The sequence below is a fragment of the Lytechinus pictus genome, chromosome 5 (assembly GCF_037042905.1).
Source record: "Lytechinus pictus isolate F3 Inbred chromosome 5, Lp3.0, whole genome shotgun sequence".
Classification (NCBI taxonomy): Eukaryota; Metazoa; Echinodermata; class Echinoidea; order Temnopleuroida; family Toxopneustidae; genus Lytechinus; species Lytechinus pictus.
The window spans coordinates 31915657-32038173 of record NC_087249.1 but is presented as its reverse complement, the minus strand read 5'-3'; the positions used below and the strand labels follow the sequence as shown (position 1 = coordinate 32038173).

The following is a 122517-nucleotide window of genomic DNA, read 5'->3' as shown; positions in this document are numbered from 1 at the left end:
GAAGAGTGGGTAGAACGAGAGAAAGAATAATTGGATGTTGAGAGATGAGTGTGATGGCGTCTATTATTAGTATCTGCAGCGCTGACAATACACCTATTTGTCTGAGTTGATTTCCCAATCTTATTATACAGTTTTACATTGGCTTAAAATCTATCATTTTGTATAGGTCTAATGAAATATAGAGACACTAACCTATAAGTTGCAAACAAATGAATAAATTCATAAATCAATGTGTTCAGGTGTATAAATGAATGAATGAAGTAAATGGATTGATCACTTAATTAAGCAATCAATGAATAAATCAAAGAAAGGATTAATGTATGAACAATCGCCTTTTCTAATTTTCTTCTTCCATTTCCTTGTTTATTTTCTATGTATTCATTCGATTAATATGTCACTCCTTTCTCCTTTCCTTCCTTCAGTTATTCTGAATAACTGAAGGAAGGAAGGAAAGAAGAAAGGAGTGAAATATTAATCGAATGAATAAATAAACAAGGAAATGGAAGAAGAAAATTAGAAAAGGCGGAAGGAAGGGATGCAGAAGTAAAGAATGGAGAACACACATGGAGGAGGAAAATGGAGGAAAGAATATCACATTAAATTGAATAGAAACGATTAAAACAATAATATAGAAAGGAAAAACAAAATTAGGCCTAATTCCGATCGAGGCCTGTCGTCACAAATCACCGCCGAGACACAAGATCATCCAAACCCGGCATCCACCTATATCATAGGCGGATCCAGCTTTTGGCAAAAGGGGGGGGGGGGGCGTACTGCCGAGCGGCGCACATATTTTTGCACTTCACCGGCGCCATAAAAGAAAATGTTGAAAAAGGGGTAAAGTCTTTGCTGGGGGATAGTCTTTCCTTTACTGTTGCTATAATATTATATCAGTGTATATTTTTTTTTAAGCGGCGCCTTTTCTTTAGTTTTTTTTTAAGCGGCGCCTTTTCTTTCTTTTACTTTTACTTTATTTTTTTTGAGCGGCGCCTTCGGCGTCGCTCAAATATTAGGGGGGCATGCGCCCCCTACGCCCCCCTGGATGCCGCCACAGTATATACACGTAATCTTACTTATAACGCCTCATCTAGTGTATGACCATAACATTAATTACTCTTATCTATGCTAATGAGACTCAACTCTGGATAACCGATAATTTTCACGATTATATGTTGATAACACACAACAGGTGGTCGAGAACTCAAAGTAGAGACTTTAATTGTCTAAATTGCAATACCTCAACATGAGGAAAATAATCCAGGCCGATTGCTTTGCGATATACTCAAACTTAATTGCAGATAAATGTGGTATGGTGCGGTATGTTATATGTTCATCTGATTAATTGGTACGTAGAAATGCATGAGAAAATTAATTATTTCATAGCTTATCTTGGCAGAAAAAACTGAAGCAAGATGTCGTGATATATAATTATAGCTGAACCAAAGTTTCAACAAAACGTGGTATAATCACTGGTCTGAAAAGCAACCTAAAAAGAGAAAAGGAGAATGGATACGGACAATGCCCTAGTTATTGGTGACATTCCGACAACGATTTCGACATCCACCTCGCTCTCGCATCCCGCAGAAGGTCAAAACTTCAACTCCACGACCCCCGATGTCGATCTCCCTTTCATCGAGCTCTTCGACATCTACTTCTTTCTACCCATCGCCGTAATCGGAATACCATGCAACGTAATCGTTATCGGGTTCATTGCCTTCGTTCCTTCCCTACGGACCGTCATCAACCAACTCAAAGCCAATCTTGCCCTGGCCGACGTTATCTACCTCACCGTCAACCCACTCATCAACGCTCTGGTGGTCAATGACCTCAGCTGGTGGCAATGCCAGATTATCAGTTACATGCAGTATGTGAGTATTGATAGTCAAAACAAAATGTTTTCGAAAAGGTATAGTATGATATATAGTGCATATGTCATTCATTCTTGTCCCACTTTAGCCTAAAATTTCAAGTTTCACAGGCTTTTCTGTGAAAAAGAAAAGGCGTTGGATTGAGTTCTGATTGTCCCCCCCTAAATTTGCGAGGAGTCTGTATATGATGCTCTTGAAAAAAAAAAACCACAATTAAGGAACCCTATTTTCTGAAGGTTTAAGTAGTATAGTGACCCTTAATTTCGAAATTTGATGAAATAAATTTGTGTTTTTCTCTCTCCCTCTTGAACATAATTTTGAGTATCATGACATTGTGGCTCTCCTCTGTACTCTTGATGTCTGTCTTACTGTTTCACTTTAATTGTTTTTATTTTAGTCGGAATAGGGGATATTTCAATATCATGAAGCCTCGAAGATGCATATTTTGCTCGGTTTTTAGAGTGTGGTTATTTCCGTAAGGGATGATAGCAGGGGCCGCGGAACGGTTTTGAAAGGGGGGGGGGCTGACCATGCGAAAAAAATCATAATCTGATGGTCATTTTTAGGTGTTTGAACACGGTTCTGAAAAAAAGTGGGGGAATGGATTCAGCCCCCCCCCCCTCCCCGCTTCCATGCCCTCTGGATAGAAGCGACGTACGTTCGTGCCAAAAGAGATGCACAAATTTATTGAATGGGAAAATTACAAAATAAAAAACAAAAAAGTGGTCACCGCGCATGAATAAAAAAATGCTCTTTAAAAGTAATCATAAATCTCAGTGACGAAAAATCGTATCGCAAGTAGGTTTTCTTTTTTTTTTTTGGAAAAATAGCCGGGACTTAATGAAAAGGACATTCAACAATTCTAGATGCAATACAATGAGAGAAGATTATATAATTATGAGAAACGAGGCTGTTCTAGTGTCAAAGGAGACACTGACTGTGCAGCTCGAGGTGAAAAGGGTGGTAATAATGCAACTATGGGCTATTGCGCCTCATAATATCTAATCTGAAGAAACTGAGAAAGGGGCACATAATTATGCAAAGGGCAATTCTACCCCAACAATAAAACTCCAACAGAGAAATGATGAGTGGATATGGCATCATCGACGCGCATTTGCACATCATGATGTTGTGCATATAACGTTATTGTGAATAAACGGAAATTAAAGATTGCATAACTTTCCCAATTCAAACAATTTTTTATGAGGTCTTTTTTCTAATATTCACATCGACTTGGTTTTCGTTTTTTTTCTGTTACCAATATTGATAACATGTCTTATCTTTTATACTAGCTATACCTTTTTCAGAGACGGCCCCGCAGGGGGGCACCTGCCCCTTTTCAGGGAGTGAAAAAGGGGGAAAAGAAAAGGGGATCATGGAGTAAGGAGATGGGGGTTGTTTCTAAGTCGCCCCCCCCCCCCTCCCATTAAATTACCCTGGCGCCGCGGCATCCGCCCCTCATCATACTTTATTCTTAACATAGCCTATGTTAACTCCCCTATCCATGGCACTTGGCCAACTCAAGTCATATCAGTATAGTGAGGATTACAGGTTAAAACGAAACCATGCGTTTGTCATGCTCATTTTGCATATGCCTAGCATGTCAAACGAGTTGGTTAAAACCAATTCCAGTGACGCAATCGAATTCTCGGTAAAGTCCATTATCTACACATTATTTTGGAACGAAAGAGGATTAATACGATACATACTACTCAAGGTGACCTGGTATAAATTGGGAGAGTAGAAAATGTATAAACTCATTTTATTTTCAATATGGGACTGTCTGAATTGCATAATATATAGACAGTGCCAGTAGATTATAAAGACAGTTTGGCGTCCAGGATTAAAGGGATGCTCCGGGCTGAGAATATCTAGATGAATAGAGCAAAAATTTCAGCAAAATCGGCTGACAGATAATTAGTTATTGAATTTTAAAGTTTAGCAATATTTTGTGAAAACATTTATATGCACGCCGTCATGAATTTTCATTAGGTGGGCTGATGATGTCACATCCCCAGATTCCTTTTTCTTAAATGTTATTACATGAAATAATAATTGTTTCATTTTTTGATATATGTAAATGATGTGTCTCCATTATGACGAAATAAGTTGCAGCAATTAATAACTAATGCACCTAATCAGTTGTCAATCCTATTGTTTTAGTTCTAATTGGTAGAATTTTGTTTTGAATAAACCTAATTTCATATAATAAAATACAAAAGAACAGGTGGGGATATGACTTCGTCAGCCCAACTAATGAATATTCATGAAGACATGCCTAGAACTGTTTCACCAGAAAATGCAAATTTCAGTGACTTTGTTATTGTTATCCCATTTTGATAAAATTGTCGGCATTTTGCTCTGTAAATATTACTCTATTTATCAAAATCGGAATATCTTCAGCCTGGAGCATCTCTTTGAATTTGAGCCCCCCCCCCCCCCCCTCCCTCTCATTATCATCGTCCTTCTTTCCATTTCCATAATTGCTTTCTTTTTTCCATCTTACAAATCTTTTACGGTCAGATTGCCCAACAAGCGACCTGCTGTCTGCTTCTTGTGATGACGATAATAAGGTATGACGCCACAATACACCCACTGACGTCAGAGGCAAGGTGTACAGGGGCCCGAAGGATAGTTGCAATCGTAGTGGCCTGGACGGGTAATATAATATATTTGTGTACATATATTTTTTAAATCTCTGTTTTTGGGGTGGCGGGGCTCATCAGTTTTCTCAGTGCAGCTGGTTATTTAAAGCTATCAAGATTTGCCTTTAAGTCCATCCTCGATCACCCCACTCTTTTATTATTTCTTCTCTTTGATGATGAGATCACAAAATATTGATAATTCTGAAAAATAAAGAGACTCAGTGGAAATCAGTCGTCGATTAGGTTTCCGATTTCGCTGAAAGGAAAGATTATACGTTGCTTTAAATTCAATCTGTCTTATTACATGCATCTGCTCATTCTATTTCTTTTTATAAAATTATTACATTTTAAACATAATGTATATTTTTTTTCTTCTTTAATGGTCACTGCATGTTATGTATTTATTTATTTCTTTGTTATGTATTTAACAAAAAATGTAAACTCACATTGTTAGTCTTCGGACTTTTTGATGAGTATTGTTTGATAAAACCGAATTGAATTTGAATTTGAACTTTAACAGCAATTATTTTTAAAATGTTGGCCCTTTTTTGTTAGTACATTCCGTAGTTAATTTCAAATGGAGCAAACCGAGCGATATTAGAAGTACTATTGAATATCCATTTGAAAAACAAGTTAAGCTATCGAATCTTCCAGATCCATTTCTTAGCAAGCGTGGGAGAATCCAAAGTGCATTTTTATGTGATACACGTCTAGGAATCATGGCCATGGGATGACCTTAATTTTGTAGTGAAATCCCTTTCTTTTTTGCTTGTCAAATTTTTCCTGGACCAAAATCACCTTCATTTCGTTGCAACCTCCCCCCCCTTTTTTTTTTGGGGGGGGGCTTGTCAAATTTAAATCAACAAACTCTGTTTAAAAAATCTTCCCCAGGGGGCCAAGGCCCTGTATTAATACATATGTATATATCTCAAGGTCTACCACACTCTATCTTCTAACGATGATGATCTGAGTGGAGAAACGAGTGCGTCCACACATGTGCTTTATTATTTTGTACCTCAGAAAGTTCATAGACACCCACACGCATATTGATGTTGACGTGTTCAACTTGAAAGCTGTGGCCGTCTTACATTTTGAAAATAATCATAAGAGGCAGATATCGCGATCGTAAGATGGGATGGTCAGGAGCCTTAATTCAGAGAAAATTTATTCAGGTATCACCATCCGAATTAACCAATGCACCTTTAACTATTAAATCCCTTGTTTAATTCTTTAGTGCATGCATATAGGATGCCGATTTTTATTTTCATTTATCTTTTTCCGAACTCTTCTTTTGTATATAGTGTCAATCGTACTGATGATACCCAGCGTATTCTTCACCGAGTGTGATGAGAGTGTCTCCGTTGGCCACATCATCACCTACAGCTACGTCACGATGGTCATCTTCGTTATCCCGATGTTCGTCCATGCCTATTGCCACGTCCGCATTCTACGGGACTTCTCCCGCAGCGACCGGGAGCGCAAGAAAAGCGAAGGCAGCATCCGACGAGCAAATCGTCAAGGCCCTGGCCAGCGACATCGCGACAAACGATCCCTGACACGACAGGTTGTCGTCATCGTTCTCGTCTTCTTCGTCTGCCGCGCTCCGCTCGAGGTCTTTCTCCTCTGGAAGGTCAACATGATGTACAGACTCGGGGAAGCGTTCGTCCTCGGGCGGACTGCGTCAATCGTGCATCTCGCGTGCAAAACTTTGGCGTACTTCACAGGCGTCATCAATCCATTCTTGTACGCCTTCTGCAGTCCGAGTTTTAAGTCAGTCTTCCGGGAGATGATTCCTAAAACGTGGAGGAGGGACAGCGCTGATTCCTCAACGCACATCCTACCAAGGCGTGAGAGCAGGAACCGCAGGAATTCATATACGTATGAACAAGATTCACGGAGGCAGAGCCAGTACGCGAATGAGCGTTGAGATGCCCCTTTTCTGCTCAACATTTGGTTGACAGCCATGTCGTTACATTTGAAAGAACGAAACCAAACAGTAAAATAAATATAGGCAAAAACGATCTAAGGTGAGGATGATACTGGATGAGGAGAAATAAAAGACAAAACCAGAAGAAAATGAAACTTAGAAACTGAACAAAAAAGAAAGGGTAATATAAAAGGGGGAAATTGAGAGAATGAGAGGGAGGGGGAAGAAATCAAAGAAATTATGAAGAAAGAATAACCAAGAAGATGTAGACGAGCTTCGAGCTATCCATTAGTCACTATATTTCATTTGTGTAATACTACCTCAAATATATGTTGGTTCTGTTGTACATGTAGTTTTACATTTATATGTTGATGACTGAAGCTCATTTATGCTGCAGCCAGACTCCCATTTCTTTATTGTAAATAGAACTGCAAGTAGGCCTACCTGTATATTTTTGGGATATTAGAAACAATGCGACTCTGATTAGGAGTCTCAAATGAAGCCCTATTGCAAGTAAATGGATTGTATCAAAATGATCCTGAAAAATCAAAACCTCATTAAAGGACAATTCCACCCCAACAAAACGTTCATTTGAATAAAAAGAGTAAAATCCAACAAGCATAACATTGAAAATTTCATCAAATTCGGATGTAAAATAAGAAACTTAAATGACATTTTAAATTTTGCTTCTTTTTCACAAAATAATTATATGCACAATTCAGTGACATGCAAATGAGAGAGTCGATGATGTCCTTCACTCACTATTTCTTTTGTTTTTTGTTTGAATTATACAATATTTCAAATTTTACTACTTTTTCATTAAGGACTAACTTGACAACCATAAAATGTTCAAACAATGGTAATTCTTCATCTTCATAAAGAAATAAAACTTTCTTTTGCATGACAATGAGGGGAAAATTGAAATATTTCATTTTTCATATAATAAAATACAAAAGAAATAGTGAGTGGATGACATCATCACTCCCCTCATTTGCATACAGACCAAGATGTGCATATAACTGTTTTGTGAAATTAAGCGAAATTTAAAAATGTCATACATGTAACTTTCTTATTTTACATCTGATTTTAATGAAATTTTCAGTGTTATGCTTGTTTGATTTTTCTCTTTTTATTCAAATCAACTTTTTGTTGGGGTGAACTTGTCCTTTAATGTTGTCTTGAAATTGAAAATAAATTTTAAAAAAATGTTTATTTTTCTTACATTCTCATTAATAACTTGTAATGGAAAACAAGATATTGATGGAATATAGAATAAAACCTTGTTTAAGACGACTACACTGTTTGTTTCAATTAAATAAACTGTCAAATACTCCAAACATTTCACAAAATCTTAACCTGTGCTTCTTTTGGATTAACTGCTTTAAAGTAATTGTTTGAGCATGATGGGAGGGGTATCAGTTGGCATCCGTCTTCTTCCTCCATCCCCCCCCCCCTCTCACACTCACACACACACAAACACTTTTTCTCTCCCATCTCTCCGCCTCATCTTTATCCCCTTATCTCTCTCTCCCTCTCTCACCCCTCCCTCTCTCTCCTCTCCCTCTCCCCCCCCCCCCTCTCTCTCTCTCTCTCTCTCTCAGGCATATACATATATATCCTCTTCATTCAACATCTCTATTTCTCAAATGCTTTCACATTCAATCATCCCTCTAGGCTCTATCTCTGCAGATCTTGGACCTTTTGCAAAAACGAAGTTGCAATTAGTAAAAAAAAAATCGGCATTACTCCTATGTGTTTAAGATCGCTTGCTCGATCAGTAATGAAAAATCATATTAAGGTCAGAAAAAAAAATTGTTTACAAATTATAATGTCTCCTATTAAAGCCTCTTTATATACTATCTATTGTCCACGGCGGACTGTATTTGCATAATGAGTCAGAAAGAAATGGATCGAGGGTATTGAATTCTAGTTCATCGTGACTTGGCCGTGAAAAAGAACAGACTGGTGGTTAAAGGGGAATGAAACCTTTGGAACAAATAGGCTTGTGTCGAAACAGAAAAATCAAAGAATAAGAACAAAGAAAGTTTGAGAAAAATCGGATAAATAATGAGAAAGTTATGAGCATTTGAATATTGCAATCACTAATGCTATGGAGATCGTCCCATTGGCAATGCGACAAGGATGTGTGATGTCACATGTGAACAACTTTCCCTTTGATGGACTGTAAAATACCCAAAAAATGTATCTTTTTGCTTTTTCTTAAGGTGATACAAACTCTTTATCCACGATGTATTTTTTAAAATCTGTATTACATGGCCTCCTATAGAAAGAACACATGATCTACTGATAGATGTGATAAAAGAGGCAGTTTAAGTGAAAAAGCCTATATACTAAAGTAATGGGAGAGTTGTTCGCAAGTTCACACATCTTTGTCGCATTGCCAATGTGAGGATATCAATAGCATTAGTGATCGCAATATTCAAATGCTTATAACTTTCTCATTATTTATCCGATTTTTCTCAAACTTTCGTTGATCTGTTCTTTTATTTTTCTGTTTTCACACAAGCTATCTTGTTCCAAAGGTTTCATTCTCCTTTAAGTTGCTGCCCAGTAAGCAGTAGATGAGAGGTTCGAATCCTACTGGTTCCAATTTTTTCTGACTTACGATTTTCATTACAGATTGAGCATGCGATCTTAAACACATAGAAGTAATGCCAACAAATTGTTTACAAATTAAAATTTCTCCACGACGGACTGCATTTGCATATCAATGAGTCAGAAAGTAGAGGATTGAGGGTATTTGAATTCCAGTTCATCATGACTTGGCCGTGAACCAGAACAGCCTGGTGGTTAAGTCGCTGCCCGGCAAGGAGTAGATGACAGATTCGAATCCCACTGGTTCCAATTTTTGTCTCGCCCACCAGAGGTGAAGGCGAGACTTAGGGATCCAAATGTCGTCCGTCCGTCACAAACCTAATGACACATAACTCCACAACCGTAAGTCGCTTTTCAACCAAACTTGGATGGTAGATGGACTTGGAGGACCTGCATTTTATGCTGCAGTCGGAGGTCACATGGTAAGGTCAAAGGTCATTTTCAGGTCAACGTTAAAGTTTACATGCAGGTCAACGTTAAAGTTTACATGCAAGAGTCTCTTATGACACCTAACTCCGCAACCGTAAGTCGCTTTTCAACCAAACTTGGATGGTAGATGGACTTGGGGGACCTGCATGTTATGCTGCAGTCGAAGGTCACATGGTAAGGTCAAAGGTCATTTTCAGGTCAACGTTAAAGTTTACATGCAAGACTCTCTTATGACACCTAACTCCGCAACTGTAAGTCACTTTTCAACCAAACTTGGATGGTAGATGGACTTGGGGGACCTGCATGTCATGCTGCAGTCGGAGGTCACATGGTTAGGTCAAAGGTCATTTTCAGGTCAACGTTAAAGTTTACATGCAAGACTCTCTTATGACACCTAACTCCGCAAAGTCTGTAAGTCACTTTTCAACCAAACTTGGATGGTAGATGGACTTGGGGGACCTGTATGTTATGCTGCAGTCGGAGGTCACATGGTAAGGTCAAAGGTTATTTTCAGGTCAACATTAAAGTTTACGTGCAAGGCTCTTTATGACAAGTGTTATTCCATCCCAGTCATTTCATAATGAAGTTTTGATACAATTCTGTTGCGTGCCCTCGCAAATCACAATATTTCTGTTTATTTTCATAAGTGGGCGAGACACAAAATCGCTTTTGCCTTGTTTCTGACTTATGATTTTCATTACAGATTGATCATGTGATCTTCAACACATTGGAGTAATGCCGAAAATTTGTTTACAAATTATAATTTCTCCTATTAAAGCCTCTTTATTTACTAAAATTTGCAATTAAATGCTACTTGCTTTTCAACCAGGAGCATATTTTTGGGATCATATGTTTAATTTTTTAAAGTTGCTTTTAAAAGCAACCCTTTCTGCAACAACCCCCTGATCATGTTACATTATAAATCACAGATTTTGATCGATATGTAAAAAACATCTACTATAAACTTATTCACTTTTTTAGAGCCTTAACCCTAACTAGGCCGGGCTTTTTTGGCTGTTCTGTGGCCGGGGGGGGGGGGGGGGGGGGGGGGGGGTTGATTCAACCCCCCCCCCCTGAGATCTCGGCCGCTGATTGCGCGAGTGCCGCAAAAATTTGCACGCTGGTAGTGTGCGATGTAATCTACAAGGCTGTATGGTAAAATTTTCCAAAATAATTAGATTTTATTTTATATGAATTAATTATGCTAATTTATGCATAAATCATACTTTTTGCTCTTATTCACTAAATAAAGCTCCTAGAATGCTAATTTTTTGTAAAAATATTCTTTGTAGCATTCTTAACAATGGCAATTGAAAAAAAACTTCGGTTTGGAAATCAATTTCTTACGTATTTCTCTGTTTTTTTCACCAGATTTATTGCACAACCTTTTTGAAGCATAATTATGCTAAAATCAATTGCTTTCAGCTGTTTAAAGTAAAAATAATCATATCTTTAGGAATAAGATGAGAAAACTCAATTTGCATTGACTTTGTACACAAAATCATGTTTTGGAACAATTTTTGGTCTGACATGCACTTACAAAATGTTGCGTAATTTCGGAACCGCGTACCTGGGCGTCGTAAATTTTGTCTCAAAAGATGCGCGAGACTTAAAAGTATAAACTCTGCGAGTGGCGCGGTCAAAAAATTTCGCGCGGCGGAATGATCGCAGAAAATGTTGGGGGGGGTTGATTCAACCCCCCCTGGCCATTTTAGGGTTAATCACAGATGCATACCCTCATCAAAAGTTGCAGGTTCGAGCACATTTCACGGTATTTGAACCGTGTGAAAAAGAAAGGGAGATAAAATGTGTGAGTGAATAAACAAGATACTTTATTATCAATAAAGAATTGTACATATGTATCTTGTATACTTCATAATATAGACTATATGTTACAATAATAGAGGTCAACCCAATCATTCAAGTGCTTCACAAAAATTCATTTTGGATTGCTTGAGCAATCCCACAAAATTACACACTATTGAGTTTAAAGATGAATATATGTGATAATTTTTTTCAGAAATCATCCAATTAAGCACGGTGACAGACTAACAGGAGCAATTAGGTTTGAAGGATGATATGCCATCATCATTTTTTTTCTATTCTCTGGAGGAGAGTGTTTTCTTGTAATGAACAATCCAGCATAAATGAATAGAAGACTTGGTACTCTTACAACCTTACAGAATAAACCAAGACCTAAAGGGCAATATATTCAACCCAAATGGGTAGTCCAGTGAGTGCTGGGTAGTAACACCACTGTCGATGCATGTTATAAGAAAATGTGTGTTTTAAATAGGGGTTACCTATCTTGGTAGAAATGAAGTACAATCTTCTTATTGTAGATAATGGATATAAGCAGGAAAATAAATTGAAGGCTCTGTTGGTTTAATTGTACATGTAGCTTTGAATGAAACTGTGTTTTCAATCATTGATACTTTCTGAATTAGAATAAACATATGGAACAATTTCTTCTGTGGAGAATAGAAATAACAATTAAATTCGCAATCATGTTATACCCAAAATTCCCAAATATAGCATTATCATATGTCAAGATTTTCTCTTATCAAGTTCGTAAATTTGCATAAAGAACAGTACAGATAATCAAAAGAAAAGCACTCCTTTAGCCAATTTGTGATAAAAACCATATTCTCTAAACTTGACCATTGTGATGCACTGTACAACCAGGAAACAATTGAAACTACTTAAATCAAATAATGCAAAATACTCATTTCGTAGTAACTCTTGTTTTCTTATCCCATGAGAAGTTGGCTCCATAACTCTTGGCCCTGGGTTTGGATACCTGAGGTTCGGCCACCTCATATTGCCACCCTGGAGAATTAAGAGAAGATACAATAGAAAAAAATTAATATTCCTGGGAACATAAACATGCAAAGTACTGAGGCAAAGTGTCATACTCTCACCTGATTGAAAATGTACATGTTTCACCAAGCTGAAACGTATGTTAAATCCCAGAAAATTGAAAATTGATTCTTTATCATGAATGACTTGAGGCATCACATCTACAAGTACGGTCTGTTGCACCAAGTGCCACAAACTCCCACTATTGAGATCAAATAAAGGTTCAACATGCATGCTTTTGACTGGGTGCAAAATCAAGTTGCAACTATTTTTTTTTAGTTGTATTTAAATGCAACTCTTCGTGCAACCGGCTCTTGGATGTGGAATCTCAGTATTGATTCTGATTACTAAAATTTCATGGCAAGAATATTTGAATTCAGTTTTAAACTTCAACAAGAAAGAAAAGATCAAAAAGCTGGAGTTTAGATCTGGAATATTGCCCTGTCATATTAGAAATATAATAACATCCTGACAGGTATTTGTCAGGAAATATGATATCAGGTGTGTGTTTCATAAAGCTGTTCGTAGGTTAAGAGCGACTGTAAGAATGACTGGTGATCATTTCTTACGCGCTAAATAATCACCAATGAACATTAATGGTGAATATCATTTACCACAAGAAAGGATCACCAGTCGTTCTTAAAGCCACTCTTAACTTACGAACAGCTTTATGAACGGGCCCCAGGAGCAAACAAGCTCTTTCAAGGGATTGCATATTTGCTTGTCTCATTGATGAATTTATAAATTTGATCTAAACGAAGAATTCTACAGAGTATCAAGACTTCATTTTAACCTTACCGTTCTTTTCTGCAAATCTAATTGCTTCTTCCTTTGTCCTAAACGAGACATCAACATTGGATAGTGGATCAGCCCTGTGATTAGAACACAAAATAAAGAGAAAAAAATGTATCTATCATAACAAGGTAGCACACAACATAACTGGGGAAAATAGGATGCTTGACCAGTTTCAGAAAGCTGTTAGTCAACTTTTTAATATTGAGTGCCAATACAAATTAACAGAGGACTGAAATACAAAAACCACAAGTTTGCCCTGGAATTCTTACCTAGCATTTGACTAAGTGTGTCAGTTAGAAATCAAAACCAAATTGTGGCAAAAATATAGTTGGCATGGAAATTGTAAGTTAATATTAGAAATGTTCATTAAAGGGATACTCTGGGCTAAAATCGTTTATATCTAAATAAATACAGTAAAATTCAGAGCAAAATGCTGAAAATTCCATAAAAATCTAATAACAAATAGTGAAATTATTGAATTTTATTTAGCAATATATTGCGAAAACAGTCACATGCACGTCATCATGAGTATTCATAATGCAAAATGATGATGTCACATCCCCACTTTCCTTTTTCTTTATGTTATTACATGAAATTATAAATGTTTCATTTTTTCACACATGTGTGAATGGTATGTCTCCCTTGTAATGAAAAAAAATGTCGCAGCATTGAATATCTAATGCACGAAATCAGTTGTCAATCCAACTTTCTTGGTTCTTGACGGAAAATTTGAATAAATCTGATTTCACATATAAAATACAAAAGAACAGGTGAGGATAAGACATCATCAGTTTGCTCTAAAATATAAATGAAGACATGCCTAAAACTGATTCACCATCACCAGAATAATGCAAATCTTTAAAACACCATATCTTTGTAATTCCTTATCCGATTTTTATCAAATTGTCAGCGTTTTGTCTGTCTAATTTTTCTTTATCTGTTTGAATTATATCATGTTCAGCCTGGAGTACCCCTTTAAGTTGCACATTCATCTTTATCTGATTTGATTTGCATGATCCCTTATACAGCCATCAGCCTTCACCCGCATTCATGAAATTTTCTTACCAACCCCTTTCCCTTTTGAGACTCAACCGCATTTACACAATTTTGTAGACAATATCAATCAAATCTGGTATAGTGGGAACACATGTTAACTGTGATTGAGACATTCATTTGGCTTTCCATAATCTGTAAAATCTCTTGTACAATTATGCATACTTTTAAGAACAGCTTGCTTCATGAGACGCCCCGGTGAGGTTCAATTTTTACAATTGCGCTACAGCAACATTTAAGCTTTTAGAACACAATTCCATAAAAGTCATATAAAAAAGATAAAGTATTGAAACAAAAGAAATGGTTTATTCATCTTAAAGATGCATTAAATTCTATATGAAAACTATACCTGGCCTAACATTTATTTATCTGGCAAAAAGAAGCTGCTGAAAACTGCTTATCTAATAAAAGAGAGCCAATGGAGTAAATTATAAAGTCAAAGAGGGGCCTAAGCTTTCGATCCTAGCAGAATCTGCTAGGATTTATCTGCTCAAAAATAGAAGGGCAATTGCAATTAACATGAAAAATGGTCATGAATACCCAAGTACAAAGCTGGGGGCAGATTCATACAAATGTCAAATGTCTAAATTTGTTATCCTTTATGAAAACATACAGAATGGGCAATCATTCCCACAGAATGTCCATTCATGAGTTTATGATTGTTCTGTGAAAGTAGTTACTTACGTGGATGTCCATCCCATCAGGGGGTTCTCCCACCTCTCTCTGGTGTCAAACTCCAGGGTCCATCGATGGATGTTGTTAGTACCCGACTGCATAGCATGCTTGCTTGGTATGAAGATGCGAACTCTTCTGGTCTTGATGTGCTCCTCAGGAATACCAGAAATGGTAGTAATATCCATCTACAGTGAAAAAAAAAATGACATTGGCAATTATGGCTCTTCCAAAAAATTGATAGTATATATTCTCAGTTAGCACAAAGCAATATTCAATGCTTCAATGGTATAAAAATTTGGAAATGATCAACAAGTTGGGATTAGACGTTAATTCAGTAGTAATATTGATTTTATTTCTGTTGAACTTCAGTTCTTCTTGCTTGATGTTGAATCCATATACTGCCTTTCCCATTTTTGTCTTTCACGTTCTTCTCTTACCTCTTACATGTATTTCCTTAAAACAGAACTGCTTTCCCCTCTTAGTAGTTTTGTTGTTGTTTTGCTTCTCTTTTCATCACCATCATTTTCTGTTTTTTTCTTGCAATGGGTTTTGTTAGAACCACTTTCATGACTTTGTTTATCACACTCACCCCCACCCCTCCTCCACCTTTGATTATAACCCTCTGAAGTTCATGATAAATTGTATTCTCATTTATCTTCTCTCCTCTTCCTTCATCTTCTTAATCCTCATACACTTCTTTTTGTTCGTTACCCAGCACGAATTATAATACTCCATACTGACGCGCGTCGTATGTCACTGCATTATGCATGTGAATTGTGATGTGGACCCACCCAGGGGTGCACTACATGCCGCCGTGCACAGGAAAATCACAGGCACGGCATATGCAACACTTGCATGGGATTGCGTGAATTCAAGAATAGATTTCTTAGATTTTAACTACATGTAGAATAACATTATTCTACAAAACTTACCGAACGATATGAATCAAATTTCTGCTAATATTCCTAAAATACTACATTTAAGCACTGATTTCTCTTCTCGTTGACAAACTATGGAGTTTACTCGCATTTCCCGAATTTTGTGTCTAAAGAGAACGCGCAATTCACATTCATATCACAGACACAAGGGAAATACTAGGCACTAAAATTATTTAACACATAAATCGATGCAAAGCGTTTACGCAAAGTCGGCCAAGTGTCCAATCTTTTTATTGTATAGACTTTGGTGGAACGTTTGTTGACAGATGAACGGTAGCTCGAACTGCTGGCTTCGTTCAAGGCATGTAAAATTTTCTATTTTTTGTTTCATGTGTCATCCCTGGCTCCGTAAAGAGTAAGCACACGTTAGTGAATGATTTTTACTCTCTAGGGGCCTCCTGCAACCTGGCCTCCTGGCTACTCCATTCACCAATTACAGAGACCGAAGTTCTAACTCGATCTGCACAGGGACTATGGCCATATGTTTATGTATCAAGTTCGGATAGGTCTAAACCAGGGAAGAGGGAGTTGCGCGACAGCAGAAGTAAGTCACTTTTTTTTTTCCTTCTGACATTATTTTTTCCCATTTTGGTGCATTTCAGGCGAAAAAGGGAACAATCTTTATTTTGATCCAGTTCTTTTAATAAATATATTTTTATGAAATAAAGACAAAAATCGATGAGCCCCTTTGGGGGATTTTGCATTGTTAACCCCCTAATGGCCGGTTGCACGATCGCGAGCCATCTGTGTACGAGGTTTAAAAACTTCTCGAAACAGACGGCTGCCAGCTGTCTAGTTTTTTCCAAGAAAATCATATACAGTAGACTATGTCTATGTCTTTCAAATTTTTATGAGATACAGGTGTATTTGCCTAGCCTTAGCCTAAGCTTTCGCTTTGGCACACTTGATCATAATTTTATAAGGAATATTATTAACTGAAACTTAAAAGATTTTGTGAAATAAAAAGAAATTCACGTTAAATTTTATTAAACTCAAACCGTTAGGAGCGCAGACTAGCCTGGAGGCATCTGGGGAGTAAAAATATTTCTACTACGTAGGCTTACTCCCCATGACGCCTGGCGCGGCAAGGCATTGGGCCACACGAAGGAGAGTTTTCGGAGAAAACAATGTTGCTCCAAAATACTTGATTTGTTTAACTTGCTTATAATATAATATCACACGATTTTGTAAATGGAAAAGAAGTTCATTTCCCCCCATTAGGCACTTATAAAGTTTTTTTTTACACTAAAAATAATAAAAATATTAAGAAAAATCATGTAAGAAGATGAGCAGATACTCACCGATGATCTCGTCGCCATATTTCCTTCTTTGTTCGTAGCCTTGTTCGTATAACTTAAGAGAGATATCATGAGCAGTGCCAATAAAAAAAATAAAAAAACTTCAATCGGCCGATGATAATTGTGAATTGTAAAATACTTGCATTAGCCAATAAATATTTATGACCAAATGCAAGTATTTTACAATTCACGATATTCATCAGCCGATTGAAGTTTTTTTTTTTTTTAATTGGTATGGTGAGACTACCACATATCGACCACTCTTTTGAAACCGACCACCTTGCGCGCGTTAAAATTATTGCGTATTACAAACGATACGCGCGGGAGAGTAGGCGCAGTGTCCTTAGAAACGGTAAGAATCGATTTTACGAGAAAAAAAAAACCAACAAAAAGTAAAAATTTAGTAGAATTAATCAAAATTGTATTGACCAGACCCAAACCCCGCTGAAAAACCAAGAAATCCGATAGGAAACGGCTTTTGAACAAATATCCGTCGTCAATCGTCGAATCATGTGCCGGAGCTCGCAGTGGAAGTAGTGAGACGATCATTTAGCATGTTGACATCATAGAACTGATTTGGAAGAATAAAAATATTTCGGCACCGCGACAAGAATCGGCCGTAAACTTAGTGTATCGCGGGTGGTCGGTTTCAAAAGACGGGTGCAAATGAGCAAATGTAAAATCGTCGTATTCGTTGTTCGTCGATATATACGCGGATTTATTGGAGTCGCCGAGCGAAACATGGGAATCTGATCTGCTCAATTTTCTGCACAAATGAGACGAAAACTGGGTAAAATTGATGAATATTTTCGCAGATACGATGCTTAGAAGATTAGGTGGTCGATAAGAGGTAGTTCCAACCATACTGCTCATGATATCGTCGCCCTCTCTTATAGTTATACGCGTCTTGTATAACTTAGACCAAAAGCTTCGGTCTCTGTTATGTTGGTTGTTCAGCTGAACTCCGTTGGCTTCACTCACCAAATACAGAGACCGAAGTTCTAGCGCGATCTGTACAGGGGACTCAATGGCCATATGTTTATGTACTTAAGATTGGATAAAACGGGGAAGTGAATTTACGCGACAGCTGAGGTAAGTCACTGTTTTTGTTCCTTTTAACTTGATTTTTCTCCGTTTTTTGGCAATTAATGCCAAGAGGGAATATTAATTTGGATTTTGGTCGCGTTAATTTTCAAAAACTTTATTCATTAAAGACAAGAATTGAAGAGCCCAGACGGGGGGATTTTGCATTGCAAGTCCCCTAATGGTGGCTGCACGCTAGCGAGCCGTCTGTGTATGAGGAGAAATAAAAAAAAAAAAATGTTAAAAAACTCCTCGAAACAGACGGCTGCCAGCTGTCTAGTATAACTAGGCTTCGATAAGTACGAACAAAGAAGGAAATATGGCGACGAGATCATCGGTGAGTATCTGCTCATCTTCTTACATGATTTTTCTTAATATTTTTATTATTTTTAGTGTAAAAAAAACTTTATAAGTGCCTAATGCCAATGGGGGAATGAACTTCTTTTCCATTTACAAAATTGTGTGATAATAGGCACTTCAGGTGAAAATTAGGAAAGGCTGTTCCAGCATATTTGATGGGCTCACAATGAGGCTCAATATCTACGATTCACAAAACTGTTTGAATTTTCAAATTCCGATATCTAGAAGTCGAGTTATTGTCATCTTTGTGATGAAAAAACGGGCCTTTTTGTGGACAAAAGAAGATTGCGAAATCTTATTATTCTCTTTGTTTTGGACATGGCACATTTATAATACATAGCTTATGGGGAATTGTACAAGCTTTTTATTTAAATCTTAAAGTACTCAGATTGATTTGACATATTGGCATATGATTTCTTTGGTTCAAGGGCAACTACCCCTGGACGATAACCCCCCACCCCCCCACCCTCGGACAATTCCCCTCCCCCCACCCACCCTGGACAATTACCCCCCCCCCCCCCGGACAACTACACTATACCCCTATCCAAAAATCTACACCTAACCTAACCCTATTTCGGGGGTAATTGCCCTGTGGTAGGTTTGTGCACAGGGTAAACATGACTTGATATTGATTTTCTTTGCTTGAACATTAGAAATTAAGTTTTCAATGAATATAATTTGTAATCAAAGAAAGAGAATTAAAATAATAATCTTAGGATTTCTAGAAAAATATAAAAACAGATTGATTTCAATTGTCTATTATCTCATTATTGTCTTGTTATTATGGTCTCAATAAAATTGTTGATATTATTATTGTCTCATCATCGTTTCATTATTGTCCCAATTAGTATTATAATTATAATAATTATTATTATGATAATTATTTTTGTTTCATTAATATTATTTTCTAAATAATTATTACAATTATAATTACTATCATAGTAATTGTTATAATTATTTCATAATAATAATTATTATTGAAATAATAAATATTATTGTCTCAATAATTATAAGGCCTATAATTATAATTATGATTATTTTTATGATTATTTTTATAATCATAATAATTTTAATAATAATAATTATTGATGACCTTTCAATATTACTGTCTCAGTAATGATTACAATTATAATTACTTTCATTATAATTGTTATCATTATAATTATTCTATAATAATTAGTATTATTGTAATAATAGTTATTATTGTCTCATTAATTATAAGGCCTATAATTATAATTACTATAATTATAATTGTTTCTACAATTATATTTATTTTAATTATAAGTATTATTATTATAATGATTATTATTGATATCTCATTAATATTATTGTCTCAGTAATTATTACAATTCAAAGTACATCATTATAATTGTTATCATTATAATTATTTTATTATAATAATGATTACTGTAATAATTATGATTGTCAATAAATACTAGAATTGATGTCTCAATAATTATAACAATTATAATTATTATCATTATAATTATAATTGTTATCATTGTAATTAATAATTATTATAATTGTCTCAATGTTTATTGTCTCATATTATTAATGTCTCATCATCACTGTTAATTGCCTCATTATTGTCTTCTCTTACTTTTTCATAATATCTTCAAATTAATAATTAACACCATAACAAAGGTCCATAAATCAGATATCAAATTCATGAAACACATCTCATGTATGTAAACCTATTTCTAAATTAAATTCATGCAAGGAGCTTTCTGTGCCATTCAAAAATACGACTTTCATTAACAATACCATATTCTAGACATTCAGACGAATTCCAACAAAAAATCACATATCAAACAAAATTCTTGAAGTTTACTTGCAGTTTTGCTCTTAATACTTATTTCACACGAATTCTACAAAATTATTTTCAAAATAACAATTTGATTTTCATAATTAACAGAGCTCAAATCGTAATATAAAAAAATATACAACGGCTGAAACATACTGTGTCTGAATACCAAGACTAATCTCAGGCCCAACGCAGTGGGGATGACGTCACTCACAGCTGTTCGTATACGCTCAAAACAACCCTGCTCGATCGGCCGAGTCAGATTCACAAACACCTCATGACACTCAAAACTGAAGCTCATATTCGCAAACTCTCTACGGACCAAATTTGATTAGAATTTCACAAAATGTTCTCAAATATACAATTTTATTACTGACCGAGTTTACAAGGGATCCGATGATTACAAGAAGGTAATTTCAAGCAAAGAAAAATAAATACCTGAATATTAGGTCCTTCCCTCGCATGAAGGTAAGTTAGACTCCGTCTTGTATATTTCCGATGTTTACCGAAGATGTACGAAGCAACCGCGGGAATTTTTGACCAATCAAAATCAGCGGAATAAAGGAAGAAACTGACTCTGTCTTTTCGAGCAATGCCGAATGCAACTCCAGCGCTCGGCCAAAGTGCCGAGCGGAGCGAACTGTGTGTGTTAGATAGGCGCTCGCCATTCACTGCAATGCAAAAATCTACGTCTAGAGCTGTGTCCGCGCGATCGCCCGCCCGACTGAAGTGCCTAGTGATAAGCAAGTTAAACAAATCAAGTATTTTGGAGCAACATTGTTTTCCCAAAAACTCTCCTTCGTGTGGCCCAATGCCTTGCCGTGCCAGGCGTCATGGGGAGTAAGCCTACGTAGTAGAAATATTTTTACTCCCCAGACGCATCCAGGCTAGCGCAGACTTGTCTTGGCCTTGGCTTGGGAAGACCAGGCTGAAGCCAGCGCACAAACCCAGCGCACAGAATATATTGAAGCAAGCCAGCGCACAAATCCAGCGCACAGAGCTATCGCGATACAAACCGCCCTACACCGTGTGCGTAGTCTATTAGTCGCAGACCCTAAATACAGCTTAAATTCTCAAACGTCTCGAATATTGTCATAATGCGCACGGAAATGGTATAGTAAAAAGGCATAGTTACCGGAACTTACAGATGATTGAAAATATGGAACTTCCATAATGCACTATTCCACATTATGATTGCTTCAAATATTAGTATATGACTGATTTGTATAACATTTGAATATAATCATTAAAGGTCAAGTCCACCTCAGAAAAATGTTGATTTGTATCAAAAGAGAAAAATCAGACAAGCACAATGCTGAAAATTTCATCAAAATCGGATGTAAAATAAGAAAGTTATGACATTTCAAAGTTTCGCTTATTTTTAATAAAACAGTTATATGAACGAGCCAGTTACATCCAAATGAGAGAGTCGATGATGTCACTCACTCACTATTTCTTTTGTTTTTTATTGTTTTAATTATACAATATTTCAATTTTTACGAATTTGATGATTAGGACCTCCTTGCCTGAAGCACAAAATGTTAAAATAATGGAATTCCACGTGTTCAGGGAGGAATGAAACTTCATTTCACATGACAATGACGAGAAAATCAAAATATTTCATATTTCATATAATAAAATACAAAAGAAATAGTGAGTGAGTGATGTCATCAGTTCCCTCATTTGCATACCGACCGAGATGTGCATATAACTGTTTTGTGAAATGAAGCGAAACTTTAAAGTGTCATAACTTTCTTATTTTACATCCGATTTTGATGAAATTTTCAGTGTTATGCTTGTTGAATTTTTCTCTTTTTATTCAAATCAAGTTTTTGTTGGGGTGGACTTGTCCTTTAAGAATTGAATGGAGTATGTTTCTATATGGCATGAGTGCAGCTGAAAATAATACAGATAAAGAAGAATCAAACAAAGTTGGTAAAATGTAAACAATATCGGACAAGGTTAATAGAGTTATGATATTTTAAAGATCCGCATTTCGGCCAGTTCTATATGCATTTCTTCTTTAACATTCAATGGAGAAAAGTAATCTCTCCTGTATATTCCCACTTTTTTAATCACATGAATTCATGATTATTCAAATTTCCTCCTCCTATAGAATTACAAATATTGTATTAAAAATATTTAATGCATTTTTTCATTAATTTATGGACATTATCTTAATAAGAGACATCACATGATTAAAAAATGATTTCATGCAAGAGCATTTTATAAGCAAAACAAAGTTGGAACACGTACGTCATCATGATCACTTCAAATAGATAGTTATGACTGCGTGCATTTTATTTTCACAAAATACTGCTTACTTCAAAATTCAGTATCAGAGTTTGATGATTGCTTCCGGATTCTCTTTTGTAAATTCAACTCTAAAACTATACCCAGTTGTTGTGTGTCCGGACAGGTTGTGTGTCCGGACGATCAATTTTAGAAAGTCATTTTGAAAAATTTACAAGCGATCGAAGTTTCATCAATTTTTAGTACAAAATGTTAGGAAACAATATAAAGAACACAACAGAAGATGATTACAGCTATTGAATTCATATTTTTAGTGTAATCCAAAGACAAAAAAGAAGGCTTCAAAAATATAAAGTGTCCGCGGAGTATACAACCATTTTATGTGTTCTGAGTTTCCTATGTGTATCAATATAGTTTTTGCTTATTCCCTAAATAAAATGCATCAGTTAATAAATTTCATATGAAAGATCAGTCCCTCTCGCATGGGCCTTGGAACAGGGGGGGTAGACCACATTAAATTCTCAGAAAAAATTACATAACAACTTTGAAGCACTACCTGCGTTTCGGGGCATCTTATTAGACGCCGTCCCCTTTTTTGTGCGCCATTTAAAGTTCACCCCTAAATCGATGAAGTGATTAATGAAGATAACTCTGGTTAATTTTCATGACATAAAATGTTATTTTCGATTAGCGGCTAATTTATTACCAGCCCCCGGCTACCAAAGCGAAAATGTTGGAATACACGTACACACATAGCGCGCGCGATATTTTCGTCAACGCGCCCCGACATTTCGGGGCACCGTAGACCCCGTCCCCTTTTTCTGTGCACCAATGTTCACCCCTAGACCGATGAAGTGATTAATAAAGATCAATTTGGTTGATTTTCAAGACATAAAATTGTGATTTTGATTAGCGGCGAATTTATTACCAGACCAAAGCGGAATTGTTAAAATACACGTACATAATATAGCACGCCATAATAGCAAGTGCCGTATTTTCGTCAATGCACCCCCACCTTTCGGGGCATCGTAGACCCCGTCCCCCTTTTCTGTGCACCAATGTTCACCCCTAGATCGATGAAATGATTAATAAAGATCAATTTGGTTGATTTTCAAGAAATAAAATTGTGATTTTGATTAGCGGCGAATTTATTACCAGACCAAAGCGGAATTGTTGGAATACTCGTACATAATATAGCACGCCATAATAGCAAGTGCCGTATTTTCGTCAATGCAACCCCACCTTTCGGGGCATCGTAGACCCCGTCCCCCTTTTCTGTGCACCAATGTTCACCCCTAGATTGATGGAGTGATTAATAAAGATCAATTTGGTTGATTTTCAAGAAATAAAATCGTGATGATGATTAGTGGCGAATTTATTACCAGACCAAAGCGGAATTGTTGGAATACACGTACATAATATAGCACGCCATAATAGCAAGTGCCGTATTTTCGTCAATGCACCCCCACCTTTCGGGGCATCGTAGACCCCGTCCCCCTTTTCTGTGCACCAATGTTCACCCTTAGATCGATGAAGTGATTAATAAAGATCAATTTGGTTGATTTTCAAGAAATAAAATCGTGATTTCGATTAGCGGCGAATTTATTACCAGACCAAAGTGGAATTGTTGGAATATACACGTACATAATATATATAGCACGCCATAATAGCAGGCGCCGTATTTTCGTCAATGCACCCCCACCTTTCGGGGCATCGTAGACCCCGTCCCCTTTTTCTGTGCACCAATGTTCACCCCTAGATCGATGAAGTGATTAATAAAGATCAATTTGGTTGATTTTCAAGACATAAAATTGTGATTTCGATTAGCGGCGAATTTATTACCAGACCAAAGTGGAATTGTTGGAATACACGTATATAATACATATATAGCACGCGCTATATTTTCGTCCTTGCACCCCCTACCTTTCGGGGCATCGTAGACCCCCCGTCCCCCTTTTCTGTGCACCAATGTTCACCCCTAGATCGATGAAGTGATTAATGAAGATCAATTTGGTTGATTTTCAAGACATAAAATGGTGATTTCGATTAGCGGCGAATTTATTACCAGACCAAAGTGGAATTGTTGGAATATACACGTACATAATATATATAGCACGCCATAATAGCAGGCGCCGTATTTTCGTCAATGCACCCCCACCTTTCGGGGCATCGTAGACCCCGTCCCCTTTTTCTGTGCACCAATGTTCACCCCTAGATCGATGAAGTGATTAATAAAGATCAATTTGGTTGATTTTCAAGACATAAAATTGTGATTTCGATTAGCGGCGAATTTATTACCAGACCAAAGTGGAATTGTTGGAATACACGTATATAATACATATATAGCACGCGCTATATTTTCGTCCTTGCACCCCCTACCTTTCGGGGCATCGTAGACCCCCGTCCCCCTTTTCTGTGCACCAATATTCACCCCTAGATCGATGAAGTGATTAATAAAGATCAATTTGGTTGATTTACAAGACATAAAATTGTGATTTCGATTAGCGGCGAATTTATTACCAGACCAAAGTGGAATTGTTGGAATACACGTATATAATACATATATAGCACGCGCTATATTTTCGTCCTTGCACCCCCTACCTTTCAGGGCATCGTAGACCCCCCGTCCCCCTTTTCTGTGCACCAATGTTCACCCCTAGATCGATGAAGTGATTAATAAAGATCAATTTGGTTGATTTTCAAGACATAAAATGGTGATTTCGATTAGCGGCGAATTTATTACCAGACCAAAGTGGAATTGTTGGAATACACGTATATAATACATATATAGCACGCGCTATATTTTCGTCCTTGCACCCCCTACCTTTCGGGGCATCGTAGACCCCCCGTCCCCCTTTTCTGTGCACCAATGTTCACCCCTAGATCGATGAAGTGATTAATAAAGATCAATTTGGTTGATTTTCAAGACATAAAATGGTGATTTCGATTAGCGGCGAATTTATTACCAGACCAAAGTGGAATTGTTGGAATATACACGTACATAATATATATAGCACGCCATAATAGCAGGCGCCGTATTTTCGTCAATGCACCCCCACCTTTCGGGGCATCGTAGACCCCGTCCCCTTTTTCTGTGCACCAATGTTCACCCCTAGATCGATGAAGTGATTAATAAAGATCAATTTGGTTGATTTTCAAGACATAAAATTGTGATTTCGATTAGCGGCGAATTTATTACCAGACCAAAGTGGAATTGTTGGAATACACGTATATAATACATATATAGCACGCGCTATATTTTCGTCCTTGCACCCCCTACCTTTCGGGGCATCGTAGACCCCCCGTCCCCCTTTTCTGTGCACCAATGTTCACCCCTAGATCGATGAAGTGATTAATAAAGATCAATTTGGTTGATTTTCAAGACATAAAATGGTGATTTCGATTAGCGGCGAATTTATTACCAGACCAAAGTGGAATTGTTGGAATATACACGTACATAATATAAATAGCACGCCATAATAGCAGGCGCCGTATTTTCGTCAATGCACCCCCACCTTTCGGGGCATCGTAGACCCCGTCCCCTTTTTCTGTGCACCAATGTTCACCCCTAGATCGATGAAGTGATTGATAAAGATCAATTTGGTTGATTTTCAAGACATAAAATGGTGATTTCGATTAGCGGCGAATTTATTACCAGACCAAAGTGGAATTGTTGGAATACACGTATATAATACATATATAGCACGCGCTATATTTTCGTCCTTGCACCCCCTACCTTTCGGGGCATCGTAGACCCCCCGTCCCCCTTTTCTGTGCACCAATGTTCACCCCTAGATCGATGAAGTGATTAATAAAGATCAATTTGGTTGATTTTCAAGACATAAAATGGTGATTTCGATTAGCGGCGAATTTATTACCAGACCAAAGTGGAATTGTTGGAATATACACGTACATAATATATATAGCACGCCATAATAGCAGGCGCCGTATTTTCGTCAATGCACCCCCACCTTTCGGGGCATCGTAGACCCCGTCCCCTTTTTCTGTGCACCAATGTTCACCCCTAGATCGATGAAGTGATTAATAAAGATCAATTTGGTTGATTTTCAAGACATAAAATGGTGATTTCGATTAGCGGCGAATTTATTACCAGACCAAAGTGGAATTGTTGGAATACACGTATATAATACATATATAGCACGCGCTATATTTTCGTCCTTGCACCCCCTACCTTTCGGGGCATCGTAGACCCCCCGTCCCCCTTTTCTGTGCACCAATGTTCACCCCTAGATCGATGAAGTGATTAATAAAGATCAATTTGGTTGATTTTCAAGACATAAAATTGTGATTTCGATTAGCGGCGAATTTATTACCAGACCAAAGTGGAATTGTTGGAATATACACGTACATAATATATATAGCACGCCATAATAGCAGGCGCCGTATTTTCGTCAATGCACCCCCACCTTTCGGGGCATCGTAGACCCCGTCCCCTTTTTCTGTGCACCAATGTTCACCCCTAGATCGATGAAGTGATTAATAAAGATCAATTTGGTTGATTTTCAAGACATAAAATTGTGATTTTGATTAGCGGCGAATTTATTACCAGACCAAAGCGGAATTGTTTGAATACACGTACATAATATAGCACGCCATAATAGCAAGTGCCGTATTTTCGTCAATGCACCCCCACCTTTCGGGGCATCGTAGGCCCCGTCCTCCTTTTCTGTGCACCAATGTTCACCCCTAGATCGATGAAGTGATTAATAAAGATCAATTTGGTTGATTTTCAAGAAATAAAATTGTGATTTTGATTAGCGGCGAATTTATAACCAGACCAAAGCGGAATTGTTGGAATACACGTACATAATATAGCACGCCATAATAGCAAGTGCCGTATTTTCGTCAATGCACCACCACCTTTCGGGGCATCGTAGACCCCGTCCTCCTTTTCTGTTCACCAATGTTCACCCCTAGATCGATGAAGTGATTAATAAAGATCAATTTGGTTGATTTTCAAGAAATAGAATCGTGATTTCGATTAGCGGCGAATTTATTACCAGACCAAAGCGGAATTGTTGGAATACACGTATATAATACATATATAGCACGCGCTATATTTTCGTCCTTGCACCCCCTACCTTTCGGGGCATGGTAGACCCCCCGTCCCCCTTTTCTGTGCACCAATGTTCACCCCTAGATCGATGAAGTGATTAATAAAGATCAATTTGGTTGATTTTCAAGACATAAAATGGTGATTTCGATTAGCGGCGAATTTATTACCAGACCAAAGTGGAATTGTTGGAATATACACGTACATAATATATATAGCACGCCATAATAGCAGGCGCCGTATTTTCGTCAATGCACCCCCACCTTTCGGGGCATCGTAGACCCCGTCCCCTTTTTCTGTGCACCAATGTTCACCCCTAGATCGATGAAGTGATTAATAAAGATCAATTTGGTTGATTTTCAAGACATAAAATTGTGATTTCGATTAGCGGCGAATTTATTACCAGACCAAAGTGGAATTGTTGGAATACACGTATATAATACATATATAGCACGCGCTATATTTTCGTCCTTGCACCCCCTACCTTTCGGGGCATCGTAGACCCCCCGTCCCCCTTTTCTGTGCACCAATGTTCACCCCTAGATCGATGAAGTGATTAATAAAGATCAATTTGGTTGATTTTCAAGACATAAAATGGTGATTTCGATTAGCGGCGAATTTATTACCAGACCAAAGTGGAATTGTTGGAATATACACGTACATAATATATATAGCACGCCATAATAGCAGGCGCCGTATTTTCGTCAATGCACCCCCACCTTTCGGGGCATCGTAGACCCCGTCCCCTTTTTCTGTGCACCAATGTTCACCCCTAGATCGATGAAGTGATTAATAAAGATCAATTTGGTTGATTTTCAAGACATAAAATTGTTATTTTGATTAGCGGCGAATTTATTACCAGACCAAAGCGGAATTGTTGGAATACACGTACATAATATAGCACGCCATAATAGCAAGTGCCGTATTTTCGTCAATGCACCACCACCTTTCGGGGCATCGTAGACCCCGTCCTCCTTTTCTGTGCACCAATGTTCACCCCTAGATCGATGAAGTGATTAATAAAGATCAATTTGGTTGATTTTCAAGAAATAGAATCGTGATTTCGATTAGCGGCGAATTTATTACCAGACCAAAGCGGAATTGTTGGAATACTCGTACATAATATAGCACGCCATAATAGCAAGTGCCGTATTTTCGTCAATGCAACCCCACCTTTCGGGGCATCGTAGACCCCGTCCCCCTTTTCTGTGCACCAATGTTCACCCCTAGATTGATGGAGTGATTAATAAAGATCAATTTGGTTGATTTTCAAGAAATAAAATCGTGATGATGATTAGCGGCGAATTTATTACCAGACCAAAGCGGAATTGTTGGAATACACGTACATAATATAGCACGCCATAATAGCAAGTGCCGTATTTTCGTCAATGCACCCCCACCTTTCGGGGCATCGTAGACCCCGTCCCCCTTTTCTGTGCACCAATGTTCACCCTTAGATCGATGAAGTGATTAATAAAGATCAATTTGGTTGATTTTCAAGAAATAAAATCGTGATTTCGATTAGCGGCGAATTTATTACCAGACCAAAGTGGAATTGTTGGAATATACACGTACATAATATATATAGCACGCCATAATAGCAGGCGCCGTATTTTCGTCAATGCACCCCCACCTTTCGGGGCATCGTAGACCCCGTCCCCTTTTTCTGTGCACCAATGTTCACCCCTAGATCGATGAAGTGATTAATAAAGATCAATTTGGTTGATTTTCAAGACATAAAATTGTGATTTCGATTAGCGGCGAATTTATTACCAGACCAAAGTGGAATTGTTGGAATACATGTATATAATACATATATAGCACGCGCTATATTTTCGTCCTTGCACCCCCTACCTTTCGGGGCATCGTAGACCCCCCGTCCCCCTTTTCTGTGCACCAATGTTCACCCCTAGATCGATGAAGTGATTAATGAAGATCAATTTGGTTGATTTTCAAGACATAAAATGGTGATTTCGATTAGCGGCGAATTTATTACCAGACCAAAGTGGAATTGTTGGAATATACACGTACATAATATATATAGCACGCCATAATAGCAGGCGCCGTATTTTCGTCAATGCACCCCCACCTTTCGGGGCATCGTAGACCCCGTCCCCTTTTTCTGTGCACCAATGTTCACCCCTAGATCGATGAAGTGATTAATAAAGATCAATTTGGTTGATTTTCAAGAAATAAAATTGTGATTTCGATTAGCGGCGAATTTATTACCAGACCAAAGTGGAATTGTTGGAATACACGTATATAATACATATATAGCACGCGCTATATTTTCGTCCTTGCACCCCCTACCTTTCGGGGCATCGTAGACCCCCGTCCCCCTTTTCTGTGCACCAATGTTCACCCCTAGATCGATGAAGTGATTAATAAAGATCAATTTGGTTGATTTTCAAGACATAAAATTGTGATTTCGATTAGCGGCGAATTTATTACCAGACCAAAGTGGAATTGTTGGAATACACGTATATAATACATATATAGCACGCGCTATATTTTCGTCCTTGCACCCCCTACCTTTCGGGGCATCGTAGACCCCCCGTCCCCCTTTTCTGTGCACCAATGTTCACCCCTAGATCGATGAAGTGATTAATAAAGATCAATTTGGTTGATTTTCAAGAAATAGAATCGTGATTTCGATTAGCGGCGAATTTATTACCAGACCAAAGCGGAATTGTTGGAATACTCGTACATAATATAGCACGCCATAATAGCAAGTGCCGTATTTTCGTCAATGCAACCCCACCTTTCGGGGCATCGTAGACCCCGTCCCCCTTTTCTGTGCACCAATGTTCACCCCTAGATTGATGAAGTGATTAATAAAGATCAATTTGGTTGATTTTCAAGAAATAAAATCGTGATGATGATTAGCGGCGAATTTATTACCAGACCAAAGCGGAATTGTTGGAATATACACGTACATAATATATATAGCACGCCATAATAGCAGGCGCCGTATTTTCGTCAATGCACCCCCACCTTTCGGGGCATCGTAGACCCCGTCCCCTTTTTCTGTGCACCAATGTTCACCCCTAGATCGATGAAGTGATTAATAAAGATCAATTTGGTTGATTTTCAAGACATAAAATTGTGATTTCGATTAGCGGCGAATTTATTACCAGACCAAAGTGGAATTGTTGGAATACACGTATATAATACATATATAGCACGCGCTATATTTTCGTCCTTGCACCCCCTACCTTTCGGGGCATCGTAGACCCCCCGTCCCCCTTTTCTGTGCACCAATGTTCACCCCTAGATCGATGAAGTGATTAATGAAGATCAATTTGGTTGATTTTCAAAACATAAAATGGTGATTTCGATTAGCGGCGAATTTATTACCAGACCAAAGTGGAATTGTTGGAATATACACGTACATAATATATATAGCACGCCATAATAGCAGGCGCCGTATTTTCGTCAATGCACCCCCACCTTTCGGGGCATCGTAGACCCCGTCCCCTTTTTCTGTGCACCAATGTTCACCCCTAGATCGATGAAGTGATTAATAAAGATCAATTTGGTTGATTTTCAAGAAATAAAATTGTGATTTCGATTAGCGGCGAATTTATTACCAGACCAAAGTGGAATTGTTGGAATACACGTATATAATACATATATAGCACGCGCTATATTTTCGTCCTTGCACCCCCTACCTTTCGGGGCATCGTAGACCCCCCGTCCCCCTTTTCTGTGCACCAATGTTCACCCCTAGATCGATGAAGTGATTAATGAAGATCAATTTGGTTGATTTTCAAGACATAAAATGGTGATTTCGATTAGCGGCGAATTTATTACCAGACCAAAGTGGAATTGTTGGAATATACACGTACATAATATATATAGCACGCCATAATAGCAGGCGCCGTATTTTCGTCAATGCACCCCCACCTTTCGGGGCATCGTAGACCCCGTCCCCTTTTTCTGTGCACCAATGTTCACCCCTAGATCGATGAAGTGATTAATAAAGATCAATTTGGTTGATTTTCAAGAAATAAAATTGTGATTTCGATTAGCGGCGAATTTATTACCAGACCAAAGTGGAATTGTTGGAATACACGTATATAATACATATATAGCACGCGCTATATTTTCGTCCTTGCACCCCCTACCTTTCGGGGCATCGTAGACCCCCGTCCCCCTTTTCTGTGCACCAATGTTCACCCCTAGATCGATGAAGTGATTAATAAAGATCAATTTGGTTGATTTTCAAGACATAAAATTGTGATTTCGATTAGCGGCGAATTTATTACCAGACCAAAGTGGAATTGTTGGAATACACGTATATAATACATATATAGCACGCGCTATATTTTCGTCCTTGCACCCCCTACCTTTCGGGGCATCGTAGACCCCCCGTCCCCCTTTTCTGTGCACCAATGTTCACCCCTAGATCGATGAAGTGATTAATAAAGATCAATTTGGTTGATTTTCAAGACATAAAATGGTGATTTCGATTAGCGGCGAATTTATTACCAGACCAAAGTGGAATTGTTGGAATATACACGTACATAATATATATAGCACGCCATAATAGCAGGCGCCGTATTTTCGTCAATGCACCCCCACCTTTCGGGGCATCGTAGACCCCGTCCCCTTTTTCTGTGCACCAATGTTCACCCCTAGATCGATGAAGTGATTAATAAAGATCAATTTGGTTGATTTTCAAGACATAAAATTGTGATTTCGATTAGCGGCGAATTTATTACCAGACCAAAGTGGAATTGTTGGAATACACGTATATAATACATATATAGCACGCGCTATATTTATGTCAATGCACCCCCACCTTTCGGGGCATCGTAGACCCCGTCCCCCTTTTCTGTGCACCAATGTTCACCCCTAGATCGATGAAAAGATTAATGAAGATCAAATCAAATGATTTTCAAGACATGAAAAGGTGATTTCGATTAGCGGCGAATTTATTACCAGCGGCCGCCACCAAAGTAAAATAGTTGGAATCAGTGCCGAACTATGGGAGGGGGCGGGGTTTGCATGTGCCCCCCATCGGCTGCCCCCCCCCCCCCAAAAAAAAAAGGGAAAAAAAGGAAGAGGAACTCAGTTGGAAATAAGAAATCGTGGTTCATTATAAGGTTAAATTATATCATAATTATGGTATATTACATAAGAAACATTTTTTTATAACTTTATGTCTTTATTGTTCCTGGTGCTCCCATCGTCTGTTTAACGAGATATATAATCTTGTTGCACTTAAACCTTCCGTGTTCAAGTCAATATACACGGGCAATATACACCAAATATATTTCCTCGCACTTCGAGTTATTATTGTTTTATGTAGTGACATATGACTCTTTTTCATGACTATACTTAAAGTGATTGTCTCATTATAAGTTCTTCATATAAAACATTTCCTGTCCGTGCTTACGTTCGCATTAGTGGATTAGTGAAATATGTCTGCTCTTCATGAATTCCGCGAATCAGTCCTTAAAATGTCCCTTTTTCTGATCTGAATATCAAACATTTTTAGCTCGCGCTTCGTGCTTGCATTCTTTGGTTAGTGAAACACGTATGATCTTCGTGAATTCCTGCAAACAAGCCTTAAATGCTCCTCTGGAGGTCTGAATTTCCTAAATTTTCAGCTCGCGCTTCGCGCTCGCAATATTTGATTAGTGATATGCGTTTGTCATGATTACAATGACTACAAGTGCTTCTGTGTTTGGATGTAATTTTAACAAAATCAGCAAGCACTTGGCACTCGCATTAGATGACTATGGTAAGACATGCATACCCTTAATGAATTACTAAAATGTAGTTTTTGAAATATCTCTGTTTGGGGTTAATACAAAACTTTCAGCTCGCATTGATTTGTTTCATAGGGAGACAGGTACGTATCATGATTACAAAAATTGGCTTGTTATGTCCCTTTTTAGGTATGAATATAAAAAAAATCAGCTCGCGCTTCGCGCTTGGATTATTTGATCAGTGAGATATATATCCGTTTAATGGCACCTCTATTAGGTCAGTATATCTGGCAACTGAGCGCGCTTTGCGCGCTCACTATGTGACTCGAAATTTTTACGGGTGCCCCCCCCCCTAGAGCCGTGACCCACGGTGCGCCACTGACATATACATAGCACGTGCTATGTAGTTAGATGCAATCCCTACTTTTGGGGGCATCTTATAGACCCTGTCCCCCTTTCCTGTGCACCAATGTTCATCCCTAGATCGATAAAGAGATAAATGAAGATCAATTTACTTTAAGACGTAAAAAGTTGATTTCTATCAGCGGCGAATTTATTACCAGCCCCCACCAAAGTAAAATAGTTTCATGGCATTTATATACATAGAGCACGTGCTATATACGTCGATGCACCGATGAATCAATGTTCACCACTAGATCGATGAAGAAATTAATAAAGATCAATTTGCTTGATAGAGCGGCGAATTTATTACGAGCCCCCACCAAAGTAAAATACTTGGAATACATATAACATATAGCACGTGTAATATTATGTCGATGCAACGCATTATTTATCAACATCTTCTTCTTTTTCTTTCTTTTTTTATAATTGTCATTATAAGAAACATGGTATTGACCACAGTCGATTCTATAGTTACGGAATTTAAACAAAACGGAGTTCGTCCGATAAACGTTTGTCAGATGGATGATCAATTGATCAGTAAAATGGTAAACATTGATCAATATCAAAGTGAAACCCATTTCCATAACTATTCAAAAGAAGTAACAAAAAAAAAACACGAAACATTGTCCATATCTTTTGATTTAAAAAAAAAATTTATACACGTTTGCAAGGAGGGTACAGGTGCTAATTTGAAAACATTTCTTCAGCTATTTCAATTTGATCATTAATTCTTTAAACATGTTTAAACGAGATAACCATAAAATCGCGTGCCAAGAAAATGGAATTGAATTTGGCTATTGAAATGCTAATCTCATAGGTCACTCAAAATAGTTGAAGTGCATTATTACATCATTAAGTCGGTTGATATATTGACGAAATTGGAGGGAAATCTATAAGAATGATAATAAAAGTAACAATAATTAAAATTCAGTAATCCAATTTATATAGCGATTCATACATCGGAACGATTATAAGATATTCGTTCGACCCAACCCATTCGATTTTTCTATAATATGATATTGATGGTTAACAAAAGTGCATGAATATGATTAAAAATCTAACACTGATTCTAAAAATGGTAACTACTGAACTTCCTTTGCCCAAATTGGGAAAATATATCAATGACTTTGGAACTATTTTTTTACTGTGGCGGAAAAATTAGGGCTATTTTACTGTTTCAATTGACGAATTTAATAGTTGTATTCCAACAATTCCGCTTTGGTCTGGTAATAAATTCGCCGCTAATCGAAATCACGATTTTATTTCTGAAAATCAACCAAATTGATCTTTATTAATCACTTCATCGATCTAGGGGTGAACATTGGTGCACAGAAAAGGGGGACGGGGTCTACGATGCCCCGAAAGGTGGGGGTGCATTGACGAAAATACGGCAATTGCTATTATGGCGTGCTATATTATGTACGTGTATTCAAACAATTCCGCTTTGGTCTGGTAATAAATTCGCCGCTAATCGAAATCACGATTTTATTTCTTGAAAATCAACCAAATTGATCTTTATTAATCACTTCATCGATCTAGGGGTGAACATTGGTGCACAGAAAAGGGGGACGGGGTCTACGATGCCCCAAAAGGTGGGGGTGCATTGACGAAAATACGGCACTTGCTATTATGGCGTGCTATATTATGTACGTGTATTCAAACAATTCCGCTTTGGTCTGGTAATAAATTCGCCGCTAATCGAAATCACGATTTTATTTCTTGAAAATCAACCAAATTGATCTTTATTAATCACTTCATCGACCTAGGGGTGAACATTGGTGCACAGAGAAGGGGGACGGGGTCTACGATGCCCCGAAAGGTGGGGGTGCATTGACGAAAATACGGCAATTGCTATTATGGCGTGCTATATTAGGTACGTGTATTCAAACAATTCCGCTTTGGTCTGGTAATAAATTCGCCGCTAATCGAAATCACGATTTTATTTCTTGAAAATCAACCAAATTGATCTTTATTAATCACTTCATCGATCTAGGGGTGAACATTGGTGCACAGAAAAGGGGGACGGGGTCTACGATGCCCCAAAAGGTGGGGGTGCATTGACGAAAATACGGCACTTGCTATTATGGCGTGCTATATTATGTACGTGTATTCAAACAATTCCGCTTTGGTCTGGTAATAAATTCGCCGCTAATCGAAATCACGATTTTATTTCTTGAAAATCAACCAAATTGATCTTTATTAATCACCTAATCAATCTAGGGGTGAACATTGGTGCACAGAAAAGGGGGACGGGGTCTACGATGCCCCGAAAGGTGGGGGTGCATTGACGAAAATACGGCAATTGCTATTATGGCGTGCTATATTATGTACGTGTATTCAAACAATTCCGCTTTGGTCTGGTAATAAATTCGCCGCTAATCGAAATCACGATTTTATTTCTTGAAAATCAACCAAATTGATCTTTATTAATCACTTCATCGATCTAGGGGTGAACATTGGTGCACAGAAAAGGGGGACGGGGTCTACGATGCCCCAAAAGGTGGGGGTGCATTGACGAAAATACGGCACTTGCTATTATGGCGTGCTATATTATGTACGTGTATTCAAACAATTCCGCTTTGGTCTGGTAATAAATTCGCCGCTAATCGAAATCACGATTTTATTTCTTGAAAATCAACCAAATTGATCTTTATTAATCACTTCATCGACCTAGGGGTGAACATTGGTGCACAGAGAAGGGGGACGGGGTCTACGATGCCCCGAAAGGTGGGGGTGCATTGACGAAAATACGGCAATTGCTATTATGGCGTGCTATATTATGTACGTGTATTCAAACAATTCCGCTTTGGTCTGGTAATAAATTCGCCGCTAATCGAAATCACGATTTTATTTCTTGAAAATCAACCAAATTGATCTTTATTAATCACTTCATCGATCTAGGGGTGAACATTGGTGCACAGAAAAGGGGGACGGGGTCTACGATGCCCCAAAAGGTGGGGGTGCATTGACGAAAATACGGCACTTGCTATTATGGCGTGCTATATTATGTACGTGTATTCAAACAATTCCGCTTTGGTCTGGTAATAAATTCGCCGCTAATCGAAATCACGATTTTATTTCTTGAAAATCAACCAAATTGATCTTTATTAATCACTTCATCGACCTAGGGGTGAACATTGGTGCACAGAGAAGGGGGACGGGGTCTACGATGCCCCGAAAGGTGGGGGTGCATTGACGAAAATACGGCAATTGCTATTATGGCGTGCTATATTATGTACGTGTATTCAAACAATTCCGCTTTGGTCTGGTAATAAATTCGCCGCTAATCGAAATCACGATTTTATTTCTTGAAAATCAACCAAATTGATCTTTATTAATCACTTCATCGATCTAGGGGTGAACATTGGTGCACAGAAAAGGGGGACGGGGTCTACGATGCCCCGAAAGGTGGGGGTGCATTGACGAAAATACGGCAATTGCTATTATGGCGTGCTATATTATGTACGTGTATTCAAACAATTCCGCTTTGGTCTGGTAATAAATTCGCCGCTAATCGAAATCACGATTTTATTTCTTGAAAATCAACCAAATTGATCTTTTTTAATCACTTCATCGATCTAGGGGGTGAACATTGGTGCACAGAAAAAGGGGACGGGGTCTACGATGCCCCAAAAGGTGGGGGTGCATTGACGAAAATACGGCACTTGCTATTATGGCGTGCTATATTATGTACGTGTATTCAAACAATTCCGCTTTGGTCTGGTAATAAATTCGCCGCTAATCGAAATCACGATTTTATTTCTTGAAAATCAACCAAATTGATCTTTATTAATCACTTCATCGACCTAGGGGTGAACATTGGTGCACAGAAAAATGGGACGGGGTCTACGATGCCCCGAAAGGTGGGGGTGCATTGACGAAAATACGGCAATTGCTATTTTGGCGTGCTATATTATGTACGTGTATTCAAACAATTCCGCTTTGGTCTGGTAATAAATTCGCCGCTAATCGAAATCACGATTTTATTTCTTGAAAATCAACCAAATTGATCTTTATTAATCACTTCATCGATCTAGGGGTGAACATTGGTGCACAGAAAAGGGGGACGGGGTCTACGATGCCCCGAAAGGTGGGGGTGCATTGACGAAAATACGGCACTTGCTATTATGGCGTGCTATATTATGTACGTGTATTCAAACAATTCCGCTTTGGTCTGGTAATAAATTCGCCGCTAATCGAAATCACGATTTTATTTCTTGAAAATCAACCAAATTGATCTTTATTAATCACTTCATCGATCTAGGGGTGAACATTGGTGCACAGAAAAGGGGGACGGGGTCTACGATGCCCCGAAAGGTGGGGGTGCATTGACGAAAATACGGCACTTGCTATTATGGCGTGCTATATTATGTACGTGTATTCAAACAATTCCGCTTTGGTCTGGTAATAAATTCGCCGCTAATCGAAATCACGATTTTATTTCTTGAAAATCAACCAAATTGATCTTTATTAATCACTTCATCGATCTAGGGGTGAACATTGGTGCACAGAAAAGGGGGACGGGGTCTACGATGCCCCAAAAGGTGGGGGTGCATTGACGAAAATACGGCACTTGCTATTATGGCGTGCTATATTATGTACGTGTATTCAAACAATTCCGCTTTGGTCTGGTAATAAATTCGCCGCTAATCGAAATCACGATTTTATTTCTTGAAAACCAACAAAATTGATCTTTATTAATCACTTCATCGACCTAGGGGTGAACATTGGTGCACAGAGAAGGGGGACGGGGTCTACGATGCCCCGAAAGGTGGGGGTGCATTGACGAAAATACGGCACTTGCTATTATGGCGTGCTATATTATGTACGTGTATTCAAACAATTCCGCTTTGGTCTGGTAATAAATTCGCCGCTAATCGAAATCACGATTTTATTTCTTGAAAATCAACCAAATTGATCTTTATTAATCACCTAATCGATCTAGGGGTGAACATTGGTGCACAGAAAAGGGGGACGGGGTCTACGATGCCCCGAAAGGTGGGGGTGCATTGACGAAAATACGGCAATTGCTATTATGGCGTGCTATATTATGTACGTGTATTCAAACAATTCCGCTTTGGTCTGGTAATAAATTCGCCGCTAATCGAAATCACGATTTTATTTCTTGAAAATCAACCAAATTGATCTTTATTAATCACTTCATCGATCTAGGGGTGAACATTGGTGCACAGAAAAGGGGGACGGGGTCTACGATGCCCCAAAAGGTGGGGGTGCATTGACGAAAATACGGCACTTGCTATTATGGCGTGCTATATTATGTACGTGTATTCAAACAATTCCGCTTTGGTCTGGTAATAAATTCGCCGCTAATCGAAATCACGATTTTATTTCTTGAAAATCAACCAAATTGATCTTTATTAATCACTTCATCGACCTAGGGGTGAACATTGGTGCACAGAGAAGGGGGACGGGGTCTACGATGCCCCGAAAGGTGGGGGTGCATTGACGAAAATACGGCAATTGCTATTATGGCGTGCTATATTATGTACGTGTATTCAAACAATTCCGCTTTGGTCTGGTAATAAATTCGCCGCTAATCGAAATCACGATTTTATTTCTTGAAAATCAACCAAATTGATCTTTATTAATCACTTCATCGATCTAGGGGTGAACATTGGTGCACAGAAAAGGGGGACGGGGTCTACGATGCCCCAAAAGGTGGGGGTGCATTGACGAAAATACGGCACTTGCTATTATGGCGTGCTATATTATGTACGTGTATTCAAACAATTCCGCTTTGGTCTGGTAATAAATTCGCCGCTAATCGAAATCACGATTTTATTTCTTGAAAATCAACCAAATTGATCTTTATTAATCACTTCATCGACCTAGGGGTGAACATTGGTGCACAGAGAAGGGGGACGGGGTCTACGATGCCCCGAAAGGTGGGGGTGCATTGACGAAAATACGGCAATTGCTATTATGGCGTGCTATATTATGTACGTGTATTCAAACAATTCCGCTTTGGTCTGGTAATAAATTCGCCGCTAATCGAAATCACGATTTTATTTCTTGAAAATCAACCAAATTGATCTTTATTAATCACTTCATCGATCTAGGGGTAAACATTGGTGCACAGAAAAGGGGGACGGGGTCTACGATGCCCCGAAAGGTGGGGGTGCATTGACGAAAATACGGCAATTGCTATTATGGCGTGCTATATTATGTACGTGTATTCAAACAATTCCGCTTTGGTCTGGTAATAAATTCGCCGCTAATCGAAATCACGATTTTATTTCTTGAAAATCAACCAAATTGATCTTTATTAATCACTTCATCGATCTAGGGGTGAACATTGGTGCACAGAAAAAGGGGACGGGGTCTACGATGCCCCAAAAGGTGGGGGTGCATTGACGAAAATACGGCACTTGCTATTATGGCGTGCTATATTATGTACGTGTATTCAAACAATTCCGCTTTGGTCTGGTAATAAATTCGCCGCTAATCGAAATCACGATTTTATTTCTTGAAAATCAACCAAATTGATCTTTATTAATCACTTCATCGACCTAGGGGTGAACATTGGTGCACAGAAAAATGGGACGGGGTCTACGATGCCCCGAAAGGTGGGGGTGCATTGACGAAAATACGGCAATTGCTATTATGGCGTGCTATATTATGTACGTGTATTCAAACAATTCCGCTTTGGTCTGGTAATAAATTCGCCGCTAATCGAAATCACGATTTTATTTCTTGAAAATCAACCAAATTGATCTTTATTAATCACTTCATCGATCTAGGGGTGAACATTGGTGCACAGAAAAGGGGGACGGGGTCTACGATGCCCCGAAAGGTGGGGGTGCATTGACGAAAATACGGCACTTGCTATTATGGCGTGCTATATTATGTACGTGTATTCAAACAATTCCGCTTTGGTCTGGTAATAAATTCGCCGCTAATCGAAATCACGATTTTATTTCTTGAAAATCAACCAAATTGATCTTTATTAATCACTTCATCGATCTAGGGGTGAACATTGGTGCACAGAAAAGGGGGACGGGGTCTACGATGCCCCGAAAGGTGGGGGTGCATTGACGAAAATACGGCAATTGCTATTATGGCGTGCTATATTATGTACGTGTATTCAAACAATTCCGCTTTGGTCTGGTAATAAATTCGCCGCTAATCGAAATCACGATTTTATTTCTTGAAAATCAACCAAATTGATCTTTATTAATCACTTCATCGATCTAGGGGTGAACATTGGTGCACAGAAAAGGGGGACGGGGTCTACGATGCCCCAAAAGGTGGGGGTGCATTGACGAAAATACGGCACTTGCTATTATGGCGTGCTATATTATGTACGTGTATTCAAACAATTCCGCTTTGGTCTGGTAATAAATTCGCCGCTAATCGAAATCACGATTTTATTTCTTGAAAATCAACCAAATTGATCTTTATTAATCACTTCATCGACCTAGGGGTGAACATTGGTGCACAGAGAAGGGGGACGGGGTCTACGATGCCCCGAAAGGTGGGGGTGCATTGACGAAAATACGGCACTTGCTATTATGGCGTGCTATATTATGTACGTGTATTCAAACAATTCCGCTTTGGTCTGGTAATAAATTCGCCGCTAATCGAAATCACGATTTTATTTCTTGAAAATCAACCAAATTGATCTTTATTAATCACTTCATCGATCTAGGGGTGAACATTGGTGCACAGAAAAGGGGGACGGGGTCTACGATGCCCCGAAAGGTGGGGGTGCATTGACGAAAATACGGCAATTGCTATTATGGCGTGCTATATTATGTACGTGTATTCAAACAATTCCGCTTTGGTCTGGTAATAAATTCGCCGCTAATCGAAATCACGATTTTATTTCTTGAAAATCAACCAAATTGATCTTTATTAATCACTTCATCGATCTAGGGGTGAACATTGGTGCACAGAAAAGGGGGACGGGGTCTACGATGCCCCGAAAGGTGGGGGTGCATTGACGAAAATACGGCACTTGCTATTATGGCGTGCTATATTATGTACGTGTATTCAAACAATTCCGCTTTGGTCTGGTAATAAATTCGCCGCTAATCGAAATCACGATTTTATTTCTTGAAAATCAACCAAATTGATCTTTATTAATCACTTCATCGATCTAGGGGTGAACATTGGTGCACAGAAAAGGGGGACGGGGTCTACGATGCCCCGAAAGGTGGGGGTGCATTGACGAAAATACGGCACTTGCTATTATGGCGTGCTATATTATGTACGTGTATTCAAACAATTCCGCTTTGGTCTGGTAATAAATTCGCCGCTAATCGAAATCACGATTTTATTTCTTGAAAATCAACCAAATTGATCTTTATTAATCACTTCATCGATCTAGGGGTGAACATTGGTGCACAGAAAAGGGGGACGGGGTCTACGATGCCCCGAAAGGTGGGGGTGCATTGACGAAAATACGGCAATTGCTATTATGGCGTGCTATATTATGTACGTGTATTCAAACAATTCCGCTTTGGTCTGGTAATAAATTCGCCGCTAATCGAAATCACGATTTTATTTCTTGAAAATCAACCAAATTGATCTTTATTAATCACTTCATCGATCTAGGGGTGAACATTGGTGCACAGAAAAGGGGGACGGGGTCTACGATGCCCCAAAAGGTGGGGGTGCATTGACGAAAATACGGCACTTGCTATTATGGCGTGCTATATTATGTACGTGTATTCAAACAATTCCGCTTTGGTCTGGTAATAAATTCGCCGCTAATCGAAATCACGATTTTATTTCTTGAAAATCAACCAAATTGATCTTTATTAATCACTTCATCGACCTAGGGGTGAACATTGGTGCACAGAGAAGGGGGACGGGGTCTACGATGCCCCGAAAGGTGGGGGTGCATTGACGAAAATACGGCACTTGCTATTATGGCGTGCTATATTATGTACGTGTATTCAAACAATTCCGCTTTGGTCTGGTAATAAATTCGCCGCTAATCGAAATCACGATTTTATTTCTTGAAAATCAACCAAATTGATCTTTATTAATCACTTCATCGATCTAGGGGTGAACATTGGTGCACAGAAAAGGGGGACGGGGTCTACGATGCCCCGAAAGGTGGGGGTGCATTGACGAAAATACGGCAATTGCTATTATGGCGTGCTATATTATGTACGTGTATTCAAACAATTCCGCTTTGGTCTGGTAATAAATTCGCCGCTAATCGAAATCACGATTTTATTTCTTGAAAATCAACCAAATTGATCTTTATTAATCACTTCATCGATCTAGGGGTGAACATTGGTGCACAGAAAAGGGGGACGGGGTCTACGATGCCCCGAAAGGTGGGGGTGCATTGACGAAAATACGGCACTTGCTATTATGGCGTGCTATATTATGTACGTGTATTCAAACAATTCCGCTTTGGTCTGGTAATAAATTCGCCGCTAATCGAAATCACGATTTTATTTCTTGAAAATCAACCAAATTGATCTTTATTAATCACTTCATCGACCTAGGGGTGAACATTGGTGCACAGAGAAGGGGGACGGGGTCTACGATGCCCCGAAAGGTGGGGGTGCATTGACGAAAATACGGCAATTGCTATTATGGCGTGCTATATTATGTACGTGTATTCAAACAATTCCGCTTTGGTCTGGTAATAAATTCGCCGCTAATCGAAATCACGATTTTATTTCTTGAAAATCAACCAAATTGATCTTTATTAATCACTTCATCGATCTAGGGGTGAACATTGGTGCACAGAAAAGGGAGACGGGGTCTACGATGCCCCGAAAGGTGGGGGTGCATTGACGAAAATACGGCACTTGCTATTATGGCGTGCTATATTATGTACGTGTATTCAAACAATTATGCTTTGGTCTGGTAATAAATTCGCCGCTAATCGAAATCACGATTTTATTTCTTGAAAATCAACCAAATTGATCTTTATTAATCACTTCATCGACCTAGGGGTGAACATTGGTGCACAGAAAAGGGGGACGGGGTCTACGATGCCCCGAAAGGTGGGGGTGCATTGACGAAAATACGGCACTTGTTATTATGGCGTGCTATATTATGTACGTGTATTCAAACAATTCGGCTTTGGTCTGGTAATAAATTCGCCGCTAATCGAAATCACGATTTTATTTCTTGAAAATCAACCAAATTGATCTTTATTAATCACTTCATCGATCTAGGGGTGAACATTGGTGCACAGAAAAGGGGGACGGGGGGTCTACGATGCACTGGCGTAAATCCGTGTTGATGGGTGGGGGGGATGACTGAAATATTTTGGCATTTTTTTTGCAATCATGTTTTTAGATATGCAAGGAATTTGTCATTGATATGTCCACAGTGGCGTACCATGGGTCACGGCATGAGGGGGGAGCACCAGCAAAATTTTTGAATGACTGAGTGAGTGACCTAATAGAGACATTTTAAGGACAATGTCATTAACGGATATGTATCTCACTGATAGGTACCTGTCTCGCTTAACAATGCGAGCGCGAAGCGCGAGCTGAAAACTTCAGATAATTCAGACCTGAAGTGGGGCATTCTAAGGTTTCTTTGTAGGAATTAACTAGGACCATACGTATTTCATTAACCAAATGATGCGAGCGCGAAGCGCGAGCTGAAAATTTTTGATATTCAGATCAGAAGAAGGGACATTTTAAGGACTGATTTTAGGAATTCATGAAGAGCAGACATATCTCACCAATCCACTAATGCGAACGTAATCACGGACAGGAAATGTTTCATATATACGAAGACCTTAACATGGGGCAATCACTTTTGAGTCATGAAAAAGAAGCATATGTCACTACATAAAACAATGATAACTCAAGTGCTAGGAAATATATTTGGTTTATATTGACTTGAAAACGGGATGTTTTAGTACAACATGATTATATATCTCGTTAAACAGACAATGCGAGCACCAGGAACAATGAAGACGTAGGCCCTGGGCAAATTATGTTTCATAAAGTTATGATAAAAATGTTTCTTATGTAATGTAACTTAACATAATTATAATATAATAAAATGAATAATATTTTCTTCTTTCCCACTACGTTTCTCTTCCTTTCTCCCTCTTTTCTCCTTCCCCCCCCCTTTCCCCGTTTTTTTTTTTTGGTCAGCCGATGGGGGGGGGGGGATGTGCCCCCCATGTCCCATATTATTATCTTTTTTACCCCATGATGGTTTAATGGTTTTATTAGAGATTACATTTAAAAAAAATTTGACATTCCATTTAATCCCTTCCCAAAGACCCCAACATTGATAAATTGGAAGAAACGGGGGTTTCTCTTCAATGTTATAATAAGGACATAAGTATTTCGTTTGGAAATGGTGTACTGGCTCTTTATTTGCATTTTATGATTCAATGATATTATTTTATTTATTAAGCGGTATTTTTTAAAGAATTTTCACCAATAAAACAATTATCTCTTGTGATTTTTTTCATTTCTTTCGTAAAAAGTGGGGGGGGGGGATGTTTGTACAGGCCATCCCCCCCTCCTCGAAAAGTGGGGGGGATATATCCCCCCATCCCCCCCCCCCGGGATTTACGCCAGTGCTACGATGCCCCGAAAGGTAGGGGGTGCAAGGACGAAAATATAGCGCGTGCTATATATGTATTATATACGTGTATTCCAACAATTCCACTTTGGTCTGGTAATAAATTCGCCGCTAATCGAAATCACAATTTTATGTCTTGAAAATCAACCAAATTAATCTTTATTAATCACTTCATCGATCTAGGGGTGAACATTGGTGCACAGAAAAAGGGGACGGGGTCTACGATGCCCCGAAAGGTGGGGGTGCATTGACGAAAATACGGCGCCTGCTATTATGGCGTGCTATATATATTATGTACGTGTATATTCCAACAATTCCACTTTGGTCTGGTAATAAATTCGCCGCTAATCGAAATCACCATTTTATGTCTTGAAAATCAACCAAATTGATCTTTATTAATCACTTCATCGATCTAGGGGTGAACATAATTGGTGCACAGAAAAGGGGGACGGGGGGTCTACGATGCCCTGAAAGGTAGGGGGTGCAAGGACGAAAATATAGCGCGTGCTATATATGTATTATATACGTGTATTCCAACAATTCCACTTTGGTCTGGTAATAAATTCGCCGCTAATCGAAATCACAATTTTATGTCTTGAAAATCAACCAAATTGATCTTTATTAATCACTTCATCGATCTAGGGGTGAACATTGGTGCACAGAAAAGGGGGACGGGGTCTACGATGCCCCGAAAGGTGGGGGTGCATTGACGAAAATACGGCGCCTGCTATTATGGCGTGCTATATATATTATGTACGTGTATATTCCAACAATTCCACTTTGGTCTGGTAATAAATTCGCCGCTAATCGAAATCACCATTTTATGTCTTGAAAATCAACCAAATTGATCTTTATTAATCACTTCATCGATCTAGGGGTGAACATTGGTGCACAGAAAAGGGGGACGGGGGGTCTACGATGCCCCGAAAGGTAGGGGGTGCAAGGACGAAAATATAGCGCGTGCTATATATGTATTATATACGTGTATTCCAACAATTCCACTTTGGTCTGGTAATAAATTCGCCGCTAATCGAAATCACAATTTTATGTCTTGAAAATCAACCAAATTGATTTTTATTAATCACTTCATCGATCTAGGGGTGAACATTGGTGCACAGAAAAAGGGGACGGGGTCTACGATGCCCCGAAAGGTGGGGGTGCATTGACGAAAATACGGCGCCTGCTATTATGGCGTGCTATATATATTATGTACGTGTATATTCCAACAATTCCACTTTGGTCTGGTAATAAATTCGCCGCTAATCGAAATCACCATTTTATGTCTTGAAAATCAACCAAATTGATCTTTATTAATCACTTCATCGATCTAGGGGTGAACATAATTGGTGCACAGAAAAGGGGGACGGGGGGTCTACGATGCCCCGAAAGGTAGGGGTGCATTGACGAAAATACGGCACTTGCTATTATGGCGTGCTATATTATGTACGTGTATTCAAACAATTCCGCTTTGGTCTGGTAATAAATTCGCCGCTAATCGAAATCACGATTTTATTTCTTGAAAATCAACCAAATTGATCTTTATTAATCACTTCATCGATCTAGGGGTGAACATTGGTGCACAGAAAAGGGGGACGGGGTCTACGATGCCCCGAAAGGTGGGGGTGCATTGACGAAAATACGGCAATTGCTATTATGGCGTGCTATATTATGTACGTGTATTCAAACAATTCCGCTTTGGTCTGGTAATAAATTCGCCGCTAATCGAAATCACGATTTTATTTCTTGAAAATCAACCAAATTGATCTTTATTAATCACTTCATCGATCTAGGGGTGAACATTGGTGCACAGAAAAGGGGGACGGGGTCTACGATGCCCCAAAAGGTGGGGGTGCATTGACGAAAATACGGCACTTGCTATTATGGCGTGCTATATTATGTACGTGTATTCAAACAATTCCGCTTTGGTCTGGTAATAAATTCGCCGCTAATCGAAATCACGATTTTATTTCTTGAAAATCAACCAAATTGATCTTTATTAATCACTTCATCGACCTAGGGGTGAACATTGGTGCACAGAGAAGGGGGACGGGGTCTACGATGCCCCGAAAGGTGGGGGTGCATTGACGAAAATACGGCACTTGCTATTATGGCGTGCTATATTATGTACGTGTATTCAAACAATTCCGCTTTGGTCTGGTAATAAATTCGCCGCTAATCGAAATCACGATTTTATTTCTTGAAAATCAACCAAATTGATCTTTATTAATCACTTCATCGATCTAGGGGTGAACATTGGTGCACAGAAAAGGGGGACGGGGTCTACGATGCCCCGAAAGGTGGGGGTGCATTGACGAAAATACGGCAATTGCTATTATGGCGTGCTATATTATGTACGTGTATTCAAACAATTCCGCTTTGGTCTGGTAATAAATTCGCCGCTAATCGAAATCACGATTTTATTTCTTGAAAATCAACCAAATTGATCTTTATTAATCACTTCATCGATCTAGGGGTGAACATTGGTGCACAGAAAAGGGGGACGGGGTCTACGATGCCCCGAAAGGTGGGGGTGCATTGACGAAAATACGGCACTTGCTATTATGGCGTGCTATATTATGTACGTGTATTCAAACAATTCCGCTTTGGTCTGGTAATAAATTCGCCGCTAATCGAAATCACGATTTTATTTCTTGAAAATCAACCAAATTGATCTTTATTAATCACTTCATCGATCTAGGGGTGAACATTGGTGCACAGAAAAGGGGGACGGGGTCTACGATGCCCCGAAAGGTGGGGGTGCATTGACGAAAATACGGCACTTGCTATTATGGCGTGCTATATTATGTACGTGTATTCAAACAATTCCGCTTTGGTCTGGTAATAAATTCGCCGCTAATCGAAATCACGATTTTATTTCTTGAAAATCAACCAAATTGATCTTTATTAATCACTTCATCGATCTAGGGGTGAACATTGGTGCACAGAAAAGGGGGACGGGGTCTACGATGCCCCGAAAGGTGGGGGTGCATTGACGAAAATACGGCAATTGCTATTATGGCGTGCTATATTATGTACGTGTATTCAAACAATTCCGCTTTGGTCTGGTAATAAATTCGCCGCTAATCGAAATCACGATTTTATTTCTTGAAAATCAACCAAATTGATCTTTATTAATCACTTCATCGATCTAGGGGTGAACATTGGTGCACAGAAAAGGGGGACGGGGTCTACGATGCCCCAAAAGGTGGGGGTGCATTGACGAAAATACGGCACTTGCTATTATGGCGTGCTATATTATGTACGTGTATTCAAACAATTCCGCTTTGGTCTGGTAATAAATTCGCCGCTAATCGAAATCACGATTTTATTTCTTGAAAATCAACCAAATTGATCTTTATTAATCACTTCATCGACCTAGGGGTGAACATTGGTGCACAGAGAAGGGGGACGGGGTCTACGATGCCCCGAAAGGTGGGGGTGCATTGACGAAAATACGGCACTTGCTATTATGGCGTGCTATATTATGTACGTGTATTCAAACAATTCCGCTTTGGTCTGGTAATAAATTCGCCGCTAATCGAAATCACGATTTTATTTCTTGAAAATCAACCAAATTGATCTTTATTAATCACTTCATCGATCTAGGGGTGAACATTGGTGCACAGAAAAGGGGGACGGGGTCTACGATGCCCCGAAAGGTGGGGGTGCATTGACGAAAATACGGCAATTGCTATTATGGCGTGCTATATTATGTACGTGTATTCAAACAATTCCGCTTTGGTCTGGTAATAAATTCGCCGCTAATCGAAATCACGATTTTATTTCTTGAAAATCAACCAAATTGATCTTTATTAATCACTTCATCGATCTAGGGGTGAACATTGGTGCACAGAAAAGGGGGACGGGGTCTACGATGCCCCGAAAGGTGGGGGTGCATTGACGAAAATACGGCACTTGCTATTATGGCGTGCTATATTATGTACGTGTATTCAAACAATTCCGCTTTGGTCTGGTAATAAATTCGCCGCTAATCGAAATCACGATTTTATTTCTTGAAAATCAACCAAATTGATCTTTATTAATCACTTCATCGACCTAGGGGTGAACATTGGTGCACAGAGAAGGGGGACGGGGTCTACGATGCCCCGAAAGGTGGGGGTGCATTGACGAAAATACGGCAATTGCTATTATGGCGTGCTATATTATGTACGTGTATTCAAACAATTCCGCTTTGGTCTGGTAATAAATTCGCCGCTAATCGAAATCACGATTTTATTTCTTGAAAATCAACCAAATTGATCTTTATTAATCACTTCATCGATCTAGGGGTGAACATTGGTGCACAGAAAAGGGAGACGGGGTCTACGATGCCCCGAAAGGTGGGGGTGCATTGACGAAAATACGGCACTTGCTATTATGGCGTGCTATATTATGTACGTGTATTCAAACAATTATGCTTTGGTCTGGTAATAAATTCGCCGCTAATCGAAATCACGATTTTATTTCTTGAAAATCAACCAAATTGATCTTTATTAATCACTTCATCGACCTAGGGGTGAACATTGGTGCACAGAAAAGGGGGACGGGGTCTACGATGCCCCGAAAGGTGGGGGTGCATTGACGAAAATACGGCACTTGTTATTATGGCGTGCTATATTATGTACGTGTATTCAAACAATTCGGCTTTGGTCTGGTAATAAATTCGCCGCTAATCGAAATCACGATTTTATTTCTTGAAAATCAACCAAATTGATCTTTATTAATCACTTCATCGATCTAGGGGTGAACATTGGTGCACAGAAAAGGGGGACGGGGGGTCTACGATGCACTGGCGTAAATCCGTGTTGATGGGTGGGGGGGATGACTGAAATATTTTGGCATTTTTTTTGCAATCATGTTTTTAGATATGCAAGGAATTTGTCATTGATATGTCCACAGTGGCGTACCATGGGTCACGGCATGAGGGGGGAGCACCAGCAAAATTTTTGAATGACTGAGTGAGTGACCTAATAGAGACATTTTAAGGACAATGTCATTAACGGATATGTATCTCACTGATAGGTACCTGTCTCGCTTAACAATGCGAGCGCGAAGCGCGAGCTGAAAACTTCAGATAATTCAGACCTGAAGTGGGGCATTCTAAGGTTTCTTTGTAGGAATTAACTAGGACCATACGTATTTCATTAACCAAATGATGCGAGCGCGAAGCGCGAGCTGAAAATTTTTGATATTCAGATCAGAAGAAGGGACATTTTAAGGACTGATTTTAGGAATTCATGAAGAGCAGACATATCTCACCAATCCACTAATGCGAACGTAATCACGGACAGGAAATGTTTCATATATACGAAGACCTTAACATGGGGCAATCACTTTTGAGTCATGAAAAAGAAGCATATGTCACTACATAAAACAATGATAACTCAAGTGCTAGGAAATATATTTGGTTTATATTGACTTGAAAACGGGATGTTTTAGTACAACATGATTATATATCTCGTTAAACAGACAATGCGAGCACCAGGAACAATGAAGACGTAGGCCCTGGGCAAATTATGTTTCATAAAGTTATGATAAAAATGTTTCTTATGTAATGTAACTTAACATAATTATAATATAATAAAATGAATAATATTTTCTTCTTTCCCACTACGTTTCTCTTCCTTTCTCCCTCTTTTCTCCTTCCCCCCCCCTTTCCCCGTTTTTTTTTTTTGGTCAGCCGATGGGGGGGGGGGGATGTGCCCCCCATGTCCCATATTATTATCTTTTTTACCCCATGATGGTTTAATGGTTTTATTAGAGATTACATTTAAAAAAAATTTGACATTCCATTTAATCCCTTCCCAAAGACCCCAACATTGATAAATTGGAAGAAACGGGGGTTTCTCTTCAATGTTATAATAAGGACATAAGTATTTCGTTTGGAAATGGTGTACTGGCTCTTTATTTGCATTTTATGATTCAATGATATTATTTTATTTATTAAGCGGTATTTTTTAAAGAATTTTCACCAATAAAACAATTATCTCTTGTGATTTTTTTCATTTCTTTCGTAAAAAGTGGGGGGGGGGGATGTTTGTACAGGCCATCCCCCCCTCCTCGAAAAGTGGGGGGGATATATCCCCCCATCCCCCCCCCCCGGGATTTACGCCAGTGCTACGATGCCCCGAAAGGTAGGGGGTGCAAGGACGAAAATATAGCGCGTGCTATATATGTATTATATACGTGTATTCCAACAATTCCACTTTGGTCTGGTAATAAATTCGCCGCTAATCGAAATCACAATTTTATGTCTTGAAAATCAACCAAATTAATCTTTATTAATCACTTCATCGATCTAGGGGTGAACATTGGTGCACAGAAAAAGGGGACGGGGTCTACGATGCCCCGAAAGGTGGGGGTGCATTGACGAAAATACGGCGCCTGCTATTATGGCGTGCTATATATATTATGTACGTGTATATTCCAACAATTCCACTTTGGTCTGGTAATAAATTCGCCGCTAATCGAAATCACCATTTTATGTCTTGAAAATCAACCAAATTGATCTTTATTAATCACTTCATCGATCTAGGGGTGAACATAATTGGTGCACAGAAAAGGGGGACGGGGGGTCTACGATGCCCTGAAAGGTAGGGGGTGCAAGGACGAAAATATAGCGCGTGCTATATATGTATTATATACGTGTATTCCAACAATTCCACTTTGGTCTGGTAATAAATTCGCCGCTAATCGAAATCACAATTTTATGTCTTGAAAATCAACCAAATTGATCTTTATTAATCACTTCATCGATCTAGGGGTGAACATTGGTGCACAGAAAAGGGGGACGGGGTCTACGATGCCCCGAAAGGTGGGGGTGCATTGACGAAAATACGGCGCCTGCTATTATGGCGTGCTATATATATTATGTACGTGTATATTCCAACAATTCCACTTTGGTCTGGTAATAAATTCGCCGCTAATCGAAATCACCATTTTATGTCTTGAAAATCAACCAAATTGATCTTTATTAATCACTTCATCGATCTAGGGGTGAACATTGGTGCACAGAAAAGGGGGACGGGGGGTCTACGATGCCCCGAAAGGTAGGGGGTGCAAGGACGAAAATATAGCGCGTGCTATATATGTATTATATACGTGTATTCCAACAATTCCACTTTGGTCTGGTAATAAATTCGCCGCTAATCGAAATCACAATTTTATGTCTTGAAAATCAACCAAATTGATTTTTATTAATCACTTCATCGATCTAGGGGTGAACATTGGTGCACAGAAAAAGGGGACGGGGTCTACGATGCCCCGAAAGGTGGGGGTGCATTGACGAAAATACGGCGCCTGCTATTATGGCGTGCTATATATATTATGTACGTGTATATTCCAACAATTCCACTTTGGTCTGGTAATAAATTCGCCGCTAATCGAAATCACCATTTTATGTCTTGAAAATCAACCAAATTGATCTTTATTAATCACTTCATCGATCTAGGGGTGAACATAATTGGTGCACAGAAAAGGGGGACGGGGGGTCTACGATGCCCCGAAAGGTAGGGGGTGCAAGGACGAAAATATAGCGCGTGCTATATATGTATTATATACGTGTATTCCAACAATTCCACTTTGGTCTGGTAATAAATTCGCCGCTAATCGAAATCACAATTTTATGTCTTGAAAATCAACCAAATTGATTTTTATTAATCACTTAATCGATCTAGGGGTGAACATTGGTGCACAGAAAAGGGGGACGGGGTCTACGATGCCCCGAAATGCAGGGGGTGTAATTTTTATTGAGAATTTGATATAGATATTAATGTCTTCATGAATATTCATTAGGTGGGCTGATGATATCATATCGGTTATCCCCACTCGTTCTTTTGTATTTTATTATATGATTTTCTACCACTGTATTTTTACCTGGGACTAAAACAGTTGGAACTGATTCAGTACTTCAGTTATTTGTTGTTGCAACTTCTTTCATCATAATACTAATAGAGACATCATTTACAAAAGAGTCAAATTTACAAAAGAGAATTTTGAGGTCAGCAGTATTTTGTGAAAATAAAATGCACGCAGTCATGACTATCCATTTGAATTTATCATGATGTCGTGTTCCAACTTTCGTTTTGCTTATAAAATGTTCTTACATGAAGTCGTTTTTTAAATCATGTAATGTCTCTTATATTAAAATAACATCCATGAATTAATGAACAAATGCATTAAATTTTGTTTGATACAATATTTTTTATTCTAGGGGGAGGAAATTTGAATATTCATAAATTCATATGATTCAAAAAGATGGAATATACAGGAGAGATTACTTTTCTCCAATGAATGTTAAAGAAGAAATTTAAGGCATATAGAACTGGCCGAAATGCGGATCTTTAGAATATCATAACTCTGTTATCCTTGTCCGATTTTGTTTACATTTTACCAAATTTGTTTGATTCTTCTTGATCTCAATTACTTTCAGCTGCATTCATGCCATGTCATATAGAAACATACTCCCTTTTAATTCTAATAATATATTCAAATGTTATACAAATCAGTCATATACTAATATTTGAAGCAATCATATTGTGGAATAGTGCATTATTGAAATTCCATATTTTCAGCCATCTGTAAGTTTGGATAACTATGCCTTTTATCTGAATACCATTTTCGTGCGCATTATGACAATCTTCGAGACGTTTGAATTTAAGCTGTATTTAGGGTCTGCAACTATTAGACTATGCATACGGTGTAGGGCGGTTTGTATCGCGATAGCTCTGTGCGCTGGGTTTGTGCGCTGGCTTGCTTTAATATATTCTGTGCGCTGGGTTTGTGCGCTGGCTTCAGCCTGGTCTTGGGAAGTTGTGGACCACACTCTACTTTTCATGAACCAACAAACACGATTTTCTACGTATGGGACTACACATTTGCATAGAATACGAATGACCTTTAGAAAAGCATAGAAATAATGTTGATACTCACTGTTTTTTCTTTGATTTCCTCAATCCGAGTTTCTGTTGGATTGGCAGCAGCCCTAGGAATGACTGAAACTGATAAGGTGCGACATGTTAGTTGATTACAAGACCATAATTTGGGTCCAAGAACGGAAAAAGACTTCCACAGAGACGCCATTTTCACCGGCTAGTCTACAATCTCAGACGTAGTCACGTTCTGTTTGCGTTGAAAACCCGGAGGGGGGGGGGGCACTTACACTGACGAGTGGTACCATATGCGCGACCCAAAAAACACATAAAAGGATGTCTTTTTCAAGATAGGGCACGTACGTAACGTAATAAGGACGTCAAAAACACTATAATAATGAAAAAAGGTATCTATTTCGCTAGGAAAGCGTGCATGTTTAGGGTCAAATTTGCGAGGGTATAAACCGGGGGTATAAAAAAGACTAAAATGTTTTATAAAGGATGTTCTTTAAATTTACCCCAACAGTCAACTTGACACGACATGTTGAGAGTTTGATTTTGCGCGAGGTGTGGGCCGTACTAGCTAGAACCAATGATGTAATTAAGTAAAGGTAAAACCGATGTGCGTGACATATAACAATTAATTAAAATATCGCAGTACTTGTTTAGGGGTCAAGTTCAGTTCCGGAAATACTTGCCAAGGGTATCTTTCCAATACTTGTAAGGGGTAGGGTTTCACATGCCAATACTTTTTAAGGTGTGCATTTTCAGAATATGTAAAATACTTGTTTAGGGTGCTTTTTGAGACCCCCATGGTCGCGTCTGGTATCCACTCGTCAATGGAAGTGCCCCCCCCCCCCCCCCCCCAGGTTGAAAACTTTGCCCAGACCTCTACTTAACCTAGTTTAAGTGGCAGGCCGTTAACTTAATTAGAATCGGAGCATCAGTCTATTCTACAAGTATCAATATATGAGGGCTGTAATAAGTGAAATATTTCAAGGGGGTCAGACATGAAGCAAATTTTGTCAATTTTGATGAGAGCGGGAGGGCAAGGAAATTAAATTTTGACCATTTTTATTTTTAAAATCTAAATATTTCACCCTTATTCCTTTCCCTTTTTACCTTTTTCTTGGCCATGAAACTTTTGAGGGTCCATACACATACACAAACACCCACACACACACACACACACATGTATATATATATACATGTATATATATATATATTTGGGGGCATATAAGGAATTGGAAATGGGTATATTATTCTATAAAAGAAACTATAGCTGCAGAATATCCATTTTGAAAATGCTATAAAGGTCAAGTCCACCCCAGAAAAAGGTTGATTTGAGTAAATAGAAAAAAAATCAAACTAGCATAACGCTGAAAATTTCATTAAAATCGGATGTAAAATAAGAAAGTTATGAGATTTTAAAGTTTCCAGGGACTCAGTTTTAAGGGGAGAGAGAGTGATCACTCGCTACCGCTCTCCTTAATCCATTTTTGGTAGAGCGATTTATCACTCGCCTCAGCAATTGCTTAACAAGAGTGTCAGTCAATGATCACACTGTTCCAGTCATCCTTGAAAACTTTATTCGCTGTCAAGATTTTGTAAATAACACACAATTATATTGTAAGCAAAAAAATCACACTTGCACGAATGACATTATAAAGTTCAATGAGATAAATATTGCATAGATCAGATCTATATCTGATTGCTTGTCTCCTTTGGTTGTGGGTTGTAACTTTATTTAGTGTACCAAGGTGCTACATAACTTTTTAGAAGCAATTGCCCTGTCGGGCAAGTAAATTTTTAAATGGTTGGAATATACTGGAAAATCTTTGAAAAAAGTTTTACCTCTTCAAAAGAAAATATTGCGGTTTTAAACCATTGACCTTTTTTTCCCTCTTTTGACATGAACTGATGTACCTTGTTCTTGCATTTCTTTTTCCAAAGTGATTTTATCTTGTCCATCATGACCAAATTTAGGATCGATATATCTGCTGTGAGAATTTTTGCTTGCCCAATTCGGGCAAGTAGTTTTGGTCTTTACTTTAAAACCCTGAGTGTACATTCTTCCATCCATTTTGAAATCGGACAAGAGAGCTCCCCTTGTATGTCAAAGAAGAGCTTTTTCTAGAGCTCCCCTAATGCTCCCCTTAAAAGTTTTAGGAGAGCTTTTTATTGCTCCCCATATAATTATAAAACTGAGTCCCTGAGTTTCCCTTATTTTTCACAAACCAGTGATATGCACAACTCAGTGACATGCAAATGAGACAGTCAATGATGTCCCTCACTCACTATTTCTTTTGTAATTGTTTGAATTATACAATATTTCATTTTTACAGATTTGAAAATAAGGACCAATTAACTTGACTAAACCATATAGAATTAAATAATGATAAATCCACATGTTCAGGGAGGAATTGATTGTTGTTTCACTTGAAAATGAGAAAATAAGAATATTTCATATAATAAAAACAAAAGAAATAGTGAGTGGATGACATCATCAGGGCATCAGTCTCCTCATTTGCATACCGACCAGGATGTACATATAACTGTTTTGTGAAATCAAATTTCATATCTTTCTTATTTTACATCCGATTTTGATAAAATTTTCAGTCATATGCTTGTTGGATTTTTCTCTTTTTATTCAAATCAACTTTTTGTTGGGTTGGACTTGTCCTTTAAAGAAAATTTTAGTTCAATATCTGAATTGATTCAATGTACCTCCTTCATCAATGGACACTACAATACACAAAATTAAAAAAAAAATCAATGCATTTCATCAAAATCAGTTTCTATTCGTTTTGTGTACACATATACATAGCCTTGTTATTATATTAATTATAATTCACAGCTTATTTGTAGAAATTTTTATACAGAATAATATTTTATACAGATACATTTATATCTTCAAAATTATAATAAAATATATGTAACTATATACATGTATATACATAGGAAAATGAATCTCCACTTCGGATATCTTTTTTCAAAAGCAATTTGGGTGATGTACATTTCTTAATATGACTATTCCCCACTCCCTTTAACTTTTTTCAGTTTATCCAATATATAGGCCCAAATATCATCCATGGTTCAATTTCTTAGTCTGTAGACTCAGACCCTGATTGAAAATGTGACCAATAAGTTGGTCTTCACAGAAGACTAGCACTAATAAAACTTGCCTTTTCATTTATTTCAGTAATGGGAGGGATCTACTGTACACAAGTCATTGGCAGGGACATTAAGCTGTATATTCAGACCACTTTCCTTGAGTGAAGGGTCTGCGGATGGTTTGCGCAGTAACTACTAGTACCAGTTGTGTGTGTGAGTGTGGGGGGGGGGGGCTTGATCTCTCAATCACAAAGTAATATGGTAAAGTTTGGTCAAATTGGCATGAATATCACTTTAACTGGGGAACGACTTTAAGTTCCAAAGTAAGAGATACCTGCCATTTCACTTAAATTTTTTAAAGATTTGTGAAGAAACAATCAATATTCATCTATTCCTCCTAATAAATAATATCAACATAAGGAGGCATAGTTTAAGGTATAGAATCAATTTATTGAATAACGTCAAATATTAAGTTTGACAGTCTCAAGGGGGGGGGGTAGGCATAACAACTTTATATAGATCTGTGACATTATGTTTGTCTGAATTTACTAATTAGGTGTTACACAACTAAGACCTCCGACTGGTCCATGTATTAGACTTCTGGAAATGAGAAAAATTGGAAGTCGATGGAATGATATACAGATATCTAGATCTCTCTTGTGATGAGAAGATGGAGCTTCAAGTTATCAAATGCCAAGCTATCAAGTACACATGCTCCTAATTTGAAATAAAGTAATGTCAGTTTCTTTTATCTATCGGGGCTATTCAGCATCACATTAAATTGGCAACACTCCAATCTCTGGTCCCAATTAATTGTATCATTGTTCAGCCCTGCTCAAACTGGTCCAGCATGATTATATTGAATCCTGAGGTACCATGCTTGACTTGAATGTACATCATTGTTTTCTGATCAGTGGCCAACATGGTCATACGGATGCACATCAAGTTGGCAACAGCTCATCTCCTGTCGACAGCCATGATTGTTCGTGCGGACTCTACCTAGTCCTATTCGCTGCTTTCTGCTTGAGGGCATTCCAACGATCCTGCATCCGTACCTGACGGCTCTGCTGTTCATTCAGCCTGGTGTAAGAACGAGGAAATAGGAAGAAAATATATGAGCTCCATTTGATAAAATCATTTCTGACCCCTTTTTCCCCTTTCCTTCATTAATATTTTATTCAGCAGAACAATCATTAAGCTTTATATGACACCTAGCTAGATCCTTGTCATTTGATTGGTTGTTAGATATCGATCATTGAGCCCATTTTACAATGATGTCATCAACCATGCAATTTTGGATCCATAAGACTTTGTCCATTGCATGCACTCACCCAGACTGCAGGCACCACACCACACGTAAAAACCACTCCTGTTTGCAGCGCGCATGTTGTTATGTACCATAGGTATGTATGCGACAATCAACAGACCGAGCTCGCACTGCATGAACATATTTTGCATCGAAATTCCTAAATTTAATAATCTATTCAATAAATCTATTTTTAGGTGTCATATAAACCAAATAATGAATGTTCTTGTCATTCGTGCAATGGACAGAATACTTCATTCGGTTAAGATGAAATGAATGATCCATTCAACTCGGCTACGCCTCATGAATGGATCATTCATCTTTCACCTCATGAAGTATTCTGTCCATTGCATTCATGAACATTCATATTTGTATACCATGCATTGCAGAGCTGAATTTACATTCATATTGTAATACACAAATTGAACTACCCTCACACATTTTAACCCAAGTTTGACTATTTACAGACGTCCATGGTTTCTTGTATAATGAAAAAATAAAAAACAGACCTGACTTTCTGATTGAGAAAGATTTTTCTTTCAATTAAATTGATCTACAAATCGACCTACTTGAGATACACCTTTATAAAAAAAAATATTTCATCACAACAAATAACATACCTGTTTGAGAAGAGAATGTCAAATCTTCCTTTGGCCTGCGTGGTGTGAAGGAGAGTGGGAGCCTTGGTGTCTACATCATCTAATGTTCTCCACAGGTTTGTCAAGCAAGCAAAGGAGTGCATTCCATACGCATAGACAGTGGGCTTGGGGTCAAAGGTTACATCATTTTCAGCTTCTGCTCCATCCGGGGCATTGTTCTTTCCCCTTGCTTTCTCTCCTTTGTAGAAAAAAATGCATAGGTCAAGATAACTGTTGAATTTCAATTGTTACATGAACTGAATGTAGATCTTTTTTAGTAGGCCTACCATATGAAGGTTTTAATGAAATAAATACTGCTTATGATGAGGACAAAACAAATAATTTATGGCAATATGAGTGACTCACCTCTCACAAAGAGCATTTGGCCCGCAGCAGCCAAGGAAATGACTGGTTTCTCATTGTCACATTTGAGAATAGTTGATTCTGGGAGTTTCACAAGACAGAGCTTCTTGCCAGTAAACACATTGCAGAGGTATATATCACCAAACTTGGTCACCAATAATGTCTACATAAAAAATAAGTAAGAACAAGATAAGAGCTCAGTAATTTCAATTATTTTATTGCAGTATTTCTTTTGCATGCAATGAATATAATTGAAGACTAAGTAACAATTTGTAAAATTTTAGGAAAAGAGGTATTTTGATTGTAGATGCATTTGATCAGATAACTAAATGGTGGGTGTTTCATAAAGCTGGTGAACCTTTCTCACGTGCTAATCACTAATGAACAAATAATGGTGAACATCATTTACCACAAGAAAGGATCACCAGTCGTTCTTAAAGTCGCTCTTAACTTACAAACAGCTTTATGAAACGGCCACATGATCTGTCCAATTCAAAGAATGCACTTGCCAAATGGCTTACCCATTTTCAAGGAATGGCTTGATCAAACAAAAATACCTCAAAAAATAACATCCCAGCAAAGAACTGTAGAGAAGGAGCTATAAATAAGTATTCAAAATCTTATATCCATATTTTTATTATTGTACCTCATTACAATGAAATTACATTACAAACATTGGAATGATTTGCTGATAAAATATAAGATTACCAAAATAATATACAGAGAACTGTTCATTCTCCCCCAATGGCATGGGAGGGGTGTTTTTAGCATAGCCTGGCACTGACTTTAAACACAAGATGGCAAAACCATGGTACATTTTGTAACAAGGTACAAAAAAATAAAAGTCTTTAATATCATTTTAAATATGAATAAGGAATGGAACATACAAGTGAAAAACAATTCTCACCGTGTCTTGCAACGTAACGACAGGTGCCACATGGCAAGCCCCATCTCTTTTGTCCCTCCACGTTCCACGATACACAGGCTTCACAGTCGGCTTATCACCATAGCAACAACCTACTGTCGCTAAGTCACCGTTGCTATCGCCGACCAGGACAGCAATCTCAGGCTTGGCTTTGAGGGCATCCAGTCTGTCACTGGGGGAAGTGATGGCTTTGGTTGGGGGTGGGGGAAGGATGTGCAGATGGCAGATGGGGCGTGAGAAGACCTTGCTGGCCATTATAGGAATACCTGTGGGTGGAATAGGAAGGTTATCACAGATGAAAATATACACATTCAGCATCCAATTACATTCCTCCCTTCCTTATCTTGATGCTAGGTGCAGATTTTAAAAAAATATATTAGCAATGATATATTAGTAAGAAGCTCAGTAATCGATGGGGTATTATATGAATTATGTGAGAGTGACAGAGGTCTTTTACTAATATGAAAACTATCAATAGTTCAAGGCATTCCATCTGACCTGGAGTATCATCTCTTTTCTCATTTTTTTTTTCTGGGGTAGAAATTAAAATGGTAAAGGTTCAAACTACAAGTTTCAAAACATTTTTCAGGATATTTTTGCAGATGACAAATAAAAAGGTGTTTTGATTTCACATTCCAAAAACCTTTCTGAATCTCACTACTTGTGTGATCCATTACATATTTGAGCTAGAACAGTGTTTCTGCACAAGAAAAACACACAAAGCAATTTTGAAACACATTTCTGGTTATAGAGAAAACACAGATTATACAGCTAGATGCCAAAAATACAACTTGCCCACCTGACATGGCCCCTCCTTCTGCAGTTGCACAGTGACAACTCAAGTGTTTTTGCTGCGCGGTGGGATGATAAAGGCAGCCATTTGACAAACATATTTGTGAAGGAATTTGGAAATACATTTTTATACTGATAATAGGTAAGAAACGTGTTTCTATAAACTAAACCGACTTGACACTACGAGTTCTCTTCACAATCAGAGCCCTAACGTAATTCATGAACAAAGAACACTTACTGAGATGTTTGTCCCAAAGAGCAATGGATCCATCTTCCAGTCCGAGAGCAATGAGTGATGTACATGGTGTGGTAGCCATTGATGTGATCTTACCAGCGTTTGGCCAAACCTGATCTGGCTTGTGCTCTAAATCTAGCATGAGGGTAAAAAATGAATGAATAACAAAATTTGCCCAACTTAAATGCTGATAATAGACATTTATCAGGTGTAATGTGAGTGGGTGGTTGGTACTGAACAGAATCACTGATAATGGGTGCTTCACATAAAAAACCATCTAAAGACCAACTCGGAGATATCAACCACACATTAATAATTTACTCAGCAAACAGATTATATCATGCAGATTGCAACTTTTAGCATTGAACCTTTTTTTATTTTATCCTTTCTGTACATTGTAATCAAATTGCATCAAATGTCTGACTGCCATAAATTTCTGTACTTCAAAACAGGAAACTCTGATCAGCTCATCAAAGAGAGAAGGAAATCAGAAAAGCACATGTAGTTTTAGAAATGGAATGATCTTTAACTCTTTGTGCACTGGACCATGAACCCATCTGTACTGAATTATTTTCAGGGAGGGAAACAATCACTAGCGTACCTACGAGCCACAACCCATGCAAAGGACGTATCCCTGCCCCCCCTGACGAGCTTGAAGACCTTTTTTTTTTTTTGCTTGTCAATTTTTTTTTCTGGTAGGAAATCCTTTATTTGTCATTGAAGACCCTTTTTTTTTTTTTTTGCTTGTCAATTTTTTTTTCTGGTAGGAAATCCTTTATTTGTGATTGAAGACCTTTTTTTTTTCTTTTTTTTTTTGCTTGTCAATTTTTTTTTCTGGTAGGAAATCCTTTATTTGTGATTGAAGACCTTTTTTTTTTTTTTTTGCTTGTCAAATTTTTTGGCGGACGGTTTTGCCCCCCCTGTGGAAAATCCTAGGTACGCCACTGGAAACAATGCATTGTTTGTTGAGTGTGAAATGCGAAGTTCGCACGGCACCGAGTGTGCATTGGTGTGAAGTACGTGTGGAAAGGGTTAAAGTAATGCCTTGAAAACACATCAAATCATTTGCATGCAACAAAGTTCATGAAGTGCATGATCAAAGCCACGTAGCTCATTCTATTCAGATAACATGTGACAAGCCATCCCACAACCAATAAAGCCAGCCAAAATAAGTTTTGAGATTGAAAAAGCACATCCCAGGATTCAAAATGATATCATAACTTGTCAAAATTGATAAAAAACAACCCACTCAAGTATCGTAAGGGTACTAGTATTCAACCTGTTTGGAGAGTTTCCTCAAATATATAGAAATATAGAATTTACCTGAATTTCGGACCCGTCTTATTTCCAAGAGCAAATGTTGGTTATTCTTTTTCCATTATTTTTTTCTTCAACCCGTCGACTGTGTGCGCGGGCGATCGAATTATACGGCGATGGTTTTTGGCACTAGTATTCAATTCGTCGGCACTAGTATTCAACCTAGCGATGAAAGATGGCCCTGTCTCTCAATCTGCCCTTGTCCCATCCGACTATGGACTAGACCATTTGAGATGAGACCAAACAGGGAATTAATCAAAGCCAGAGACATACATAGATCTAGATCTAATTTAGCAATCTAAACCATCTTGAGATTCGCTATCTATCATCACTAGGTTGAATACTAGTGCAATTCAGTGCAAAAAGTCATCGCCGCATAATTCGATCCTCCGCGCATATTGTTGACAGATTGATAAAGAAAATACCGACAACAGATTACCCTGGAAATAACAAAAGTTATGATATTAAAATAAATTCCCTATTTCTAAATATTTGGGGGAATTTGTCCAAATCTTTGAATTATGCCGGGTTGAATACTAGTGCCCATACGGTACTTGATTGAATGCAGAAGAAACTAAACAAGAGCTTCTGAAAATCAGGAGAAAACCATGTTTGAAGTTCAGGGTTCAGGTTCACTCAAGCATGAGATGTGCACACTGTGCAAGAAACTTTCAAGCAGTACGAAAGAATGGTGTCAAAGAAACTCTTGTATCATTTTGTTTTATATCCAAATTTAGAAATTCATTTTTAGACAGTATGAAGAATTGCTCTTTCATACAAACTGATTTATGAATTTTTGCTTTTTTAAGACCAAATTACTTTTTTGTTACTTAAAGGTCAAGTCCACCCCAAGAAAATACTGAAATGAATAAATAGAGAATAATCAAACTAGCATAGTGCTGAAAATTTCATCAAAATCGGATGTAAAATAAAAAAGTTATGACATTTTAAAGTTTCGCTTAATTTTCACAAAACAGTGATATGCACAATTAGGTGAGTCAGTCGATGATGTCCATCACTCACTATTTCTTTTGTTTTTTATTGTTTGAATTATACAATATTTCATTTTTTATAGATTTGACAATAAGGACCAACTTGACTGAACAATATATTATTACACAATGCTAATTCCACATGTTCAGGGAGGAATTAATCCTTGTATCACTTGACAATGAGGAGAAAATTAGAATATTTCATATAATAAAATACAAAAGAAATAGTGAGTGGATGACGTCAGTCTCCTCATTTGCATACCAGCCAGGATGTGCATATAACTGTTTTGTGAAATTAAGCAAAACTTTAAAATGTCATAACTTTCTTATTTTACATCCGAATTTGATGAAATTTTCAGTGTTATGCTTATTGTATTTTTCTCTTTTTATTCAAATCAACTTTTTGTTGGGGTGGACTTGTCCTTTAAAGAGACCCTCCCTGGCGACTTGTTGGTTTTGGGGTGGCTCGTCACAAATGAGGAAAAACATCATGGTGATTTGAACTTACACCCACTAAAGGCTCCTAACATACAGTCTTGAATATTTCATAAATTGATGTGACCTGTCATGGGCTCACTAAAATCTAATATGAACCTTACCTTTGGCAGTCTTCAGTAGGTTATACAGACAGATATTTGTAGAGTTGGACCAACTAGCTATGAAGATATGGGCCTGGTCCTGGTTAATGGGAGCTGCATTGGCAGAGGCTAGCATCAAACCAGGTTTCACAAACAGACACTTTGCTCTGCAAGGCCTGAAGATAAAAAAGAATGCAAGTGAAAATTAAATTTGTTGATATGACTATTATTTCATATAAGCTAATATAATTAATCACATATGAAAAAAAAATCCATGGAGGTGATAAAAAAATATGTAAATCCAACACATAAATGGACCTTTTCCTTTGCCTAATTGAAACTAAGACTACAATGAACTGACCTTAACCGTAACAACTGCAATGGAAATTGAAATGGAAACATATTGTTTTCATTAAAATACACTGCTGAATTAAAATTGTGCTAAATATACAAAAATCCTTCTATTGACATATATGACTAAAACATACCAGAACAGAAATACATTTTTTGAACATTGGAAAGGCATGTTTGAGATAAAAATCAAACAACAATTTTTCAAATATTCCTGCTCAATCAACAAATCAAATAAATTAATGTCAAATTTTTTCACCAGGTTTCATCACACTTACATGTAGGAAGGTTAGATAATCCCATCTCCTGCTATGGTATAACAAAAATGTTTAGAAATATAACATCTAAAATCAAATTGTAATCAAAAGAGATGTCAAAGACACAAACTCACTTCTTTTCTGATATGTGGTACTTTGGGTCTGTGTAAGGCCCTAAGACTTGATCGGCAGCCAGTCTTCTTGTGTTAAGATGCTCTGATTGTATGAGATGTCTGCTACCCTGGCCAACGGTTGAACACCACTCCTCTGATGCTGGGGTGGGTTGACCTGGGTGAGGAACGCTACTCGCAGCTGAGAGGAAATGGTGGAGGAATATGGAGATTATTTACTTTTGGGGTTCAATTCCAGACATGACATAATTTCCTTCATCAGCACAATAGCTGCTCTGCTAAAGCTAGGATAATTATGCTAATTATGCTGCATTTATTGTAGAGTGCTTTATAAAGAGGTGTTAAGTGCTATAAGCAAGTCTCATCCAATCATAGGTATGATGTAAAGACTGACCAGCAAGTGCAGCACAAGTTGAAAAATTCAATTTACAATTTACGAAAGTTCACGTGAATGTACATTATTGCAAGATATATTCATGGTTGGAATTGTGAGAGATCGGGGAACTGTTTATTTATTTATTATTTATTCGGCACTTCAAACATATTCAAGATTACAAAGCAATATCAAACATTACATGAAATGACATAAAAATTATACAGGTACGTGCAATATTTGATAGCAGTTTGCCCAGTGCATCAGTTGGTGGCCAGGGAAGAGGAGAGCAAACTCAATCACTGTGACCTAATGGTCCCTCCGCCCGATAGAAAGAGTTGCAATTGAACACAAATACAAACTAATTAACCTCTGAACATTATTAGGTGCAAGCACTTGGGATTTGGGTTTGATTCTTTAAAGTTGAGATAAAAGTTTACCTAGTTTTTGCAACAGGCAACATGGATGAGACTATTGGCAGTATTTTCTCTTTGCTAAAAAAATTTTCATTCACTAATTTTTGAGCACCACTGTATTATCAGCATTTTACACAAGATTCTGATCATGATATGACACCTACGTATTAAAGTCCTTGTCATTTGATTGGTTGATTGATATCAATCATTCAGCCCATTTTATGACGACGTAATTAATCATGTACCGGTAATTGTAATTTTGGATCCATACAATTTTATCCATTGCACGCTCACCTAGACCACCAGCACTATGCGTAAATGTATGTGGCAATCAACAGACCATGCTCGCTCAGCAGCATGCACTGCATGTTGCATCCCAATTCATAAATGTCATCTATTTTTAGGTTCATACAAAACAAATAATAAATGTTTTTATCATTCGTGCGATGGACAGAATATTTCATTCAGCGAAAGATGAAATGATCCATTCAACTCTGCTATGCCTCATTGAATTCACCACCATCTTTTACCTCATGAACTATTCTGTACATTTTAAACCTTCATTATTTTATAATGATCATTATATATTATATCAAATATAAGTATTACCTGATAGCTGGTCTGGGAGTGGTTTCACTCTAAGTACAGTGGTTGGTTTAGAGAGGGATGCAGGGTTCCATTCTGGCGCTGTGGTTGAGGCACCCGTTTGGGGCACCGTCACTGCTGCTGTGGGGGTCACGGTTCGTGGTGTGTCCTGTGAGGTCACAGACTGCGGGGAAAATGAGAGAAGAGATAAAAATTAATTGACATTCTTTAATTGATAATGATCAGAAGAATATTAACTCTCAAAGCGATAACAGAAACATCAATAATGCTGTACATTTGTGTGGAGAAGCTAAACATGACACATCTACATTGAATTGAGAATTAAACAGTAATGGAGTGAATATACCAAAGGTTTCAAGAATATAGAACATGCATGCAGTGAAAAGGGTTATGCTATAAACCTCTCTTAAAAGATGGCAACATATTTCTTAATGTACATGTAAATGTTTATTTCATAATGGCATAAAGAAAAAAATACTCCTTTATGATGGATTAGAAGCAAAAATACAATACGGCCATCCACTGACAAAAAGAAGCAACCTTTGATTTATTATTTTTTTTGTTTTCAATTTGACTTTTACTCGATCTGGGATGGTCTACATGATGCACAGTCAAAACATACATGAATGAAACTAATTATCAGATTTAGATTTTTCTCCGCAGTATTTACAGAAATCCTCTATTTTTTTTTACCTTGGGTCTATTTGAAGGCATTGAGAGCCCTTCCATAGGGTGGCTGTATTCAATGGCATCGCTCTGTGAACCCTCCCCAGTACCCTCCTGTAAATCAAATAAAGTCATACATACAAGCAACATAGAAAGGCATGCATGGTGATGAGAGCACAGGAAAGAGTGTGATGACTTTCAAATGAACACATCAGGCAAGTACATGCATTTGGTAACAAGATCTTCTACAGTTCTACCACTGACTAAAAATCAACCATCAATGTGAACATACAGCATAATTGAGAGTGGTTTTAACTGATTAAAAGAAATGGATGATCGAAGTGTCTGATCAAGGTAGCAAGGTAAACATTTAACAAATTCATAATTACAAGCTACTAAAGGATCGTAAAGGAGGGTGAGATTGTAGAAGGGAATAAGAGAACAGAGGTGGACTACTTCGCGAAAGAAGAGCCGACGATATCTATTTCATGTGAAAGAGACAATTTTTTACTGTCCACAGCAGAATCTTTAATTGTAGAGTTTAAGAATACATCCAGTTACACACAGCTAAAATATATCAGTACAGAAATGTTGTGTACATTAAATAGCACTAACAGAGCACTAAAAGTAGACCCAGTCATATCTTTCAGAATGTGATGTCAAACGTAGATCCAAGATGTAAACAATGTGTTATTGTGACATTAGGCCTCGCTGCGGCATTACCACTTGTAATAGGCCCCTGTTAGTGCATGGATAGCTCTAACAACGTTTCTGTGCGGCTGGTAATGGAGAAGACTTTGTTTAACAAAGGATAACTGAACTACCACAGGGAAATACTGGATGGGGCTGTAGAACCTCGAGAAATTATAAGATTAGATTATGGTTGGGAGGGGCAAGCTACATGTATTGTATTTTAACAATGGTTTGACCCCCAACCTCTGTCTGAGCAGAACATTCCAAGACTACTGAGATAATACTACTATAGGCACAAAGTTCTCTAAGCTGTCTACATTTACTTACCTGTGCATTAGAAAGATCTTCTGTGCTCTTAGTGTGACCTGGCTGTTGTTGCTGCTGTTTGGCTATAGCAGCCTCCACATCCCTCACCCAGTTGTCTCTAGGAAGCTTAAAGACATCTATCCAGGATTCTGCGTTATCGTCTTTATCTCCCTCTACAGAAAATAAAAAGTAAATACAATTCTTGCTTGAGCTAATCTGTTATTAATATGATATTTTGATTCTTTCACAAATATTTAGTTACACTATAGCCGCGGTAGACAGTTAGCTTCTTTCCTGCAAAATTGGCACTTGTATTCTCATCTTAAGTGTGATTTAACCTAAGCATTTCAGAATTTTCAATCTTGTTCTTGACCTCAAGGGAGTTGGTCTTTATTTTGTTGGAGCTCCTCCTCTTCTTTGAACCATTACTTGAGATGAATTTAAGAAATGTATAAACAAAAAAAGAGATCAAAGCTGTTAACCAATGAGCGAAAACAAAGTCTCAAAAAAGTGGATGCCATAACTCCACTCAAAGCTGGACGGATGTCAAGTGGTCAAAGCTCAATGCTGCAATATATCAATATGTCTTTTTTCAGGATAGGGCATCTCTAGATCAGAATAATCAACAGTAATAATATATATCTTTTTATTAAGTCTATTGAATATATGATCTTGATCTCAATTAATAATGTCTATCTCCAGTTCTTTATCTTAGATTGTCTGATTATGATATTGGACCCTATAATCATCAATCAAACACTGCTTATTGTACTGAATTAAAAACAACAACATTCTAATATTCAATACATTTTCATTCTTATTCAAAAGTTCATCATTCAACTAATCTAATAATTTCAGGATTATTCTTTTTACTTCTTTCTAATGTTATTGTTCATTTTTCATTTCAATATAAATGTTTTTTTAACAATTCAATTTCAGAACCATTCTTTCTTACCTTTTCTCTTCCTTTATTTCTTTATTTCCCTCTTTCTTTTTCAGTTTTCCCCCTCTATTTGTCAATGATTATATTAAAATAATTTGTAAATAATACTTACTTTCCAATGTAAGAGCAATATAATCACCATCCCTGGAAAGATGCATGGCAACGACATGGGCATTGGAAGGTATTTCTGAATCAAAGGTTTTCAATAATAGCAGAGCTGATCCACTGAAACAGAATAACCGGCAAACATCTGAAAGAGTAATAAATAGAAAATATCAAGCTATTAAAATACTTTTCAAAAATTAAATAAAATTATGTGGTCTTATCAGAGATACAAAATGAATAGATAAGGAAAATGAGTGATCAACATAGGCATTGGATGAAAATTGAATGCTCTTAATGAAATCTATGTCATAATGCAAGGTTTGTTTTCAAGCCATTGGAATGTGGGTATAACCCCTATAATATGCATAATTTTGATTTCATTTGAATCATAAATCATAATAAATCAAATATTACATACCATCCAACAGTGATCGAGAGCCAAAAAATAAGGAACAAATTACCAATAAATTACACAAAATATGAAAAATTTTGAAGTTCCTATTTACATTACATTTTTTTTCACAGAAATAGGAACAAACAGGATAAAATGGCATTTTTCTTTTCCAAAAATAGGAATAATAATCTATTTTGATAGTAAAAGTTGGCAGGTAGGCAAATTTACCATTGGTGTCCAGTGTAGCAACCAAGCACATCTGAACCCCAATCTGTGTGCTCTCTATGGTAGTGAGTGCAGCACCCTCTTCTTCCCATGATGCAATGGGATTGTGTACTGTAGCATGAAGTACGAGAAGGCCCTTGTTGAGTCCTAAAAATACAGCACTCCCATCCGGGCTACCAGCCATGCATAAAATGTCCTCATTCTCCTGCAAGAAAAAGAGACGAGGATACATGTACATGTCATTTAGTATTCATCCTGAACAGTCCCGTGTAAAGTCTATGGATAATGTATTTTGCTTTTTGAGTTTTCTTCAAATACTTGTAAATTAAGTATTGTGCTTTGGAATAATCTGATATTACCATCATAAAAAGTAATGAACCATTGAAAGCAATCTAAATCATTGTCTTGTCCAGACTAGGTATCTTAATCCAGGGGGGGGGGCACTTAAATTATTTTTTGATGGGAGTGTGCCTCACAAAACTCTGAAATGGGGGTCTAAGGAACTGACTTTTTATGGTAAAGTACCTGTACGGGGTCTTGGGAAATATATATATACCACGCGGTGTGAAAAACAGGATCTACGGAACGGGATCGCGGCAAGGTACGGGGATCGCGGCAAGGTACGGTGAACGCTAGCGCTGCGCATGCGCAAGCCATGCATGGAGCAGCTACTAGCTTATATGGAGGGAGTTGCGAAACCGTGTGTGCATCTTTCGAATGTGGCGCTCGCGCTTGACAATTTTGGCAGGGCTGGGGAACTGAGATGTCTTGTAAAGGTCTTGCGAGCGGGGCTGGGCGGCTTCTGAACTAAATTTTTGTAATTTGGGGTAGTAGAGAACTGAAAATTAGGTCTGAAAAAGGGGGTCATCAAAGCGGCAAGTCCCCGTACCACCAATATATGTGAGTGCCCCCCCCCCCCCCCCCCGGGATCTTAATTCCTGCAGGTATGAAGATGCCTGGGTGTATCATCATGGGGCTACCTTTGCCAACAAGAGCAATTTTTATTCAGGCATATCAATTACAATTTCGACTAGAAAACGTCTAAAAAAGAAAATAGATTCCACAAATGATGCCACATACAAAAAAACAGAGAAAGAAAGATATGAAGGAGGAAAAGCAAAGGGAAAAATAAAATAAATTTACAAAAATCAGGAAGATATTTGTAAAAAACAAGAAAGATATGTTAAAGAAGGAAAGACAGAATTAGAAAAGGGAAAAGACAAATTATTAGGAATAAAAAGAAAGTCTGAACAAATCCATGTTAGTTTGTTAGTATACTAATATACTAACCTCGCAATACGTGTGAGTGGGTCTAACTGTAACTTGTTAGTGTTAAAGCCAAGGGTAAAGACTTTTCACTGTCAGTGTCAATGTCACTCAGTCAGTCACACAACTTCACAAGATTGTTACTGCGAATGTGAACAGGAATGCATTTTAATTTTTATCAAACAAAATTAAAACCAGCTGCTGATTATACCTGAGCAATTGCAGTGTGTTCATATTCAGGGACAGGTTCTCGATTTCGCAATTCTTCAGCAACAGCCTCTCTTGCACTTATTTGCTCCCAAGCTACGTCGAAAATCCGGTTTACAATCTTGTCTACCAATCTGAAAGGCTGCGGTAACTTGTCGAACATTTGGTCCGGATCTGTGGCGTAGTCATCGTCGTCGCTGGACAGATTGCTCAGCGTGTCCGGCGTAATGGACATCAAGTTTTTCCTCACGTAAACTGGCATTGTCGGTGGATTTAAAGTTACTGAGCCACACTCATAAATAGCCTGTTCACTATTAAATCAGGAGAACCTTTCTCCAGAAGATAAGCTAAACCAAAATGAAGATATAAAGCTAGAATTTTGAGACAAAATATCAGCCCTCACAAATTGTTTGAGCTCACCTAGGCAACATTGTTCTGCTCATAACCGGGGAGGGCACTGTATAATTCATCACCGACGCGACTACCGTATCGCCCTTTTCATTTTTTCCTGGCATTTTTTACTCTATACAAATTTCTTGTTTAGACGTTTCAAGTTAGAAAGAATAGCAAAATTCACTAAATAAATATTTTCATTGGTTTTAACTGTTTGTTTGCTTTTCTCCGTGGGAAAATTAGGGAAATTTAACTAAATTCTTAATAACACAAATTCACTGAAGGCTAGCTATGACACAGAAAAGAAAAATATTAAGATTGATTGTAAATATGATGCAAATGTAGCTTTGATTAAGAAAAGAAGATGCACTAATCTAAACGAAATCTGAACATATTAAGATTATATATTTGTATGTTCTAAAGTCTTCTCAGACCGGGCCAACAAAGAAAATCCATTCAAGTTAAAAATTGGCTTGTGTCAAATATGAATTAACTACTGTCAATCAAATGGTTCTTTGCATGCATTTGTGATTATTTGGGATTATGTCTCGATTATTATTGTAATTATGGTCTATTTGCTGAATTCTTTCTTTACCATCATACTAGGTGTTCATGGCCAGAAATATAGATAATGACCAAATATGTAACTAAATTTGGCTGCTTTTTCTGATTAACTACACTGTTTTGGAGTGATGCTCATTAAAAAAGTCATGGGATCTTTTGTTAAAATAAGTTAATAATTGACAGTTTCTAATGAATTCAGTGTTCATTCACACACCAACTCACTATTGCTGCTCTATATGTGTAATGTGTCAGCTGATCTAAGAGGCTTTAGCACTGGCCAATATATTCCTCTTCCTTTTCCTCTTCTCGCTCTCTCTCTCCCTCTCCCCACCCCTCCCTACTCTCTTTCTCCCCACACCCCCTTCTCCCCTCTCTCTCTTGTCATTCCAAACTCCAATTTATGTTTTACAAAAAAAAGTTTTAAAATCTAATTAATAGAGTACTACATCTGGGGGTATTTCACAAAGTTTAACAAGATTATCACACTTAAATTCCAAATTGCGTATGGTATATATCGCATCTCCAAATCGGTTAAATCACACTCATAGAACGTGATTTACTGCCTGACAATCAATGAGATTACACATTGCAATATCATTTGCACACTGGCATTTAAGCATGACTTTTAACCAGATTTAAATGTTTATGAAACATCCCCAAGGATCATAGAAAACAGTACATTAATAAAAAGCCTTGATTATACATTTATTACCTTTATTTCATCAGATAAGGCAAAAAATAGACAGCTAAACCCCTCCAACCGATGAAGAGAGAATGGGGTTACACTGGGGTATGCTTCAAAAAAATAATCTTTTTTATAAAATGATCACCCAAATCACAATGTACCTGTAACATAATTCTTGTAAAAATTGATGGATAGTTACTATCATAAGACTGTGTGATTGTACAAGCAAAAATACCAACACTTGTTACACTACTCAATTATTATGTTATCTGTATACTCCTCTAACAAAAAAAAAGCATGGAATGGAATATATGTGTATTGATCTGGCAAAATATTCATGATTTAAAATGAAACAAATATAATTAAAGGAAAATGAAACCTTTGGAACAAGATAGCTTGTGTGAAAACAGAAAAATCAAAGAAACAGGTCAACGAAAGTTTGAGAAAAATCGGACAAATAATGAGAAAGTTATGAGCATTTGAATATTGCGATCACTAATGCTATGGAGATCCTCAAAATGGCAATGCGACAAAGATGTATGATGTCACTTGTGAACAACTCTCCCCATTACTTTAGTATATATTTCCCCTAAATTGCCTCTTTTATCACATCTATCAGTAGATCATGTGTTCTTTCTATAGGAGGGCATGTAATACAGATTTTTAAAGAATACATCATGGATAAAGAGTTTGTATCACCATAAGAAAAAGCAAAAAGAAACATTTTCAGGGTATTTTATAGTCCATCAAAGGGAAAGTTGTTCACATGTGACATCACACATCCTTGTCGCATTGCCAATGGGAGGATCTCCATAGCATTAGTGATTGCAATATTCAAATGCTCATAACTTTCTCATTATTTGTCCGATTTTTCTCAAAATTTCTTTGTTCTTATTCTTTGATTTTTCTGTTTTGACACAGGCCTACTTGTTCCAAAGGTTTCATTCCCCTTTAAGTTATGGATATTTTGAGATATAAGTCTGAAAATGTATCCTGAATTGTTGGGTGTTGTTGTTTCGTCCTAGGGCCAATTGATCTTATCCTACAAGGCTAAGTCCTATACTAGCTACAACCAGGTCATCTAACTACCACTTAGTTTAATCACCACTATTCTACAAAATTTGTCTATTTTCACTGAAGTTTTGCACATTTTGTCTGATTCCCACACTAACACCACTTTAAAAAACTGGTGCCAGCGAGACCATGATTCAAGACTTAATCGGAAACTAGTCAAAGTGTCTATTAGACCAAGTGGTAATAGACCCATTGGAAATAAGCCCAAACTAAGTAGACAAAGTGTATTTCACCATATTAGTGTACAACCATATAGAATAAGACAAACTGATATACCCATAACATGCACAAGAGTCATAGCCTGACTACAGGTATGTCAGTATCAGAGTTTATCAAGTCATGAAATAACCTTAATAGATTCCACTTTGATGCAGAGATTGATATCTGTATCACTATCCCTCCAAGATGCATTTTACATTTAGCTAATATTGACTTTATAAACAACAGTATACTCCCGGGGGGGCCACTTACATTGACGAGTGGATACCATGCGCGACCAAAAAAACATGTAAAAAGGATGTCATTTTCAAGATAGGGCACGTTACGTACGTAACGTGGTGATAAGGGTGTCAAAAACACAAAAATAATGGAAAAAGGGTATCTATTTCGCTAGGAAAGTAACGTGTTTAGGGTCAAATTTGCGGGGATGATGAAACAAAATTAAAATGTTTTATAAAGGATGTCCTTTTTGCCCCAACACTATATGTGTTTAGAGTCCGATTTGCGCGAGGTGTGGAAGGTGGGGCCGTGCACCAAATGGTGTGTAAAGGTAAAACCGACGAATGACGGACCAGTGACATAACAAAGATCGCTGTACTTGTTTAGGGATTCATTTCAGGGAATACTTGCCAAGAGTGTCGTTTTGTTTCCAATACTTGTTAAGGGTAGGGTTTCAGACGCCAATACTTGTTAAGGGGTGCATTTTCAGAATATGGAAAATACGTGTTTAGGGTGCTTTTCGAGACCCCATGGTCGCGCATGGTATCCAATCGTCAATGACAGTGGCCCCCCCGGGAGTATACTGTTACATGAAACAGAAATAGACACAGATGCATAGCTCAAGAAAATTCAAAATATGAGAACATTTATACTCTTGGCAGGACTCATATTCTAAAATTAACCAACTCCTTTGAAAGCCTTAGAGAGAAAGGATGATTTAGGTAAAGAAAATCTGACACCACAAGTCCTGATACCAAAAATGTTGAATGAAAATTCATTAGAGTGTTTCCATATCATGACCCCACTTTTTCTGATACCTCATTTTACCATTCACTTTTGAACAGGCTGACGTTTCACTTTAGTGAGTTGTCTTTTTTAAATGAATATTCATCACTGCGTATACTCTGTCGCCGGACGAATGGGCTTGCCACGTCTGGTGGGTGATCTTCAGCTCGGGCGGCTAGGTGTGTTGAGTTTAGTACCGCTAAAGATGATAACTTCACTACACGTCTGAAGATTAAGAAAGTGATGATGTCACAAAATATGTATTCATGAGGTCATATCTTGGGCCCCCACGGACCAAATCCCACTAATTTTGGATTATGGAGGTATTTCATCAAAATCATGCTCTACCTAAATATGTTATTAAAATTAATCAAAATGCAGAAAAGTGAAATGGTGATATCACACTTCAGTACTCTAAAGAACAAATAAAATTATACACTGTTACTCCTCAAACATGATTCTAAAAAACAAATATATGTCCCTTCCATAACATGTCAATATGAGTGAATTAAAATAAACACCCCAGAGATCACAAATTTTACTCCTGCTAAAAGAGATTTTTTTAAGATGAAACAAAAATATTAGAGTTGTTGCTTGATGAAAGACTGCCATCAGCGAAGAAGCTAGATGTTTCATAAATATTCAATAACATAAGAGAATAGGATTAGAACACACCTCTCTTTAATAAAAATACATTTTGACAAGAGATGAATATTCATTAAACAACAGAATGAAACTTTGTCTGTACAAAAATAGGAAAGTGGGGTATCAGGAATATGGAGTCATAAAAAGTGGGATCATGGTTTGGAAGCACCCGATTTCATTTAAAATAAAAACACTACACAATTAAAAGATATTCAAATATCCAACTCAGTATTCCAGCAAAGAACATACATGTATTTGACAGTTTGTCTTAAGAGAAGACAAGAAAAAAACCAAGCGAGTTCAATCCCCAATTTTCTGTTAAATGCTCTTAAAAAGGGGAATCCAGCCTTGGCCATACAATGTTGTGTTGGGGAGGAGAAAAATAAATTAAACAGAATGGTGACAGTTTGAAATAAATCGGACAAGCAATAAAAAAGTTATAGCTGCTTTAAAATAGAGATCACTAATACTATGTAGATTTCAAATTGGCAATTGGGTAAGTAAATTATGACAAGGGGCAAGGACAACTTTCCCATAGGCCATGTACTTTATTATCAGGAATTTGTGGTTTTCTCCCAAGTACCCATTCCCCTGGGGCAGTAATCTAAATATAACCCAGGTAGTATATTGTTTTATGTCCTCATGAAAAAAAATATAATTTTAAATAAAACTTCTTGGAAAAATGACATTTTAGCCATAATATGTATTGGAGTACATGGAAGAGTAGTCCTTGCCTTACATCACTATGACATCCCATATGCGGCCAATTTGAAGTCTCCATGGGTATAGTGATTACCAATATTTACAACTTTTAAAAATTCATAACTTTCTTGTTGTTTGTCCAATTTTGTTCAAACTTTCACCTATCAACTTGTCTGATTTTTCTTTTCCTTATAAAAACAAGTTTTTATTTGGGTTGGATTCCCCTTTAAAGATCAAGCTTAGTGGCTTCAAACTGAACTATCCACGTATCACAGTATCATGGGCATTTGGGGGGATAATAACTGACAATAAATGATCTTAATATTTCTATCTTCGTGTACCGGTATGAAGAATAAAAGATCGCTAGTATCGAATTAGACCTTGTATTTTGAATGATTTTAATCACATTCAACTGAACTGGCTCACAAACTTGGGATAACTTTGTGATAATCCGAAAGTGAATATGAAATATATACAGTAAGCTACAGCTCCTGTCTCACTTACAGTTGAACAATGGTGTTTAGATAGAAATAGGATAGATTATAAATGAAAATAATCTCTATTCAATTCTGTAATTTCATCAATGGTATTCCATCGTCTGTGCAAAATTACTAGAGCATTAACCTTATTTTAACTGGGCTATTTCAGACCACGATATACTGGGAAGGGGGGGGGGTCACTTTGACTTCCCTCTCACATCTTGGCAGCTGATTTCACGATCGTCGTATAAATTTGCACACGCGTAGAGCCGGATGTAGACTGCAAGACTGTATAGTAAAATTTTCAAAAAATTAATTGTTTATATTTTTTATTAATTAATTATGCAAAAAAGCATACGAAAATTGCCCTAAATTTGGTTTTTTGTGTATTTTTTTGCCTTTAACTCACTTTATAAAATGTAACTAATTTCTTATGTATTTTATTGCTATTTTAATTCTTTTGTATTTTTTAGTTTTTTTCAAACCTTTGTTTTTTATTGCTTTTTCCGATGAATTTTGTCGGGGACCCTTTTGCGATCGTAAATAGCATAAAATAAATCCATTTAAACCAACAAAAGTAAGAATTGCGTACACGGGGGTCGCAAATTTGGTCTCAAAAGATGAGCAAGTCTTGTATTAAAAATTGGCCAGTGGCGTAGTAAAAAAAATGTGCGCGACAGCGTGGTGACCAAATTTGTTGTCAAATTGACCCCCCCAGTTACGTAAGGGTTAATTTGTTGTAAAAAATGCAGCAGCACTGGACAAATATATACATACTTGAGAACGGCCATGTCTAGTTCACTTACACAATAAGCTTTTTCCATACGTCTGCTTCTGTTAAACCAGCTTTAAATCAAGACTAAAAAAAGTTCAGCTAATTGGATATTCATAGACCATAGAGACCATGATCATGTGCCTCTATTCATAATGCTACTTTTAGTGCATATTCATTCACTGATGGAATAGAACTGGAGATTACATCAGTAAGAACTTTCAGAAGCAGGAAATCCAAGATCAAGCGATAATTGTATAACAAACAAAAAAAGATCTCATGTTGAAAGGACCTCTCCATCTACATGTACAAGCTCAGTAGTAGGGTCTCCTGGGATTATTCTGTCAAAGAAAATGAAAAAAAAAAAGAGAAAGAATGGGTGAAATACCATACACAGCTTGGAGAAACATAAAATCATGTGATCAACCATGTCATAGAATTCCAGGACTCAAATTAACCCAGGCCTCCAGTGCCCTCAACATGACCTTGATGCCCCTGCAAAATATTTGTAGACTTAAGGCCAAAAAGGTGCTCTTCTGACCCAAGGCCTTGGTTCCCTATAGTAATCAAGTGCACGTGTCCTAATGAAAAGTACGTTTCACTATTGATGCCCTTTTTTAATTCCCCAAAGTGAGTATCGCCTTCCCTTTCCTTTAATTGCCCATTAAAAAATTGTTTTACCCCTTTGAATTCTTCATTCAAGGCCTGAAAGCCAGGCTTCAGACAAGCACAATGAAGCCCACTTTCGAGACCAAAAATTTTGAGTTTGTAATGCAAACAAACTTTGTTGGTAAACACTGAAAATGCATGCAATTTGCTTTTTTGTATTCTGACTCTTCATATCTTTCTAAAATGCATAACTGTTTTGGCTTCCAATACGGTCCTTAATAAATTTGTTATCCAGATACAAATATAGAAATATACTTATCTGTATCATGACAAACAACATCTTAGAAATATTTTGTGTTGGGGATAAGAAGCATATTTCCAGATTTGAACACTGTTTTCTCACCAGAGGATTAGGTCTGAAGCGGTAAGCAAGCATCATCCTTTTCCTAAAGGCTGTATATTCATCACTGGCATCATCTCTGTTGAGTTTCTCTGGCCTCTCAACACCAAAACCAACTCCATCAACTACGCGATCTCCCCTGGAAAAAAAATGCAAGGCAAATATAAAATGCAGTGTTTATTAATTAAATGTAAATACTTAAATGAAGATATTATAAATCAGTACATATTCAAATAAATACCTTGGTAACATTTGGAAAAGTTTATCCATTCGCAAATACCAAAGAGAAGCATGTAATGGTGAAAGAGTCAGTGATCATATGCTTCTTAAAGGAAACTTGTCTATGCTTCACAACCACTACCATATAACTTGTTTAAAAAACATAAATAGTAAAAAGGCATTCCAGGTAAAATTTAAAGTATCTAGTTCAGCCCAATGCAATGTACAAATATTTCATGTCACATCATGCATAAATCATAAACAGCTTTATCAAACAGTCCCCAGGTGCCCTTTATTTTATCTTGGACAGAAAAGTGATGCTACATGTAGATAAAGTGGGTATATAAGGAAATAAAATGCAATAAGTAGCAATAAGACTTAATATGATGCAAACTGTTTAACCCTATAGCACCTACAGACTCCTATGCATAATGGCAATTACTCACTGGAGGAAACAATAAAACTGGTAATAAGTAGGCATTGTTCCAAACAAATTGAAATAGTTTTTTATAAATTTACTTTTGTTCATTACAAGTTATATTTATTTTGTAGCATAGGACCTGTTGAATAGAATGGTACATGGCAAAGTTCAATCAGATGTACGAATATTGACCTTTGACAATCGTTTGCAGAGCGAGAAAAAAAAAAAAAAGTTCGGGTTTCAGCCGCCCCAGTCCCACGCCTTCAAAAAAATGTAAAGTATCACTGACAGAATACTAAAGTTTTCGCCAAATCTTGGATCAATATGTCACAAATTAATTTCAATTCACATCTAGATGTCACTCTGTGTGATATCCAACGTTTTGATGAACATATAGCAACGCCCGAGCTTCTTCGGCGAAGTAAGTGGTTTTCCGAGACATGGACGCAGCCATCTTTGCTGAGATCGACTGCGCAACAGTCTGGAACTTGTTACACACCGATGCATGTCAATCGGTTTTTCTCTATTATACTCAATAGGAGCATACACTTTTCTATGCAGATCTATATAGCAGCCAACCGATACGGTATGCACACGCAATATTACCACGGTAAATCATAGACAAGAGATACTATAGCGCAAAGAAAACGTACGGGCGGTTAAGGGCGGTTCAGTGTGTATTAAGAAGGGCGGTCTCGGGCGGTTCAGGTGCTATATGGTTAAACAGATAGTTAACATAGGATGAACCCAAACATGCATTAGATGAAAAAGAATTTGTCCAATTCACAGTTATCACAAATATTTTCCATCTTCAAGGTTAAAGAATGAAGTTGCAGCAAATAATCATTCCAAGAAAAAATCCTTAAAATGAAGGTTAATTCAGGGTTCCCACAGAAATTTGAAAACAGAATTCCACGACTTTTCCAATACTAAATTGCTGCTTTCCATGACTTCCTGTGACGTCCCGGGAGTTGGGATGTCACAAACTGGGAAAAATGGAAATCATGAACACAAATTATAATAGCAGAGTATGACCACAGAGTATGAGAGTTGCAAGACACGACAAGCCGGAAAGCTGCCATAGCCAAGAGGTAAATGCAATTCCATGACTTTTCACAAATTTTCCAAATTCCCTCACTTTTCCCTGACTTTCCATGACCACAAAATTTTCCAGGATTTTCCATGACTGTGGGAACCCTGTTCAGTGTCACCATACTACCGTAAGTAACGGTCTATTAACCGCACCTTTTTCTCGGCGGGATAGAAGCAAAAGTCGGGGGTGCGGTAGTGCTGTAGCCGAACCGCCGAACCGAACGGTAGTTCGCCGAACATGGCACTTCCGAACCGAACAGAACCGAACCGAACACTAAGACTTGGTTCGGAAGTTCGGCAAAAAAAAAAAAAAAAAAAACGGCTTTCAGTTAATAAATTTATAAGTTTACACCCTTTCTAATCATTATATTTGCGCATTCTCTATTTAATCTTCTTTGCAATTGTATGTTGGAAGTATGCGCTTATTTTGCGGTTACTAGATTTTGTTTTCATTTTCATGTTGACAATTGTGGTTTTTACGGCCCTGATTAAGAAAGGAGATCCGATGAATGATGTTGCGCGAGCTTGCGCTATAATCATTTTACTGGCTTTCATCATCTCTCGCTCTGTGGCCGAATCGCCGAAGCATGGTAAAGAAAACCAAAACTGTATGAGTGTTCATTGGTTAAATCTAATTATCTAAAATATTGTTGTTTTTAGGTGGCGAACAAGATTCTTGTTTGAAAATCTTCAAAGTATTTTGAATGAACGAGCTCAATAAACTGAAAGTGAAAGATGAAGTACCATTAATATTACGAATTACGATACGATGTGATTAAGATCGTAACTCGTGTGTTGTTGCGGCGGAGAATAAAGATCTGATTGAGGTGATTGACATTATTATTGAGGTGTCGGCTCGCTACTGTCTAGTTTTCATGATTTTAGAGAGAAGTAAAGAGTTTTGAAAACGAGAGATCCAGTGAAAGTGGGAAATAAAGTGAGTGACTGTTAGAGATGGAAAGGAGAGACGCAAAACAAATAATATAGAAATGAGATGAGGTGAAGTTATCTTTTTTTATCTCATGAATGATTACGGTATAGCATATAGCAAGATCCCCTTCCCCTCGTTGACAAGTTGAATGAAGATAAAGCCATGCAGAAACATTCATCTCTTGGGGGAAAATGACCCCCAATCTTTACTTTTTTTTTCCTTTCTTATCAACTTCTCAAATTAACCATAAACAGTTCGATGATCACTCTACTCCCCCTGTCCCATTACAGTCGTAAAAAACTTTGCATCCCACTTGGTCTGTATGTTCATTGTCGAATGAAATCTGACCAATGAAATCATAGAAATCTCGGGAATTGCTCTTCAATCAGTGAGCTGAGTTTCGCGAGCAGACAAAGCACGTGGCTGTATGTACCGATGCGACAATCAGCGACATGCGATTGGTAGTTTTAGTTCACCCATCGAGCCAATTAGCGAAAGGCGCATTACATAAGCACGCTTTCTTCGACACGCCCCTGGCCCTACTATGCCTACAGTTTAGTGGACTGGCGCTGGCCGCCTCGTATGTGATGCAATTGCCAATCACGTTTGGCCGGACTGTATATATAAATATTCATGAGCTCAGAGTCCCGCTACAAGGGGACTGCATGCGCTGGCCTAGCTGGTACGAGTGCGAGCGTAGTTAATTTGGCAAGTATCCAAAGTGTGGTCCAGGTATGGACGACTAGGAAGAGTCGCCATTTTAGAACTGTGAGTTACCCAATAAATCTGTCATCAGATAATCAAATTCGAGATAACAGTTGATTCGTTGAGCGCTATAACTTTCATAGTTTCATGTCAACAAGATCGAGATAAAATGGTTAGAGGTACACGCGAGCACATGCAGTCAATCAAGTACAAATTGTCTACCGGTACGCCACGTATACCTGAATGAACTATAGCTTTATCAGTCTATCATTACCGAACCCCGAACCGAACCAATGTTCGGCAAATTTCTGCCGAACCTTGCCGAACCGAACCGAACCCGAACATGGCGCCTGACTTGCAGCACTAGGGTGCGGTTTATCAGTCAGTCCGCAAGCCCCTGTGTTAATGAGCAAATGAGCAAGATTTATCCAAGTCCTCTCGTGGCTGAATTCATGTCCCTGCAAAATCTCGTGAATTGTGAGACTTTCTTTCTCAAAGAATTTAACCACTTTCTCCTTGAGTAATATTGATTATTTTTGTACCATGGGCAAGAGTAAATGTTACCCTTTTATATTGGTCATTTCTTTTGAATGAAATATTTTGATAAATAAGTGAATTTTTTACCTGAAAAGATGCATCAAACAGAATTTTCTTCCTCTGTTTTCACTTGCAAATTGTGCAACATTTTGTGTTTTAGGCACCAACATTATTTATATCATCAGAAAGCTCAAACTCTGTACTTTCTTACAATGTCACTCTTGATATGTGGCACCTTTTAGATGGGTCAGCAGCCAGTTATTTCCATCAAGATGCAAGACGAGATTTCTGAAATTTCTGAGTAACATAAAATCCAGAGTTCTGATTGGCTGAATACTGTTTTCAAAACAAACAGGCGCGGGTAATTTGAAGAGATTACCACATGGTGAGTGTGACCTTGCAGAGGCCCAGTGTGGGGATCATTGGAATTTGCGTGGGTGTGTGGTCTATGACCAATCAGAGCGCAGTATTCTTGTTTTTGAGCTGCAAAATGTACTTGGCCTATGAAAAGCTGGCTGCTGACCCATCTAAAATACATCTTCTTATAAAAATTATATCATATTAAAGCTTAGATCTTCAGCTTTATCATGATTTAAAAATCATTTGTGCCTAAACAGAAATTAAGTGTGAAAACAACAACTTTTGTTGCATGAAAAAAAATATTTTGTTTCATGTTTTAGATCAAAAGTTTTTCCTATCTTACAACATTCTATTAACAAGTGGAACGCCTCTGGCAGTCTCGCCTGCATTACGCGATTTAATATAGCAGCAGTGCTGACTTTGAAAACTACTATAAAATAATCATTCACAAAAACACCATTCATATAATGACATAATACCACGTTCATTGACCATAAATGACATTTGAACGGTGACTTAAGACTTGTCAACTACACCCATGTCCACATTTCATTCACTCTATCTATAAACTGTCAAAGTTATGATGGCAATTCAACAATTACCCCAACATGGCCTAAGTTTATTGACCTTAACTGACCTTTGACCTTGGTCATGTGACCTGAAACTCGTACAGGATGTTCAGTGATACTTGATTACTCTTATGTCCAAGTTTTAAGAACTAGATCTGTAAACTTTCAGAGTTAGGATGGTAATTTAACAAATACCCCCAACACGGCCAAAGTTCATTGACCTTTAATGACCATTGACCATGGTCATGTGACCTGAAACTCGCACAGGATATTCAGTGGTACTTGATTAACCTAATGTCCAAGTTTCATGAACTAGATCCATAAATTTTCAAAGTTATGATGGTAATTCAACAAATACCCCCAACTTGGCCAAAGTTCATTGACCCTAAATGACCTTTGACCTTGGTCACGTGACCTGAAACTCTAGCAGGATGTTCACTAATACTTGATTAACCTTATGCCCAAGTTTCATGAACTAGGTCCATATACTTTCTAAGTTATGATGTCATTTCAAAAACTTAACCTTCGGTTAAGATTTTGAAAATAATTCTCCCAACATGGTCAAAGTTCATTGACCCTAAATGACCTTTGACCTTGGTCATGTGACCTGAAACTCAGGCAGAATGTTCAGTAATACTTGATTAACCTTATGTTCAAGTTTCATGAACCAGGTCCATATACTTTCTAAGTTATGATGTCATTTCAAAAACTTAACCTTAGGTTAAGATTTGATGTTGACGCCGCCGTCGGAAAAGTGGCGCCTATAGTCTCGCTCTGCTACGCAGGCGAGACAAAAATCCAAACACATGACCTAAAAGAATGATTCTTCTTCTTTACAAAGATACCAAAAACATGAAATTTGGTCAATATTTAGAGCAGCAGTGGCCGAATAAAAAGAGGTGTTTTGGTTCGCACCGAGCTCATTAACTATTCAAAAACCCTCTTGTCATGAATATCACTTGGATAAAAGAAGCTACTTTTTCAGGGCTTGCGGACTGACTGTTATCCACGGTGACGGGTCTGAGCCAGCCCGCCGTAACCCCTCCCGAACATGTAAGACGTCTGCCAGTTCATAACACATCGAGTGGCCGGGCGTAGCCGCCCAGGGCAATGTCGTTTAGAGGGGTATGAGCCGCGGGTAATGAGAAGCGATAATTACGATCTTATTAAATATTGTCCATAACAAATGCACCCACCTTCATGATTCTAATTTCGACTTTATTCTCGGTTCAAAGCAGCGAAGTTCCTTGGCTAAGTCCAAAGAGAAGCCAAGCATACTCGGTAATATTTTGTCACAGCTGAGCGAGCGCGAGAGTTGAGTTAGCTGAGCTAGCTTGCGTTGTATTGTGGTTATAGTGCGACTTAAGCTGGCGCTATTCATTTTAACCCTCGATCCCCTCCAAAGTCCCGTTTCGCGCCAGCTTATTTTTTCTTTCCCGTTTGCTTTTCATAAGATACCATGTACCAGTACACCACGCACGAGAGAGAGGGCACGAAGCCGTCAAAACAAATTTTTTAAATGCCAATTTCTTTGTTTCTTGAACCTTCCTGTAATCCCGTATCCAAAATTCATGCTAAGACATTGAATGCTAGACAAATTCTGAAAGTGATTGTGAGTTTGTGATGCAAGAAATGTGAATGTTTCTTCCTCCTACGCCGGGAAAGACACAGATCATTATTTGATATTATGTACTGGTACCGTATCGTAGTTTGCAATGTACATGAACGGCAGTGCTGTGTGTGTGTACACTGTGACTGTGAGGTGAGTGAGTGTGTAAGTGGCCGATATTGTCAGGACCTTTCTTTTTTGCAAACATTTGTAGATGAATTGATCAAGAACAGCAGATTTCCGCATACCGGTAATCTCTTTGGATACGTTGAAATCTTTTTTTTTTTTTTTTTGTCCAAAGTTGGGGGTGCGGTTTATAGTCCGTTACTTACGGTATTGTAGAGCTAGATCTGGTTTATTAACATAAACTAATCTATAGATGTGAAATTATGAAATCTTAGCTGAAAAGTGATAACACTTATGATCAATAACACAGAAAACATATGTAGGACAGTGTACTAATATTGCTTGGGAAAATAACTGACATTTGATGGAATTATGTGTTTATTTTGCTAATTTCTCAGCAAATACACGTATTTTTCCAGAATCATTTGTTACATATTTTTAAATTATACATACAAACACTTGGGTGGTCATTTTATTGGATTATCGTTACAACAACTGGCATTTCTCTTTAAGCTTACTTACCTCCTAACAGGTGCAGTAATACCCTGTTTCTCATTGCCCAAACCCTCTCCTTCACTCCAACCCATCTTCTGCAGCATCTGAAAACCTGTCACAGGAAATCAAAGATAAAGAAGAGCTGAAATTTTGAAGATTATTCTGAAATCCCTTCTGAACGTTTCCATGGTGGCAAATGAGTCAATGTAGAGGCTCAACGGTAGACCATGCACCTAACGTGGGCATACGTTTGGTCCCCGAAAAGACCATCCGAACTCAAAGTTTCAGGAAGTATTTTCCTGCTGTCTGAGAGAGAACAAAGTCTGGAAAACATTATTTATTTTTTACATATGGAGTCCAGCAACTCAATAAAAATCAATTTACAATCTACATGTGATATAAAAGAAGAGGTCATTGAATGTATTCTTTTAGCCAATGTATAATTTATGTTTCTATGTATTTTTCTTGGAACATCGTTCTCAAGCTCATAGAGCTTATGATGCTCCACTCATGTATATATATATATATAATTAATATGAATGATTATACTAATATGAATGTTATGTAATGTTGAAAATGATGTATATATATATATATATATATATATATATATATATATATGAATGAATAAAATCAAATCAATCAATCATGAATAAGTAGGCTAGGTAATATATAGTGAAATTGAATTTGTTTCAGTTCAAGAGCAAGTTTTGATCAGAACTGTTTATCAAACTTACCTGGTAATATACAAATAAAACAGACATTTTTTTGTCCAGCAGCTATCTGTTTTTCATCAACTGGAGCTCTCTTAATTTCTGATGAATTTTTTTTTTTCACCAAAGAGCAGCTATTCTTTTCCATGAGGTAACAATGAGAAAGATGAAACTTAATCTTTTGAATTGTAAATAAGGTTTATCCCTGAAGAGGGTACGAAGTTTCAGCGAAAATCAAAAGGAGCTTAATCTCATATAATCAGTGTCTAGATTAAATGAAGACCAATGAAGTTTCGAATGCTACTTGGCCCCGGAAATACAACTCACCGATGTTATCTGCTTGGATCTTGAATTCCTTGTATTCCGAGTAGTCTGGTGTCCGGCCATCCTGCAGGGCGTGTAAGGTTTCCATGAACTTCTCAAGTTCCTCCGGAGGCAAGAAGTCACCGATGAAGTGCTTCCCTCTGTTTATACTCGTTAACAGCTCTGCTTTCTCTGTCGTTGTCAATTGAAATATACGCATAGGTGAAGAGTTAAGAAAAGAGACAGAAGATATTAACATGCAGAGAAGTACTAGTATGCAGTAATAGAGAGTAACTCTTTGTTCTCTGTAGAACACCAAGTTCAGTAACCATAACATAACATACTCTTCCCTGGTAAATAATAAAACTAGTTGTTTGTAGGTTTGTTGTAGTACTGTAAAATAGTAGTAGTGGAGGTATTGATTTTATTGAGAGTACTAATAGCAGTGGTAATAATAGGAGCAGTGACGGTAGCAGCAGCAGTAGAAATAGTATCCCAAGAGTATAAAGCCTGTCACACACTATTATGATCTGACTGCAACCCGATTTCGAAACAAATTATATTTTGCATATGAAAGTGAAAACAATTGATATTATCTTATTTGAAGTTTGGATTAACACAAGGATTATGAAAATCAGAATTCCGTTTTGCTACAAGCCATGTGGTCATTGTAAAGTTCAAATTGATTTCATATTGCAGCTCTCAAAAGCATGTAATTTCAATTTTAGTTTTCATGCCACTTTTCGGAACTTTCATTGTTAAGATTATACAAGTGGGGATGTTTAACTATTACAGATTTTCCTAGGTGGAGCATTGTGGCCCAGTGGAATAGTCTCTGGAATTTTAAACAGAAGGTCATGGGTTTGAGTTCAAGCCATGGCATAATTTTCTTCAGCACAATATTGATCCACACTGTGCTGCACTCAACCAAGGTGAGGTGAATGGGCACCTGGTAGGATTAATTCCTTGACTGCACTGAGCGCCGCTGATAATGTCAAAGCTTGAGCTAAAGCCGAGGAAAAATAGTTGTGCTTTGTATCCTCTGGCAAAAAGCATGGTATAAATCCTGCAATTTATTTTTTTTTTTCAATCGAAAACAGATCATGTGGTGTGCATCAGGCTTTATAGAATAATAACTAAATAATAGCAGTATAAGAGCAGTAGCAGCAACAGTAAACTTACTTCTTGTTTCTTCCATTTCTTTCGCTCTTGCCTTGTGTTCCCAGGTCCCTCCCTTTGTATCCTCATCACTGTCATACTCATACTTCCTGGCCGGATCTTTGCCTTTCTGCTGCATCATCAGCTCTGCTTCTCGTTTCTGGGTTTTGATCACCATCTCATATAACATTTGCATCTTTAACAAAAATTCAATACACAAGCAAGATTAGTAATCAGAAACTCTGAACCTATTAAGAACTTACGTTATTCTCCTAGATTCACTGGCATCACTATAGAAGCTATGTAGAGTGTCATTCATGGTTCTTTTTTAAAGACTCAAACAGCCTTCAGTACTGGTCAAACAGGGTCAAATAGTCAAGACATCCTTCTGAACTAAAAGATGTAGAAACCAACAGAAGAAACCACTTTCTTCCTGATCCCATATAAGGGAAAATAATAATGGGAAGTGGAAAGTGTGTCAAAAAATCTTTACATCTACTCTTGAGATTTCCAACACACAAGTCCTAACAGTGTATGGTACAAGACCACCGCCAAGAATAGAACAAGAGAAGAGTAGAGGAAGACAAAATGCTGAATAGAATATTCTCCACCATTTCACGGAACAATTCATTCAATTCCAAAAATGAAGAGGCACTATTTTAATAGTGCAAAGATGAACATTCAGTATCTTTTGCCTGATCTAAATTTATATTTGATGTACCAAGGCAGTTTGAAACAATAATGTAAATTCAGAAACACTATTTAGCACAAGGTATTAAAGTAATGAAGCGTAAGTTCCATAGTATAAAAAGGACAATCACAATCTGTGCAAAACTTTCACAAGGGTTCATCAGCTAAGAAAGAGGAGGATTATGATAAAAGGTTATGATTAATTGCAATAATTTTTACTTTACTAGGGAGGGGTTTCAATTTTGGTCATGGTGGTTCTTTTATAATGATGAAAATACTCATAGATAAGATAGCAAATGTCAGTAATCACTCTTTCTTTATCATGATTTTGCTACAGTCTACCTCTTGTTGTTCTTTGAGCTGTCTCTGCTGATCTTCGCTCAGTTCCGATGTCCCTATCATACCCACAGGATTGACTGGCTTCAGCAGGCCTTGGGCTGGCTGCTTCACGGGTGGCGCATCCTCCGCCATTTCACCCCATCGGCTTCTCTTCTTCTTCATCGGTGCTGCCTCAGCCCCCGAGGAGGCTGGCATCCCAAGTTGCTGAGAGATGGATGCTGCAGCTGCTGCCGCCGCAGCTGCTGCTGCTGACATAGGAGTTGCTGCTGACATAGCAGCTGCTGCTGAGGTAGGAGGAGCTGCTGCTGACGTGGGGGCTGATGATGGTGGAGGAGCGGGGGCTAAACAAAAGAGGGAACATACAGAGTAATCCAATCTTAAAATTCTCATATTACATGATTTGCTCTTGAATGACACTACCAAGCTACGGATGACATAAGATGGATTCCATGCAATAAGGTGTAACACATTACCTGCTAAGTACAGTATAAAGGTGGTCACAGATGGAACGATTAGTCAGTTCTTGCTTCATTTGAAATATTTCATTTATTTCCAGATAACTATCTCTGCTCCAAATTTTCACCCCTCCCCCCCCCAAAAAAAAAAAAATCCCTTTCACAAATCAAATCTACAACAAAGAAACTGGATCCCCTACAGTAAGCCATGCCAGTCATACCAAGATTTAAAAACAATGTCTGAGCCACGATGTTCTGCTACAATTCATAACAACTGAACAAGAAAAGTGTTCTTAAAATCTGGATATAAAGTCTGCTATTACCTGGTGGTGCAACACGTGAGGAGGCCCTAGCTGCTAGACGAAACACGGCAAGTTTGGTCTTGTAGTATCCATGGGCTGGGCTGCTCTTGTCATGCATGAACCTGTATTGATCATGAGAGCAAATGATGTTTGATTCCCTTGAAGTAATTACATTAATGATATCAATGAAGAAATTCAACACTGCGAATATTTAAAACATCACTTTTGGTTCAACTGTGTACCAGAAGGAATGAAACCTTATAGTAAGAGGCATCACACGGTCATCCATAATCTAGTTTTCAAAACAGGGTTTGAGGATTAAACCCTCCCACAGAAAATCAACAAACTTCACTCTACTGTGCTAATTTGATCCATATAAAAAGACTTTTAATTTGTTATTTCAATGGAAATCATTGGCAAAATTATTTTTATCATAAACAAGATGAAATGAATTGAGTTTAAACAGTCAAAGTAAAAATAAAATACATTCAAGAACATTGGCTGAAACATAATTTGCATTGGATTCGTAAATGAAATCCCATGTTTTAGTAAATTGGGGGTCTGACATGCCTGATTTCAGAACAACATATCCAGGGTTAAAAAATTTGGTATAAAAACCTTCGGTTAAGATTTGATGCTGACGCCGTCGGAAAAGCGGCGCCTATAGTCTTACCGTGCTATGCAGGCGAGACAAAAACACAATTTATATTGAATCATCCATATTCTATATCAATGATTGAAGGGAGTAAATTTTAGGTAAGGTTGTTAAGTGCTTGAAATTTACCTGTACTTTGGTATGTCCCGGTAGGTGCTCAGAAGTACTGCCTCCACCGCGTCCCCTCCCTCTGCCACCTGCTTGGCGATGCGGTCCACCAGGTCCTTCAGATCCACGTCCTCTGGCGGAGAGACTTAATATGCTTCTATGAGTATCTGTTGCACTGTGAGCTGGGAGGGGGGCCCTATTGACCCTCTCCTCCCATAAATCGAGGGCTCTCTCTCACACCACTCTACTACCTTACTTGTAAAGACTAGGGCTTTGGAAGTTGGGAGAATGGTTCAGAAAAGAAGACAGATGGCTGGCCAAGTTATAATACTCTTTGGTTTGATATTTTTCATTTCAAATAGTGGGATGACGGATGAGGGGGTGGGGAATGAAGAGCTTTACAGTGTATGTTGACACTTAGATTTTCATTTTGCTGGTGTTTTTCATTTTGCTGGTGTTAATGCTTTCTTTGAAATCAATATCATTCTAAATCTCTGAATATATGGATTAGGACCAGGATTTGATTGGGAGCTATTCAGCCCCATCATTTTATCTAAAACACACACTTATTCAACACATGCACTGAAAATGAGAAATTTGCTATACCCCCCCCCCCCCCACCAATAAAAATAGAGCCTGCCTCTTTATAAAGACCATACATGATGGGAATGTTACAGTTTGAATATCTATTTCAGCTCTTTACAACATGATATATCCTGTTGAGCTAAATTCATTCAAAACTCAACAAAACAATGGCAACTTAAAGCTTGTCTACATGCATGACAAATGCATTTACTACATGACAAGAAGGTTAGGTTTAAAAAATGACACATACATACTACATGTATATAAATTAATACAAAATTTGGAAAGTGATTCAACCTATGGTTGATTGTGGATCTGGCAAAACCACAAATTAATTTCAACATGTTCTCACACCGACAGTGCTAATCTTCACACAAGATCTACAAGAAAATTTGACGTATATATTTGAAAAATATACATGTATATGGGTCAATCCATTTGATTGATGTCACAAAATTCAAAATGTCCATGTAAGATACTGTATGTAGGAATCAACCATTTCATTTCACAATGAATGTCAATTCAGATATAGTTAAGGTTTGATGTGTCAATGTAAGGAAGGTCCCTACCACAGTAATCCATGTTTGAATTTGAAATCTTTGTTTTTTTTTAAACATTACAGGACACTGCATTTATATATCATTGGCAAGAGACTGACCGGTCTGAATTTGCAATACATGTTTGATTAGTAAACCTTAGTGATACTCCAATTTTTGCTGAAGTAATTATTGGCAGGAATTTGCCAAATTTAAATGAGACACAATTTTTTTTTTTCCAGTTTATTTTTCAGTATGTCACAAAAATGCGCCAACCCAATGGAATGACCAATATGTCATTATTTTACCAGATCGCAAAATTAAGACATGTGGGGATTGTCAAATCATCTCTGAACAAGCCTGTAATGAGGACAATCAACTTACCATCATCAGAAGCCTGTTTTACGGACACTCCCTGTCCTTCATCCTCCTCATCAGAGCTGGAGTCACCAAAGACATTGGCTATCTGCCTCTCCCGCTGTTCTCTAATCTTGGCCCGGACGGCGGACGTGCTGGGTCTGTTTGGGGGTACAGGGCTGGTGGGTGACTTGGCTTTACTGGGTTGGGGCACTGGGAAAAGAGAGGAAGAAAAGGGCAAATTAAGATCAGATATATAATGTAATACCATGCGATAAGGAAGAAAGAGGGAAGAAAATGAGAATAGGACATGGAACAAGAGAAGAGCTAAGTGACATTGAGACAGAAATATAGTCTTATAGAGACAGAGGGATAGAGAGAAATACACAGAGACCGAGACTTCGTCAGAAATGAAATAGTGCAATACTCCATTAGTATTCAAACAGCCTAATTTACGAAAACATTCAAAGTTTGTGATAGACTTCATACGATATGACATCTACACGTAAGCCTATGCCTAGACCGTTTCAAGATTCAGCTCTCCTTCATGCCTGCAATTGATCATCAAAAGATTGACATCACAAATGTGCATAATCAACAAATGTAAATGACTATTACTTTTGAAATTAAATGCAAACATAACATACGAACAATCCTCAGAAACTATACAGCATGGGAAATAATCATTTCACCAGACCATACAGGAGGTGAGTAGGAAAGTGATCTAAGAATCATTTCCTAAACTGTATTTCATTTTAAACTTTCATGGGTACTTCTAGAGCTGGGAACAAACGCATTTCTGCATAAATCTGTACCTGCTTCAGGGGTGGGCGGCAGAGGTATACTCTCCAGTGTTGCCTTCTCTTCTGCAAAGTGCCTCATTTGTGCACCCAACGGTGGGTAGAAGCTCTGCTGGGCTGGCGGCGCAGTGTGTGTGGCAGGAGGGGGTGGTGGTGGGGGCTGCTGACTAATCGCTGCCATCGATTCTGCTTTCTTCTTCTGTTGTTCTTGTTGCATTTTCATAAACTGAGCCATGAAGCTGCCATCGTTTGAAAAGGTATTATTTTGGATAGGACTAGGAGCAGCTGGTGGTTTGGATTGAGTGGCATTCGTATTTGATGTGACCGCTGTCTTCCGCGATTGGTTACTAATATCAAACACAATTGCATTTCCATATTTAGAATAAGAACAATGCATTTCATAAATGAAAATAATTAAGTAAGTGCATTAATATTTTCAAGCCTTTTTTCATATTGAAACAGTCATATGCAGTAAATCATTTCTTTTAAAGAACATTAGTCTTTAAAAAAAATGCCACTTCTAAGCCTTTTTTAGCTTGTGGACAATCATACATGTACAGCCACACATCTCTTCTATCTCTGCAGATACAATTCATGTGCCTATTAAAACACGCATTTCAAACCCAAATTATTTCATACTTTTACAAGCAAAAAGTAGTAATTTTTTATTTCTAACCATTAAAAACAAAAAGAAACTTATATTACCCATCAAGGAAAGATTATTTTGTTTGGGAAGTTAGCAATTAAACAAGAGTCTGAGCTTAAGTATTTTTTAAACTGAGTGAAATAGACGAAATCTGCATCTTGTCATCTACAACTAGAAATAATGTCAGATTAAATATCATTTCAGATTATTATTACTTTCTTTTTGTGAAGGTCAGGAAAAACAAAGAATAACACACACGAATGACAAGGCACACAACTTACAATCGGGCTAAAGCTGAAGTAGCACCACCAGGAGGTGTCTTTGTCTTTGCTCCAGCGGCAGCTTGGGAGGCTGCTGCTGCTGCTTCTTTCTTCTTCTGGGCCATCTTCCTCTCAATTTCCTGTCTCTTTTGCAAAAGCATCCTCTCCTGATCACTCAAGCTCTTCATTTTATCCTGGAAGCTGGCCTTGGCAGCCCCTTTGTCCGCACCATGCTTGAAAGAGAATGCCATGGTCAGAGACAGTCAAGTGGTACTCCTCACTCCTGGTGTGAAGGTTGACCAATCATAAAACCTGGCAGGAGATCGGAAATTGCAAGGAAATTCAAATTCTCCAGTTATTGCTATTGTAAACATTTACATGTGTAATGAAATACAGAAATGTCTAATCAGCACTGCTGTTGGCCAAAGACATTTGCCACGGTGCATTGTTTAATTGTCTTGCATCTACTCAGAGCAAATGTGACGCATGAAGCCATTTCTATATTTTCTTTCCATTTCAGTAATCCCACCATTTCAGTAATCCCACCATGGCCTAGCGTCCTTTGGCAAGGCGTTAATCCACACTTTGCCACTCTCCACCCAGGTGTTAAATGGGTACCCGGTAGGATGTGAAAGCCTATATGTAGTATGCCTAGCAATTGAGTCTTGGGACTCTTGTTGGAATGCTCCCCAGGGAGTGGAGAAGGTGCATACATTGTATGCAGACATGCAAGGATCCGATGACCGGGGTAATGATATGTCTGTAAAGCGCTTAGAGACGTCGTTCCGATGTATTAAGCGCTATATAAATGCGGAATATTATATCATTTTGCGTGAGATGTTCTGCCCAATTGGTTCTACCACAGAAGCCATCGCTAAACAACAGAAAAACATTTTTTGCCGAATGATGTTAACATTATCATTCTGCATGTTTTGACAAAATAATTATTAAAATCTTACTATACGTCACAAATTAAAAGACAAGAAGTTTTTTTAGGAACTACAAGAAAAATTTGCCAATGGTTACGCTGCCCTCAAAGCAGTTGCGCAATGTCAATGGGCCACTCAATTAATCTTAACACTGCATCATTTCAATTCTCTGGCTGGCAATCATATCATATGTTTATGTATTAAGTTCGGATAAACCAGGTAAGTGGGAGTTGCGCCACAGCCTAAGTCACTGTTTTTCCCTTTTAAGTTTTTTTCCCCCGTTTTAGTGCATTTCAGGCCAAAACAGAATAGACCCTAATAATCTTAATTTTGCCTTTTTTTGGTCCGATTCTTTTTATATATTTTTATGAAATGAAGACGAAAATCAATGAGCCCAGTCAGGGGGTTTTGCATTGTTAACCCCCTAAAAAGGGCCCTAACTGCGGCTGCACAATCGCGAGCCGTCTGTGTACGAGGAGAAATATAAAAAAAATTAATTGTTAAAAAACTCAAAACAGACAGCTGCCAGCTGTCTAGGGTCGTGCTAGTACGCTAGTACTTAAGTAGACCAAAAGCTTCGGTCTCTATTAATTGGTTGTTCCGCTGAACTCCGTTGGCTCCACTCACCAATTACAGAGACCAAAGTTCTAACTCGATCTGTACAGGAACTCAATGACCTTATGTTTATGTATTAATTTCGGATAAACCAGGGAAGTAGGAGTTGCGCGACTGCAGAAGTAACTCTTTTAAGTTTATTTTTTCCTGTTTTTGTGCATTTCAGGCTAAAACAGAATAACAATCTTTATTTTGGTCCATTTCTTTTTATATATTTTTATGAAATAAAGACTGTAAGACAAAAATCGATAAGCCCCGTCGGGGGGATTTTGCATTGTTAACCCCCAATGGTGGCTGCACGATCGCCAGCCATCTGTGTACGAGGAGAAATAAAAATGTTTTTAAAAACTCCTCGAAACAGACGGCTGCCAGCTGTCTACCGATAAGGTAACCCAGGAGCCGACCGTGCAAAACGAGGGAGAGGATAGAGTTCCATATGCACCCCCCACCAAAAATAACAAGATTGTTGAGACTTCCGGTTCGTTCATCTCAGATTTTTCTATTAATTTTTTACTGTTGCTTACCTTAGTTGACTCGAACTCACCTCGTTTTATCTGCAGTCAAGACCTCTTCCCGCTATGCTAGCGAGAAGTGCTGATACCTGAAGGGGTATTTTAACGATTATCAGCCGATAGTTCGACTAGTCTACACTCAGTCACAGACCCTTACTGACTAAATAAACCGATATCTATGGACAATTACACGCACTCGATCCTGCTCGAAATTTGACGGAATAAAGCCATATTTTGGTATGTATTTCCACTCCCCCATCATATATGTTCTATATTATGGCTAGATATATTATTCTGAACCTTCTCCATGTTTTTATTTTTTTATTTTAGTGGGGGTGCATATGGAACTCTTGCCAAGGGGGACACGGGACTGGAGTAGATTGGGGTCTCAATAAGTAGTCTTAATAAAATGTGGAAACAGAAATTATGCACTTACCAATATGGATGAAGGTCTATCGTGACACACAAATCCTGACATCGAGGCACAGACTGGAACCTCAAAAAAACAAAATATAGCCTCGGTCAGTAGAGGCGCACGGCCAATATTGGAGACTGTCTCCAATGTGGGAGAATATCTCCAATATTTAGAGACTTTTGTAAAGAATTTGGGTATCCAATTTCAGAGACAGTCTCCAGTTTTGGAGATCAATTTCCTTTGTTTACATTTGCTGCAAAAGGATTACCTTGGCGGCAAATGAAAATGTGATGGGCAGATTCCTCATGAAAAATTACCCCTTTTCACCGTCTACTTTAAAAATTCACCATCTACTTTTGTTTTGATAAGGATTTTTGTTGTCAATCACACACAAAACAAATGGGCATCTGACCTCAGTGAGACAAAATTTTGGGTGGAAAAAATCATGTTTTTGTTGGTGTTGTTTCTTTTGTCCTTTTGCAAAGCAAGTCTCCAAGGTGGGAGATTGTCTCCCCTATTGAAGAGAGTCTCCCATATTGGCCGTGCGCCTCTATTGTCGGTCTCGATCGGCCATTTTGTTTTGAATAGAAAAAAGGAGAGGTATCCCGACAGAACTTTTCGGGGTTTTTTTATTTTAGGTTTAATTCCCAGTCTGTGCCTCGATGTCAGGATTTGTGTGTCACGATAGACCTTCATCCATATAATCGTGGTAATGGCATAATAATTTCTGTTTCCACATTTTATAAAGATTTACCATTGAGACCCCAATCTACCCCATTGTCTCCCTCGTTTTGCACGGTTGACTCCTGACCTGGGGCCGATTGCACGAAAGGGTCTTTGCCAGGACAGTCTTTCGTGTCACCCATTTTTTATAATGCGGCATGACCCATGTGAAACGCATTTCAAATAAATTATCTGCAAACATATTTTACTCGTCTGTTAAAATAAACAAAATAGGCCTAGGCCCTATTTGTAGGTATGTGCGAATACGGGTGCATCGCGAGCGCTGGTTTTGGCTGCACGGTTTTCGCACGGGTTTTGCTGCAAGTGGCATCACCTCTGTCTGGGCGGCTCCTCGAAAATGGGGTTTAATGCGCATGCGCACATAGTTCATGCAATCTCGTGCCTTTTTCCAAATAGTTGAAGATGTGCACTTTCTGTACATATAAGTTTCAATATGAATACTCGCCTGTTAAGTGTGGATATCGGAGCTTGAAAGTTCATCAAATTTTTGGATGTGCAAATGATCTAAATTTTTTGATGGTAAGTAGAAGTACGTTCCAATTATGTATCTGAATTCTTCTAAAAAAATATATTAATAGTCAAAAGAAAAGTAAAAATATGAGATTCTATCGACTAGCAGTCCAGATATAAGAGGAGCGAGCTACCCTTGGGTTACCCTTGTCACAGCCGGTCTCTCGGCAGTCGAGCTGCCCGATGCGGTTGGCTGGGTGATGGGAGCGGTCGATAGTGAGTCGTTCATGCTGGATTGAACTAGATCTTGGATTGTTTACTCTATATTGTGCCTTTTTCGGAAATTTCTGTCATTATACCTAGATTATTATTTTGATATTGATACATATATACATACATTTTGTCACAAAAACATTCTTTCCTCCCAAGGTTACAGAGTCAAGATGGTTTATTGTTCGATCATGTTTCATCATTTTGGAAACTGGATTCTTTTGGAAGTGGAATATCAATGTTGACTTTTTAAATTAAAATGCAAAATCTATAGTGTTTCTTTTTTGTCTTTTGTAGAATAAAAAAATATTTTGAAACTTTTCAATCATATTTCATTATTTTGAGACTGGATCTGCTTTTGAAAGGGAAATTTCATAAATGTTGACTTTTTAATTAAAATGCAAAAATTATGTTTGTTTTTTTTCATACTTATTTATTTATATATTTTTTAGTTTCTTTTTTAAATTTTTGTTTTGTTTATTTTTTCATTTTTTTTTGGTCATGTTTCATTATTTGGAGACTGGATTTGCTTTTGAAGGGAGAATATCTTAAATGTTGATTTTTTTTAATTAAAATGCACAAACTTTAAGTTGTTTATTTTTTGTTGTAATATTTTTTCACTCTTGTAAGAAAATACATGGAAACTCAGAGGAAAGAATATTTCATTTCCAGATGGGTCTAAGTCCTGTATTTATAGTTTTTTTTATTGTTAATTTTACTATTTTTTTTAATTTACTTTTCTTTTTTTTTTTCATGCAGGTGGAGGTTGTGTTTTAAACTGGAAAATGGGGACGGGATTGGTACAAGTTTTTGTGTCACTTTTGTTTCTCTTGTGTTTAGTGTTTGTTTGGAGCTTTGATGTCTGTTTGGTTGTTGTTTAGAGCTTTGTTATATTTTTTTCCTGGTTGTTTTTTGTTTTGCTTTGAAAGAAATAGACCACTCTTTTCCTTTTCGTTTGGCTTTGACAACTAAAAATTTGAATTTATTTTTCTTAAAAAAAGAGAGCTCACAGGGCCTTTGTAATACATTGTATGTATACAAATCTAAGAAATACATTGAAAATGATAGAATTTACTAAAGTAAAGCTTAATATTTATCCTTTTTTATACTTTAAATAAATTGCATACAATGCTACATACATATTTTACACTTAGCTGCTCATCCCTCCTAAAAAAATGTAATCAAATGTCCATTGTCTCTAAAATCAAAAGCTACATATTACACATGTATAACAAATTGTTGAAACAATAGAATACATCAGGAATTGGTGAAACAATCAAATACATCAGAAAAACGCACACTTGTATTTTTATTTGGTCAGAATACAAAGTACAAATGGAATAAAAAACAAAGAAATACATTAGAAATTACAAAAACAATTCTTAAAACAAATTCATCTAGGAAATTATCTACATGATGCTGTTCTGATGCCAACTAAATTATATATATTATCTATCATGATCACCTTCATTTGGCAAAAAAAGAGGCAAGTAATTGTGATTTTGCGTAATTTGCATAATTCATTAGAATTAATTAGAAGAAATTATTTTACACATAATAAGAAGAAAAATTACAAGATGAAATGATTACACATCAATTGAGCCTTCTTTCACCTTTCCATTGATACCTAAATTACTTCATAGGGCTCAAAAACAAAGAAGTTAGAGTAGGGATCCCAAAACGAAAATCTATTTTTTTAAATCTATGTTTAAAAGCATTGAAAAGTACCTCACCTGAATCAGCATATTAAAAAACCCCAAGTGAATGACTTTTAGTGTTCCAAAGAGATCTAATTATCTGTTAATCTGAGGCTAAAGTGGGTCCGAATTGTGACAGATTTGTGTACAAATTTCATTTTGAAATTTCGTCGACACGTATTCTCAGAGCTCGGCACTGAACGAGGGATTGTGGGCGTGTCCTTTCTCGCCTCGGCGTATTGTTACCCAAATACACAACTCGAACGAAAGTGCGTTCACCGTCCCAGTTAGTCTCGGATCCGAGCTTATCCAAATAAACAATGATTAAATAACAACCAAAAATAGAAAGAAGAGAAAAGAGAAAATAAATGGCTCAAATGCAGTCGTTTGGTGACGGATACTGTATGCTCTGACCTCTTGCTGATATAAGGATTAGATATGACATAAGTTTTATGCCATGATAACTAAAGCATGGGGGGGGGGCAGGGGCACTCTGACTTTCAAAATAATTAATTCTTTAAACATCTATATCTATAAGGCAAGGGAGGGTCCAGGATTTTCCAAAGGAGAGGGGGCACTATTAGCGGCGGCAGTCAAAAAATTAAGGGGGGGCACCAACATTTTTGACAAAAAAAGGGGGGGACCGAAAAAAAAAATTAGCCAAAAAAAAACCAACAACGTCCCTCCATAGGCAGCGGGGGGGGGGGGTCGTGTCCCCCCTAAATTTGAGGTGGGGGGACAATCGTCCCCCCCCTAATTTTTTTTGTTGATAACCTTTTGTTTTTTTGCTTGTCATTTTTTTTTCCTGCCTGCCCCCTAAATTCCAGTGGACCCCCCTAAAAATTTCATGTGGTCTCCCCTAAAATTTGGGTTGATAAACTTTTTTTTTTTGGGGGGGGGGCTTTTCACAAAATTTTGGTGGTCCCCCCCCCCCCTAAATTTTTGCTTTCCGTTGCCAATGGTCCCCACCTCAAATTAAGGGGGACAGTGCCTATGGAGGCACATTTTCCCGATGCAAATTTGATAAGCATTACAAAATGTTTTTACAAAAAATCCAAAATTTCGTCCCTAAAAATTGACAAGCAAAAAAATTGGGCCTATATATATCCTCACTTTCAAGGGGCATGCTTGGGTAAAAAGGGCATGTTTATGTTACAAATTACAAATTTGGCTCTCGATAATTATGCCCCTTGGATCCACCAGTAATCTAAGTGGAATTTTTTTTTTTAGTTTTGATATGGCTACCTTCTCGGAGGGCGTCCTCGCCGCGGTAGCTGGATAGTGCTGCAAAAGAGTAGGCCTTATACATCTTTTGCAGCATTAACTGACACTCCGAGACTTATAATTTTACCTTATACTTAAAAAATGAATAATACAAAATAAAACATAACACTTGTTTTTGGAGTAAGTTGATGTCAAAATATATTCAGTCTGGGGCATGAAGACTTGGAACTCTGCCCCATATCATTGTACTTGCCTCGCTCGATTTGTATCATAAAAAAAATTTAAAAATGTTTCCACATTAAAATATAGATCTAAGTACAATGGCCAGAAATAATAGTACGAATAAGCTAGCAGAATTTGTATCATACCACCCATATTATTGAACGCCAACGAAGGCAGTTTCTACCCATATTATTGAACGCCAACGAAGGCAGTTTCTAAATCCTGTTTGCTTTATCCCACTTTTCCACTAAGATTTATCCCTTTTGCGTGTCATATGAAAGCAGTTTTGTGCGCAGATCTAGCGTACCGGTAGGACCACATGCAGTCATTAATAGCTCTCTTTAATTTTTTTTCAACAAATGATGTCTCATGCTTTCGTTAAAATTAATAAATTAGAATCCTTGTATATGGCCTGGGAAGTGGGGTGCTCGGGTTGTGACCCCCAAGTTTTTTTGTTTTTTTTTAGCTGGTGGTGCGTTTTTTGTACACGTATATAGTTTAAAACAGGAAGAAGAATGACATTGATTTTTGTACCGCATTATTTTCATTAATTTATTGGTAGAAATACAAAAAAAAAGTTTTGAAAAAACATTTTTCAAAACTATTCCGCGGCTCCTGGAAGAATGGAGAGATGGACGGAAGGAGAGAAATAAATAGGATGAAGGGGTGGATCCAGCTTTCGCCAAAGGGGGGGGGGGGCAAATTTTTTTTCACCATTATTTTTCCCCAATCGGCCGCGCGAATATGATTTATATTTGTTTCTTTGAAGAAATGTCACTTCTTAGCTTTTGTCTTATAAATCAACATAAATATATAATATCATAACCCTTTTTATATAGTGCGAGCTAATTTATTTAAAAAAATATGTTTTTCCCCAAAGTTTGAAATTTCTGGGCAATGTTTATCATGAAAAAGATGTGTATGCAACTAAATAATTACTAAGAACGCGAAGTGCGAACAGAATTGAAATCATAGGCACTTTTTGTAACTTAAACAGGATAGGTATATAACTTAGCAATTGATGCGAAGCGCGAGCACAAAATTGGAAGATTTAGACCTAAAAACGAGACATGTCTAGTCATGTCTTTTAAATCATCATGAAAAGGATGTCAAATTGCCGATCTTTGTTACTTTAATAATGCTCGCGCAAATTAGCGCGAGCATAAGATTTTTGTATACGTTTTGAACTGATCAAAAAGGTACCTGTTAAGGACTGCTTATTTCACTTAGCCATGGAGACGTTACATATTTCAACAATAAAATAATGCAAGCGCGAGCCGATATTTTTTTTACACTTCTACATAAAGAATGGAAAATTTTAATCAATTATTGTGACCATGAACAGGATCGTCGTTATAAAACAATTAATGCGAGCGCGAAGCGCGAGCGGAAAAAAAATCGACATTTAGACCTAAAAAATGGGACACTCTATTCCTGTTTTGTATAATAAGGATGAGTAATAGGGGTTCTTCCTACATAAAAAATGCGAGCACAAAGCGCTAGCAGAATTTTGTTTTTCAGAAACTGGATAATGGTTGAAATACTAACAAGTTGAGTATCTTGATAGACATGCGCTCGCGTGTTTCCGATTTAGGCCTACAATCTAGGCATTCTGAATATATATTTTAACATGAAATTGAAAATCAAAGCGAGCGCGAAGCGCGACCTTAAAATATTTGACATTCTGATCTGAAAAAGGGGTCATTTTCAGCTCAAGTACTTTGTGAGGTGGATTTGGATCGCACTTAATAAAGAGCTGATAGATTTGACAAAGGACCGGGACATGAAAGTGATGAATATCTTCCTATTCCTCTTGCTAAGAGCGAGATGAAACAGAAAGGACAATTTAACCATTAAAATTAATATCTGATCTATAAATGCCTAATGAGGCGCGAAATCTGATGATAACATGGTATGAAAACTGGAAATTTCAAGCACTTTTGTAATTATGAATATGATGTATCAGGTAATATTTTTAATCGTTTATGCGAGCGCAAGTCGCGAGCCAAAATTTTTATTAAGGCCAAGTCACAAGGATTACCCTCCTTTTAACTGCCATTATCAATATGTTACTACATTATAACCATGTATTTACTCTACATATGCATTAAATTCTGTGAATCCCATAATCTTGAACCATTAATGCTTCTTTCTTTGACCCATGCTATTTCTACCCATATATCTCTTGAGGGTTTTTTTTTTCTCTCTCAAGGTGTGTATGGCACATTGAGGAGTATAGAAGCATGTTGGAGATATTGAAAGGGGTAGAATAATTGAATGAAATTCACGAATGGGAGAGATGCCGAGGGGGGGGGGGCAAAGATGTTGAGACAGAAAGGGGGTTTGAGAGAAAAGAGGGGAATTAACTATAAAGGAACAGCATGTCATGAGAGAGAAAGAGAGAGGGGGGAGGAAATCGAAGGAAGATATGCATACGATAAAAGAGTCCTCGTAGAAAAAGTGAGAGAGAGGGGGGATGTGGAACTGAGAGATCATAATGAGATAAGAAAGAAGTAGTAGTGCATGGGCGGATCTATCGCCAATAGGGGGGGGGTGCCAATTCGTCTGCGGCCAACTTGTCCACTCATTACATGGTCTACTTTCATTTAGTCTAATGCCAATCTGTCCATCAACATTTCGTCTAACAGCCATTGGTCCATTAACCATTTGGTCCAATCATCACTTCGTCTAATAACCATCTCGTCTATGACCATTTAGTCTCATAACCGGTTGGTCTAATACCCATTTTATTTTCATTCATTTTGCACAATAATACACTTATAGTCCAATTAGATGAAATGGTATATGGACCAAATGGCTTTTGGGTCCACTGGTCATTAGACGGAATGGCATTAGACTAAATGAAAAAAAAAGACTATGTATGGTGAGTTGACGAACTGATGGACCAAACGATAGTAGACGAGTTGGCAATTAGACAAATTGGAAATAAACCGGGGAAGGGGCCGAAAAATATTTGCACCCGTATTTTCCACAATCAGCCGCTCAAAGTTAATAGGGGTAGTCCAAACAGTCACTTCTTTATTCTCATTAAACAGCATACACAAAACACAATATACAATAATCTCATAGCCCCTATAGTGCAAGTGCGAAGCGCGAGCTAAAATATTTTTGAAATTTCATGTTTTTTATCCTCAAAATTGAACATTCTGGGCAATGTTTGTGAAATTGAACAAGATGCGTATTTTACTAAAATTGCTGCGAGCGCGAAGGAGCAAAAAAAAAAGTAAGTAAGAAAAGAGAGAAATATACGTTCTGGCCTGATCGAAAAGGGACTTGCTAATGGCGGTTTACAGTTAGCCAAGAAGACGATGCATATTTCAATCAAAATAATGCGAGCGCAAAGCTCGAGCTAAAATGTTTGAAATTCTGACCATAAAAATAGACATTCCAAGCACTTTGTGTATGAACAGAACACAGTGGGAGCACGAAGCGTGAGCGGATAACAATTGAGATATATAGACCTAAAAAGGAACACTATTTTATATTTATGTTTTCTAAATCGTGAAAAGGGTGGGTAATTGGTTACCGTCTTACATTATTTTATAATGCAAGAGCGAGAAGAAATTTTTTTATATTCTGATCTGAAGCGAGATAATTTAAGCATGCTGTTTTCAATAAAGGATAAGCAGCCCGTCTCAATAAACATGCGTGTTCTAGAATTTGTGCATTCTTAATACACTTTTTATCACGGAAAATCAATAATGCGAGCGCGAAGCGCGAACTGATAATATTGGATATTCCGATGTGAAAAGGTCAAATTAAGCACTGCACTGTGCAGGAAAATAATCGTAAAGTGGACACGGATTGCTCTTAAAAAATGAGGCGAATGCAAAGCATGAGCTGAAGTTATAATTCTGGCCTAGGACCGGGACATTCTAAGGACATTTTTTCATCATAATTATGAATGTCTTCCGATTCCTCTTCCCAAGCGCAAAAAGAAACATGTCGATCTTCCATTTTGAAAAAGTGACAACTTAATTACGGTATTAGGAATTAATGAAATGTTATTAATATCTTATTTACTAATCTAATAAGCCTAATGAGAGCTCTAAATTTGTTGATATTAAAGTGTTAACCCTGGACATTATAAGCACTTTTGTAATTATGAATATGATGCATTAATTACCGGTAACGTACTTTTAGAAATTAATGCGAACGGCAATTGCGAGCAAATTTTTAATTTAATAAACTTATTATTAACTAAAAAAACTGTCATGAAAAGGCGATTTTAAGTACTTTGATTTATATATATTTGAGGTATACATAACTCACCAATTTAAGCACGTGCGTGCAATGCTAGCTGATAAGATTTGACAATCAGACCTTAAAAAGTTATATTTTGATAAATTTATGGAATAGGGCCTACATGAAGAGGATAGGTACTCCACAAATGAAATAATGCTAGGGCACAGCGTGAGCTAAAAATGTTGATACTCAGATCATAAAACGAATATTTTACAAAGCACTTTTTTATTGATTCGTTATACCTCGGTCACACTTTTTCTACGGCGAGTAGAAAACAGTCGTTTAAACATTTTTTTGTGCCAGCTAAATATAGGTGGTTTGAATAAAAATGAATAAAACGGCTGTTTCGACTCTCCGTACGGCCGCCGCAGAGCAAACGTGACCGAGGTATAAATAAAAAAGAATAATGAATGTTCAATGTCCTAGCTGACCGTACAGTATATGTTTTGTATTTTGACTGCAAAGCTTAAATGTCAAGCTCATATATATCAGCCTATTGAGCAATAATTATGTACTCATCGAAAATGAGCAATGCGAGTGCGAAGCGCGAGCGAAAATTTCAATTCTGCATGTTCTTTTAATTAAATCATCAAAGTCTCCCCTCCCTAATTTTATTCACTTTTCTCCCTCCCTTTTCCCCTCTTCCTTTTCCACTCTCTTTTCCTTCTGTTTCTTCTTCCTTTCTCCATTTTTTGGTCTTTAATCCGCCAACAGGGGGGGGGGGTGACCGCCCCCTGGATCCTTCTATGGTAGCGATGGTGAAAGCATTTGAATTATTCACCTCACAGTGTTAAACGGGGAAAATAGGAAATGGCTAAATTTTGAAAATCATTAATGTGGAGCCCTATTCAAGTTTAGTTTCATCTATATACACCTTGACAGGGGCTGATCCAGGATTTTCCAAAGTGGGGGCATTCAAGACCTAGTATGCTAGGAAAAAATCATTCCATACACAAAATTCCTGGGAAAAGTTGAAAAATAAGTCCTCACTTGAGAATGACCGACAAAATCCACTAACAAATATTTGATATATTACGGGAGGGGGCACCTTTATTTGTCTCCCCTTTCCTTATTCCTCATCCATTCCATAGGCAGATCCAGGTGCCGGACCCAATTATGGGCGGCGGCAACCCCTCCTACTGGCGGTGCGATTTTTTTTTTTTTTTTTTTTACGGCGCAGATCGGGGAGAAAAATTGTAGTCCCCCCCCCCCATTAGCAAAATTTTGATCTACACCGGGTATTTGTCTGTCGTACCTTCCAGTAAATGAAACAACAAAATAAAAAAAATCACCGTTGCACTAGTATTAAAATTTTTGCGAGTCTTTATTTTTCAAATATTTTTGTTTATAATGGTATTCATTAATTATAATTATAGTGGAGGTTCGCATCCCGAGAATGTGAAATGAAAAAAAGAAAACAAAAATTGCACTGAACAGGAAACACTTAACGTCCTTTTCAATTCCAATTTACTTAAAGTCATTCAAATAAAAAAAATAAGCATAATTTTTTTATATTAACTTGTTCATCACGAATACAATGAAGCCGACAATTATTTAGGTTTGTTTTGGATTAATCTTTATAATAATTCACTTCAAATAAAATTCATACATTAACAGGAAAATATCACAGAAAATAATTTAAAAAAATTAATTGCAGTTGTATAAAACATCATAGAAAATAACATGACAGATAAATTTTATCTCGACAGGCACACTGTTCATTCGATCATAAAACAATCGCGCTGTTTCACTCCTTGTACACGCACAACTCTATCAGTGTTGTTTCATCTTCATCTGTCCTCAATGGCAAGGACACCAGCATGATTCATTCACTTCAAATAAAATTCATACATACATATACAGGAAATATCAAAGAAAAAATTATATAACAAATCAATTGCAGTTGCATAAAACACGATAGAAAATAACATGACAGATGAATTTTATCTCGACAGGCACACTGTTTCATTCGATCATGAAACGATCGCGCTGTTTCACTCATTGTACACGCGCAACTCTATCTGAATTGTTTCATCTGTCCTCAATGCGGCAAACACCAGCAGTGCAGTGACGATAATAAGTTGCAGTTGCACGTGCGCGGAGAATGAATTAAATTCGGCGGCTGAGTAAAGTCTAGCGAGAAAGGTACGTCACCAGCGAACTTCACGATAGACCACGCCTACTTGCCGAGGTAACCAACGTTGATTGACGGCCCATTTAGTTTTTTGAGTAGTATGAAAAAGTACAGGCATGTATAAACTTCATTTTAGTTTGAATTCATAAAAAAAAAACATTTTTCTTCTAATATAGATGTTTCAAACATATTCCATGTGGAAAACATAATTTTTAAAACATTTATTGCTATATTTTTACCATGAAAAAAGGATTTCTTACGCAACAACAAGTATGATATGTGTGGGCAAGAGAACTACCGTTTTAGCCATAAAGCATATTTTTTATGATTTTATTGTGAGCCTACTCAAGGATTTTTGTTTATTTTTTATGAATTTCCAGACTAAGTTCAACAGCGCCGTCTCGAGCTTGCAATAACGCATGCGATCGCACGCATTTTTCTCCATAGCGAATACACGCGACGAAACTCTGTGGATTTCTCGTGGATTTAACCTCCAAACGTCACTTTCGATACCACATGAAGGTAAGACACTTCATCCCACATAAGTCAATTTACATATACAAAACACAGGGCCTAATTTTTTTCACTAAGATGAACTAATTTGCTGAGGAAAAGCATTTCAATGCTCATTTTTGCCGTCGAGAACAGACGATGGTGGCAATGCACACTGTTTACGCACTTGCAATTGGCTTTTCATTTGCCCATAGCAATTTTGCTCAGTGGATCGGCCGACCTTTTGGTAACTCTAGTTAGAGCCTGTCGAAGACTTGGGTTAAAAATGGTCACAAAATGGTCACAAAAATCGGTTCTGTACTCCATTGACTTTACATTAAGACAATTGACAATGACCACAAATTTGGATTAATATGCGCGACTCAAACTGGAATAACTTTATAATTTATTGATGAAAATTAGAGTTCTTGGTATCATTTGAAAGGTCTTTTAAAGAGCTTTCAATGATACCAAAATCCAAATTTATTCATATTTGATTATTTTCATTTTTTTTGTCACATACCTACCGGTACTAATTATAAAATGAAATTGTATAAAATTTTATTTTAAAGCAAGCTTACGAATTGTATTTGTTTATCATAAATTTCAGAAATGGGCGACACGAAAGACGGTCCTTTGAAAGACCCTTTCGTGCAATCGGCCCCAAGCCAAGGCTCCGGCCCGCTTGCGACGGCGAATTTTTAAACCGTAGGATGGCCACTGAAGAATCATGAATTATTCATGAGCAATCCGCTTCGCAATCCGCCTCGCTCAATACACTAGACTGTAATAGAGGCCGTATTTATTGCGAGCGTTTAAATGCTGCTTTTGTTATGACAGTTCTTTCGTCTTGAATTATATTCTTTCCTCATCTTGATAAAAAAGAATATTGTAGTTATTAATCCAAGATTAAATCTAGATCTACTACGAAATATCTCGCCGCACAAAATATGAATTAATATTTTAAGGACTAGAAATCAAAGACTATATGGATAAATCGAGGTTACACAGCTAAACTAGCGCCGGATTTGTGGGAAGTTTTGATGCCATTGAAGTTTTTATTGTTTAAGTTTTAACCAGTTGACTACTAACTTATATGATATCATGACGTTTTATAAAGGGGACGGGTTAATATAAATCGAACCCCACATGGTACATACAATGTGTTAATGTTGGAACCTAGAATTGGTGAGGGCTGCCGTATGTAAAGTCTGATCTAGATCCTAGCTGTACATAAGGCCCAGGGGTGCACGTGTACAGTAGATCGCTCTACAGAACATTTATATTAAATTTTAAGTCAATCAACAATAATTTGAATTGGATTTATGCTGATGTGACTTGTCGAACATGCCGCTGTTGAGGTGTCAGATTTGTTGCAGTGGTGAGGATGAAAATGATAATCCTTAAAACAGTCTACAAAATATTAAACTACACGGATTGAATCTCCGCAGTGTAATTCACTTATTTGGGTTTGTCTTTCTGACAAAGAGGTTCTTTCAATCTTGAAATTGTATTTCATATCAGTGATAGGATACTACTAAATAAAAAACTAACATACATAATATTTGACAAGAATTAAATACATTTAACAAAGATTATAATTAAAGTAACGGTTTGCCTAGTGATAAGCCTGTTAGAAGAAAATGTATGTGTTTGCCGTTTTAATTGACAATGCTATTTTGGAATGATACTTAGGACCTACATGTAGTTCTGATGTCACTGGCGCCGTTTCAAAGCGTATAGATGTATGTTTGTTTATATATTGCATGAAACTGTAACTGCACTATCTTTTTTATAATTTCAACTTTGTGGCACAGGGAAAGTTTATGTTATGTATGTTTCATTTAACTGCATCACATTTATCAGTTCAGTTCAGTTCAACTTTATTCAATTCCAATATTAAAAACACTTTATAACAACACATTGGATAAAAAATGCAATTCACGATAAAATAAAGTAATTGAATGGTATGTACATGCATATTGAATAGAAAAGTATTGAAATAAGGTATAGGTGTAAAAGACCGTAAAGGTCTTGTCAAGACAGCTCCCTTACTTACATAAGATTTGATCAATTAATAAAAGCGGAGAACAAATTCAGTAAATATTCAGTAAATAAAAGTGAATTGCGTCTTGCACCAAGACAAACCCAGAACAAACATACATGAAAAGAGTAGGAGAGAATGAAAAGCAGAGGGGGGGGGGGATTGAAAGGAAAGAAGACAAAAATCATTTAAAATTCAACGAGAGTCACGTTTGATCAAATATAGCTTTAAATTGTGCTTAAATCTGTTATAAAATGAAATTGAGGTTATAAATGTAGGGAGTGAATTCCAGATTGTAGGAGCATGATGCCTACATGAATAAAAAGCAAATTCTGTATTCACATTCCATATGTGGTATTGATTCCTGTTTCAAGTATTATAAGTATGAATTAAACTGTTCTGTACAAACATATCCGATATGTATTTAGGAAGTTGAGTGTTTACATGTTTAAATATGAGAATTGCACACATATAGTCATTTAACTGGTATACATCTAATATATTGAGTTGTTTAAATAGTGGGCTAGAATGGGCTTGATAATGAGGAAGTGTAATTATTCTGACAACCCTCTTTTGCAGGAGGTATAAACATTTGAGTTTGGTTGGATGAGTATTTGCCCAAACAATATTACAGTAATTGAGATAAAATACGGTAAAATAAGAGTATTGTATAACATTAGCAAAACGGATTGAGGCAAGACATGGCGAAGTTTGCTGATGACACCAACATTTCTAGATATTGTTTTGTTTAATTTGAGCTTTATGAGTTTTCCAAGATAAATTTTCGTCAATAGTAATACCCAGGAATTTGGTTGAGGTAACACGTTTGATATAGTTTCCTGACATTTCCCATTTAAATGAATCGAGGATATCTGCTGATAAACGTCGATATTGGGAACAAAGGTATATGAAGTTAGACTTATCAGCATTAATTACCAATTTATTACATTTAAACCAGTTCGAAACTTTCAATAATTCAATGTTTAATGTGTCATATAGAGAAGTAATATCATTTGAAGTAAATAAAATATTGGTGTCATCAGCAAATAAAATGAATTTCAATTTATCAGAACAAAAAGGCAGGTCATTGATATATATCAGAAAAAGGAGGGGCCCGAGGATTGACCTTTGGGGCACGCCGCATGAAATCTCTAATGGGTTGGACAAAATATTGTTAAAAGAAACATATTGAATTCTATTGTATAAATAACTTTGAAACCACTGAATAGGTAACCCTCTTATTCCATAATTATAAAGTTTTGATATAAGTACTGAAAAGTCAATGGTGTCGAAAGCTTTGCTTAAGTCTAAGAATACTCCAATAGAGTAAAGTTTTTTATTGAAAACATTAATTAAATAATCGTGTAAATCAATTACAGCCATTTCGGTTGAAACATTCTTTAGGAAACCATATTGACATTCATTTAAAATTGAATTTGTACATAAAAAATCATAAAGTCGATTGTAAATAAGCCTTTCCAGAATTTTTGAAAAATAAGGAAGTATGGAAATTGGTCGATAATTAAAAACATCATGAACATCACTTTTCTTATGAACAGGTATAACTTTTGCAATCTTCAATTTGAAAGGTACAATACCAGTCAAAATAGACAAATTAAAGATAAAACATAATGGTTTGACTATACAATAATATATAACATTCTTTATAACTCGAGGATTAAAATTATCAATGCCACAACTATTTGTACAGTTTAGCTTTTTAACAACATCAGTGATATCGTTCTCAGTAATAGGTTTGAAGTAAAGAGAATTTGAATTTTGCATGGGCAAGAATTTGGTAAAATTATCAGAGCTGTTTGAAGTCAGAGATATTGAATTGTTTAAAGATAAACCAATGTTGACTAAATAATTATTAAAAAAATCAGCTATCTCTTTAAAATCTGTGATTCGCCTCCCATCAGCATTGATATAATTTGGTAATTTATTTTTTGTTTTATGTAATATATCATTGATGAGCTGCCAAGTTTGTTTCACATTTCCCTTCATTGCAAAAAATTTAGTTTTGTAATAGTCTTTACGAGCATACCTTAATAACCTATTTATATGGTTTCTTGCTTTAACATATGTTTGCCTGTTACTTTCAGAAGGGTTTAATATATATGATTTATAAATTCTATTCTTATCTTTTATTTTCTTATAAAGATCAGGAGAAATCCATGGCTTTTTAGTTTTTTTACGAGTGGATTTATATGATTTTGTTACAAAAACTTTATTGTAAAAGTATCAAGAAATTTGTCAAAAGCAAGCGTTGTATCAGTAATATCAAATAATTTAGTCCAGTCATAATCTAAGAGCTCTTGTTTAAATGCATTGATAGTATCATCATTGATAAGACGTAGACTAAGCTCAGGAATACCATGGACAGGAAATTGTTTCTGTGTTATTTGAAAAATAGGGAAGTGATCAGATATATTATTGTAGAATAGACCAGAGGAAACATTTAAATCAAAATTATTGGTAAATATATTATCAATGAGTGACATAGATCTAGCAGTAACCCTAGAAGGTTTGTCAATTAAAGGAATAAAGAAGTGAGAATGTATTATACTGAGAAAATTACTTATAGTAGCATTAATAGTATACTTCAAAATATCTGTGTTGAAGTCACCCATTAAATAAACCTGTTTGTTTTCAGAATCAAGCTTGTTTATACAATTTTCAAAGATAGTTGAAAATTCATTTATATTTGATTTAGGTTTCCTGTATATTTACACCTAATATAATGTTCTTTTCTCTAAACACGTCAATTTCAATAAAAAGTGATTCATAATTATTTGAAGGTTGTAAAAAATCATTACGGATATTAAAATTATAAGTATCAGAAACTAATAAAGCAACACCACCACCTTTGCCATGTTGACGGCTAGAGTGGACAAAAGAATAACCTGGAATGTTAAATAACAAAGGAGTATTTTTACAGATCCATGTTTCAGAAAAACCGTATATTGAGAAATTGGTACACAAAGTGGATATGAAAGTAGAGAAAGCATTGAAGTTTTTGTTTAGACTACGAGAATTGAAATGAAGAATACTAAAATGATTATGAACGTCATTGAACTGTGAGGTAAAATCGTCAACAAAATATTTACAGTTAAGAAATCTGCTAAAATGGAATTCATCGTCATTTTGTGAGAGTTCATTAAACATATGTCTATCAAAATCTGTACATGTCACTGTATCTTGAAATATTGCACTGAATTCATCGTCACCTATACCCTGAAAAGGGAATACAGAATCATACATATATGAAAATTGCAAAGGAGCATTGGTATTACAACTGTAGAATTCATCACCTGACATCAAGTTGTGTAAGCAATAGAATAAAGTAATAGAAATAACAGGAAAAGGATACAGGAGGAATAGTTGAGACAAAACAGAGTAGTCGAGAATAATAAGGAAAGAGAAACAAGAAACATGCAAAATATTAAAACATTCTATACAGTATTACAAATAACATTGGTCCCACCAAAGTGGGAAAAAAGTAGCTAAGTTCAAAAATTTCGAGATAAGAGTCCAGTTTCACAGTGAGGAGGATAAATGGTAAGAGTCAACCAGAAGTATACATGGCAGATCAATACATGTGATCAGAGCTTGTTTATATCTTCCTTACAAGTTTCGAGTTTCTTCACGCTACCAGCAGTATTTGGTAATGCAAATATTCGACCGTCGATGGACCATGCAGATTTCACTTTAGGACTAAGGCGAGCGGCATTGAGAAGAACAGCATTCTTTGCAGTCAGGTCTTCCAAGATGGACATTCGTTTACCTGCTAGTTCACGCCGGTTTCCGATGACCTCGCGACGTTTCCTGTACGAAGCGAACTTAACGATGATAGCCCGTGGTTTGGTGTTTTCAGAGGTGGACTCCTTGGGTGGACCTATGCGATGGCTGCTGAGATTCATCTTCAACTTATCCGTGGCAAACTTTATAATGATGTCATCTGTGTTCTCACCAGGCGATTCTTTAACGCCGAAGAAGCGAAGGGAATTTCTCCTAGACTGCTCCAGACTTTCCAGACGATTGTTCAAGGCATTTAAAGCGTTCGTTCGGGTTTCCAATTGGGATCGAAGGGATTCAATTTCAGCGCTCTTGGATTTCGATGTTGATTCTAGGTCAAGAATACATGCTTCCTGGGTTTGTAGTTCTTCCTTGATATCTAACAGACGTTTCTCTATATGACCAGCCACAACACTTTCAAACCTAGGATCAGTGAGAATGTCTTTAATCACCGCAGACACCATAGTTGCCGTTGATTTCTCCATGGCCATACTCCTAGTGGTCATACTTGAAGTTGGAGCATTGACTGATAATGTATAGTCTAGACTCAATGTAGTTGAAGTGATCACTCAGACTCAGTTCATTCACCTTTTCTCACAAAGGCATGAAAGGATGAAGAATAGAAGAATGCATAGAATGATGAACAATGATACCAGGAGATAATAGACGAATAAGCTCAACTACAATGGCAAGAGTAGGCAATCAGTCACTTCGATGAACAAGAAAAAAGAATCGTAGCTCTGACTAGCTCCATATATAAAGAACATGAGTGGAGTTCAGTGGCAATCAAATGTACAAAAATAACACGAAAGTCAGTTAATGGGACCGTAGTAATAGTTGCTACATTACCACTGCAAATCGTTGATTAAAATCACACGTTGAGGAATAATAGAAGTAAAATGAATCACTTCTGGTTGACTATGTACAGTTAGGCAACACACATATAAGGTAAAATACAATGAAGAAAGTTAAAAAGTGGCAAAATCCAAGTAATTTGTAGAGTAGAGAAAACCCGGCTGACCCGACGCTTCCGCTCAAATATTTATCTGGTTGATGAAGAAATTATTTTAACTTGGTATACCGTTTTTTGTATTTTATACCAATTAAGTCTTTAGTGCAATTTCAAAACAGAGCATCAACTGCAGTTTAGAATGTTGGCCAATTTCGCAAGAATATTAAGTTAATCAAAATTCTTTTCACAACCACAGCAATATTTAATAGCAGTTGGTATACAGTACAATCATGTTTTCGACCAACCCTATAACCTAATATCAATGTGTTCACAAAGCTAAATAAATACAATAAAATGCAAAAAAACACAAAAAACAGTGAGTGGGTGATATAATTGGTCCCCTTATTTGCATAGCGACTAGGATGTGCTTATAACTGTTCACTCTAAAAACAAATCAGTCAAAAATGACTAGTTAATAGGGTCAGCTGGGTGCAACTGTTATTCTAGTCATATTTGACTATTTTCTAGTCATATTTTATTAGAACAGAATTATTTCTGACTAGAATATATGTCATAAATGTGATTATCAGTGATTGCCCTATCAGTTGCTCCCAGCTGACTACTGGTCTAGTCAATTTGACTGATCTGTTTTAAAGAGTGTTTTGTGAAATTAAGCGGAACGTTAGCATGTCATAAATTTCATATTTAAGTCCAATTTTGATGAAATGTTCAGTGATATGCTTCTTTGATTTGTCTCTTTTTAATCAAATAAAAAATTTTGTTGGGGTGGACTTGCCGGGGACTTGCCCTTTAACAGTGATGGAAAAATGTTAACAGCTGCTGAACATATCCCTGATTTCCTGAATTCATATTAACTATTTTTTGTAGAGGAGAGAGAGCAGAAATAAAGACACGTATGCTTTCATGATCGGCCAGTAAACATAATGCTTTCTATTATTATGTTTCATTTTGTCAGTTGTGTGAAGGGATACAGTATAAAGTTACAATTTAATAAACCGCAATATCAACTGTAATGTATTATAATTATGATCAATGTGAAAGAAAGTATGATGGAGTAAGAGAAAGAGGGGGGGGGTGAAGGGCGGGGGAGCGAAGGATCGGGTGAGCGTGTTCAGTGATACATGACAGATGATAAATACATAAACAGAATATCAATAGTTAACCATAATGTAACATGTAATTATGGTTCATGTGAAAGAAAGTTTGAAGAAGTAAACGTGTACTTTGAGAGAGAAAGAGAGAGGGGGAGACACAGAGAGAGGAGGGTGGATGTGATGTTATACATGAATGGATAGTGTTAAGTTAAAAATCATAAGCAGAATATCAATATTCATTTGATTAAATTGCAGTTAGATCTGAAGATAATCAACAATGCACGTGTTGTGCTAATTATTATTAGCCAAGAAGAGTTACATACAATCAAAACAATTGAAATGTCATTCCGTTTAGGCAATGTCCTACATTAGAGAATGAAAATTATCTGGACACAGAACAATTTAAGAAAATAAACCTTCCCCTCAAAATATACGTTTTCAGTATAGGTATAAAATGCAGATGAAAACGAAATTATATGAACAAAGCATGAAAAGATGAGAGAGACTCAGAGAGGGAGAGAGAGAGAGGGGGGGAGAGAGAGAGTGGAGAGAAAACTTGCACAGTACAACCACCCTGTCCGTGGCGAGTCTATACAACACATTGTATAAAAAACAATAATAAAGTTGATTCATTTAAATTTTGTTTTCATTCTAGACTCCCGGTCTAGACATACTAGGGATCATTTTTTATTCACCAGAATGCTAAAAAACTTTTGAGCATATTTGTCATTATGATGAATACTGTAATAAAAAATGACAGTGTAAACAAAAACATCAAGCATTTATCCCGACGAACAAGAAAAATAAGCCAAGCATTGTCATGTCATCCTCATTTCACCACACAAGGGTATAGATGGGGAGAGAGACCGGAGAGATTTGAGAAACACCAATGTCGTCACGTTGTACATTTAGTCTATAAATGCAGACATATTTCTAACCTGAAGCTTCTGGATCCGAGTATTCCTCCGTCAAAAAAAAAATTCCTTTAAAAACAAAACAAATTTAAACTAATTTTCATAATCAAAAGGGGTGGGAACAACTGCAGAATACCCGGACACTGCGTTACCTTATCGTTGGAGAGCCAACGCACAACGATGTACTTAAGCTATCAAATCAGAAAATCAGCTATAATAAATAATTGAATGATTTACAACTTACAAGTATTTTTTGAATAGATTCTAAGTGTTCAGACTGCACTGTAACGCTAACGATGCGAGCGCGCGCGATTAGTATGTAGACCAACAGTGTCCGCGATGCCAACGATGTGTATATTTTCGTAGTACGTGTAGGCCAACACAGTCCGCGATGCTAGCGGTGCGTTGGTGTCCGTAGTACAGGCCAACACTGCCCGCGATGCCAACGATCTATATATATATCTGTGTGCATCTGTAGTATGTAGGCCGACATTGCCCGCGATGCCAACGATGTGTATATTTTCGTAGTACGTGTAGGCCAACACAGTCCGCGATGGTAGCGGTGTGTTGGTGTCTGTAGTCGGTACAGGCCAACACTGCCCTCGATGCCAACGATCTATATCTGTGTTCTGTAGTATGTAGACCAACAGTGTCCGCGATGCCAACGATGTGTATATTTCCGTAGTATGTGTAGACCAACATTGCCCTCGATGCCAACGATGCGATCATATCTGTAGTTGCCTATGTAAACCAACATTGCCCGCCATGGCAACGATGTGTTGGTGTCTGTAGTACATGCCAACAGTGCCCGCGATGCCAACGATGCGATCATATCTGTAGTTTCCTATGTAGACCAACATTGCCCGCGATGCCAACGATGTGTTGGTGTCTGTACTGTAGAGTACAGGCTAACATTGCCCTCGATGCCAACGATGTGAATGTATCTTTAGTAGGTATAGGCCAACAGCGCCCGCGATGCCAACGATGTGTTGGTGCCTGTAGTAGATGCCAACAGTGCCAACGATGCCAACAATGTAAATGTATCTTTAGTACGTATAGGCCAACAGCGCCGGCCAGGATGCCAACGATGTGTTGGTGTCTGTAGTATAGGCCAACCTTGCCCGCGATGCCAACGATGTGAATGTATCTTTTGTATGTATAGGCCAACAGCGCCCGCGATGCCAACGATGTGTTGGTGCCTGTAGTAGATGCCAACAGTGCCAACGATGCCAACAATGTAAATGTATCTTTAGTACGTATAGGCCAACAGCGCCGGCCAGGATGCCAACGATGTGTTGGTGTCTGTATCTTTAGTAAGTATAGGCCAACTTTGCCGGCGATGCCAACGATGTGAACGTATGTTTAGTATGTATATACCAACAGCGCCCGCGATGCCAACAATGTGTTGGTGCCTGTAGTAGATGCCAACAGTGCCAACGATGTGAATGTATCTTACATAGGCCAACATTGCCGGCGATGCCAACGATGTGAATATGCCTGTAGTAGAGGCCAACATTGCCGGCGATGCCAACGATGTGAATATGCCTGTAGTAGAGGCCAACATTGCCGGCGATGCCAACGATGTGAATGTATCTTTAGTAAGTATAGGCCAACTTTGCCGGCGATGCCAACGATGTGAATGTATGTTTAGTATGTATATACCAACAGCGCCCGCGATGCCAACGATGTGTTGGTGCCTGTAGTAGATGCCAACAGTGCCAACGATGTGAATGTATCTTACATAGGCCAACATTGCCGGCGATGCCAACGATGTGAATATGCCTGTTGTAGAGGCCAACATTGCCGGCGATGCCAACGATGTGAATATAACCCTAACCCTAACCCTAACCCTAACCCTAAACCCTAACCCTAACCCTAAACCCTAACCCTAACCCTAACCCTAACCCTAAGCCTAACCCTAACCCTAACCCTAAACCCTAACCCTAACCCTAACCCTAACCCTAACCCTAAACCCTAACCCTAACCCTAAACCCTAACCCTAACCCAGGGCCTGACCTTTACTTTTTTTTTAGGGAGCCAGCCGGGCTCCTCAACCACTTTTTTAGGGAGCCCGCAAGGGGTTCAGGGAGCCCAAGTTTATCACATTTTTGGGGGGTCATAACAATGGTCAGTATTAACACACACCAACACAATTCCTTGTTTTTATAATCATCAATACCAGGTGTATTATTATTAAGTAAATGTGAGGATTAACTGAACTGAAGAATTAATCTTACAGCAATTGACTTTTGTGAAGCCCTTTTGCTACAGTAACAGTCTTACATTGGACTTCAGGTTTTATCAGAATGAGATATAGCACTGGATAAGTCACTCTTCCTCGCTTGTCTGTTCAAATTTATATTCATTCAATCTTCAATATTGTTCAACAGATTGAGCAAGCAATTATTAGTATCATTTGCAGAGAGGAAAATAAATGACAAAAACTATTGAAAATGCATTTAACCACTAGGAATACACTTTTCTTTCAGAACCTTCCCAAAATATGATATTTTCATCCTTTGCTCAATCTGTTTCATTGCATATTCAATTTCCACTCAAATCGACATTCATCTCATCCATTATTTCAGAATAGACATCTTTGTTTACATTAAACTCAGCCACAGGCACTAGGGATGCCCAAGGGGCTCATACAATGACCCCTGCCATGGGGACATACCATTGTAACCAAGCAACACATGCTCAATGTTGACAGTTACGAGGTCACTCACTGTTTTTATGAATGAACTTTCTTGGCTGATACTAGAAAAACTTAAGGAGCAAGCCGGGCATTTTGATTTACTTTCTAAGGAGCCCGCCAAGGTTTTAGGGAGCCAATTGCCACCGGGCTCCCGCTAAAGTCGAGCCCTGTAACCCTAACCCTAACCCTAACCCTAACCCTAACCCTAACCCTAAACCCTAACCCTAACCCTAACCCTAACCCTAACCCTAACCCTAATTGAATTCAATTCCCATTAAATTCAATTCCCATTGAATTCCTTCAATGGGAATTAAAACTTTATTTCATATTTTAATGAAGAAAAAATGAAAATATTTCATGTATAAAAAATACAAAAGAAATAGAGAGTGAATGACATCGATCACCTCACTAACCAGGATATGCATATATTAAACTGTTTTGTGAAACCATACTTTGAAACGCTTGCCAACGATGTTTTGAATGTTGCATTGCACGGTCACATCGTTGGTCGTTGGCTAGCGGCGCACCCAACGATGTATAGCAATAGCTAGTAGTAGTAGGTAATTTAAAAGAGTGTACCGGGTATTAATCTTGTACTATTGCACCTTCACATCGTGGGTCGTTGGTTAGCCAACGATGTTTTAAATGTTACATGGCACCGTCACATCGTTGGTCGTTGGCTAGCGATGTTTTGAATATTATATTGCACCGTCCGTACCGTCACAACGTGGGTCGTTGGCTAGCAGCGCACCCAACGATGTTTAATTATAGCTCTAGTAGTAGTCAAAGGGCAAAGGTCATTACGTATGGCCTGGATGCATTGCTCGTACGTACCGTCATACGTACGTACGTACGTAGTATAGTAGTAGTAGTAGTACCAGTAATGCATGTAACGTATATAATAGTATGGATATATCTAGGCTATATACCATTGAATTGGTATATAGCTATAGGTCTTGACATCGTTGTGTTGGCTGACCAACGATTGGGTAGTGAGCAGTGTCGGGGTATTCTGCAGTAACTTAAGCCAAGGGGTGATTTAGAATAATAACCAATTGCTTTGATTATTTTAAGAGAAGCTTATAAGGGTCTCCTATACCCTTGAATCAAAGACTACTTGATCGCAAGAAGCGAACCACTCATGAATAATTCATTATCCTTCAGTGACCATCCTACGGTTTAAAAATTCGCGGCCCGCTTCGCCTGGCCTGGGCCTGGGGCTGGGTTAGCGATAGGGGCACCGCGCGCCGTCGGTAATTCGTGTACACATTTTGTCCAATACATACTAGAAAAAGGTACAGATCTAAGCATAATTTTAGACTAAAACCATTTTCAAAATTCAACAACGAAATTGCATACCATGAATCACACTATATTTCACCAAAAAGAGGAGTAAATTGGAGATTTCCCGTCGTTCTCTGACTCTGAGCTGAGCCAAAAGTACTCGACTCCGACGAATTTGTAAAGAGAGCAACCTAAATAGTATCGGTACGGTGTCCTTAACAGAATAATGACCAAAGAGAGACATAGTTCGGAAGTTGGAAGAAGAAGAAGAAGGGGAAGAAGAAGAAGAGGCGGATGAGGAGGAAGAGGAAAAAGAAGAAGAAACCATACTTTATTCTTTATTTAAAACCTGCTAAAGCAGTCCAGTTTTCAGGTCGGAATATGAAAAAAAAAAAACTAGCATAAGACTGTCCATTAAACGATTTTTTTTTTAACATGCAGGGGGTGGTGATGTAAATTTGACAAGCAAAAACAAAAAGGGGGCGGTTCACTACAAATAAAATGAAGGTCATTTTGGTCCCAAGAAATTTGACAAGAAAAAAAAGGGTATAAACTTCATTTTGTCCCGATAAATTATGACAAGCAGATGGAAAGAAAAGGCTTCAGACACGATAAAGGTCATAGGCCTTTTTTTTTTTTCTTCTTCATTTTGCCACACTTACTAGAATTCCAGGGGTGCTGCGTTGGAGAATAACACACGCAGCACCCCCAGAAAAGTGAGGCATGCATGCGCGGTTTTAGGGGGGGCTTTGGGGACTGAAGCCCCCCCCCCCCCTCCCCCAATTCATCCACAAAGAAAAAATAAGATATATATTTTGACTATATGCGTATATCGATACAATATTCAATTAATGATCCTCAAATGCTCTAAAATCTAATTTTTACTATAAATTCGAAAATTTTTTCGCTCGGTCGCTAAACGCTCCCTCGCATGATAACATCGATGCAGGAATACATTAATGCTCTTCTAAAGTGCGAATATAGGAAGTCAATGATCTCCTGTAATAGAGTAGACTGCCTTATTGCAATTTTTTTTTCTTCAAATTAACCTCCCTATATACTTCACCCACCACGAATTAACGAATAACAATATACTAGTTGAAGTTTTTAGTTTAAAACTGTCCGAAATCCGATTCATAGAAAATGGTTCTGTCGTTATATACCCTCTAAACTTATTTGAATCATTATAGTTTAAAGTAAGGAGTGTCGATCTATGTTACGGATGGCGAGAGGGGGTGAAGAAAATGTCCAAAAAAATTTGGCGCGCTCTCTGTGCGCCAAATTATAGGCCTAATGCAAATATTAGCACGTGAAGCACACCGAAAAAATATAATTTTATATTTTTAATAGCATTTTCATGTCAAGTTTGATGGTTTTATAGCGCTCTCAGATGTTTCTTCAAACACCGACATTTTTTTCAATGGATTCATTTTTAATTTTGTAAAAATTATTGGGCAGGGCAAATCGATATGTTTGCCGCATCCCCAATATTTTATCGCCCCTTGCCCTCGCCCCACGATTGAAGCAACATATTGAATGATTTGTCTCTATTCTCTACAATACTCTATTGTGTTTTTTAAAGGGCAGTGATCATTAGGTCGCGTTCTTTTGCAGCCATGTTGAAATTTAACGATGTTTTATAGATGTACATTTATTTGGAAGTTCATAAAGAAAGCTCCAATTGCATATGGTTTCACTTCAAAAAATTTTCCCTGGATACCACATTCGCCGATGATAATATTTTTAGAGGTGTCATTGACATTAAAACCCCATCTGCTGCCATATTTTATTATACCATTTTACTGTCAAACTCTC

At 37.6% G+C, this 122517-nt stretch overlaps 4 protein-coding genes across 4 annotated transcripts; 1 reads left to right on the top strand and 3 right to left on the bottom strand.

Moving 5' to 3' along the window:
- Positions 1–1161: 1161 nt before the first annotated feature.
- Positions 1162–7779, top strand: LOC129261531 (somatostatin receptor type 5-like). The gene is made up of 3 exons (XM_054899590.2): positions 1162–1868; positions 4392–4527; positions 5815–7779. The coding sequence occupies exons 1-3, from the start codon at positions 1506–1508 to the stop codon at positions 6438–6440; spliced, it is 1125 nt and encodes a 374-aa protein (XP_054755565.2). The 5' UTR covers positions 1162–1505; the 3' UTR covers positions 6441–7779.
- Positions 7780–11296: 3517 nt separating this feature from the next.
- LOC129262101 (NADH dehydrogenase [ubiquinone] iron-sulfur protein 4, mitochondrial-like) lies at positions 11297–54466 on the bottom strand. The gene is made up of 4 exons (XM_054900142.2): positions 54272–54466; positions 14877–15052; positions 13143–13216; positions 11297–12314 (listed from the first exon to the last, which is right to left on the bottom strand). The coding sequence occupies exons 1-4, from the start codon at positions 54419–54421 to the stop codon at positions 12211–12213; spliced, it is 504 nt and encodes a 167-aa protein (XP_054756117.1). The 5' UTR covers positions 54422–54466; the 3' UTR covers positions 11297–12210.
- Positions 54467–55782: 1316 nt separating this feature from the next.
- Positions 55783–71897, bottom strand: LOC129262096 (WD repeat-containing protein 93-like). The gene is made up of 13 exons (XM_054900137.2): positions 71414–71897; positions 69940–70141; positions 69325–69462; positions 68291–68442; positions 67298–67384; positions 66608–66767; positions 65213–65390; positions 64492–64646; positions 61587–61718; positions 60539–60822; positions 59635–59794; positions 59251–59467; positions 55783–58404 (listed from the first exon to the last, which is right to left on the bottom strand). Exons 1-13 carry the CDS (start codon positions 71669–71671, stop codon positions 58320–58322), a joined length of 2208 nt encoding a protein of 735 aa, XP_054756112.2. The 5' UTR covers positions 71672–71897; the 3' UTR covers positions 55783–58319.
- A 5696-nt stretch (positions 71898–77593) lies between these two features.
- On the bottom strand, positions 77594–94319 carry LOC129262095 (SURP and G-patch domain-containing protein 1-like). The gene is made up of 11 exons (XM_054900136.2): positions 93949–94319; positions 93037–93368; positions 92249–92434; positions 90765–90888; positions 90002–90102; positions 89227–89564; positions 88219–88390; positions 87061–87228; positions 86048–86132; positions 78960–79095; positions 77594–78288 (listed from the first exon to the last, which is right to left on the bottom strand). The coding sequence occupies exons 1-11, from the start codon at positions 94176–94178 to the stop codon at positions 78262–78264; spliced, it is 1899 nt and encodes a 632-aa protein (XP_054756111.2). The 5' UTR covers positions 94179–94319; the 3' UTR covers positions 77594–78261.
- Positions 94320–122517: the final 28198 nt, after the last annotated feature.

Excerpts from the sequence above, each read along its gene's own strand:
- LOC129261531 (XM_054899590.2), top strand. The coding sequence starts at position 1,506 with ATGGATACGGACAATGCCCTAGTTATTGGTGACATTCCGACAACGATT. Across the intron at positions 1,869-4,391 it reads TTATCAGTTACATGCAGTAT|ATTGCCCAACAAGCGACCTG; the intron begins GTGAGTATTGAT and ends TTTTACGGTCAG. Across the intron at positions 4,528-5,814 it reads AATCGTAGTGGCCTGGACGG|TGTCAATCGTACTGATGATA; the intron begins GTAATATAATAT and ends TTTTGTATATAG.
- LOC129262101 (XM_054900142.2), bottom strand. The coding sequence starts at position 54,421 with ATGGCGTCTCTGTGGAAGTCTTTTTCCGTTCTTGGACCCAAATTATGG. Across the intron at positions 13,217-14,876 it reads CTGATGGGATGGACATCCAC|GGCTGATCCACTATCCAATG; the intron begins GTAAGTAACTAC and ends TTCTAATCACAG. Across the intron at positions 12,315-13,142 it reads TAGATTTGCAGAAAAGAACG|GGTGGCAATATGAGGTGGCC; the intron begins GTAAGGTTAAAA and ends TTAATTCTCCAG.
- LOC129262096 (XM_054900137.2), bottom strand. The coding sequence starts at position 71,671 with ATGCCAGTTTACGTGAGGAAAAACTTGATGTCCATTACGCCGGACACG. Across the intron at positions 65,391-66,607 it reads ACTCCCAGACCAGCTATCAG|CTGCGAGTAGCGTTCCTCAC; the intron begins GTAATACTTATA and ends ATTTCCTCTCAG. Across the intron at positions 58,405-59,250 it reads GACATTCTCTTCTCAAACAG|GCTGAATGAACAGCAGAGCC; the intron begins GTATGTTATTTG and ends TTCTTACACCAG.
- LOC129262095 (XM_054900136.2), bottom strand. The coding sequence starts at position 94,178 with ATGGCATTCTCTTTCAAGCATGGTGCGGACAAAGGGGCTGCCAAGGCC. Across the intron at positions 87,229-88,218 it reads AGAAATGGAAGAAACAAGAA|AGAAAGCAGAGCTGTTAACG; the intron begins GTAAGTTTACTG and ends TGACAACGACAG. Across the intron at positions 86,133-87,060 it reads GATCCAAGCAGATAACATCG|GTTTTCAGATGCTGCAGAAG; the intron begins GTGAGTTGTATT and ends TTCCTGTGACAG.